The sequence below is a fragment of the Notolepis coatsorum genome (assembly GCF_963971535.1).
Source record: "Notolepis coatsorum genome assembly, chromosome: 13".
NCBI classification, from domain to species: Eukaryota; Metazoa; Chordata; class Actinopteri; order Aulopiformes; family Paralepididae; genus Notolepis; species Notolepis coatsorum.
Genome location: NC_140177.1, coordinates 44,218,320 through 44,362,498, shown reverse-complemented (window position 1 = coordinate 44,362,498; position 144,179 = coordinate 44,218,320). Strand labels below are relative to the sequence as shown.

Genomic DNA, 144,179 nt, shown 5'->3' with positions numbered 1-144,179 from the left:
CCCCGAACCGCGGCCACTCCCAGCCAGAGCCCACGATCAAAAAATATACATAGAATTAACATTGAATGAAAAATTATAAATAAAACAAAAATACAAAAAAAACACCATAACCATCAACACACATGAATATTCGCTCGTTCTCCTCCCCCCCCCCCCCCCTCTCGCCCCAGGACCCCAACGTAAGACAACATATAACACCTTATTCAGTGCTCATCTTCCAGAATCATATGCGTTCTTTTAGCTTTTCCACCACTGCCCACCATACCGCGATATGGCCTCATTAACACCTATGATACGTGCAGTGGAAATCTCCAAATAAATAACATCAAGATAGGTGAGAATCCATACCTTCGGACATAATTTATCTGGTTGTATCCAGCGTGAGGCAATCAGCTTTTTGGCAGCCGTCAGACCAGCCAAAATGAGTCTCTTCACTTGTGCAGAGGTCGGCAGTTGAGAAACATCATTCAACAATAAAACTGAAGGCAAGGCCGGTATAGTTAGAGAGAAAATCTCTGACAGCTGAGTGGTGACATTTTCCCAAAAGCTCTCAACAGGCGAGCATTCCCAATACATATGCATGTATGTTCCAATGGCACCGGTTGGACACAAGGTACATCGAGAGTCAGGCCTGAGACCCATCAAGTTCAATCGCCTGGGGGTCAAATAAGTCCTATGAACAAAATTTAGATGAATCTGTTGGTGATCTGGGTTGCATGATGATAGCCTAATATTCTCCCATACCGCATCCCAGTCAAAGTCTATATCCAACTCAGGGATATCCTTTCTCCAAATCGTATCTAAAGGTAGGTTTTTGTATGAGGAATTAAGTAGGTGCCGATAAAAGTCAGAGACGAAGCCTCTCGATGTCTCTCTGTCATAGAAGAATTTGTGAAACCGATGACGTTCTAGTGGAGCGTCCCATGGAACTCCGTGAGCCTTTAGTGCTGCCCTCATTTGTAAATAAAAGAAAAAGGTGTTACCTGGGAGATCAAATTTGTTGGATAGGTCCTGAAAGGACCGGATACCGGAGTCATTGAACATATCCCTCAATAAATGGATACCTTTCCCCTCCCATCTGGGGAATCTAATGGGTCGTTGTCCAATGAGGAGCAAATTGTCATTGAATAGCGGTGAGTACGTGTGCCACTTATGATGGTTAGTGCATGCTTTCTGGGTGTCACGCCAAATCTGGATCACATGTGTGATCAAAGGTCCAAATCGTAATTTGCATTGTTTAATTGAGATGTTGGTATACACGATATCTTGAAGTCTGTGTGGGGACACCATCTCCTCCTCCAATGGGCGCCAGGAAACAGCCGCTTGAGTGTCAAACCAAGTGATAAGAGGTCTTAGAGAGTAAGCTTGGAAATAATACTTAAAGTCTGGAAATGCTAAACCCCCGTCGAGCTTACTCCTCTGTGCAGTGGATCTCTTTAAGCGTGGGCGTTTGTTATTCCAGACGAATTTATATGCAGCAGAATGCAGTTTTTGCCAGTAACTAACAGGAGGGGACAACGGGAGCATGGAGCTGATCAAATTAATTCTAGGTAAGACATTCATCTTAATTATCGAGGCACGGGCCTGTAATGAGTTCTTTAATTTGGACCACCTGTCAAAGTCCTTTGTAATCCTGTCACCCAATCTGGAGTAGTTATACTTTACTGTCTGGTTGACAGTTGGGAATATTTCAATCCCCAGCCATTTAAAGTGCTCTACCATGAGAATATTTGCTGGAAGGAGGGTTGCCTTCGCAGCCTCGTTGAGTGGAAGAATCTTTGATCTTAAATCCAGATAGGCTGCCGAAGTCATCTATTACTTGGAGGAGGTAGGGCAGAGATGTGGCTGGATTCTGCATAAATAGGAGTACATCATCCGCGTATAAGCTGATATGGTGATGTGTGCCCTTAATCGACACAGGGGATATAACCCGGGATTGTCTTATGTAGTGAGCTAAAGGTTCGAGCGATAAAGCAAAGAGTCCTGGGCTAAGAGGACACCCCTGTCTAGAAGAGCGCGAGACCGCGAATAGTGGTGAGCAGAGCTTCCCTGTCAAAATCATGGCAGAGGGACCTGTGTAGAGGACTTTGATCATGTGAATGAAACCCTCACCCAGTCCCATCCTTCTAAGTACTGCCCATAGATATGACCACTCCAATCTGTCAAAGGCCTTCATCGCGTCTAAGGACATTACAGCCGTAGGGGTGGCGACATCCTTACTGGCATCAATCACGTGCAGTAAACGTCTGATATTATCCGTGACCAGCCGGCCTCTTATAAAGCCGGTCTGATCGAGGTTAACCAGAAATGTCATATGCGTATAGCTTGAGATCGGCTCAAAGGAGACTTAAGGGTCTGTAGCTGCCACATTCAGTGGGGTCCTTATCTTTCTTGAGTAGAACAGATATAAGTGCCATATTGACATCCCTGGAAAAATTGCCCTCCTCGACTGAGTGTAAAATCATTGAGAGTAATAAGGGACCAAGTATATCCCAAAACGCAGTGTAGAGCTCCGGTGGGATGCCGTCCCAGCCTGGAGCCTTACCCCGCTGCATGTCCGCAATTGCTTCCCTGAGTTCCTCCAGTGTGATAGGTTCAGCTAACCGCTTTGCGTCCTCCTCTGAGATTTGTGGTAGGTTAATATGATCAAGATAATCCTCCAGCTTGGCGTGATCAAGGACCACTTCTGACTCATATAGGTTAGAATAAAATGAGCGAAATGTGTCATTGATTTTCTTGGGGTCGGTGGTTATCTCCCCCTGTTGGTTCTTAATGGCCGGGAAATCCGCAAATTGATTGCTGGCCCGTATTTTCATAGCCAGTAAGTGACTAGGTCTAGAGCCATGGAAGTAGTAGTGTTGTCTTGTTCTGTGCATTTGAAATTCAGACTGTTGTCTCAGAATGGAATTTATCTCCTTTTTCACCACTTTAATTTGGAGTTCCAGATTATTTGCGCTGCATAGATGACATCAATGTTTTATGCTGCCCTTCCAATTCCACCAACTTGGAGAGACGCCCCTTGCGGAGATTGGAAGCAAATAGAGTGGTATTACTCCTAATAAATCCTTTGACCGCATTCCACAGAGTTCTGGGGTCTTGCACCGAACCAGCATTAAACTGCATGAATTCAGTGAGCTTCTCTTTAAATTGTAGATTAAATTCATCGTTCTTCAGCAGTGTTGAGTTAAAGCACCATCTAGGGGCACGAGACGTCAATTTGCTGAGTGAACCCTTAAGGAGGATGTATTTGTGGTCTGACAGTGCAATTGGCTTCAGTTCAACGTCAAAACTCTCGAATAATATAGGGGAGGAGAAGACATAATCAATTCTGGAGAAAGTCTTATGTCTCGCGGAGAAGAAAGAGTAGTCTCGCGAGGTTGGGTTGAGTACCCGCCACATATCCATAACCCCGGTGTCTTTAGACCAGCCACGTAGGGCCGCGGAAGCCTGCTTTTGCACGTGGGTGACTGCATCTCCGGATTTATCAACCAATGGATCCCACATGGCATTGAAATCAGCACCCACTATGAATGAGTACTCAGGTAGTTTCAGCATCTCTGTAGTGAGTGCAGTATAAAATTGTGCCTCATACACATTAGGGGCGTATGCAGCTATAAGAGCAATTTTCCTGTTAGTGTATTCCATTTTCGCTATAGTGATTCGTCCTTCAGCATCCGACCACACGTCTATTAATTTAATATTCAGCTTCCGCTTAGCCACTATGGCTACCCCCCGGGATCTAGTGCTAAAAGAGGAGGAAGCTATATTATGATAATTTTTTTTTGCAAGTTTAGCACTGTCAGATGTGTTTCACTCAGCAAAGCCACATCAACCTCCTGTCTCTTCATCCATGTCAGTACACTTGTGCGTTTGTGATGGATATTAAGCCCCCCTGAATTCCATATCAAAATGTTTAAGTTAGCCATAGTCCAACCAGGTTGCATATGATTGAACATGATTCCCCTGAAGTATAGCACCATAATATATATACAGCCCCACGCTAAGGACCCGTTGGGCGAGAGGAGACATACAATAGAACGAGCAAAAAGAAATAAAAAAACCAAAAACCCTGTGTGTGTCCCACCCCCCCCCCCCCCCCCCCCCCCCCTCAAACATCTGCCCGGGTCACAGCAACCAGGACCACATCATGTAACTTTACCATTCTAACCAGAAGTGTATATTGTAACAAACTAGGACTAGGGGGACTCCCCCGTCTCTCAACAGAGAGTATCAATCTATGTTTATAAAGAAATCAGTGCATAGAAGATTATTCACACAAAAAAGGCACATGAAACATAGTTCGACCGAACTGAACTTGATTAAAGTGACGTACTCTTAACACATGTCGAAATAACACCATTGTGTAGATAAACCCCGATCATTACCGTGCTGCCAACGTTGAGGTGGTGCAGTGTCGGTGACAGTCTTGTATTCTGCTGTGATAAGAATGTTATGGTTTGACACCGACCCCAAACGCAACGACACAAGAGAGTTGATTCAGAGTTGCCAAAAACAAGGGCTTGTTTATTTACACTAAATAAACAGCATAAACTTGGTAGAGAACAAACAAAGACTGGGATACAAGCATAGATGAATGTTGCTGCTCTGCAGCTTCTCCCGGGATGGTTAGTCTGGGGAAGCAGATGGTGACGTCAGAGCCGCTCTGCAGATTTCTCTCGGCAGATCTCCGAGGTGGTAAACGGGACCGAGAGGGAGAGAGGGAGCGGGTTAGCTCAGAGTACAGTTGGGAACAGAGCAGGTGACAGGAGAAGTGACTTGTCCCAAAAACAGAGTAATCCAAGTGACTGAATCTTCGGTGTATATACACACTGTGAGTAACGTCCCAAACACAAATCCACGTGATTGAATCTTCGGTGCAAATAAACACTGTGAGCGAAGTCCCAATAATTATCCAAGTGACAATATCTTCGGTGTGAATACACACAGTGAGCGAAGTCCCAATACAATTCCAAGTGATAATATCTTCGGTGTGAATACACACAGAGAGCGATGTTAAGGCCAAATATTATCCCAATGAACAATCCAAAAAAGCTGACACTGGGTGAGTGACAGTCTGATAAAAAGCAGGATATCTTCAGTGTCTTTAAACACACGAAAAACGAATAGGAGCAAAGACAGTCATAAAAACTCACCCAGGCGCTGTGCGTAAAGAGAGTAGGATCAAAAGGGGCGAGCGCGTCGCCACGGGGAACTGGTTGTCCAAGCGGAATACTTCTTGAATATCCTGGAGGCAAAGCACAGGGAAAAACAGCAGGCAAGGAAGGAACGGCAAATGCTAATGAAATATCAAAACGATCCAACAAAACTTTAATGGGGAAACGGGGTATATATAATCAGAGGAATGCTTAATTGACAAGCTGTGACAGCTGCGGGATGAGATTGACAAGCGTGAGGTTGGGGGAGCACCAATCAAACGGCGTCTACGGGAAGAAGCGTGTGAATAGGGGAATGCAATTGATTAACAGAAAACTAAAGGAACAGAGCGAGTAGGCTTAAAGGAACAGAGCGAGTAGGTGAGCAACGGACAAAAACCTCACAAAGAAAGAGAGTTAAATGCACAACATTGTTCGCAGCAGTAGGGTAGCCTCGACCTGCCACGCGCATACAGTTCTTTGCAAGGGGGAATAACCCCCTCGAATGGACTTACCATAAACATATTTAGTCTGTTTGAGTGAAGACTGTGATCTTCATCCCGCCCGGTTAGAGTTGAATAAAAATAATAAACAATCGTAACAAAAGGGATAAATAATAATGAAAAAACTGATAAGAGTATAGGGCGTCTGAATTACATTCAATTAGTCTGTAATCATGTTCGTGATTGAGACAGTACCGTATGGAGAAGTCAGGTATTATCGTCTTGAAGAATGCACAAGCAGCGGTCGAAATCGAATATAAAGACGCTGGGCTGGCTAGCTAGCCGGTGTGCTAAAAGCACTCTTGTAGTGGGGACGGTAGCTTGGTTAGCTTGTATGCTAGCCGACCACATGTGGAATCATCGTCGCTCCTATAGGGATGCTAGCCTGGATAGCTAGCATGTTAGCAGGCCATGCGTGAAGCCCGTTTCGTAACTGAACTAGTTTTATCCTGTGATCTATAGTCATAATACTATTATGAGTACTCTGCCGTTGTTGTGTAATATATTCTACTTGCTGCATTACCAGTTACAGGAGAAGAATCAGGCCTTGGACGGCGGTGGAATGAACTGGCAGTCTGATAGCAGCTCAAATCAAACATCAATGCGTTTTATTGCATCAAAAACAACACATAACTAATCAAAAGGTTAGGCTTTCAGCAAATTCAGCATGAGTTTCTACTGAGAGAGTCCAGATCAAGAGAATGTTCACAGGGAGCATTGGATCTTCTAGCTAGTAAAGTTCTGTTTCTCTGATGCATTCATTTCAGTTGTCCCTTTGTTTCGTGCAGCCAGAAGCTCTGCTGTTGTTGTTTGGCTCGGTTGCCATGGTGATGAGTTTTCTCTTCCGTGTGGTCTCCGTGGTTGGGTGAGTCTGAGTGAGCGTCTCTGAGGGAGTGAGTCTTAGTTTTCTCCTTGCTCCGTCAGTCACCAAGTGACGTCAAGCAGACGGTTTCCACCAATCACAACTCTTCTAATTTTAGTATTTGAAATTGGGGGTTGCTCTCTGGCCAACCGTCCCCTTTGTTCCAAATCAGGGAATTAGAATTGATTAGTCTAAAATATACTTATTACTTCTGTTTTATCATTCAATAGGTATATGTCTAAATCAGGGATGACCAAATGAACACAAAGATATCATTTGACTCAAAACAGCTTTAGGTTTAAGATGAGAGTCAGTGTTTTACCATCAAGCCCAATTCTATAGTGTTATACTTATTCTTTTAACTTACTCAATCATCTATTCTAACAATTCTTCTTAGTATTTGTTTTAAGTATGTCCAACTTGGCTCAGCCCAGGCTTGATTGTAAACCTTCAATGACTCTTTTATCATAACTACAACATGTTTCATCTTATTCCGTTCAGCATCATCCAACATAACAGTAATATTTGCAATTTAATTTGCAAATAAATTTAGGATATAAACATACTTTAGTTACTGAAAATAGTACACCCAAGTTCCTCCTCCTTACAGCTGTCTATCTCTGTGTGTCAGGAGAGACCCACAGCAATCTAACAGGCGCATGTGATGTATTTAGGTCCATTGTTCCAGCTGCTTGTAACACTTGTATGTAAATTTACTCAAGGAGATAACATTCCAAACCATTTATAAACACTATGCACTCTTGTGGAACCAGATGTCTTCAACTGTTACACTTTGACTGTTTCTAAAGACTAGAAACATGATTCATTCATTTTGCACACCAATTCAATTGTCTTTACTAACTAATGACTTAATGATTATTACTGAGTTCCTTAACCTAGAAACAACCATCTGTTCTCTTATCAGTATAAACACAGGTTCTATGCAGGATGTAGAGCCTCGAGGGTTTTACTCTCTAGTGGTTTTTATGACTGCAGAGGACAGCTGTCTCTGACCCATACCAAAATATTTTGGGCCCCCCCCCCCCCTCGCCCCAACAAAATAGTCATGAAATGGGCCATGTTTAAATGTATTGAAATTTATATCGTGACCTTTCAAATTGGCCCTATATTTTGTTTTCAGAGCTGTCATGGATGAAAAGCCAGCTTCACACAGATACTGTATGTGGTGCTGAATGGTATCAACACCTTAACTGCTGCATCATGAGATACTTGGCGGGCCATGAGATGAGATACTTGGTACTCAGCACCACACTCTGAAACTAGCTCTCTAGGTGGTATCAGATGAGATTTCAAAGAGTTCTTCCAAGAGTTTGGATGGAGATGTGTCAGGAAGCTTTGTCTCAATGTTGTCTGTAAAGTTTTTTTTTATCCAGAGTAACTTGGTGATCCTTTTCTGTGTTTTATTAAATAATGATTTTCAGATTTTGAGAAATGGTATTTTCATGGAGAACTGTGCAGCTGCAACAGATAGCACTTTAGTGATCATTTTCTGTAATAATTTTTTTATTTTTTTTTTAATAAATCTCAATGCCCCCCCTGTCATGCCTCTGAAACAGCACTTTGAGAAACACTGGCCTAAGGGACAGTTCACAACATGAGTTATGAGCCATAAATAGCATAATATACGACACCCGCCTCAGGTATCCGCCACAGCCTCTCACTGCCCGTCGCTCGGCGCCTGCTCCACCACGGCCTGCTCCACCACGGCCTGCTCCACCACGGCCTGTCCGCTCTGCTCCGTCGGAGCGACCTTGCTGCATCTTCGGATATATTCCTCCGCCTCGGATGATGATTTGAACAGCCGGTTGCATGATACCTCTCCCTGTCCCGTCTTTACCTTCAATATCGCTGGGAACAGCAAAAACACCTCCACGGCTCGCTCCCGTGCTAGGTCCATAGCTCCTCGAACGCCCTCCGTCGTTTAGCCGTATGGTCGCTAAAGTCAGCGGCAAATCTTAATGTACGTCCATTTACCACCGGAGGTTTCTGACTGGCCTCCCTTAGTATGTGCTGCCTCATCTGGAATCTCAGGCAGCAGAAAATAAATGTGCAGGGGTTTGCACGTCCGCCATTCATCTGGGTAGCGGGCAGGGGACGTGAGCGGATCGGCGCGGCCGAGAAATCCGCTCTTCGCTCTTTAAAGCTTGGTCCACTCCGCTAATCGCTCATGTTGACCCCGCCCCCAAGTCGCTCTCCGCTCGCTCCCCGCTCACCTTGAATCGAGCGCTCCCCGCTCCCCGCGCCAGATCGCTCGGCAGTTTTTTTTTTTTTTTTTGAGCATGGTGTAAATTAGCTCAAACTACAACAGTCTACACCCCCTGGGCCCCTTAACAATTGCTTGTATTGAGCCGCATTGTAATTGTAGCCATTCTGCAATGTTAAATAACGTTGTTTATCCATTCACTAGCTCTATTAAGCGATGATAGGCTAGCCGAGCCACAATGCTATGGTCGCTGCCATTAACGTTAGCATGTAAGCTAACGTCAACAACAATGGCGTCGATACTTTTTCTAACAGGAGTGAGTGAAGGAGGAGGAGTGAAGCTTGAACAGGATATCACAGGTTCACCCTTCTCATTGGTTGAAAATGGCCTTCATGTTTGTACATCGCCATCTGTTGCTTTGGCATTGTACTGCATGTATATTACATCAACAGTGTTAAACCACTGTGAGCGACCTGGAGTGGATTGGAGCGGAGGAGAACTCTCGCTCCGGACGTCGCGCCGACTCATTTTAAAACCCACTCCTCGCTCACGTCAAAACCGGCCGCTCCGCGCCCCGCGCCGCTCACGCTCCGATCCGCTCACATGCACTGGTAGCGGGCCTATAAATCCTGTGTGCCCTCTCGATCTCAGGTCGGGCTAGCTTTGGAAACCACTTGGACCATTTCCTCAATGTACCTTATCGGGTCGTCATCCTCCATTTCATCAGGCAGTCCATAAATTCTCACATTGCATCTCCTTCCGCGGTCCTCCAGGTCTGCCGACTTCAATTCACAATCACGCAGCCTGTCCTCCAAGCTCAATATCCCCGCGACGTTGGACTCAGCAACCTGTACGACCACGGATATATCTTCCTCCGCCACGGCTACCTGAGTGCTTATTTCAGCTACCTCCACCTGCAATGCATCTACCCTGCCCCCTAGCCTAGCCAAGATAGCATCCGTTTCTTCTCGGAATATCGCCCTGATGATCTCCCTATCCAACTCGGTCAGAGATCCCAGCTTGCTCTGCGTGTGTTTAGACATAATTCAAACTTCTGGAAAAAACAAATGGTATAAAAAATAAAACGTATTCAGGTATAACGTGGTCCGGTTGCTGAGCTCCGAAATTTCAGCCAGCCATGTGCTGTGGAGCGAAACCGGAAGTCCATTGCATTGCTCATTGAAGTGAATCATTCCAAGTCAATTTACCATATAAGCATGCCAGAGATATATGTGACCACTTCAGAAATTGTATTACTATATTTAACCCTCAAAACATGAGTCCACATCTTTTTTTGTTCAGTCATCTACAATATGATGTGTCTTTATTGGTAAAAATGCTTTATTCTTTGTAAAGGTGCCACTAATTTGCATACTAGCTCACCACAAACAGGTGATCATTCTGGGAATAGTTTTATTATGATTTTTGACCCTCAAAATATGGGTCTAGACAACCTACTTGTTCAGTTATTTGCAATATTGGCTGAAATAGCTACATTCATTTTTTGATGATGGCATCATTAATTTGCATATAAATGATACATGGGACACTCTGACAGATTTTTTACATAGTCTATCATTTTCTACATATTTTTTCCAATCTAGAAACACTGGTTAACAATATATTTCCAGGAGGTGCATGATAGTATCTGCTTTCCTACTCAACTAATTGGTAAAAATGTGATTATTTTGTATTGACGGCAGATATTTGCATAGGCTACTTACATAGAAACATGTGATCACTCTAGGGATAGTGTTATTGTGATCGTTGACCCTCGAAACATGGTTCTATACACCTCATTTGTTCAGTTATCTGCAATATTGGCTGAGATATATTAAACTGATTTTTTAGCAATTTCTTTATTATCGCGTCCTTAATTTGCATATAAATGATACATGGGACACTCTGACAACTTGTTAACATATAGTTAGCCTATAATTTTTTCCACCTTTTTTTCAATCTAGAAAGTCTGGTTAGAAGGATATATCCGGGGGGTGCATGATACCCCCCTCTATCTACTAACTAGAGTAGACTATAAATATTCAGGTGGAAACGGCTGCAAGAGAGAGCAGTTCAGCACCTTGGACAGCATGAGAAATGGTCCAATTTCATTGGCTGTCAATCTCTGTGATACACCTATACGCTGCTGGCCTTCGCGTGTTAGGCGAACGTGAATGATAACCACACTAGACTACGGGAACTGAGCTAACACGGGGGAGGTGAAATAGGATTGAAAAGATTGCATGGTCCGTGTACGTTTTGATAGTTCGTTTTTCGTTTCAAATACGAGGTGTTTTCCTATTTCCGTTTGAAACCAAAATCGAAAAAACGGGGGGAAACTGAAATACGGAGCTGTTTTTCGTATTTTGGTGTCAGAATCAAATGGAAAAAAAGGAGTAAATAATGGGCCGATTTTGGTCCGTGTACGTTTTGATAGTTCGTTTTTCGTTTTTGATGTGAAGAATGGAGAACGGAACCATGTGACAAGTACATTTTTCAATGTAAAAGCCATGCACGATCTAACGTTAACGAATATGTATAACGTTATGAATAAAATACATAAATACATGCATACAGATCTATACCAGGGTAACGTTATGATACATAAATTTGTTGTTTTGTGCATTTCATTTAGACATGATATTTTATGTAAAGTAATAGCCTAATAATATGGAAATAGCCTGTGTTAAAGTTAGAGGTATATGATTGCTAGTAACTGAGTAACTGTCTAACTATGTGTAGCAGCCTGAATATTTTACTAAGTATTCAGAAGTGCTAACTAACTGTTACTTTCCCTGTGTGTGTATAACGTGTGATTAACAGTGTTCCTTTGGATAGCTTGCCCAGTGTGGTATAATATAATGTCCTCATGTAAATATATTCCCCTCCCCTGTGTCCCCCTTACCTGTGCCCCCCCCCTATCTGTGGAATAAGACATCCCCCTCCCCTCTCCCCAAACCTGTACCCCCCCCCCCCATCTGACCTATCAAATGGGACCACACCCCCCCCTTGTTAACTATATAGGTCTCCTCCCGAGATCTATCGGGGTCTTCTCACCTGGGTAATTTCAGCTGATCACCTGGGGGAAGCCCTCAGCCATTCTCTCTATGTATTCTATCTGTTTGGTTAATAAACCTTGTTATTATCCAAACCTCGGTTGACTGAGAACATTCTTCATCAGGATATCTACAAATATCCCACAATTGGCGTCTACGAACTTGTGACGGACCTTCTTGCGTCCTACCGGCGTGCTGTATTGTTTCAGCTATACAGAGAAAAGTGAGTATAATAGATGGTCGACCAAAAATGTATGGCAAGGAATTAAAACCTTCCCGCTTTTCTCTGTGCCAGGTGAATATTACAGAATGTTGTCAAATATTGAGATCATGGCTGAGTAAGAATAATGTGCATTAATATATCTGATCTGTATTGAGAATCGTTACCAGGGCAACGCGTGCACCTTATCAGGCGGTTCTGAGAGGATGGGTTATATGTGCTATTCCCGAAAGTTTAGGCACAAAGGTTGAAGTGCTATTCCTGGTCGAGTTGGAGCCGACCAAAAGCTAAGGCACACAATAAAAGGTTGTTGGATTGCTAACCCAAGTCTAGCTGAAGCAGACTAAAATATAGGCAACAAAAGAAGATACGTGAGCTTATTATGATGTGATATCCTTGGAAAACGCTACTCTGTTGGAACCTATTATTCTTTTGGATTTAACAGAGTAACGTCATAATATTCATTGTTTCAACCTCAAACTAAGCCCACAATCTCTTCCATTCCTGAAAACGATGTATTCGGATTAAATTAACCAATTAATCATACAGATAGCGAGAAGGTGACCGGCGATGTCTCGGTAGTACGTGAATGTACATAAAACGAGACATTAGTCGCGGGTTGAAGGGACCGAGAGTATGATTAAACGGTATATTCACATCTAATATATCGCTGGTAAATTTCGAAGTCAGGTTCGGTCGTTATGACTTTAATAACGATGTATAGTTATATCAAGGGATAAATGCCTTGTCGCAGCAGAGTGCTGGTCGACTAAACGAACAGCGATCCAATACAATCAGATATACAAACACGTTAACTTATATGTATTATTGTTGTTTTGTCTGTTTAAAGTCTCGTTTGTGTGTGATATCGCGCCGAGCATTGAGAGACGAGTTAACGTTATGGGAATAACATTGGGATACAACTCGCGCGACATGTAACGTCCGGTTGGAAATTATAATTTATCGTTTCTATTTGTTTACGTTTCACTATGCACAAGTGACGTTCATTCGGTTACAAAACGCTGGTTTTAAGTAAATTCCAGGCTATTGAGAGCTCGCGGAACTAGTACTGCAGGATTGCAAAGCGTTATTTCCGAGGCAAATGGGAACGCATGAACGTCGCTTGGAGCAATGACGTCATACGGTGTGCGCCATGAAGTTATGATTTTATATGAAACTATCCATGGGCGAACGTAAGGTTTAATATGCCCGAGGCCGAGGGTATATGAAATCCACGCATAGTATATGTTTTAATTGTATGTGTAAATAGTAGGACTGGTAATATAAAATGGTTATTCAATAACTGAACTGAACTGTGAGGATCCAACTTGAACACGGCAGCTTTTTCCGGTAAGTATGAAATCCTAATGTAGCTGCATGACATAACTATCTTCTCATTCGCAGTGAATTATAGCTATCCCATATCGCTTGAGTGATTGTTTTTCATTACTGTACACGTTATAAGTCACATAAAGCTAATTGCAATGTCTGTTTCAGAATTATAATGCATCTGTGGGCGTACCGGTCATACTGACCAATACGGGGAGCTAAACAAACACTTCCGGTTTCCGGTATATGGCAGTACAGGAATTGTAGTCCACATAAACAGCGTTAGATTAGACTTTATAAACTTTTAATGTTGAAAACTTGGGCACAAACAACATAGATTATGTTTAAAAGTAAGATGTTTAGGTTAACAAGTAAGTTATATTCACTTGAGTTAATGTGTTTATCTAAAGAACCAATGAAAGATAACTAGCCCTTTCCATTGTAAGACATTTTTAAACATGATTCAAAATGTGTGGTTCCACATTCTTATGGTGCTTGTGTACATATGCGATATGATTGATAACACTATATCATTACATCCTAGGATGGGATGGATGAGAACTAGCTGATGTTTTTGTTTAGCTCACAGACAATCAAGGAGAACCCACTCAGATGGTCTTAGAGGAGTGGGAAATTAACATGTCTTTTGTATTTACAGGAGAGGCAGACTGAGTTAACTCTAAATTGAATTACAAAGCAGTGTTTAAACACTCACTCAAACCAGCTGAGGACGATGTGGAGTTGAAAGACAATGCAAATAGCCAGTCTGACCACACCTATAGAGACTCAACTTAGTATCTCCACTATACTTAGTATAGTAGGAAGTATCGCTTTAGATGCAGATTTTCTCTTTGTTACCACGAGACTCAACCAAAGATGGTGTGGAGATGAGAGACAATCGATTGAACATTTAAAACAAATCTGCATCCAAACACCCACATGTAAATTTATTTTACAGGAACGCCAACGGTAACAGACGCTATTCAGAGTGGGCACTTGAAACCCACAGGGTATGGCGTGAGGGAGACAAAGCAATGCAAATGCCTGCACTCTGACCACAGGCTTGGTGGACTCACCTAACAATGGATAACAACAGAGAACCACTTATTCAACATGAATCAGAGACAAATGATGAATTTGCAGTCATGAAAGTCTACCTAATTCCCATACTAACAAAATAACTAACCAGTGTTTTCATCATCTATTTTCAAGAAGGCACACGAATTAGAGATATAATTTCTGAATGAAACCAGACAAAGTAGAAGTGCCCGAGATGAAAGATTAATGATGAAAACAACTTTACTTTCAATCTCCTCCTTCTATTCTCTGCTTAACCAATAACTCCTTACAAATCTCTTCTTTTCCATGACTGCAAAATATCAACCACCAAAATTGGAGCACAATTATCTAAATGTACAAGGTATACACATACATTGATCATTTAGCTGACACTTTTATCCAAAGCGACTCACAGATTCTGCGCGACAAAACATCAGGAAGAGCACAACTCTATCAGCTGAGCAACAAGTCATCAAAGGTTGAGTGCCACAGTGTAGGGTAGTTTTATTAGGACGAGTGCATGACAATAAGGTTAGTTAGGGTTAGATGACAAAACAAATGATTGTTTTTCATGCAAAATTAACTGGCTGCCTAGAATTTATGTTTTCCCCATGCTAAATTATGACGAGCCACACTGAGACGTGAAGAACAACCGAGAAGTCATGGCGAGGTAAGTATCTTGAAGAAGCACACCATCGTACGCGGCCTGAGGTAAGGTCAACTTCAATTTGACATCACAGATTATAAAGATAAAAAAGAAATGTTTCTGATTCCATGCAAAGATCGGATCCAAACGATATCAAATGCATGATGATATTACACAATGAATTGAATTAATCCCAAAATGATTTTCCTCTTTAGCAGAAAGGCGTTGAATCATTTATGTGAGGAGGTTTTCTAAGGCAATTTTATCATCCTCAGATCATATTGGTGAGAGGACACGACAAGTGAGAAGGAGTGAGACGACGCGTGACCTGAACCACGGCAGGACCAGGCAGAGAGGAACACAACCCAGTGACCTGAGCGACCCACGACAGCATAGGACCACCAGGGACACCGCCAAGGAGCTGCGGACACAACCAGGACGACAACAGCAACCGTGGGAGAGCCGCCATCCAACCCAGCCACACAACACAGACGTCCCCAAAGGAAGGGGAGCAGAGACAGAAAGGACGACATGCAGCCTCACCCAGGCGGCCCGCGGCAGACCCGATGACAAGATTGCCATCCGTGTGAGAGAGAGCGTCCTACTGACTAGTCACTACACCGGCGGGCCCTCGCCCTCCATCAAGTGGTACCGCAATGACGAGGAGAGGACAGCGAAACCAGCACAACACATTCAAAAACGCCCGCCCCCTCGCCCCTCTAGTACCGTGATGACGAGGAACGGGGGGGACCAACCACCACACAGCACGTTCAAGAACGCCCTGACCACCATGTCTCTGGGCCTGATGGGGGCCAAGCGTGAGCACAGTGGCGGATGTGTGGTGGTGATGGAGAGCAGCGCAGGCTCCAGGAAAAGAGTCTGCAAGGCCACTATAGTTGACCGCCCCACTGCTACAGGTGACCCTTGACAGGGAATGGACGGCGACCAGTGAATGTTCCCGAATGCATCGTCAACCTGTGGACCAAGAGACTTCTGAACACACATTGTCCAAATTGTTATGTATTTATTTACTTTTTACTGTCTTACTGCCACACGACAGGCTCACAGAAACATCAACTGAATGTACGATACGTTCAACACACAGCAGGTCACCACAGAAGGACACATCCCTGGCAGAGAACAGATGGTCAACAGTGACGCAGCAACTGTCAGATTCACAAACAAGAGCTGTTTCACAAAGTTCATATGTATCTAGAAAATTATGAACTAAGAATATGATGAAATACAACCAATAAGATTGCAATAACCTATTTATACTAACAATAAGGAATGATCACAGAGTCACATTGCAAAATTGTATTGTTAACAAGACAGAACCAGTTGGTTTATTCCAAGACACCAAGTTTGTTTTGACCATTGATAGTATACACCACAGCAAAATACTAGAACAATGCATAACGATTATCATAATCACCTTTTATATCAGTTTTTTTATACAAACCACTAGATTAACAGTTTTAAATGTTTTTGTACACATTAGCCACTAAGTTAATGCTTATGTGTAAATCCTATTCCTAATAATTATGCACACAATTTTGTGTTTTCACCCTGTGCACTCTGACCACACAGAGACAGTGCATGTATTTAATTGGTTTATTACGATGCCTGTATGTACAACCATGACATTAGCTCCCCTGAGTCACGACATGAACGACTGAAGGTATGCCAAGATATGTGCACAGCTATAGCCTCTAATGATTATGTTAATTATTGTTTGATATCAGAGTTGAGGACCACTCATTGATATAGGTATTTTGAGCGATTAATAAAAGAAAAGGGTGATATCTATTCCCACATCTCTGATATCAAAATAACACAGACCGCAGTCCAGTCGATCATGTCATGAATCATATATGTAAATAATTCTATTTTAAATTGTTATGCCAACCAACAGATCACATTGGCCAAAATTTTCATTATTTTAATTGTTTTCTATTTTATTCATTATCTAATAACCGATGGATTACATCGGTCCCATTCTTGTACCATACCTATTCACTTTTACCTGTTCCAAACAACCCTGGTATATTATACATTAATCTCACCCACATTATAAGAAAGAAAAGTGAGTATTGTGGTATAATATAATGTCCTCATGTAAATATATTCCCCTCCCCTGTGTCCCCCTTACCTGTGCCCCCCCCCTATCTGTGGAATAAGACATCCCCCTCCCCTCTCCCCAAACCTGTACCCCCCCCCCCCCATCTGACCTATCAAATGGGACCACACCCCCCCCCTTGTTAACTATATAGGTCTCCTCCCGAGATCTATCGGGGTCTTCTCACCTGGGTCATTTCAGCTGATCACCTGGGGGAAGCCCTCAGCCATTCTCTCTATGTATTCTATCTGTTTGGTTAATAAACCTTGTTATTATCCAAACCTCGGTTGACTGAGAACATTCTTCATCAGGATATCTAAGTCAAGTTAGACCGCGCTCTCAGTATCTAACACTGGGTGCTGAAATCCCAAACATTATGAAGGAAAAAAAAAGGATATCTACAAATATCCCACACCAGTCTAATGACGAGGTGAGGTGCTACTGTTCTCCGGCTTCAGTATGGGATCACTAACAATAACATTGAAGCCCTTTTTCCCTTTCTGGAGCGGTCCTGGAGTGGGATCAGTGGAGGTTGCCAGCAGGGGGCGGAGTGGCAGTGGTGGCAGGTGGAGCGGTGGAGAGAGGAAAGCAACGAGGAAGAGGGAGTTACCTGGGAGCGAGAGTACCAGGAAGCTCTCTTCGGCAGTGGACTTGACCGTGATCAGTCGCAGTCACAGCGGGCGTGTGCTTTGGAATAGCCCCGTTGGAGAAGTTATGAGGAGAGCCTCGTTGGAACGAGCAACGGGTGATGAGAAGTACTTGCTAGTTGACGGGTTATCCTAGAAGTACCAGCGATAGTGTGTGAGTAAGCGATACAGAACCAAAGGACTAACGTCTAGAGTTAACGGGACTAACGTCTATCGTTAGCGGGTGATAGTAGTAAGTGTGCGGTGTATTAGCATGCTGCTAACGGCTCCGTCTGACTTCAGTAGACTACCGGGCGCGCGGCGCTGAAGACCGGTGGTATAGCCAGCCACGTTGCGTTAGTAGTACAACCGATATAGCAGGAGGGTGCATCCAGACTCGAAGCTTAGCTGTGTTTAGGGTAGCAACAGTATTAGCTCGCGCGACAGCAGCAAGAAAGCAACAGCCAGCAGTGGACGTCTCCCAGACGGTACAGAGGACACCTCTTCCCACCAGCAGAGGTCGCCATCACAGCACGCTCCTCCAGCTAACCACTGCCTATGCTGTTCGCCCAGCCCGCTGGCTGTGCTCGCGGGATCGCCGACGCCATCTTGTCACCTGAACGAGTGGTGATAAGAGTGGGTCTGCCATCTTGGCTAAGTACTACCGGTACCTCGTGTATCAACAGCAACGTCCATTCAAGTGAACGCTAACAACCAGTGTCTAAGGGGTACCCCAAACAATTTAAGCCGGCTTAGGTTAGGTTTTATTTTGGTAACGTGGGCCCACATTTACTTGGTTTTATTTTTTGTTATTTTGTTATTTGGTTATTTGAATTCCCAATGTTTCTCTACTTTATGCCTGGGTTCCCCTAGTACAAGCTGGGTGTTATTAATGTATTGAGCACGCGGTGCCTATGGTGGGAATAGCTTCCCCTACATTAACAGTGAGAGCACCCGGTGCCATGTATGCATAAATGGAAAGTGTTAACTGTAACTGATAACCTGCCCAGGCTTCTATAAAGTAGATGTTATTGGGAGCATTGTCTGCGTGTCTGTTTCTTCTATTTGCTATTCTAACCCCTGGGTAAATATTGTGACTGCATAATCATTTAACCCTTACACCCCATTCACAGAATAGCATTTGAAGGATCTATACAGGTGGTCAAGGAAGAGTACTGCTTAAAGGGAAGCCCAATAATACTATTGAACTGACAGTCACTGGGTGTGGGAGGGCTGTCGGAGGTACTGGGGGAAGTGAAAGTGTGTGGGGAGCTACTGCTGACCGCCTTGGAAGGCGAGGGAGACCAGAGTACCAGTCCCCAGGTTAGTAAATCCTGGGCCCCATCCACTCCAGCTGCAAGCCCTCCAGAACGACGTTCCGGGCCAAAGACGGGGGTACATATAGGTCCAATTCTATAGTATCCTACTACCCAGTGTCTGTGTACTACTACTCCCACAAGCAGGGATAATCCACCCTTCTACATATGCATAACTGTTTCCACTGGAGGGCGCTATAGGCGGAGCTGTTAATGTTACCGCCAGGTAGAGGGTATATAAGCTGATGCCAACTCCCCCTCTGTGTCTTCCCACCTACCTCTCACAGAGAGGAGATCTGCTGCTGTTGTGAAATGTAAATAATAAACCACGCCGATTAAAGGCTAGAGGTAGAAACCATGCCTCATGATTGTCGCCCCATAGCCAGTTCTGTCAACAGCCTGTGTGGTCTGTTCCATATAGTGTTGTCTAAACGCACGTTATACAGATATCCTAGTTCAATGGTCGATAATAGGTGGCCCGCAGGCCGAAATAGGTCCGCCAGCAATAATATCTGCCCGTCAGATTATTTTGAGAATATGATTTGTGATGAAGACTGGCTTTATTGTATCGGAATCGGGAGACTTAGGTAAAGTTAGAAAGATATTCACAGATTCGAATTTCCGCAGTCAATAATTCTCAAGCGAAATGTTAACACAAAGGACACCTTTTTCCTATCGTAGTAAGGTAGACAATGAGTTACAACCTTATTTTCACCTAAACGAGGCGAGCCGGCCTCGGAGCTGTACATTTAATATTGATCTCTATGTGCAGTCGGCCTTGAGGCAAGTGCGCAGCCAGGGACTGTCTAAAAAGTGCAACACCGAAAAGAGACACTACAAAAAGATTCAATAACTTCACTGTCATACATGTATAGTGTCACCAAAATCACTGCACACATCATCAGTGGTATCCTGATGATGACAAGAACAAGTTACAGGTTGAAAAAACCCTTAGCTCGGAACTAGGCAAAATCTGCATATGGCTCGCTGATAACAAACTATCATTACACATGGGCAAAACAGAGTCCATTCTCTTCGGTTAAAATAACAAACTCAGCAAGACCGACGGCTTCTCAGTTACAGTGGGTGACAATATTGTCACAAGGAAAGATGGAATTACCTACCTGGGTTCCATCCTAGAGGCTAATCTTTCCTGTGACAAAATGGCATCCAATGTAATAAAAAAAGTCAACCAACGAACTCGATTCTTGTACCGGATCTCCTCTCTGGTAAACAAGAATACCCTGAAGACTCTGGCAGGAGCACTCATTCAAGGGTACTACGACTATGCTTGCACCTCATGGTACCAAAGCACCTCAAAGGCGCTAAAAACAAAATTACAAACATCTCAAAACAAACTGGTCAGACTACTGCTTGACCTTACTCCTAGAACCCACCTCACCCCTGCCCACTTTGACAACCTAGGATGGCTTAGAGTAGACGACAGAGTACAGCAACTTGCAATGGGCCTGGTCTACAAGATACACTACACGACCAAGGTACCCATGTACATGTCAAAATACTTCCCAAAGGTCAGTGAATACCACGATCACAACACCAGAGGGAGCTCCACAAATCATGTTAAACCCAGATTCGGCTCAAACAAGGGACTAAACATGTTTTGCAATTATGCCACATCAATGTGGAACGCCCTACCCAAAGCTGTAAAGGAATGTGAATCACTACCCACTTTCAAAACCACTCTCAAAGAACACCTACGGGAGACTGCAATTAGAAACTGGCCCCTGTAAATGTCCTAACCCAACCCCATCCAATGCACAGTAAATGACCAATTATGGTTTTGTCAATATTCCAATGTACAGTTTTGTTAAGTACAGTTGTACAGTGTTCCCCACCCACCCCTCCTACCCAACTCCCCCCCCCCCCAACCACCTCCTATGTACAGCCACCAAATCTGGTATGTCATAAATGTATAGATGTAGCAGTACTGTCTATCTCTATGTCATGTATGTCATATATGTCCTGATGAATTGAAAATGGGGGACCCTGATGTAAACAAGACGAAAGTCTTTCTCTGGTCTGCATCCCCTTAACAATTGTGTGTATTGAGCTGTACTGTACTGTACCCATTCTGCAATCTGTTAATTAAAGTTAATTAAACTATCTTCCATTAGTTGGATGTATGGCCTCTGCAAGGTTGTGTGCAGTCATTTGTTTTTGTAACATCTGCTACATCTGTCCCACGTGTTCTTTGCAGCTCAGTTGTTAGTTCTGCCCCTCTTGACTGTGACAAAAAGGTTTTGAACAAACTTAATGTCATAGCTTGTATTTGATGATCTTCTTCTTTGTTATTTACTTGAATGGTTTGATCATGGAGTAATATGGGGTTCTGATCAACTAAAATTATTTGTTAAAATAACATAAGCTAACATATATTTTTACATCTATGCAAATGCATATGTAATATGTATAACTTGAATAAGTAATAAATACAGAAACAACATGTTTAACAATATGTAAATGAGTAGCTACATTTATTTTACACTACATTAACATTTATACGGTCTTTGGCCCTTTGAGGGCAACCATAATGCTGATGTGGCCCTCTGTGAAAATGAGTTTGACACCCCTGCCCTAAGTATTACTCTCCCCAAAACCAAGACTTCTCCCCAAGCAGAAACAATTTATGAGTAACGCATATACCTACTCCCATTATGGGCGGTAAGTGTGTACACAAAGTTAAAACACAGATATACACATTCTCTCCTCAAGTAGATGTTTTTTTTTTTGGGTTATCAATGAATACATTTTTTTACATGTATTAACTCTAGAATTGCCACAGTTATCTACAATAGCAACGATAAAAAAGTGCCAACAACATATTATTATAATAATTCATCCAGTTTTCTTTTAAGTGTTTTGGTTAATCAGAGTGTTTACCAATCGTATATTATAGTTTTTTTTGTTCCAAGTGTTATTTTTGATTACATCACTAACAAAATAATAAAAGAAAAAAGACTAATTTAATCAGATTAATCACTTTATTCAAATTGAGGATTGAGAAGGTTTGAACGTCCGTTCGAAAAACCCTGACGAAGTTTGAATCACTTTATTCAAATTGAGGATTTAGTTTGAGGATATATAATAATAATAATAAAAAAAATCTAAATTTTCTTTTCTTTTTTTTCTTTTTTTTATTAAAAATGAAGGTTTGAACGTCCGTTCGAAGAACCCTGACGAAGTTTGAATCCCAAAAACAGGCTTCGGGGACAGCCTTACATTCTAGAACATTTGTGATGTCACAGTATGATGTCATAATCAAACATTCTAGAACATTTGTGATGTCACAGTATGATGTCATAATAGAACATTCTAGAACATTTGTGATGTCACAGTATGATGTCATAATAGAACATTCTAGAACATTTGTGTTCTATATATATTCAACAATTCTCAAGGATCAAGAACAAGATGCCTTGCCGACTGTCTACATATGGAAAGATCTCATTTGAAGATCTCAAGAAGGAGGGAAGGCGAGCGAGGCAGCTTATGGAGAGCGGGGAGAGTGGAAAACCGTCCTGGAAAGGCATGAGGGGTAGTGAGCGGTGGTGGAAGGCGAGCGAGGCAGCTTATGGAGAGCGGGGAGAGTGGAGTCCTCGTGAATGGCCCCGGCCGGTGCAAGACTGTCCAGGGTTATGGGTGAATCGAGATGGGAGCGAGTGGAATGAGGGCATGCGTCAGGAGGGACGCGAGTCACCGGGTGCGAGCCCAGTGTCTGGAACGGAGGAAAAAAGAAGAGGGGAGGAGAGGGAGAAAGAAGAGATGGAGAAGGAGGTGTGGGAAACGGTGGGGAAGAAGAGGAAGAAGCAGACGGAGAGGGACGACAGTGATGGGGATAGCCAGGGCAAGGGTAAGGGGTCGGGTGAGAGTAGGGGGGAGGAGAGTGGGGGAGAAGGGGGGAAGAGGAAGAAAGTGGGGGACGATAGCTCAAGTGGGCCGGGAGACGAGGGTGCTGGAAAAGATGTGGCAAAAGCGGAAGTGATCCATATAGTGGTCAGGCTTGAGGGGGAGAGGGGTGAGAGGAAAGTAGGTAGGCTCGAGTGGCCCAAACTCATTGCCGAGCAATTAGGGGAGGTAAAGTACGCGAGAGTTTTGTGGGATGGGAATCTGGCCGTAGGGTGTGGTAGTGAGGGGCAGGTGGGGGTGGCTAGGAAGATGCGGAGCATTGGGGGGGTGGGTATAAGTAAGGTGGCGAGGGTAGGGGAGAAGAGGGGGGGGGGATGTAAGGGGGTGATAGCTGGGGTACCGGTCGAGGTTACAGTAGAGCAGCTGGTGGGAGAGCTAATGGAGAACGGGCGTAATGGCATAGTTAAGAGTGCAGAAAGGATGAAGAGGGGAGCAGAGAGGGCAGTGACGGGGACGGTAGTGATTACATTTGAGGGGGTTGTTCCTAGGGAGGTGTTTGTAGGGCGTAGGATGTATAGGGTTAGGGAATTTGTTCATAATCCTCTTAGGTGCTATAGGTGCCAGGAGTTTGGCCATATAGCTACCACGTGTAGGAAGGGGCTGAGGTGCGCTAGGTGTGGCGGGGAACATGAGTATGGGAAATGTGGAGAGGGAGTGAAGCCGAAGTGCTGTAGTTGTGGTGGGGAGCATAGTGTAGCGTTTAGGGGGTGCGAGGTGATGATGAAGGAGGTCGCGGATCGGAGAGAGAGAAGGGAGGGTAAATTGACGTATGCTGGGGCGGTTAGCAGGGCAGGACAGGGTATCCAAGAAAGGGTGCAGGGGGCTGAAGGAGGGCATTTGGCAGTGAGGGTAGAGCAGGTAGAGAGGGGAAGGGAGGAGAAATTAGGTATTGTGGCCTTCGTGGCAGGGGTAGTTACTGGTATGGCAGAGGCTAAGGGTAGAACAGAGATGGTGAAGATGATTGTTAGGATAGCGGTTCAACATCTGGGATTGGAAGGTCTGGACTGGAAGGAGGTGTGTAGTGAATTGGCTGAGGGGGCTGCGAGGGACAAGGCTGCGAGGGACAAAGCAGCCCAGGATAAGATAGCAGGGGGCAAGGAGGGTCCCGCGGAGGGGGGCTCAGGCAGGAAGTAGCAGCAGTAGCTGCACTCCAATGGACAATGTAGTTGATGACGGGGTCCAGTAGAAGAAGAAAAAGAAGGTGAAGAAGGAGAAGAAGGAGAAGAAGAAGAGCCCATAAAAAGAATTGCGGAGGGCAGTAATACGCCTCGATGCGTCTACTCTGCCGGAAATTCAAATAAGAAGAAGAAGAATTTACGAAAGCTGCATGTGCTTCAGTGCAAGGCTTTGAGAATCTGCTGTGGAGCTTTAAGACCACCCCAGTTTCAGCACTATTGGTGGAAATGGGGGAGTTGCCCTTAAACCTGAGGAGAGTAAAGTTAGGGCTACAGTATTTGGCAAAATTGGGTGGGACAAGTCTGTCCTTCCCGGCTAGGTGTGTACTTTCAGGAGATGGGGATAAGTATAAGCCTTTTTTGGCCAGTATATTGATCAGTGGGCCAGGAAGTTGAGATTGCATCAGGGGGGGGGTTGCGGAGCACACTCGTTGGCTGTCAGTGCCATTTTGGCTAGTGCCTGATCGAGTCATTGAATTTAGGTTCTTGATGGAGGATGATAAGGGCGAGATTGTATGAGAAATAGAGAGGTTCCTTCTGGACTCAGGGTCTCTGGAGGTTTTCACTGATGGCTCTGTGGATCCTGAAAGTGGGAGGGCAGGCTTTGGGTGGTGTGTGCCTCTGTTAGGGATCGGTAAGGGACAAAGAATATCTGATGGCAGCTCTGTATTTGTGACAGAGTTGCTTGCCATCCTCTGGGCATTGTGGTGGGTGGAGGAAGTGGGACCAAGCCAGGTGATTATATGCTCTGACTCGGCTGCTGCACTGATGGCTCTGAGTGCAGGTGGGTCTAAAGCTCGCCCTGATCTCATTCAGGAAATAATGTTGGTTTTATATAGGATTGCGAAGGCAGGCTGGTCAGTGGAGTTTTGTTGGGTCCCGGGGCACGCTGGGATTGCAGGAAATGAGATGGCTGACTCCCTTGCCAAACAGAGCCTGGGAAGGGAGGAAGAGATAGGCATTTCAATGGGAAGAGTAGAACTAGGAGAGAAGATAAAGAAAGGAGTTAAGGCTGAGTGGCAGGCTGAGTGGGAAAGGGGGACCAAGGGAAAGCACTATTTCTCTCTGCAGCCTCGCGTCAAAATCAAGGTGGATGGATATGGGTCGAGGAGTGATAGGGTGAAGATGTGTAGATTGAGGCTGGGACTGTGGGACACTGTGGGTTGAACAGTACCTTGTGCATTGTGGGAAAACATCCAGATGGGGGGTGTGAATGTGGAGAGACTGAAACTGTCGGACATGTCTTCCTAAAATGTGAAAGGTATAGGAAAGAGAGGGAAATCTTTTATAAAAGTCTGGTAGAGTTGAGAGTCTCTTCCTTCTCTCTTAAATCTTTCTTTGGCATGGATAATGAGAACCACCAGCTGATCACAGAGGCAGTGCTGACATTTCTGCATGCTTCAGAGTTGTACCAGAGGATATAGCGTTATTGTATTTATTAGTATTGGACAGGCAAGAGGAACAGAGAAGAAGGAGATAGTGTGTTTTGAAGATGAGAAGAAGAAGAGGGTAAACAATCAAAAGTTGGTTTACCAGAGGCCTAACTATGGCACACCACTAGCGTAGGATAAGAACTGAGGAGGGCAGTAATACGCCTGCGGGAAATTCAAAAGAAGAAAGAAGAAGAAGAAGAAGAAGAAGAAGAAGAAGAAGAAGAAGAAGAAGAAGAAGAAGAAGAAGAAGAAGAAGAAGAAGAAGAAGAAGAAGAAGAAGAAGAAGAGCTCATCAAAAGAATTGCGGAGGGCAGTAATACGCCACGATGCGTCTACACTGCCGGAAATTCTAAAGAAGAAGAAGAAGAAGAAGAAGAAGATCTCATTCTTCTTATTTGATTTTCCGGCAGTGTAGACGCATCGTGGTGTATTACTGCCCTCCGCAATTCTTTTGATGGGCTCTTCTTCTTCTTCTTCTTTTCCCGCAGTCTACTGGATCCCGTCATCCCCTACATTGTCCATTGGAGTGCAGCTAATGCTGCTACTTCCTGTCTGAGCCCCCCTCCGCGGGACCCTCCTTGCCCCCTGCGATCTTATTCTGGGCTGCTTGGTCCCTCTTAGCCCCCACACCCAATTCCCTAACCACCTCCTCCCATTTCAGACCTTCCATTCCCAAATGTTGAACCGCTATCCTAACAAGCATCTTCACCCTCTCTGTTTTACCCTTAGCCTCTGCCAGGCCAGTAACTACCCCTGCCACGAAGGCCACAATACCTCATGTCTCCTTCCTTACCCTCTCTCTATCCTCCTGCTCTACCCTCTCTGCCAAATGCCCTTCTCCAACCCCCTGCACCCTTTCTTGGCTGCCCTGTCCTACCCTGCTAACCGCCTCAGCATACGAAGAAGAAGATCTCATTGTGCATCTTGAGACAGGAGATAGACTGTCTATCCTACAACACATAGACTGAAACCTGCATTTCTCAAACAAGGTGCCTTGCCTATACCGTTTTGCTGTGGAAAGGTGAGTGTCCACAAAGGCTAGCTAGCTGTTCTACTTGAATACTGAATGTTAATATTGAATCAGACAATATTGAATACTGAATGTTAATATCAGACCATATTGTATCATGACAGTGAAGTTATTGAATCTTTTTGTAGTGTCTCTTTTTGGTGTTGCACTTTTTAGACGGTCCCTGGCTGCGCACTTGCCTCACAACTTCAAGATCAATATTATTAAATGTACAGCTCCGAGCCGAGGACGGCTCGTTTAGGTGAAAATAAGGTTGTAGCTCATTGTCTACCTTACTACGATAGGAAAGAGGTGTTCTTTGTGTTTTAAAAACATTTCGCTTAAGAATGATTGACCGCGGAAATTCGAATCTGTGAATATCGTTCTAACTTTACCCAAGTCTCCCGATTCCGATACAATAAAGCGAGTCTTCATCACAAATCATATTCTCAAAATAATCTGACGGGCAGATATTATTGCTGGGGACCTATTCGGCCTGCGGGCCGCCTATATTTCCGACCACTGAACTAGGATATCTGTATAACGTGCGTTTAGACAACACTATTTGGGACAGACCACACAGGCTATTTCCATATTATTAGGCTATTACTTCACATAAAATATCATGTCTAAATGAAATGCACAAAACAACAAATGTATGTATCATAACGTTACCCTATAGATCTGTATGCATGCATTTATGTATTTATTCATAACGTTATACATATTCGTTAACGTTAGATCGTGCATGGCTTTTACATTGAAAAATGTACTTCACGTGGTTCCGTTCTCCATTCTTCACATCAAAAACGAAAAACTAACTATCAAAACGTACACAGACCAAAATCGGCCCATTATTTACTCCTTTTTTCCATTTGATTCTGACACCAAAATACGAAAAACAGCTCTGTATTTCAGTTTTTCCCCGTTTTTTCGATTTTGGTTTCAAACGGAAATAGGAAAACACCTCGTATTTCAGTTTTTTCCGTTTTTTCGTATTTCCGTTTGAAACGAAAAACAAACTATCAATACGTACACGGACCCATGTGCTCTGGTTGGTGTCATCATCTACTATACCTGTATGTCATGTATGTCCCTATGTCATAATTGTCATGATGTCATGTTGTGTAACTGTATGTCATAAATGTCATTATGAATTGAAAATGGGGGACCCTGATGTAAACAAGACACACGTCTTTCTCTGGTCTGCATCCCCTTAACAATTGTGTGTATTGAGCCGTACTGTATTGTACCCATTCTGCAATCTGTTAAATAAAGTTTAAATTTTTTCATTCATTCATTCGTTCATTCGTTCATTCATTCATTCATTCATTCATTCGTTAATCCGTTCATTCATTCATTCATTCATTCATTCATTCATTCATTCATTCATTCATTCATTCATTCATTCATTCATTCATTCATTCATTCATTCATCTATGTCAGCAGCACTTATTATTATACTTTTAGCTAGCTAATTAAACGCAGCATAACTATAATTGGGAGCGGTGCACCAAAGGGGCTCGTTTTCCGCATAGTGAATGTGGTGACTGCCTGGGTGCCCAACTGCCCATGTTTTGGAACCTGTCAGTGTTGCCTCGGTCAACGGAGTGAATGAATGAATGAATGAAAACTTTATTTAACAGATTGCAGAATGGGTACAATACAGTACGGCTCAATACATACAATTGTTAAGGGGATGCAGACCTGAGAAAGACGTTTGTCTTGTTTCCATCAGGGTCCCCCATTTTCAATTCATATAGACATTTATGACATACACAACATACATGACATTTATGGCATAGGGACATATAGGTATTTAGTACTGATACATTTGTGACATAGGCGGTATTCAAATATACAGTACTGTTACCCCTAGATCCTGACAGAGTATATACATATGATGGGGAGGGGACTGTACATTAGGAGGGGGTGGGTGGGTGGGAGGGAAATATACATACGGCGGGGAGGGAATATATACATGCGGTCGGGAGGAGACTGTCTATTAGGAGGTGGTGGGGGTTTTGGGCATTTACGGTGGCCAGTTTCGAATTGCAGCCTCCCGTAGGTGCTCTTTAAGGGCGGTTTTGAATGTGGGCAGGGATTCACATTCCTTTACAGCTTTGGGTAGGGCGTTCCACATTGTTGTGGCATAATTGCGAAACGTGTTTAGTCCCTTGTTTGAGCCGAATCTGGGTTTAACATGATTTGTTGAGCTTCCTCTGGTGTAGTGGTTGTGGTATTCACTGACCTTTGGGAAGTATTTTGACATGTACATGGGCACCCCGGTCGTATAGTGTATCTTGTAGACCAGGCCCATTGCAAGTTGCTGTACTCTGTCGTCTACTCTAAGCCATCCTAGGTTGGCAAAGTGGGCAGGGGTGAGGTGGGTTCTGGGGTTCAGGTCAAGTAGTAGTCTGACCAGTTTGTTTTGTGATGTTTGTAATTTTGTTTTAAGCGCCTTTGAGGTGCTTTGGTACCATGAGGTGCACGCATAGTCATAGTACCCTTGAATGAGTGCTCCTGCCAGAGTCTTCAGGGTATTCTTGTTTACCAGAGAGGAGATCCGGTACAAGAATCTAGAGTAACATCTGACTCTACTCAGAACGGACACTTATTGATAAATCGAGCACGCGCACGCGCACACACTCGCTAGTAGCAATAGGCTTGCGGCTCTGCAGATATACCCTACTCGCTAGTAGCAATAGGCTTGCGGCTCTGCAGATATACCCTACTCGCTAGTAGCGTTGAACGTGTGACAGTTTGCACGGGATCGTGCGCTCGTGCATCAGCCGTCCGGGGGTCGCTTTTCATGTAATGTAATAATAATTCACGTTATTCATTGTTGTAGCTCGTCTTTCGACAAATGATCATTTAAAAACGAAGAGGCCAGACAACGTTACCGTTCACGGTAAGTGTGTACAAGAAAGAAGCTATAGCTTCTTATAGTATAATACAGGCTGTCTCATCATAGCATGCACTTGTCATGTAACGTTACGTTATTATCGTTAGAAAAAAATCAAATGAAAGACTCATCAGATATGGCAGTTGGCACCATGTTACATAACGTTGACATTATAACATTAACTGTTAGTCGGGTGTCAACGGCATCAATCGCACCATTCGAACAAACATAGGCTACCGTTAGCTACTAGTCTAGTTAGCGTAGCATTATTTCGAGTAAGGTTAGATTAAAGACACAGACTACAGCTGCCACCCGCCCCTTGGTCTTCATTGGGTATTATTTTGGTTTCTCCGCGGGACAGGACAACATGCCTTCTTGAATGGGCCAGAGATCCTGTTTTGGACAGCAATACTATACCACCCACGCCGTTGAGCCTATTAGTACTAAATTCAGCATATTTGTCGTTTTAGATTAACATAAATATGCTGCTGTGAAGTGTAAACAGCACGGCCAGGATAACGTTATGTCCATACTCAGTATTAACTTGCAGCAGGAGGGCAGAAGACATACTGTACAGACGTCACATCTGTAAGGAAATTCTTCAATAACATTACACACGATTCATTGGTGATATGGTTGAACTATCATTAAATATGTATAATATAAAAATACAGACTGTAGACAAACTGGTAAGTGTCCATTTTAACAATGTAGCTTGGTTAACCTTTAATATCATGTGTATTCCTCTTTTTTGACATGTGAGAGCTTACTATTGCAGGCCGGATGAGTGGGCCAACCTTCCTCGCCCCCTCTGCGGAGGTGGCTCAGATGAACCGCATCCATTACGAACTGGAGTACACAGAGGGCATCAGCCAGCTCATGAGAATCCCAGAGACCCTCAAGGTGGCTCCGGAAAACCAAATGGGGTCTCTGCCACTCCAGCATCCTCTGCTCCACCAGACCGCTCTGATGCATGTCCCAGAAAGGATCGTCATAGCAGGTCAGCTCAGCACTACAGAATGCATCCCATAGTAGAGCATGAAGTATGCATGTCAGAAAGAATTTGGCAAGAGTCAGAAATGATCAAAATATTCAGCCATCTGTGCACTGCAGCATACAAAATGCACCAACATCATGACAATAAATGGCATCTGAGACAAAAGTGGAGCAACCCAGTGCATCAGGAAACAAGAGAGTGAATGACCAAATAACTTTGTGTCTGTGTGACATAAGATAAGTCTTTACTGAACTCAGCTGGTCACAACAACGGTTCCTATTCTTCTGTCTCTTGCTCTATGTCAATTGTCCCTGTTCTCACCTAAACCCTCTCCATCATACTCCTCCACTTATCCTCTAAAGTTTGTCTAAACATCCTTCTCCTGTCCCTCTCCACTCTTCTTTTCTTCTCTTTCTCAGGGGACGATGGGGACTCTCTGTATTCCCACCCCAGAGACCTGGACCTGATCCAGTCCACCCCACCTGTGGACCTCTTGAACATGAAGGCCCCACCACGTGTCCTCACCCTCACAGAGCAGCCGCTGGACTCCCTGGAGACTGACCAGACTCCCCCTGCACAGACCCACGTCAGCCAAGGGGTGAGGACAATCACATTTTTGGCTACTAAATGTTCTTCTTTTCTTAGTTTTCTTATTGTGATGAAGCATTGCTTAAGAAATCACTAAGTGTAAATTGAATTACAGTCCAGGCAACCATTCTGTGCTGTGTCAAAGGTGTGAGTTTTCTACAATTTACGGTGATGCGACTATATATACTTTATGAGAAATACTGCTGAATATCAATTCCACCCACTGTATTAGACATTATACAGGGGAGAGTGGTGGGAGAAATAAGAGTGAGGGAAATGAGACGACATGTACATTATATGACAAATGTGTGTAGGGGCGACAGTGGCTCAGGAGGTAGAGCGGTCGCCTGATAATCGGAAAGGTTCCTGGTTTGATTCCGGCTCCTCCCGGCAACGCGTCGAACTGTCCTTGAGTAAGACACTTAACCCCCAGCTGCTCCCGGTGAGCAGGTTGGCACCTTGTGTGGTTGCTCATCGGTATGTGAGTGAATGGGTGCATGTAAGGCATACGCTTTAAAGTGCTTTGGATAAAAGTGCTATATATAAACGCAGTCCATCCATCCATCCATCCAAATGTAACATCTGGACTCACTATTGCAAGCACATGAAATATACTAATATAATATTACTATAATAATATGAATACTAATATTGACAATTGTGTACTTACAAGTCCAGAGGTGTTTATTACTCCCAAAGATGATTTCTCTCTGTGTTTCATCTCTGCACATCGCTCATAGGTCCATTCTCATTCCCGGACTCGGAGGGAGCGAAGTGCCAGTGAGAACATGGCTGTCCGCCACACCAGCCAGCTGAGCAGAACTGACGCCAGGTGAGAGCCCGTGCAGAGCAGAGGTACAGAGGCATCTCTCTGTGTAACGCCGGGACCTCACCAGGGGCAGGCACTCGCAGGTTTTGTGCGAGAACAGCGCGCGTGGCCGTCCACACCGAGTCCGACTTCAGAGTGGGCGAAATCGCACGGAGGAAGGCACATTTACATTGGAACAGCTGTAAATGCCTATAGTCTATATCCGAAGTCAGTCCCTGTTTGAAGATTCTTTTAAGATTTCCAGTTCCAGTGTTCTATTGTCCATTTTGCATGTATAACCTGTTATTATCTCATTAATTAGAATGTTAGAATTAATTTTAGAATCATGAAATCAGTGTGACTGTACTCCTGCAAAAGTATAGTATGGTTTATTTGTATTGGGAAAGATAGACACATTAGCTGGTTGAACAACATCTATATGTGTGGTAATAATGCAGATATTGAGTGTATTTCTGCCTCAAATTCCAACCGAAGCGAAAAAATACGCTTCCAGCCTGCGAGTCGCCCACCCGCTTGCGGCCGGTGTGAACAGCGACGCCCGTTAACATGGGAGCGAAAGTGAAGCGCTGATCGCTCGCCCGCCTCGCGCCCGCGTTTGGGCTGTAACACTCGTCTCAGTTTCTACTTCTTCTCTATCTTCTATCTTACCTCATGCTCTCTTAAATAGTCTGTTTACTTTCTTCCTCCTCCTACCCTTCTTTTACCCCCGGCCCCCAGCATCACCCCTTCCCCCTCTGTGCCCCCAGTCCGGGTCTGCCCCCCCCTGTGCTCACCTGAGGACGCCAACGTGAACCTGTTCACAGCCGGGGGGTTCCTGACGTACGTCCAGTCCACCACACGCCGGGCCTACCAGCAGGTCATCGAGGTTTTGGATGACAACCCCCGCAGGTGAGCTATTCACGTTTGATGCCTGATAACTCTCACAAGCCGCAATTGACCCCTATCTCAAACCCAGCCCTCGTTTCTTGATCCTTTGAGGAAAGCAACAGTTGTTATTGGAGGATCTAGCAGGGGTGTAACGGTACACAAAAACCACGGTTCGGGACGTACCTTGGTTTTAAAGTCGCGGTTCGGTACGGCTTTTTGGTACAGTGGGGGAAAGTTTAAGTTTATTTATTTGGCTTTCCATGTTCCACTCAGGGGTGATGCAGTAACTGTTAAGTAGGGCTGTCAATGAATATTCTATATTAAAAATAATAATTAGGGATGCACCGAAATTTTCACCGAAAATATATCACCGAAACAGAAACAACCTGTAACCTAACGCGTGTTGTTGTGATGATGTCATCAAAACGCGGCTTCAGTCATTACATGCGCAACGTGAGCTCTTCAGTCCTGCGTTCTGCAGCCTGTGATAACTCCTCTTGGGACTCGGGGGAGTCGCGCTGTTTTCTATGTAAACTCTGCGCACAACGCGTCCAATAAATGCGTCTTTAACATGCTTTATATCCTTATTTACTATATGCCCGTCGTGGTTAATCACTGAGTGATCTAATATGCATAATCTTCAGAGCGAGAGGGGAAGGGATTGTGTTTCTCACATTGACGCTGTCTGTCGTTGATAATATAATCTGAAGAGCATTATTATTATTATCATTCTCGAGCATACACGTCGCGCGTCTACTGTGCCAAAGTCAAGAGAGCACATTCATCTGGGGACTAGAAAGGTGCGCTCAGTAGAGCACAGATGTCCATGGCAGCAGCCACACATGTCTTCTCTCTCTCTATCTATCTATCTACCTCTCTCTTTCTTTCTTTCTTTCTTTCTCTCTCTCTCTCTCTCTCTCTCTCTCTCTCTCTCTCTCTCTCTCTCTCTCTCTCTCTCTCTCTCTCTCTCTCTCTCTCTCTCTCTCTCTCTCTCTCTCTCTCTCTCTCTCTCTCTCTCTCTGATTGATTGATTGATTGAAAACTTTATTAACAGATTGCAGAATGGGTACAATACAGTACAGCTCAATACACACAATTGTTAAGGGGATGCAGACCAGAGAAAGACTTTCGTCTTGTTTACATCAGGGTCCCCCATTTTCAATTCATCAGGACATATATGACATACAGATACATTTACATTTACATTTAGTCATTTAGCTGACGCTTTTATCCAAAGCGACTTACAAGTTCTGTACGACAAGCCATCAGGAAGAGCACAACTCTATCAGAGCACAACTCTATCAGAGTAACAATGTTCATCAAAGTGTTGAGTGCTACAGTGTAGGTTAGTTTATTAGGACAAGTGCATGACAGTATGGTTAGTTAGGGTTAGATTTTTTTATTTTTATTTTTTTTTTATTCAGATAATGGTTGAAGAAGTGCGTCTTTAGTCGACGGCGAAAGATTGGACGTGTTTCGGCTGTCCTAACTGGGGTGGGTAGTTCATTCCACCATTGTGGGGCAAGGACTGAGAATAGGCGACTTCTCTTTGATGACCCTCCCGGAGCTTGGATAGGAGTAGGTCTGAGGCGGCCAGAAGATGCAGAGCGTAGGGGTCTTGAGGGTGTGTAGTTAGAGACCATTGACCGGAGGTAGGCGGGAGCAGTTCCCTTTGCCGCACGGTATGCTAGGTCGAGGGCCTTGAAGCGGATTCGTGCAGCAATGGGGAGCCAGTGCAGGTCCCTAAGAAGTGGGGTGACATGGGCCGACTTCGGTAGGTTTGAGATCAGGCGGGCCGCTGCGTTCTGAATGAGTTGAAGAGGCTTAGTGGCAGTGGCCGGGAGGCCAGCGAGCAGTGCGTTGCAGTAGTCGAGGCGGGAGATGACTGTTGATTGGACGAGGAGTTGGGTGGCTTCTTTTGTCAGGAAGGGGCGTATCCTTCTGACGTTGCTCAGGAGGAATCGGCAGGTTCTGGTTGTCGCTGCGATGTGAGCAGAGAAGTTCAACTGGTCGTCGAGGACAACACCAAGGTTCTTGGCGGTCGGGGACGCGGTCACAGCTGCATTCTCGACTGTGATGGAAAGGTCGGTCAGGGGGGAGGATTTGGCCGGCAGGTGGAGCAATTCTGTTTTGCTTAGGTTCAGTTTGAGGTGGTTGGTCGTCATCCAGGCGGAGATGTCGGACAGACAGGCCGAGATCCGCTCAGAGACGTGGATATCTGAGGGAGGGAAGGAGAGGAAGAGTTGAGTATCGTCGGCATAACAGTGGTAGGAGAAGCCATGAGACGTGATAATGTTACCCAGTGATTTAGTGTAGAGGGAGAAGAGAAGGGGTCCTAAAACCGAGCCCTGGGGGACACCCGTCCGCAGGGGGCGGGTGGCCGACAGGGTCCCTCTCCATGACACTTGGTAGGAGCGGTCATTGAGGTATGATGACAACCATGTCAGCGCAGAGCCAGCCACTCCCATTCCTGCGAGGGCCGCGAGGAGGATCTGGTGGTTGACTGTGTCGAAGGCTGCAGATAGATCTAGGAGAATCAGGACAGAGGAGAGGCCTTTCGCTTTTGCTAAGTGAAGTGCCTCTGTGACCGCAATGAGGGCTGTCTCTGTGGAGTGACCAGTCCTGAAGCCTGACTGATTAGGGTCATTCTGTAAGAGATAAGCAGTAAGTTGGTTGGATACAGATAGACAGTACTGCTACATCTATATATTTATGACATACCAGATTTGCAAATACAGTACTGTTTGTGATACAAAAAGAGTCCAGAAAAGGCAGTATATTCATTTGACGTAGAAACTGTACATTGGAGGAGGTGGGGTGGGGGTTGGGTAGGAGGGGTTGGGGGGGGGGGACACTGTACAACTGTACAAGCAAAGCTGTACATTGGAATATTGACAACCATACTAGGTAATTTACTGTACATTGGAGGGGGTACTTTTATATAAAATGCTTACTGTAGCCACTACAGTAACATCATTAAGTCTGCTACTGTATAAGCTATTCTCCCTCTCATGTGTGCAGATCTTTATGCAGTTTTAAAACACATTGGCTTTGTTCTGAATGCACTTTGTAGTTATCCTACAGAGAAAAGAAAATGCACTTGACTTGGAATTAATGTACTGTATGCATTCAGAAGTGCTGAATAAATGTTTTATGGACCCATAATAGTGATTATTTATTATTTAACTAAAATTTTTCCATAATCATATATTTTTCCATAATCAGGTAGCTGAACAACATTGGTAAAAAAAAATCTATTCTATGAATCATTTTCGGCCTTTCGGCATTCGGTTTTCGGCCAACTGTTTCCTATTTTCGGTATCGGTTTCGGCCAAGAATTTCCCATTCAGTGCATCCCTAATAATAATCGACTTCTTAAAAAAAAAATTATATATATTAGATTGTGCGCGTGGGCCTGAATGCGCTGCATGATGGATAGGAGACACGCGACGTCATTGAACAACAGCGACCACCATCCATCAGGGTAAAATGTTATTGAATAGAGAAAGAAGCATCATGCAAGTCCCTAACGGTAAATACTATTTCCCGTTTCATGCCAAGGAAAATGTATCAATTCAAGTTTATCACACTTTGTTTTTTCGAGGCGTGTTGCTGTATATGAATGTCTGTTCTATATGCCGCAAACTATCATTAATTTGATCTCCGAGAGACAGCCCCTTCTCAACCAAACCGCCTCACGCAGAGAGAGAGAGAGAGAGAGAGAGAGAGAGAGAGAGAGAGAGAGAGAGAGAGAGAGAGAGAGAGAGAGAGAGAGAGAGAGAGAGAGAGAGAGAGAGAGAGAGAGAGAGAGAGAGAGAGAGAGAGAGAGAGAGAGAGAGAGAGAGAGAGAGAGAGAGAGAGAGAGAGAGAGAGACAACACCCCTGACGTTAGTAGTAGAGAGGTGTTTATTCTAGAGGTTGCCTGTACCTTCTACCACAGCCTAGAGGAAGCCTTTTAACCAAGTTGCTGAAATATCAGCAGCTCAAGCTGAACATTTCACAACTAGGCTACACTACACTACACTAGCTTTTCATTTTTGGCAGCCTGGGTCATGTTCACAAGCTGGTGGTTAGGGGCCTTCAGATGGCCCACATCTCCAAGAGAAAGGCTAAACAGTTAGCAAGGTATTGCTCTATATCTGCTATTATTGGTAGCCGCTCTATTTGGAGACAGCTTATGTTGTGGGACTTGTACAGCACTTTCATAAACTTTGTTGTTTTTAAATGTGCTCTATAAATAAAGTGGGTTGGATTAATTAATTAAGTAGCCCCTTTCGTGACTGAGCCAACAAGGTTTCACTCGGCTGTGTGATTTAATTCAAGGTGGATCGCTGTTGTCGTTTGAACAACTTCAAATTTCATGGGAACTACCAATCCCCCAAATCAAGAATGTTTAAGATGAATGAAGTAAGATTTTGATTATTTGAAATATGGCCTGTGTAGACTAAACTATGCACAGAATTATGTCAGTCTACAAGGTCCGGATTCTACATGGTCCGGCAATGTAGACCTTGTAGACTCCACTACAGACCAATTATCAGTGAATGTTCATGCATTTTTAAGAAGGGCAACTTCCACAAAAAAACAAAGAACTCACCAAAACATCTCAGTAGCACCTTATCTAAATTTTATTTCCTATTTTGTTTATTCATCCCAGTATCTTGTGGAATTCTACAAGGCATGTAGGTGTATATGTATTTGAGGATGATATCCTTCAAACAGGCAATAGTGATGATATAATTTGGGCAGTGCTGAGCTGGGTTACTTTCCTCCAGTGTATTTGTCCCCCGGCCCCACCCAATGGCCCCATGCGCGCGCACACACACACACACACACACACACACACACACACACACACACACACACACACACACACACACACACACACACACACACACATTTACATTTAGTCATTTAGCTGACGCTTTTATCCAAAGCGACTTACAAGTTCTGTACGACAAGACCGCAAGAAGGGTACAACTCTATCAGCTGAGTAACAATGTTTATCAAAGTGTTGCGTGTTACAGTGTAGGTTAGTTTATTAGGAAAAGTGCATGACAGTAAGGTTAGTCACGGTTAGATTTTTTTTTCTTTTTTTTTTCTTTTAATCATTTCAGATAATGGTTGAAGAAGTGAGTCTTTAGTCGACGGCGAAAGATTGGACGGGATTCGGCTGTCCTAACTGGGATGGGTAGTTCTCACACACACACACACACACACACACACACACACACACACACGCACACACACACACACAAATCGAAGTAAATTTTTTTTTTTTTTTTTTTTTTAAACTTCGATTTTTTTGTAATGTTCGAAGCTTGTGCCATCGAACGAAGCTTCGAAGTATTTAAGACGGCCCTACTGTTAACCCACATTTGTGTCAATATTGTATGTGTACGATGAATGCTGCACAGTCACAAACGTAATTGAATGACTCACAATGAGCTAATTGCACTGTTAGTGGTTATGTCCTTAATGTACTCTGTATTTATGTGGACATAAAAAGCATCTAAAATGTGTGTGTGTGTGCGTTTGCCACACTATGAGGCTATGCTAAATTACAGGTAATCTCTCGGTGTTGTGCGTGGGCTGAACGAACATCCGGCCGTTTGCACAAGTTATATTTTGGGAAGGGGTGAACTTGGAGTTCTGCATGCGCGTTCCGTTGGTGGTTAATGTACTGTTTAATTTGTTCGGTACACAACGCGCTCTGAACCGAAGGTCCAGTACTGAAACGGTTCAGTACGGATATGTGTACCATTACACCCCTACTAGCATAACATTAATTGAATTTCAATATTGGTCAATATATGGGCGGCTAGGTGGTGCAGTGGGCAAGGCGCTCACCACCAATGCAGGAGACGCTGGGTTCGAGCCCAGCTCTTCGCATTGCTATCAGCTTGGCTGGTCGTTCATACTAATACAATTGGCAGTATTAGGGGGTGGGAAGCTGATGGGTGGGGATCGGACGTTGTGGACAGCGACTCCTACAGGTCGGTTGGTGCGCCTGCGCAGCAGAATCAGGAAGCGACGGGGGCGGCGTGCCCTCCCACACAGACCCCCGACGCTGAGAGATCGCGCTGTGCAGGTGAAAAGATGCAACGGCTGCTTCCTCGATTACCGGAGGGGACACGTGATGTAAGGCTTCGTCCACATTGCAGCCGGCTTGTGGGAGGCATGGCCTAACAGCGTTCGAGACAGGGGAGGGTAGAATTGGACGATACGAAATTGGGATGGGAGAAAAATAGAAAATGGGAGAAAAAGTAGATAAAAAAAATATATTTGTCAATATATTGGCCCGATATATCGTGATATATTGGTTGATCCCTAGATTGGGCAGCACTCAGGCAGAAGTATGTACACAGGTGGGCTATTGGTGAGCAACTGTTTCCCCTGTGCATTCCCAAAAATGTGTTTGCTGTTCATTTGCTTGATAAAACAAAGATAACTTATTTTCCCTTCTAAGGGAGTCATTCATTCAGACAAGTTGGCTGTGATGGTAGAGAGGCAGTTCAATTTGTATGCAGAGTTATTAACTGGCTGTGACCTGTCCTGATGTATACTAGGCCTGCCCCGACTAAGGATTTGTATAGTCTACTTTGATTGGCCAAAAAAAGATATATATAGTTTTTTTGGATCATTCCATTTGGGCTGTGGGGGGTGCTTAATGTCTGAAGGAGTCGACTGAAGGCCTCTTGGCAGTTGACTACGGCTCCTTTCGATCGATTAGTCGACTATTTGACTAGTCGGGGTCAGCCCTAATGTATACCTGACCAGGGTGTGTGTGTCTGTTAGTGTCTCTGAATAATAGAAGGGCAGACAGACTATGAATGTTTAGCATTGGCTCATGTTCAGCATCGTTAACAGGAAGCGCCTGATATAGAAAGCCTCTTGTCATCTCCCAACAGTTAAGCTCACACACTGCAGTCATGACTTTTCACCTGGACTGACATCTCTTATAGACGAGGCAGCAGTTTGCCAACCACAGTGAAAACTGACCTGCCAAAATGGAATATACTAGTGCTTATTAGAAAGACACCGCTGCCCATCAATTTCAACTTGAACTTGACTCCGTGCTTACGTCTACGCACAGGTCAGACCATGCGTACCTGGCGCCCAGTGGTAGAATATATTATTACAACAAGGAAATGAGCTTCTGTGCATAATAACACTGGCATGTTCTGTACGAACCGTAGTTCATTATAGTTCATTGTAAAATAGCAACAGTAGTGTAATTACTATAAATAGCATTTGGAATAATAGATCTTTCTCTCAGAATGAATGCAGCATGGTTTATATAGCGTTATCGGAATATACGGGGTGTAGGCTACTGACTGACTGCGCTCCGCGTAGCTTGATTGATTGATTGATTGAAAAGTTTATTAACAGATTGCAGAATGGGTACAGTACAGTACAGCTCAGTACATACAATTGTTAATTGGGGATGCAGACCAGAGAAAGACTTTCGTCTTGTTTACATCAGGGTCCCCCATTTTCAATTCATCATAAATCATAAAGCTCAACTCGTTATTATTTTGCGCAGACCGCAGAAACACGGGAACGTTTTGATTATATTTAAAAGGCTTTACGTTAAACGAAACAAGTGGAATTTCGAAGCTGTAAGCAGAATACAAGTCATATGAATATAGTGTTCTTCCCCCTTTTTACTGTATAAGAAAGAATAGAAAACGCATTGCAATGACACCAGATAGTGGACAGACTATGTATATGATGGGATTCAAGTTCGCGTTTTTGTTGATCATAGGCATGCTGTCAGAGTATGATATCTTAATCAAACATTCTAGAACATTTGTCGTCACAGATCATGTCCTAATAGAACATAGGCTATGGCATGGATCGTGATATTGTGTGGACTGTTATTATTACTGTATACCGGTACCACCCATTGTGACAACAGCCTTGTGAGTCCCGCACACAAACATGATGGAATTCAAGTTCATGTATTGAAAGGCAGGCTACATCATACATGCAGTGAGATTCATTGTTCTTGTATATGCTCTCGTATTATTGTTTATATAGGCTACCCAATACTGACATCAAAATAGATTGTAGTATGCCTCTAGAAATCATATGCAGCAGGTATAAAATTGAGGAGAACTTTAATCCCTGGGTATTAATCAAACAACACGGGAAAAGGCAGTCATATTCCAGCGCGGTATTTATTAGTGTTTGCGCTGCCCAGGCAGCAATGGTTAATAGATATCATATCCGACATCACCGTAAGTGTACACGTCTGTCAGCCTGTCTCATGACACGCTTCCCTCGGCTTAGTCCATTTTTCCACATTTCATGGGTGTAGTCCATTACCGTATATGGTTAATCGGGGCGTTTCTGGTATGCAAATACGTGAAAGTGTGCACGAGCCTCGGCGCAGAGCCAATGTGGGATTCATCATGACAGGTGTGCGTAGAGCCTGCGTACGCACGTGTGATGAATCCCGACTTCCCTGTGCGTACACTGGTTCTACATTCCGTGCTTACGTGTGGAAATAGAACATGTTCTACGCACACATTGATGAATGAGGGCCCTGGCCTGGATTATTGTGCTGCTGTTGGTGGTGTTGTTATTTAAGACCTGTTGCTTTCCACAGGCCCCACTTGGACCTGGCACTGGACATGACCCCTGATGATACAGGTTTTGTGGATGCCTCCTCACTACGACGACAGGTAACGTGGACATTATTTTAATAATAATCTAAAATCGAATAGGATAAAGTGATTTTGTTTGTGATCCAAAAAAAATTCGCTGAAAATTGTGTATCACGTGTTCTTCCGGCATGCACGAGGACGCACAAGCACGCCACGAGCAGAGGGGTGACTTGGAACCAAAAAAAAGTGTTGAATGCCCAAACGAATTGAATGCCTTTGTGCTTCAATTTGATTGGTCATACGATCGGATCTTCCTTACAAGCTAACTGCCTGTCAATCAAAAGGAGGTCGGACTCATTACAACTTCTCCAAAACCTAAACAAAGCTTTGTCTGGCTGGTTGGTTGGTTGAATTACTCAAAAGCTGATTGCAAGCTTGTTAGTCATCAGTTAGTTGACTGCTCCGTTTCAGAAGTTACGGCAAGTGAATCACAAATTGCTGTTTGGCTGCTTTGTCCACTCAGATTGTGAAGCTGAATCGCCGTCTGCAGCTGCTGGAAGAGGAGAACAAGGAGCGCTCCAAGCGAGAGGTGATCCTGTACTCTGCCACAGTGGCCTTCTGGCTGGTCAATACCTGGATCTGGTTCCGTCGTTAGGATGAAACGAGGGCTAAGTTTCCCATATCATCCGTAGCCAAAGTTACGGTGCACACAGACACACACGCACTCAAACAACTTGGTTGACGGGTCATTCTGTAATATTTTCGGCTGTGTGAGAGGCTCATATTGTCTACCGTTTTTGACCAAGGAAGTCTTTATTTTTTTTAATGTATTATTATTATAATTTTTTAGCATTAGTCTTTCAAATAAAAGTTGTAGAGCACCGAAACTTTCAAAGGCCGCTATCAACTTCTCTTCCATTTTGAGGAGAATGGTAAGACTTATCATTCCAGTCATGACAGGTGGAGCATTTACTTACTGAACGGTTGTCGTATCGGTAGGGAGACGACTTGGCACAAATTAGTATTTTCTGTTGATGGATGGTGATTTCCAAAGGTTCTGCAGTAATCAACTTCTCATGGGCAACAACAAACTAGTCGTCCGTCGCAATATCGTCATTGAGTTTCCCGGATCGATTGGCCCGACCTCCGGTGACGGGTTGATTAAGTTGCTGCCTGTGTGTATGCACTGTGACTCTTTGTTCAATTTGACAAACCCATTTGCACGACCACAAGATAGAATCTACTCAACATGAGTTGTGAGTTCCCTTCACCAGAAGAAGTTGTGAATGAGATCTTTTTTGAATTAGGAATTTGCCAATGAGACCATTTGTTGGAAAGATGAGTACAGTCCTAAAAGCGTTCTTTAAGAACTTCTTAAAGGACGCTACCAGTGTTTTTGACATGTTGGTTCAAAGTCATTCTTGCCTTGATAAAAATAAATCAAGTCATACTTTTTCTTTAGGTTGCATTGGAAACCCACACTGTGCAAAGCCGCCTGCCAATTAGAGGTTGGGGCCTTTTTATTTTTTATTTTATTCAGCTCAAAGCTGCCAGTGCCTCTGGGTGTCTGAGGGAAACCTTTGTTGCTCATCGCTGCTGTCGGGACAAAACCTCATAACTCCAAAAACCCAACTTTTCAGCAGATGAAAAAAACTAACACAGATTTGAGGGTGAATAGAGTTAGGAGGTTTAGACAGATGATCGGTTTAATGCTTTTCCATTGTTTAAACTTTGTAAAACCCACACACACATATGGAGGATGATCTACGGAGTTGATTTATATAATAAAAAAATAAATAAAAAAAATGGAGTTATGAGGTTTTGTCCCGACAGCAGTGTCATGCATGATGTAGTGCTGATGCAAGGCTTGACAAGTGATGCCCAGCTTGCTCTATTTCTGCCGGACAGGTGAGCTCACTCTTGCTAACTTCTTCCAAGTTGCCTAAACATTGTCTAAAGGGAATAAGAGGAATTCTTCCTCACTGTATTATATCATAATGGCAAATTCAGAAAACATGTGACACATAAGAGGTTAGCATGGCATTTTAGTGAAATTGTGACTTTCATGGGTTTATGTGATACGGATACACTGGTAGCACATGCAGTGATGAATTGGCAGTAAATAACTACAACATCTTTTAGTAATGGTAAAAGATAATAAATGTTTTTAAACTGACTTCGAACCCACATGTCACTGGTATTGCCTTCTAAGCTACAAATGCTTTGGGAAACTAGCCCAGAACAAGGTTCAGGAATGGTTTTATGCCCTTATTCTTTCAAGTGTCAAATCCATTTACATGACTATATCTAGAGATGCCATAGCATTTGTCCTGAATGTCCTTTGAGTCCCATATGACATGAAATATTGAATTCCTAATGTACAATATCTAATGTTGTGCAATATCTCAGTAAAATCAGGACGTTTTAGCTTTAGTTCCACACTGCCCCCCTCCCCACTCTGGCAGCACATGCGTGGTGTGTTAGCCAGAAGACTTTTTATACCGGTACCCATAGCTTGATGAAGTGACTTAAAAATGAGTCTGGCTAGGGAGTTACTTTTTGGGATGTTGGTTGATGATGTATTTCTATCCTTTGATCTGTTTTCCCAAGAATTTTACCAATACTTTATTTATTTATTTTTTCATCTATCAGGTATTTATTCATTCAAGAACAAAAGCATGAACTCTCATAAGTGTCATTCATCATATTGTGTGATGGACGTCTTAGCACAACTGTTTGTATGATGCTGTTGTATATTTGATGTCTGTATGTATGAAACATCTCGTTCTTTTTTAATAATGCAATAAATGTGTATATCATGAAGATGTGTGTATATCATGAAGATTCATTTATCAGAGATACTAGGATATTTTGACCAAAAAATTACAAACTAGAATTTTCATCTGTTGTTCTGTACCATGAAGCCGAAGTTTTCAGTGGAAGATTTATTTTCTTGTAATATATGAATACATTCATTGTTTGTAAATATCTTTGCTGTAATAAATTATGGGTGTTTAGCTCAGTTCTTGTAGTTCCCTATCTTGCTCATCGCTGCACTCTATTGGTAAGGTGGTGCAAGAACAACTCAATGTTCTGGTTCTCTACAACTCAAGAAGCGAAGCATTCATTCACTGAATCTATTTGGCAAAATAAGACTATGTAAGAAGAAAAACAATCATAAATAACTAAAGTATTCCAAGGGTGGAATACTTGGAATAATCTGGATAACATTTTATATATAAAGAGTAATCTTTTCTTCTTTCTTTCTTTACACATCCACAGGGCTTTTAGAAAGGTGTGGAAGAAAGGTATTGCTTTTCCCCAAAGATATTGATGAAACATTTAAAAAATATATTTGCAGCTCCAAAATGTATGTTATTGTTTACATGTTACAGGCATGTATCCCCTCCCTACTTCCCATTTTCCCATGTAAAATGCACCTGCTTGAATAAATGACATGCTGGTGCTCTAGTGTGGCATCTAGTGGCTGAATGTTATCTATAGCATATTTAAGAGCATTTTTCGTCTTGTTACCAGGGCAGGGCGAGCTCTTGACCAAGCTCTCTTGCCTTTATAAAATGGTTATGTTAATAGGGACCACCGTGATTACCGCTTACTTGATCTAATAAACTGAAAAATCTACATAAAGTACAACTCTGTCTTCATTGTTTATGTTGCATCTAGATGTGACGGATCATATTGGTCTGCGTTGTGTTGATGTTAAATGTTAATGTCCCGAGGGGGAGTCGAACAGGGGAGCTCCCGCGCCGCGGGCGATGACACAGGCCGCTGCACTAAGAAGTGAATCCACACCTATGTACCGTACCTATGCATCTGTTAACCCTGTTATGAGGAAGTGACTTTAACTTACCAGCCCGTAATGCCACAGTCACTTGTCAACACCCCTGTTTCTGTGACTGTGGATAGACTCACAGGCTTCCCCGTTACACTCACCTCCCTAAATTCACGCCCCTCAGGACATCCGGGTCACGGCACCACTGTGACGGATCATATTGGTCTGCGTTGTGTTGATGTTAAATGTTAATGTCCCGAGGGGGAGTCGAACAGGGGAGCTCCCGCGCCGCGGGCGACGACACAGGCCGCTGCACTAAGAAGTGAATCCACACCTATGTACCGTACCTATGCGTCTGTTAACCCTGTTATGAGGAAGTGAGTTTAAATTACCAGCCCGTAATGCCACAGTCACTTGTCAACACCCCTGTTTCTGTGACTGTGGATAGACTCACGGGCTTCCCCGTTACATAGACACGAGGAGTACCTCTTGTATTGTCTCCAGTCCTGCCACTGAGCTTTACCCAAAGAACTCTGAACCGAAATACCATAATTGTGGGAGCTATTGACTATTTTCACATTTATTTAATATATTTATTTGTTATGTGATTTTGTAGTATTAATTTGTTTACAGCCATATTATTTAAGTTATTATGAGTCGCAGCTAAATGCTTTTACTTTGAAGGGGTTCTGGGCAATTGGGAAGCACAGCTGGGTGTATTTAGGTAATTAGAGTCAATAGCACAGTGGGCATCAGGGAAGGTATATGGTTTTTATCAGCGTCAGGAGATCATATAGTTTCAAACATAATTTTTCTGTATTCTTTGATTAACAGACAATAAATGCCACAAAACTGTCAAATGCTGTCTGGACAATGGACTTCCTGATCTGCGTGAGATTCGCTGCCCTGGTGCTTCAGTGGCTTTTTAGTTTTTATTAGTTGTTGTTGACAAATAGCCACTACATAAAGTAAAAACCGTTCCTTATTGAAGCGGACACTTTTTATTGTTGTTTTGGATTTTTGCCGTTGGACGTTTTGGACATGGAAACACCACGCTCAAACGGAGGATCATTCAGATCAGAGGACATGGATGCTGGCGCTCCAGCGTTTGGTCTGGAGATCGAAGACGATGATCAGTGACTTTTGTGAAGCTTGAATTGCCTTGGATCAACCTGTTAAAGACACGATCGGAGAAAGTATTGAGCAGCTGGTTGGGACATATGAGACAACGCCTGTGGTTGGTTCAAACGTTGCAAGTGTGGAGAATGTTGCTCCGCCCAAGCCCTCTGTAAAACGGGGCATCAAGTTTACCGCAAAAGGGTTGGCATTTTACATGCAAACATGCCAAGAAAAGAGGTCTGCAAAAATCAAACAGGCCAAGAAATACATTGAACCAATACGTACCTTGCTGAAATCTACTGACAATGTGAACTATGTGCGAGCTCATTTGAGTAACTTCATCAATTGTTATGAGGACGCTAAGGACATGCATGAGTCTTTCATAAATATGGATTTGCCTGAGGAAGAGGTTAAAAGGCAAAATACATGTTTCAATGCAACAATAATGAAATTTTGTAATTTCACAGAGGATGTAAGCAGGGTTTGGTTGTCTGCTGCTGGGCACCCTCATGTGGAATCAAATGCAAATGAAACGAATGATGTTGTTGAAACAAATGAAGATGATGATGAGTCTCAAACTAAACAAAGTGTTGTTATTGATGATATCAATCCTGAGGACAGTGCCTCTAACATTTCATGTACAAATGAAAAGCAACAAAAACCACACTCCAGTGTATCAAAGACATCATCCACCGCGTCTACCAGGCTAAAGGCAGAGGCTGACAAAGCATCACTACTGGAGCGGATGAAAGCTTTAAAAAGGAAACATGAGTTGGAAGCAAAGCAGGAGGAACTAAGGGCAAAGCAGGAGGAACTAAGGAAGGAAAAGGAACAGTTTGCTCTGGAAACTGACCTAGCTGCAGCCAATGCAAAAATCAATGTGCTGGAAACCAATTCAAAATGTAACTCTAAAAGGTCGGATGGAATGAACTCGTATCTGGACAGGAATATAGCTCAAAGAAGGACAAGCCAACTCAATCCTCAAGCTGGTCAATTTGTCCCGCAGGAAAATAACATGCAAAATGAATTTCATCCTGAGGCCCAGGCTGTCACTGTAAGGCCCAAAGGACCATCACAGACTGTCAGGCCTAAACAAATGGCAGTATTACAGACGGACCTCAGACCACTATACACTCAAGCACCAACACAAGTGGTCCATGATGCTCAACAGACAGGACGAGCATCCTCCCTGAATATGGCATGCATAATGACACCCAAAATGACATTGTGAATATCATGCAACGCCAAACTGACATCACTACAATGTTGGTACAGCAAAATTTGGCATCTTTACCGGTGAGAAATATAGCCATATTTGATGGTGATCCTCTTCAGTATCATTCCTTCATCAGATCCTTTGAAAATTGTGTTTAGGTTAAAACCGACAATGCAAGTGATTGTTTACACTTTTTAGAGCAGTACACCAGGGGACAACCAAGAAACCTGGTGAAAAGCTGTCAGCACCTACCCTCTGTTCAGGGATATCAAAGCGCTAAATCCCTGCTTGCTGAACATTTAGGAAATGTATACAAAATTGCTTCTGCTTATATGGACAAAATTGATAACTGGCTTCTGGTTAAAGATGAAGATGTAAAATCACTACAATCATTTTCTCTGTTCTTGCGAGAATGGTCTAATTTAACACAGAGAATCATGCAAATGAATGAGTTGGACATGCCATCAAACCTCAGGAACATTGTGATGAAGCTTCCTTATAAGCTGAGGGAGAAATGGAGGAACGTCGCATGTGATTTGCAGGAGCAACGTGGTTGCAGAGCACTATTTATTGACCTTGTGAACTTTGTTGAAAAACAAGTTAGAATTGCCTCTGATCCACTGTTTGGAAATATTCAGGATTCAAAATGTACCAGCCGCAACAAACCCCCCATTGACAGTCAACCAAGGCAAAGGAAACAGGGCACCTTTGCCACCAGTGTCACTGCAATGAAAGAAGGAAACAACAAAAGGTACATGGATAATAAGATCAAGTCCTTCTCTGCCCAGAGTCACATCAAATGCTGTTTATTCTGCCAACGAACAAGCCACTCACTTGAAAAATGCTCACAGTTTAAGTTAAAGATACAAAAGGACAAAATACATTTCATAAAGGAGCATGGAATTTGTTTTGGTTGCTTGAAAGTGGGACACATAAGCAAAGACTGCAGGAGTCGATTGGATTGCAGTGTGTGTCAGCAAAAGCATCCATCAGTCCTACACATTGAGCAGAAGGGTATAAGTACACCCTTTAATAAGGCAGAAGAGCCTGTGAGCCATCTGAGTGTAACATCTGTTCAGTCTCAAACATGTGGCCGTATAGGGGCCGGAGATGAGGACAATGCTGTGTTTTCGATTGTTGCAGTTCAAGTGAAAAGCCAAGTGACTGACAGAGTTGTGCAGACATATGCATTCTTGGATCCGGGAAGTTCCGGTACTTTTTGCACTCATAACCTGGCAAAGAGACTGGGGCTAAGTGGCAAGCCAGCCAATATTCTATTACGAACAATGGGGCAAGAGAAAATTGTGAGCACCAATGTATTGTCTCACTTGGAAGTGTCTGGCATGGATAAGGAGGATTTTATTGAATTGCCCAATGTCTTAACCCAAAGAGCTATGCCAGTGTCACGTGTGAACATTCCACGACAGGATGATGTGGAAAAATGGCCTTACTTGAGTAACATAAAGCTGCACGACTTGAATGCAGATGTGGATTTGCTCATCGGAACTGATGCAGCAAAAGTAATGGAACCATGGGAGCTGATCAACAGCCAAGGTGAAGGACCATATGCAGTCAGAACAAGAGTCGGCTGGGTCATAAATGGACCACTTAGGAGTGGAAGTAACAGCAGAGTTAAGACTGGCTGCTCTGTTGTCACAACAAATCGAATATGTGTGGAACATCTGGAAGAAATGCTCATGAAGCAATACAACCATGATTTTAATGAAAAAACATCAGAGGGGTCATTGGAAATGTCAAGGGAGGACGTTAAATTCATGAAGATAATGAGAAGAACAACAGAGTTGAAAGATGGACATTATTACATTGACTTACCTTTCAGAGAAGAGGAACCGGTCTTGCCAAATAATCGCTGTGTTGCAGAGCAGCGACTTCAAGGCCTGAAGAGGAAATTTGAAAAGAACATCAAGTTTAAAGAGGAGTACACCTCATTCATCAATGATATGCTGGTTCAAGGTTATGCTGAAGTTGTACCCATTGAACAGCTGGAACAAGATGAGGGAAAAGTGTGGTACATTCCCCACCATGGAGTACATCACCCCACCAAAGGAAATCTGAGGATTGTATATGACTGTGGAGCCTCATTCAAAGGAACATCATTGAACTGTCAGCTCTTGCAGGGCCCCGATCTCACCAACACTCTTATGGGGGTCCTCATTCGCTTCAGGAAAGAGCCTGTCGCAATCATGGCTGACAGACTGGGATATGTTTGAGAGGGCTTACGGTGATGACATTGATGGACTATCCCACTGCATCACAGACTACATCAGGTTCTGTGAGGAGAGCATTGTACCCACAAAGAGGGTACGCTGCTTCTCAAACAATAAACCCTGGATTAGCAAGGACATTAAACACCTGCTAAACAGGAAAAAGAGGGCCTTCATGGCAGGGGACACTGAGCAGGCCAGGGCTGTCCAAAGGGAGCTCAAAAAAGAGCTAAGGGCAGCCAAGGTCAGCTACAAGGACAGGCTGGAGGGCAGACTACAGGCCAACAACACCAGGGAGGTGTGGGCGGGGGTCAGGAAGATCACTGGTTTCAAACAGCAGGGCACAGCTGTGGAGGGCCCTCCAGAGCGTGCAAACGAGTTCAACTCGTTTTTCAACCGCTTTGACCAGAGTGGCCTCCCCACACCCCTCCCCCCACCCATCGACACCAGCACCAGATCACACCTACAAAGCAGCCCCCCCACCCCCCACCCCCCCACACCCATCAGCAACGGCACCCCACCCCCAACACCAGCAGACTGCCCACCACCCCCAACCCTGACGATCACAACCAGTCAGGTCAGTAGGCAGCTCTCCAAAATTAATGTAAACAAGGCCAGAGGACCGGACAACACCAATCCCAGGGTGCTCAAGGTATGTGCAGAGCAGCTGGCAGCACCGCTCCAGCATCTTTTCAACCTCTCCCTGAGGCTGGAGAGGGTGCCCCAGCTCTGGAAGACCTCCTGCATTGTCCCGGTGCCCAAGAAGGGACGTCCCAGCACCCCCAACGACTACAGGCCAGTCGCTCTGACGTCACACGTCATGAAGACGTTTGAGAGACTGGTCCTGCAACACCTCAAGCCCCTGGTGCGTGACTCCCTCGACCCCCTGCAGTTTGCATACCAGGCAAACATCGGGGTGGAGGATGCCATCATCTACATGCTCCACAGAGCGTACACGCACCTGGAGAAGCCGCGCAGCTCAGTGAGGATCATGTTCTTTGATTTCTCCAGCGCCTTCAACACCATCCAGCCGTCACTGCTAGCGGAGAAGCTCTCTGCGATGCAGCTGGAGCACGGCTTGGTGGCCTGGATCAAGGACTACCTCACTGAGAGGCCACAGTACGTCAGACTAAAGGACAGTCAGTCTGACGTACTGGTGAGCAACACCGGCGCCCCCCAGGGAACTGTGCTGTCACCCTTCCTCTTCACCCTCTACACCTCAGACTTCTGCCGCAACTCCAGCGGGTGCCACCTGCAGAAGTTCTCAGACGACTCCTCCATCGTAAGCTACATCACCGACGATGATGAGGAGGAGTACAGAGCCCTGGTGGAGAGCTTCGTGGGGTGGAGCGACAGCAACCACCTCCAACTCAACACCAGTAAGACCAAGGAGCTGGTGGTGGACTTCCGGAGGGGCAAGAAGAGGCCCCCCCCGATTCCCATCTCCATCCGAGGGGTGGATGTGGAGATGGTGGACTCATACAAGTTCCTTGGGGTACACCTGAACAATAAACTGGACTGGTCGGACAACACAGAGGCCCTCTACAGGAAGGGACAGAGCAGGCTGTTCTTCCTGAGGAGACTCAGGTCCTTCAATGTGTGCAACAAACTGCTGCAGTCCTTTTACCAGTCTGTTGTGGCCAGCATCCTCTTCTATGCTGTGGCATGCTGGGGAGGCTACATCAACTCAAGGGACACCAACAAGCTCAACAAGCTGGTGAGGAAGGCTAGCTCCGTGGTGGGAGTCGAGCTACCTAGACTTGAGGTGATGGTAGAGAGGGGGATGATAAGGAAGCTGGATGCCATCATGGAGAACCCCTACCACCCCCTCTACGACGAGCTAGTCAAGATGAGAAGCTCGTTCAGCCACAGACTCATCCCCCCCCGACACTCAACTAACCGCCTCGGACAGTCCTTCATACCAGCGGCCATCAGGCTCCACAACAGTGGGCAGCGACTAGCAGCCTCCAGGCCCCACAACAGGGGGCAGCGACAGCGACTGCTACCAGACATTGACCTGGGACTTATAGGAACCCAAGGGGGACAAAGTAGACTACCCTGGTACTTTGATTAATGTATACTCAGTAGATAGTAAATTATTATAACACTACCTCTTGCATACTGCACCTCATGTGACACTGTGAATAATGTGAATATTCCTCAGCTAGTCAGATAGTAAATTATATTGACCATATTGATCAAATTGTTTACACTGCCTGTGTTGTCTTTTACTACCTGTATACTGTGTTGTTTTACTACCTGTACCCCTCCCCCCCTCCCCCCCATGCTGCTATGATGCCTGAATTTCCCCAAGGGGATCAATAAAGGAATATCTTATCTTATCTTATCTTATCTTATCAAGGCCATGTTTCATCAGGTGCGGGTGCCTGATAAACATGTGAACTTTCTTCGCTTTCTTTGGTGGCCTCAGGGCAACACTGACCAGGAACCAGGGGAATATCGAATGAGGGTACATTTGTTTGGAGCTGTTTCATCCCCCAGTTGCGCCAATTACGCCTTGAGGCGAACTGCAGAGGACAATGCAACTCACTTCCCTCCTGAAGTGATAAAAACAGTCAATCACAACTTTTATGTAGACGACTGCCTGAAGTCTACATCCTCGGAGGGAGATGCAATTAAGCTTGTAAAGGATTTGACTCTGCTCTGTAGTCAGGGAGGATTCAGCCTTCAAAAGTGGGTGACAACTAGCCGTTATGTTTTGACATCAATCCCAGGTGACATCAGAGCAGCAGAGATGAAAGAGCTGGATTTGGACAAAGATCACCTGCCTATGGAAAGAGCACTTGGACTGCAATGGTGCATTGAGTCCGACCAGTTCAGCTTTAGGACTTCATTACAGCCACGCCCACAAACCAGGAGAGGTATCTTGTCGGTGGTCAGCTCTCTGTATGACCCTATAGGATTTTTGGCTCCTTTTACAATGCCAGCCAAGTTACTGTTGCAGGAGCTTTGCCGGCAAAACCTGAAGTGGGATGAACACATTTCCCCCTCCTTCTCCAAACAGTGGTCTGATTGGCTGAGCGACCTCCAAAGGATGAGTGTATTCAAGGTGGAACGCTGTATCAAAACCCTGAACTTTGAAACATCTGTGACAGCACAAATTCATAATTTTGCTGATCCCAGCAATGTATCGTACCTGAGACTGAAGGATAAAGATAGAGACGATAAGGTGCATGTTTCATTTCTTGCTGGAAAGGCCAGAGTTGCACCTCTGAAGCACATCACCATTCCTCGTTTGGAACTCACAGCAGCAGTCCTTGCTGTCCGAATGGATGGCATGCTTCAAAGGGAACTACAGTGGCAACTGGAGAAGTCAGTGTTTTGGACCGATAGCACGACTGTCATCAAATACATCTCCAATGAAACCAGACGTTTTCATACGTTTGTTGCCAACAGAGTCACTGTAATCAGAGAAGCTACAGATGTTGACCAGTGGAAGTATGTGGGCTCCATGGTCAATCCTGCTGATGAAGCATCACGTGGATTGAGAGCTGAAGAATTTCTCACACATGGAAAATGGATTAAAGGCCCAGATTTCCTGTATTTGCCTGAAAATGAGTGGCCTACACTGGAAATGGATTGAGTGATTCCCATTGATGACCCGGAGGTCAAAAGAGAAGCGGCAGTGAATGCCATTGTTAAGGATTCAGAAAATCCAACAGACCATCTCATCAGCTACTTCTCATCTTGGAAGAAGCTTAAAACGTCTGTTGCCTGGTTCCTTGAACTTAAAAGACTTCTGTTGCTTCTGAGTAAAAAAAGAAAGGAACTTAAAGCTACCGAAGATGACAAAGATGCTGGAGTGAAAAGTAGAGTTGAACAGAAACTCAAGAGCTTCAAAGCCACACTCTGTGGAAAACATTTGACTCCAGACGATTGTGATGAAGCAGAAAAGGCAATAATTTGTTTTGTTCAGAAACACAGGTTCAAGAGTGAAATAGCCTCCCTCAAACATGGCTTAAATATCGTCTCCAAGGACAGCCCACTGTACAAACTAGACCCCATACTGGAGGACAACATCCTCAGAGTTGGTGGTTGTTTGAACAGGTCTGCATTACCATCAGAAACCAAGCACCCTGTCATTCTTTCCAAAGACCTGCATGTCTCCCAGCTCATTTTACGTCATATCCATCAACAACTAGGGCACGCTGGGAGGAACCACATGTTGTACAGACTTCGACAGAGGTATTGGATAATCAATGCCAATTCAGCTGCAAGGAAGACTATTACAGAGTGCATGGTGTGTAGACGGCACAGAGGAAAACTTGGGGAACAGAAGATGGCAGACCTGCCTGAAGAGCGAGTTGTGCCAGACAAGGCTCCTTTTACTAAAGTGGGAGTTGATTATTTTGGGCCCATAGAAGTGAAAAGGGAAGAAGCCTTCTAAAAAGGTATGGAGTGATTTTCACTTGTCTGACCAGCCGTGCAATACACCTGGAGGTGGCACATTCACTTGACACAGACTTTTGCATTAACGCCTTGCGGAGAATCATATGCAGAAGAGGCCCTGTGTCAAATTTACACGCAATTTAAAGGTGGCTACAAGGCTCATTCTGATAGTGGCTTTGGTAAATCAGATCACGCGTCCATCTTTCTTTCACCAATGTACAAACTGAGAATCAAAAGTACTCCTGTAGTCTCGCGAGAGGTGCAGAAATGGGATTTGACGTCAGAGGAGACGCTCCGGTCTGCGTTTGACTGCACAGACTGGAATGTGTTCCGCGACACAGATAACATTAATGTCTACACGGAGACAGTGCTGGACTATGTTTGTACTATGGTGGAAGAAACAATCCCCACTACCAAAATGAGAGTTTACCCAAATCAAAAACCCTGGGTAGACAAATCCGTCCGTGAAGCTCTGAGAGAGCGCACCAAAGCATACAACGACGGCCTAGTGGCAGGCAACATGAATGACCACAAGGTGGCGCGATACAACGTAAGGAGGACAGTGTCAGAGGCCAAACGGCGCTACAGGGATAAAATTGAACTCCAGTTTGAACAAGCTGACTCTAGAGCTATGTGGCAGGGGCTCAAAACGATGACAGACTACAAAGGCGCCTCCCTCAAACTGAACAGTGACATCTCCTTAGCAAATGACCTCAATACCTTCTATGCGAGGTTTGATGCTGGTAATAACAACACCAGCTCACAAGCCACGGCAATGGGGGGGGGGGGGGGTCGGCTGCTGATGGAGGCGCAGTGTTCAGGGTAACAGAGCATGAGGTGAGGCGGACCTTTAAAAAAGTGAATATCAGGAAGGCAGCAGGTCCGGACGGCATCCCCGGCCGCGTCCTAAAAGTCTGTGCCGACCAACTGGCCCCAGTATTCACTGACATATTTAACCTGTCCTTAGAACAGGCTGTCATCCCCACCTGCCTGAAGAAGTCCACTATTATCCCTGTACCCAAAAAATCCAAGCCTGCTTGCCTCAACGACTACCGCCCTGTAGCTCTCACCTCCATAGCCATGAAGTGCTTTGAGAAGCTAGTAAAGGGCTACATCTGCTCCTCCCTCCCCATCAACATGGACCCCCTGCAATTTGCATACCGCCCCAACAGGTCCACGGAGGACGCCATAGCCCATGTGCTGCACACAGCAGCATCACACCTGGACAAGAGGCAGGGGAACTATGTGAGAATGCTATTCATCGACTACAGCTCGGCATTCAATACCATAGTCCCCTCCATACTCATAGCCAAGCTCAGGGACCTGGGCTTGAACTATGACCTCTGCCAGTGGGTCATGGACTTCCTGACTGGCAGACCCCAGGTGGTGAGAGCAGGCAACTGCACCTCCTCATCCATCACCCTCAACATAGGGGCCCCCCAGGGCTGTGTTCTGAGTCCCCTCCTCTACTCCCTGTACACACACGACTGTGTGGCTCAGCGGAGTAGCAATACAATCATCAAATTTGCTGACGACACAGTGGTGGTGGGCCTGATCTCTGCCAACGACGAGAGGGCCTACCTGGAAGAGGTCATGGTCCTGGCGGGATGGTGCCAGGAAAACAGCCTCTCCCTGAACGTCAGCAAAACAAAGGAGATGATTGTGGACTTCAGGAGGTCGGGGGTCAAGGACTACAGCCCCCTCAGCATCGACGGGGCACCGGTTGAGAGAGTCAACAGCTTTAAGTACCTCGGAGCCTACATATCCGAGGACTTGACATGGACCACACACATTGACAGTGTTGTGAAGAAGGCACGACAACGCCTCTACTTCCTCAGGCGCCTAAGGAAGTTCCAAGTCAGTCAGAAGATCCTTAAGAACTTCTACTCATGTACAATAGAGAGCATCTTGACCGGCAACATCACCTCCTGGTTTGGGAATAGCACTGCACAAGACCGAAGCAGACTACAAAGAGTGACACGTTCAGCCGAACGCACAATTGGAGGGGGGCTCCCCACCCTCCAGAACATTTACAACAAGCGTTGCAAGGGCAAGGCTAAGAGAATCATTAAAGACTCCAGTCACCCGAACAACTGCCTCTTTGAACTGCTGCGGTCAGGCAAGCGATACCGGAGTCTCAAGGCGAGCACAGAAAGACTCAGAAGAAGCTTCTATCCCCAGGCCATCAGGCTGCTAAACGAACAATGAACACTACACAACAACAACCACCAAACGCACATAGCACACACATCCACACGCACACACTCACTTTAAACAAACACACTGTAGCACCCACTCCACACACTTTATAGCACACACCCACTTTAAACAAACACACTGTAGCACCCACTCCCCACACTTTATATTTATTGATGAAGGATTGCACTACAACTCGTACACCTTACTGTAAATTGTACCTAAATTGTACCTCATCCCATTTCTGCTTTGCACTATATAGTACTGTACATTAGTACACTGCATAGTATTGTATATTATATGGTAACTCAGAACATTGTACATATGTCTATACCGAACACTGTGACCTCATTTTCTTCTTCTAAATTACATGCTATACTATGTTATTTGATACTATCTTGTCTAGCACAGTCTCTGGAGCGTAACAGTAAGAAGCATTTTGTATGAAAGTATTCTGTACTTCTGTATGACAACTATTAAAGAAACTTGAAATTTAAGATCTGATAACGGCACAAATTTTGTTGGAGCAAACAAAGAATTGAAGCAAAGTCTTGCTGCTTTGAATAATGCAAGGATCCAGGATGCCTTGATTCAGGATGGAATTAAGTGGAGCTTTAATACGCCAACAGCCTCACACCAAGGTGGCGTTTGGGAGCGTCTCATTCGATCAGTAAGGAGTATACTGACCTCTGTTCTTGGACAGCAGGTTTTGGATGATGAAGGCCTGCAGACACTGTTTTGTGAAGTAGAGGCGATACTAAACGATAGACCCCTTACAAAAGTGTCTGATGACCCTAATGACCTTGAGGCCCTCACCCCAAACCATATTCTCCTGCTGAAAGGAAAACCCATCTTTCCCCCAGGACTCTTTGAAAAGAGTGACCTGTACATCAGAAGAAAATGGAAGCAAGTACAGTATATCTCAGAGCTGTTTTGGAAGAGATGGACATCCGAATACTTACTTGTGATGCAGGAAAGACAGAGATGGGCAGCTCCAAAAAGAAACTTCTCCCCAGGAGATATTGTCATTATTGCTGATGCTACAGCTCCAAGAGGATCCTGGAAGATGGGTCGAGTTTTGAGTACCAAGTCCGACTACAAAGGATTGGTCCGCTCTGTGTGCATCCAAACTAAAACCAGCGTTTTGGAGAGACCTGTGACAAAGATCTGCCTGCTGGTGGAGGCCACAGAATAATAATAATACCTGTTCTATCTATTCTCTCTTTCTATCCTGTCTTCTTACCATCTGTTTTCTTTCAGTGGCAGCAGGGAAGGAGACACAGAAGACGCTTGAATAGAAAGAATAGCTCCCTTACATGTTATATAATAAGGGTAATTGTGACTCACAATTAGGGGCCGTTTGTGGGAGCTATTGACTATTTTCACATTTATTTAATATATTTATTTGTTATGTGATTTTGTAGTATTAATTTGTTTACGGCCATATTATTTAAGTTATTATGAGTCGCAGCTAAATGCTTTTACTTTGAAGGGGTTCTGGGCAATTGGGAAGCACAGCTGGGTGTATTTAGGTAATTAGAGTCAATAGCACAGTGGGCATCAGGGAAGGTATATGGTTTTTATCAGCGTCAGGAGATCATATAGTTTCAAACATAATTTTTCTGTATTCTTTGATTAACAGACAATAAATGCCACAAAACTGTCAAATGCTGTCTGGACAATGGACTTCCTGATCTGCGTGAGATTCGCTGCCCTGGTGCTTCAGTGGCTTTTTAGTTTTTATTAGTTGTTGTTGACAAATAGCCACTATAATAATGTTTAGCAATAATACACAACTCAGCTTTTGTGCAGCCATCAAACTGACCCCTCGTAGGGTCTGTCACAAAAGCGTCCAAATCAAAAGCTGCCATAGCCATATTCTCTACCACAGAATATGACTGCAATTGAGTACCCGCAGCAACACACGCTATTTAAACAAAAGTGGCTTCAATAAGCCACAAAAAATTGCCTACTCACCAACTAAACAATCCGTGACAACAATAATTCAAACGTGACCAGTCAGAAGGAGCTTCTATCCCCAGGCCATCAGGATGCTCAATGAACAATCGTAACAACCATCAAATGCACTCACAGCACACACATCCACACACTCACTTTAAACAAGCAACTCACTGCAGCACCCACTTTACCCACTTTAGAACACCTAAACACACTTTATATTTATTGGCAAAGAATTTGCACTAACCCATACCTCATTACACCTTACTGTACCTCATCCCATTTCTGCATTGTACTGTATAGTATATAGTATATTGTATTGTAACTCAGTTACTTTTCTACTCTGCATTGTACATTGTATATATTATGTATTGAACACCTTTGACTTCTATTTTATACTTACTATACTTTATACTTATCTATTTTTATCTAGCACAATCTATGGAGCAAAACAGAAAGAAGCATTTTATATAAAAGTATTCTGTACTTCTGTATGACAACTAATAAAGAAACTTGAAAACAATTTAATACAGAGATACTAAAATGTTTTTTTGTTTTTTTTGTAAATCTTTTAGTTGATAACCAATTATACATTTTACGTTATTTCTCGCGACAACATCACAAAAATACTAGTCAAAGAGATTACCAGACTCCCCTGGTGGTAGTGATTGATTGATTGATTGATTGATTTTATTAACAGATTGCAGAATGGGTACAATACAGTACAGCTCAATACCCACAATTGTTAAGGGGATGCAGACCAGAGAAAGACTTTCGTCTTGTTTACATCAGGGTCCCCCATGTTCAATTCATCTATACATTTATGACATATCAGATTTACAAATACAGTACTGTTTGTGATACAAAAAGTCTAAAAAAGAGAGTATATACATTTGACGAAGAAACTACATTGGAGGAGGTGGGTGGGGGGGTAACTGTACATTGGATTATCGACAAAACCTTACTTGGTCCCAAGAAGAGGGTCTTGTGTATTACTGGGTTAGGACATTTACTGTACATTGGAGGGGGTTGGGTTGCGTCAATACTTTTACCAACGGATTTCCAGTTCCGCGTGAGCGTTCTGCAATCTGATTGGCCACTGGTCACATTATTACCACTACTAAACGCTTGCCTCAGCACTGGATGTGTCCCGGCTGCCTTCAAGCACGCTGTGGTCCAGCCCCGGATAAAGAAGCCCAACCTCGATCCCTCTGTCTTCGCCAATTTTAGACCCATCTCACAACTACCATTTTTATCAAAAATCCTGGAGTGCATAGTCTACATACAGCTACAATCATTCCTTGAACACAACAACATCCATGACAAATTCCAATCTGGCTTTAAACCACGACACAGCACTGAAACGGCTCTCCTCCGTGTCTTAAATGACCTGATTACAGCTGCTGATGCAGGAAACTCATCCCTACTATTACTCCTTGACCTCTCAGCCGCCTTTGACACGGTAGACCACCACATCCTTATAGCTCGCCTCGAGCATTACGTAGGCCTTAGGGGCCCCGTCTTAGACTGGTTCAGGTCCTACCTGAGTAATAGGACTTTCTCTGTCCAACTCGGTGATCTCACTTCCTCTGTGGCCCCCCTCACCTGCGGGGTGCCCCAAGGCTCGATATTGGGTCCCACTCTCTTCCTCCTATACATACTCCCCCTAGGCCAGATCTTGGCAAAACACAATATCTCATTCCACTGCTTCGCCGATGACGTGCAGGTTTACCTCCCCTTAAAGCCCACCCAAGGGAAGACGTCAATAGAACCACTGCTTGACTGCCTGGCAGAAATCAAGTGCTGGATGTCCGAAAACTCCCTGACATTGAACGAAGGGAAAACCGAGGTCATTGTTTTTAATAGTGCCCCCCTCATTGACGCACTTGGTCCCCTGGGCCCAAACCTCTCCACCTCTGTCAGGAACCTCGGGGTCATCTTCGACAGCAATTTTAAATTCGATAGACAGGTCAGCGCCGTAGTTAAAAACAGCTTTTACCACCTTAGACTCCTGGCGAAGACAAAGGCATACCTCTCCCAAAGTAACCTAGAGACGGTGATACATGCCTTTGTCACCACCCGCCTCGACTACTGCAATGCTCTGTACACGGGCATCGACAAGTCCCTCCTCCGCCGCCTACAACTGGTGCAGAACGCAGCAGCGCGCCTCCTCACCAAAACAAGAAAACACGAACACATCAGCCCAGTTTTGGCCTCGCTCCACTGGCTGCCTGTTAGCTTCAGGATCGATTTTAAATTAGCACTAAATGTTTTTAAATCATTAAATGGCACGGCTCCCTCCTATCTGTCCGAGCTCCTGCACCGCCACACCCCCCACCGATCCCTCAGATCAGCTGACCAGATGCTATTGGTGGTACCCAGAACCAGGCTCAAGACTAGGGGAGACAGAGCTTTCTCCACCGCAGCGCCTAGACTGTGGAACAGCCTCCCCCTCAGCGTACGGGCCGCCCAGACCGTACAGGCTTTTACATCACTCTTGAAAACCTACCTGTTCTCCTTGGCCTTCCCCCCTACTTAACCACCACTAGACCCCTGGCCCTTCTATCCTCTTTGTTTTACTGTGTCCTACCAGTTTTTATTACTTTCATTGCTTTATTATGTTTTTAATCCTATATCTTGCACCATATTGTTTTGTTTTTGTTGCTTTCATTGCTTTGCTATGTTTTTTTTCTTTCTTTTAATCTTATACCTTGCCTCACACTATTTTGTTTTTATCAACTTGCTTGTGAAGCACTTTGGTGTCAGCTGCCGCTGCTTGGAAATGTGCTATACAAATAAAACTGACTTGACTTGACTTGACTTGACTTGTGCGGCCAATCGTGTGACGCCCGTTTCTTTCACCGGTTAAGCTTAGGCACTCTTTCGAAGTTGGTTAAGGTTAGAGTTTGTCTTAGAGCAGGGTGATAGAACACCAGCCCTGATTCCAAACTCTAACCTTAACCAACTTCGAAAGAGTCGCCTAAGCTTAACCAGTGATAAACTAGGCGTTAGGTAGTTTGCATGCCGTTCGAAGCGGAAATGGGCAAAGACACAGGCGTCACGCGATTGGGCGCACATGTCACATGACCAGAAACATCAGTGGCCAATCAGATCGCACCAGAAACGTCAGTGGCCAATCAGATCGCAGAATGCGAACGCGGAACTGGAAATCCGTTGGTAAAAAAATAGACGCGGTTGGGTTAGGACATTTACAGGGGCCAGTTTCGAATTGCAGTCTCCCGTAGGTGCTCCTTGAGAGTGGTTTTAAAAGTGGGTAGTGATTCACATTCCTTTACAGCTGGGGGTAGGGCGTTCCACATTGATGTGGCATAATTGCGAAACGTGTTTAGTCCCTTGTTTGAGCCGAATCTGGGTTTAACATGATTTGTGGAGCTCCCTCTGGTGTTGTGGTCGTGGTATTCACTGACCTTTGGGAAGTATTTTGACATGTACATGGGTACCTTGGTCGTGTAGTGCAGGGGTTCCCAAACTTTTCAGGCCAGGGCCCAGAAAATAAGGCGTCAGAGAGCCTTATGCACATCGTCTGGCATTTTATTTTATTTTTTTTGCCAGGCGACCGATTTTTTAAGCCAAATATCACTTAAATCCTATTAAGTTAGTTCAAGTTAGTTATTCATTTATATGTGCTATTTATGAGAGGGCTAACTTGTTGCAAAATAATAATGATAATAATAATAGCCTCATTAAAATACTATTGTTGCTTCGGTTGTTTTCAGCATTTTATGTGCATAATCTGTTATTTAGTTTGAAATGTTCGTTGAAATAAGTAGATTTTTCGTTTTTGTTTATTATAAAACCATATAGTCACATTTTAGAATACAATAGAATAGAATTTTAGAATACAACTAGAAACACTGTCCTGGCCTGCTTCTAAGTTCAGTGGCCTGACAAAAAAAATTATAATAAAAAAAATAAAAATAAAAAATATATATATATTTTTTTTTAATCATCTCGCGGCCCACCCGTGGCTGCTCGCGGCCCACCTTTGGGTCGCGACCCCGACTTTGGGAACCACTGGTGTAGTGTATCTTGTAGACCAGGCCCATTGCAAGTTGCTGTACTCTGTCGTGAAGTGGCGAATCTCCTGGAAGCCAGGCTTCCCCATTAAAATATGAATATGAAATATGAAAAGAAAAAGAAAAAAATAATAATAATATATATATTTTTTTATATAGTTTACAATCATAATCAAAAATCATTATTTTTCATCTCTGTCATAATTTTTTTTTTGAATTTTCTCTCTCTCTAGTCTAAACTGTCAGACTCACTGAGGCAGGCTGGCAGTCACTGTGCTCAGTCAGTCACTGCAGCTCAGGCAGGAGGTGACCGCTCCTACCAAGTGTCATGGAGAGGGACTCTGTCGGCCACCCGCCCCCTCCGGACGGGTGTCCCCCAGGGCTCGGTCCTAGGACCCCTTCTCTTCTCCCTCTCCCTCTACACTAAATCACTGGGTAACATTATCACGTCTCATGGCTTCTCATATCATTGTTATGCCGATGATACTCAACTCTTCCTCTCCTTCCCTCCCTCAGATATCCACGTCTCTGAGCGGATCTCGGCCTGTCTGTCCGACATCTCCGCCTGGATGACGACCAACCACCTCAAACTGAACCTAAGCAAAACAGAATTGCTCCACCTGCCGGCCAAATCCTCCCCCCTGACCGACCTCTCCATCACAGTCGAGAATGCAGCTGTGACCGCGTCCCCGACCGCCAAGAACCTTGGTGTTGTCCTCGACGACCAGTTGAACTTCTCTGCTCACATCGCAGCGACAACCAGAACCTGCAGATTCCTCCTGAGCAACGTCAGAAGGATACGCCCCTTCCTGACAAAAGAAGCCACCCAACTCCTCATCCAATCAACAGTCATCTCCCGCCTCGACTACTGCAACGCACTGCTAGCTGGCCTCCCGGCCACTGCCACCAAGCCTCTTCAACTCATTCAAAACGCAGCGGCCCGCCTGATATCAAACCTACCGAAGTCGGCCCATGTCACCCCACTTCTTAGGGACCTGCACTGGCTCCCCATTGCTGCACGTATCCGCTTCAAGGCCCTCGACCTAGCATACCGTGCAGCAAAGGGAACCGCTCCTGCCTACCTCCGGTCAATGGTCTCTAACTACACACCCTCAAGACCCCTACGCTCTGCATCTTCTGGCCACCTCAGACCTACTCCTATCCAAGCTCCCGGAGGGTCATCAAAGAGAAGCCGCCTATTCTCAGTCCTTGCCCCACAATGGTGGAATGAACTACCCATCCCAGTTAGGACAGCCGAATCCCGTCCAATCTTTCGCCGTCGACTAAAGACTCACTTCTTCAACCATTATCTGAAATGATAAAAAAAAAAAAAAAATCTAACCCTGACTAACCTTACTGTCATGCACTTGTCCTAATAAACTAACCTACACTGTAACACGCAACACTTGATGAACATTGTTACTCAGCTAATAGAGTTGTACCCTTCTTGCTGTCTTGTCGTACAGAACTTGTAAGTCGCTTTGGATAAAAGCGTCAGCTAAATGACTAAATGTAAATGAGGGGAGGAGGGGGGTGTCTTTCTGTTGAGATCAGAGGTTCTGTGTAGGATTGTCAAGACAAGTCAAGTCAAGAGTTTTATTTGTCACGGCATACAAGTATACAATGAAATGCGGGTGGTCTTGCCCGCAACGATGTGCAATACAGTAGTACAACATATAATAGAATCCAATAAAACATCATTGTGCAATAAACCGGTAACATAGTGGGACATCTCGGTATCTGTACATAGTTATTTACAGAGCATGTAGGACATGCTAGGTCCTTTGGTAGTGCAATACACTGTTACTGTTGCTATACTATTTTTAAAGTGACCTTTCCTTTGTGGCCATAAGTGTGGGCGTGTGCAGCATGAGTGTGTGCCTGCTCATGTTAAAGTGGCTGCTAGTGTGCGAGCGTGCACAGCGTGCGTGTCGTGTGTGTGCTCATGTGTGCTTGTGTGTGGAGAGTTCAGTGTTCTGTGGCACTCAGTGTTCATTGTTCAAGGCTCTGATGGCCTGGGGGAAGAAGCTGAGCCGAAGCCTCTCTGTCCTAGTAGCTGGGGTTCGCAGGCGTCTGCCTGACCTCAGCAGCTGGAACAGGCTGTTATTGGGGTGGTGAGGGTCTTTCATTATTCTGCAGGCTCTGGATTTGCACCTCTTGTTGTATAGAACCTGCAGGGGAGGTAGTGCAATACCCGTGGTACGCTCGGCTGAGCGCACCACTCTCTGTAGGGCCTTCTTGTCCTGTGCCGTGCTGTTTCCATACCAGGCAGTGATGTTTCCAGTCAAGATGCTCTCTACAGCTCCGGAGTAGAAGGACTGGAGTATCTTCCCCGATACTCTGAACTTCCTTAACTGTTAGTAACTATTGTTAGTAACTGTCTAACTGTACATATGGCTGTTTACACTAGTAACTGTTTACCTGCATATATAACTGTCTCCACCAGTGACTGTTTAGTTGCATATATATCTGTTCCCACTAGAGGGCGCTCTAGGCGGAGCCACCCAGGTACACCACCTTGTGGCGAGTATAAAAGCAAACGTATCCTCCCACTTCGTTCTCTCCCCCTATGTCTCTCAGTGAGAGAAGACCTGTATGTTACTACTGCTCTTTCCATGTGAATAAAAAGAAACCACGCCAGTTCAGGCTCAAGATAGAAACCATGCCTCTTGACCACATTATTGTCGCCCTATAGCCGAATTCTGTTAACACTTTCCCTAGCTTCCACCACGTGATTCATCCAAAACCAATTATTAGCCAATAGGATTCGAGCTTAATAAAGCACTTTCCACATGATAACACGGGTCTCTCTGACAGAAAAGTACTCTAGCATCCACATACTGGCATCTAACGTGAGTCACGTGACAACGTCTGAACGTCATCCCCTCGCGGGATTGATTGATTGATTGATTGAACATTTTATTAACAGAGCAGGCACGTTCGAATCCTCTATTAGTGTATCAAACATTTAGCACTTTATTAGCCACTTATTTTTCACCGGCGGGACATTTACTGAGGACCAGCACAGCACACCACTGTGGATATTATGATTTAACAAATCTATCTTTCCAGGAGGAGCGAAGAGGACCAGTTTATTGGCCAGGTAAGAAGCGGTTTCTAGCTTGGATGCTAAGTTACTAACGTTATCAGGCTAGCTTGGATGCTAACTAACGTAAGCTGGTCATGGTTCATGGTGACAAACGTAAGCTGTTTGTGTTATAACGAGACAGCAAATTAATGAATGAATGAAAACGTTATTTAACAGATTGCAGAATGGGTACACAGTACGGCTCAATACACACAATTGTTAAGGGGATGCAGACCAGAGAAAGACGTTTGTCTTGTTTACATCAGGGTCCCCCATTTTCAATATACATGACATTTATGGCATAGGGACATATAGGTATTTAGTACTGATACATTTGTGACATATGCGGTATCCAAATATACAGTACTGTTACTCATAGATCCTGACAGGGTATATACATAATGTAACATACTGTGTGTTATCTCACTAACACACTGATGTGATTCGCTTTTCTGCATCCGTCGTGTCCCAACGGAGTTGCCGTAGGTCGCGACTGTCCATCAGAAATAAACTACACGTCTACAAGCTAAGTCGTGTCCGTGTCTGCTCGAGTACATTACATGGTGTCAGAAGCGAAAATAAAATAAGAGAAGATGGCATACCCGCACTTTGAACACCCCAAGATCGACTGGGAGGCTTCTGATTTGTATCAGGAGTTTGGGAGATTCAGAAGTCACGTCGAGTTCGTCTTTGAGGGTCCGCTCGCGGAGCTAGAAGCTAACCAGCTAGCCGGCTGGCTAGGTACGTGGGTCGGCGAGCAAGGCAGAGAAATATACAAGACGTTGGACTGGGCTGACGGCGAGAAAGCAGATCCGTCTAAAGTGCTGGATAAGTTTGCCAACTACATCAGGCCAAGGAAAAACAAGCGGATAGCCAGGCACCGTTTCAGGCAAAGGAAGCAAGGACCAAGTGAAGGTTTCGACAACTTTATTAAAGATTTGAGACTCATTCTCATGGACTGTGAGTACCCCAACCCCGACGACATGCTGGTCGATGGAATCATCGCGGGAGTTCGAGAAAAACGGGTCCAAGAACAGCTGTTAGATAAAGGGGAGGCGCTAACGCTACCTAAAGCTATCGAAATTCCCCAACGGTTTGAATTGTCACAGAAACAGATACAAATCATCAGAGAAGAGGATTCACAAGTATCAGCAGTATCTGTTAAGCCAAAATACACAGTGCAAAATAAGAGAATGTACAATGAGGGACAGACAAAACCTGTGTATCAGAGGAAGGCTCCGGAAAACCAACAAGGAAACTGCGCAAGCTGTGGGAGGGACCCCCAGCACAAGTGGAACATGGGGAGGTGCCCAGCTAAAGGCTCAGTGTTCCTACTGTCACAAACCCAACCACTGGATGGCAGTGTGTCGCAGGCGTGCAGTTAGCTCTGTGAATGTTGAGTCAGATCAGGATGACGAAATTCTGAACATAAATCTGGCACAGACAGATAACCCAGAGAAGGATAAATGGACAGTAGACCTAAAAATACTGTCTCAGCAAGTGCCGTTTAGGATCGACACAGGCGCTAAGTGTAATACACTAACTGTAGACAGCTATCAGTCACTAATGCACTCAGGTGAGCTAAAACGCTCTAGTAGAATACTCCGCTCGTATATCATAAGATTAAGCCTGTAGCTGCAGTTGATCTACAGATGGCATACAAAAAGTGTGAAGTGAGCGCTGAATTTGAAATAGTAGACATAGCGCAGGAGAACGTGCTCAGTGGAGCTTCAGCAGAGGCTTTAGGCCTTATTGCTCGTCTTGACTCACTTCGTAGCAGTGTAGCCACTGAAGTATCTTTCACTTCATTTATATCTAGTTCTGTGATCGCATAGTCTTTACCCTTCTCTCTGCATTGTTTGCATTTTCAGGTGTTCGGTTCTATTAAGGAAAACGCAGACGAGGTGATCTGAATAAAACAACTGAGGTGTTTATTTCCATTGTTAATAAAACACAGCTATGCGTCCAACAAGTACAGGATCTTCATTTCATATCTAATCGTCTCTTTGATGTGGCAGTTTTGTCCATTTTCTGATCAGCTGCGGCCGATTAACGTTTTCTCCTGTGTGTTTTCTCCGGTGTGGCACTCTTGTGGTTGGTGGTCGCCAAGGCAACCTTGGTTGTTCGGATCCTCGGCGGGTTGGGAGCGCTTGATCTCGTCTAGGCCGATGGAGTCTGGCTCCCCTGCTGCGAGGCGGTCGTCTATCATCGTCTGTGTCCATCGCTCTGTGTGTGTCCGGCTCGGCTCTCGAGTCTCCGGTTGGTGAGTCTCCGTTTCGTCTGAGCGCGCTCCAGTCTCCAGCGCTCTCCTCCGCTCCAGGTCTGTCTGTCACTCTAGGTCTCTCCTCTGTCTCCTCGCCTGCCCTTTTAATGAGATAGAAAAGACCTTTCCCCTGCCTGTCAGGTGACGTCACCCCGCAATCGGGCTTCCCCATTGGCCAAATTCCTTCTAGTAGGAACTTTCTGTGAGTGACACGTCTTCCTGTTCTGTTGACACAACGTTACACAGTAGAATCCGCCTGGCTGTTAGCAGTTAGCCATTCTATTACATTACCTTATTGGGGGATCCTTTCAGCTCCTCTCTCTGTGAACAGAAAATAGAGCATGAGCTGTTTCCATCTACAAACACTTTACCATGCTGTAATTGCTTTTTAGAATAATATGATTATTCTTTATTGTCTAGACAGTGACTAACAGTCTTTTCTTCAGTTCGGTCCACATGTTACTTATGTAATTGAACTATTTAATGTTATATCCTACTGTTTGTATTCCTATTTCAAAGTAATCTTTAATCTAGTTTTAGCTTTATTTGATCACTAAGTATTTTGTTCAGTATTAACATTCATTTACAAACGATGTCTTTGTATTTGGTTCACTTATTGTCAACTTTTCATGCCTGCCAAACCTATTTATCTAATGTGATCTTGTATGACAGCTCACTTTTAGTACATTTAGATTGCACTGTTTTCCAAGGACATCTAACTAATCTCTCTGACAAAGCCATCAGTTTTATCTATTTCCTCAAGGTCTAAAACCGTCTAGTCTATCTATTCTATAGTTAATGTATAACTGGTGGCAGTCTGCTTAAATTCCAATATCCTTGAGCCTGTTAAATGTATTTCCTAAAGTCAGTCAAATCGGATGTGTAAGGGGAAATTCCAAATGGTCTGGTGTTTCCTTTCTGACCTCTGGGCCTTAGTCTTCTGACCAGCTGCCGTGTCGTAACCTGAAATTGCTCAGCTAGTGTCAATAAGACCTTTGACCTCAACTGTATTTTCAGTTGGTTCCTGTTCTTCAAAGATATTATCTCCTTCCTCTTTAGTCTCTTATTACCAAATAGGTTCGCCCGTGGTGGAAATGGGTCATTTAGTAAGCTTTTGTTCTTCTTTAGCTAAAGTACATATCACTCCTTCCTGCCCATCTCAATATAGTCTTGAGGGGTCAGTTTATGACCTTAATGGTCTGCCACCTGGTCGGGGGAGTCACTGTGTCTCAACCTCTTTACGCCTGGTGCCACAAAGGACACCAACATGGGGTTTCCTGCTCCTTCTGTCAAATCAGCATTTTCGTCTAATATTATTTTGTACAGTTTAGTTGCTATTTTCATGTTTCATTTTGATAAATTCACGACACCACCACAACACAAAGCGTACCAGCTGGTCTGGATGAATTTCCAGAGCTACAACGTACCACAGGCACCCTGCCAGGAAAATACACCATCAAACTGGATGAAGGTGCAAAGGGTGTGGTCCACGCTGTCCGTCAACAGCCAGCTGCGCTCAGAGAAAAAATTGTAGAAAAGCTACATGAGATGGAGAAAGATGGTTTCATCACCAAAGTTGAACAGCCCACAGAATGGGTTAGCTCTATGGTAGCCGTAGTCCGTAACGGCAAGATAAGAATCTGCATAGATCCGAGTGATTTAAATCAGGTCATAAAAAGGGAACACCACCCAATGCGCACCGTAGAGGAGGTAGTTTCAAGAATACCTAATGCTAAAGTATTCTCGGTGTTAGATGCTAAATCAGGATTTTTGCAGATAGAGCTGGATGAAGCCTCATCCTTACTAACAACCTTTAATACTCTGATAGGAAGGTTTAGATGGCTGAGACTCCCATTCGGGATAAAATGCGCCCCAGAAATCTTCCAGCGCATCATGGATGAGATGCTTGAGGGCATAGCTGGAGCAATAAGTGTCATGGACGATATCCTAATAGCAGCCCCCACAGTCCAGGAGCACGATGCAATCCTCCGCAGAGTGGCGGAAAGAGCTACAAGCTACAATCTGAGACTCAACTTCCACAAATGTCACATTCGCCAAGCATCAGTGCCGTATGTGGGACATCTGATAACAGCTGCTGGTCTACAGCCAGACCCCGCAAAAGTAGAAGCGGTTCGGTACATGACGCCACCAACAGACAAAGAAGGTGTCAAACGCTTTGTGGGCTTTGTAACATATTTGTCAAAGTTCATACCGAACCTCAGTGAAGTGGATGCCCCGCTGCGTCAGCTTCTCAAAAATGACGTGGAGTTTGCATGGCAGCCAGCTCAGCAGCAAGCCTTTGACAGGCTCAGGGAGTTGTGCACGCATCCTCCAGTGCTGAAGTTCTTTGATCCTGCAAAGCCTGTTGAAATACACAGTGATGCAAGCAGCAGTGGATTAGGAGCTGTCCTACTCCAGGACGGTCATCCCATAGCATTCTCCTCGAGGTCACTGACTGACGCAGAGACGCGTTATGCGCAAATTGAGAAGGAGATGCTCTCCATCGTGCACGCATGCATCAAGTTTCACAACTACATATTTGGAGCACATGTCACAGTGTACAATGACCACAAGCCACTCGAAGATATTTAAAAAAAATCACTGCTGGCCACTCCCATGCGCATCCAGAGAATGCGTCTCTCGCTGCAGTGGTACGACTTGACAATCAAGTACAGAAGAGGGAAAGACATGGAGTTGCCCGACACACTATCCAGAGCACAGCTCCCAGAGAGCACACCTGAGTTAAGCGGACTAGAGTGTGTCTCCATGCTCAACTATGTTGCAGTAAGTGACCAGAAGTACACAGAGCTGCAAGACAGCACAAAAGAAGAACTAATCGGTCTCCAGCAAACAATTCACCACGGCTGGCCTGAACACAGACGGGAAGTGCCCATTCATGTTCAGCCATATTGGGACTCAAGAAGTCAGCTGGTGCTGTCTGATGGAATCATCTATAAAGGACTGCGTATAGTGGTGCCCCCCACCATGCGTGAGCACATGCGAAAGCTCATACACCAGTCTCACCTAGGCATGGTGAAAAGCAAACAGCGGGCACGTGAAGTGCTATACTGGCCAGGCATGAGTGCAGAAATTGAAGAAATGGTCAGAAACTGTAGCAAGTGTGCAGACTTCCAAAACAAGCTGCCCAGACAACCCCTCAAACCAACTGAAACACCAGAGCTGCCATTTGAAGAGGTAGCATCAGATCTGTTCGAGTTCGAAGGCAAGCAGTACATCCTACTTGTGGATTACTACTCAAAATTCATTGAAGTAGATGTACTGAAAGACATGCGTAGCCGCACCACAATAGAGACTCTGAAAGCTCAGTTCTGCAGACATGGCATCCCTGCCACTCTTCGCACAGACAACGGTCCACAATACTCCTCAGAGGAATTTAAGGACTTCTGCAAGAGCTATGGAATATCACACAAAACATCTTCACCACACACGCCGCACTCAAATGGTGAAGCAGAGCGGGCAGTGCAAACTGTGAAGAGGCTTTGGTGCAAGGCACCAGACAAACACCTTGCGCTGATGGATTACAGGACAACTCCACTAGAGACAGTAGGATTGTCGCCAGCTCAGCTACTCATGGGTAGGAGGCCACGTGATAAGCTGCCTGCTGCTCGTGAGCTACTTGCACCAAGAGGATATGACCCCCACAAAGTCAAGCGTCTGCTGGAAACAAGCAAAGACATTCAAAAGTTCTACTACGACCAAAAGAGAGCAGGCAATTCTCGTGTTGCTCTTCAGCCTGGGGATGAGGTTAGGATGCAGCCGCATCCTGGCAACGACAACTGGTCCCCTGGAGTAATAGTGAAACCCCACAGTGCTCCACGCTCCTATGTTGTGGACTGTGGAGATAGAGAGTACCGCCGCAACAGTCAACATCTTCGCATGAGCACTCCAGCCGCTCACCAACCTCGCCGCTGGGTACAGGAAGAACCGTGGACTGAAACATTAGGCCCACCCGCAGAGGAGTTACAACCTCCAGCTCTTCCTAGAATACCCCACTCCCCACCCAAACCGCCTCCGAGTCCCACCCGAGCCCAGCCACCTGGACTGAATGTTACTAGGCGGGGCCGAGTTGTTAAACCTCCAGACAGACTCAATCTTTAAGTGAATTATGCCATGGACTGAATCTATAAGTGACTGTTCTGTTTGCACTTTAAGTACACTCATTTTCAGGTTATTGGCAAAGTCATTAGCTAAAGTAAAGTTCTCACAGTGACTGTTATTTCGTTAATTGTTATAGTCATTAATTATAGTACTACAGTTGGATAGTCGGTTTCTAATTAAAGTCTGATTATCTAGTTAGTGTGAAATAATTTAAAATAACAAACAAGCAGTTTTGATTTAAAAGTTGGTGTGGAAATTCATGCATGTGTTATTGTGTATTGTTTTTGCTAAAAGAAGGGAGATGTAACATACTGTGTGTTATCTCACTAACACACTGATGTGATTCGCTTTTCTGCATCCGTCGTGTCCCAACGGAGTTGCCGTAGGTTGCGACTGTCCATCAGAAATAAACTACACGTCTACAAGCTAAGTCGTGTCCGTGTCTGCTCGAGTACATTACACATAATATGATGGGGAGGGGACATTAGGAGGGGGTGGGTGGGTGGGAGAGAAATATACATCCGGTGGTGAGGAGACTGTACATTTGGGGCCAGGGGCTCGAATACGCAGTCACTTATTCCTCCATAGTATAGCCAGGGGTGTAGCTCCAGATTCTGGGCCCCATGAAAGAATGTATTTGTAGGCCCCCAGTGAATGCGAGCGCGCGTAAGCGGTTTTTTTTGGGCAATTTTTTTATTGATGAAAACGCATAATATGGTTTTCACCTATACATTCGGATCAGCAGTTCAGCACCTGCACTGTTGGTGGGTGAGCCTAGTAAAGGATGTCGCATTGCGTTCATCTTCAATGAATGGACCAATGCAATAGTCTACCAAAGCCCCCCCTCTCTCTCTATATATCTCACACACACACACACACACACACACACACACACACACACACACACACACACACACACACACACACACACACACACACACACACACACACACACATACACATACACACACACACACACACACACACACACACACACACACACACTTCAGAAAGAAACATAGTATCAATGAGAGCATCAATAATATACCTGAGTGATGTCTAGTAAAAAACATTTTTTTTTTTTTTTTTTTTTTGGCCCCCCCCCCCCCCCCCCCCCCAGTGCTGGGCCCTTGGAATCATCTTAAGCTACCCCCCCCCCAGCTACGCCCCTGAGTATAGCCAGGTTAATTTGGACATATGTACCTGTGATGTTTGTTTGGTTTATTTAATTCTTTTTGAGGCGTGCTGTCTTATAAATGCCAAGTAATAGTTGTTTCATGGACCAAGACCACAACAGTCTCCTCTCCTATAGCGTCAAATGTTTTATCTGCTGACAAAGCACAATACCTGTTGGTTTTTAGTTCACTCATTGTTCAGGGAAACACATTGTTAATGACATTGACGGATTGTGAATTTTGTGATTGACTCAAATTATATTTATTTGGAAAAATAAATATAGTCACTTTATTTGAAGAGTCAAAACTGTTCTCTTGGCTTTGTTTTGTTCATAGTAGTAACGCCACCGAGCCATACTGTACAATGGTGACTGCTTGGTTTGACTGGCAGTGCATCCGCCGAGCCATACTGTACATGGTGACTGCTTGGTTTGACTGGCAGTGGCCGCCGAGCCATACTGTACATGGTGACTGCTTGGCGTATAAAAAAAAATATATATATATATATTAATAACATTTCTTTTTTTATATAACTTATTTTTTTGGCATCCCCTGTTATTTTACCCACGCGACGCCACGTCTACTCTAGCCATCCTAGGTTGTCAAAGTGGGCAGGGGTGAGTGAGTGATGCTAGTGCATGGCCTCAGAACAACAGTGTTGTTGAGGGAGATAGATTTAATTTGAATGATGTAGCAGGGAAAGATATTTGAGAGGGTCGGGGGTCTGGAGTCTGGATAATTATTTTGCAAAAGCATAGTAGTAGGTATAACCACAGCACATCTAATAATATTCAGAAACAAATGCCCAGACGGTAACACAATTGGTCAACTCACTCCGGGGCAGTAGGAGGCGACACATTACATTTGCCATCAAGTCTGCCTGAAATCTATTTATCAGAAGAAGACAGTTTGCCATCATAACAATCAAATGGGTGCTAAACACAAGTAATACATTATGGGGATTACTAAACTGACAGATTTGATTCGTTCAGATGCGCCTGCTGCAATTTCGCACAACGAGATTGGTGATTACGCAGGTAAATGCTCTCGCATTGCGCCCAGTTTTGTAAGATTTTACCTATGCTATTTGATAGTTGGTTAAAAGTTAGCCGTGTGAAGTCAGGAAGGGCCCGGGGTTTACATTACATATCAGCCGCACCCTCCTGTCAGCACTTACTCTATTCCAATCCTCTCCAATAACTCACCACGGACAATCCAAAGCATCCTTTGTAGAAGCATTGATTGATTGATATGTCCCTATGCCATAAATGTCATGTATGTTGTGTATGTCATAAATGTCTATATGAATTGAAAATGGGGGACCCTGATGGAAACAAGACAAACGTCTTTCTCAGGTCTGCATCCCCTTAACAATTGTATGTATTGAGCCGTACTGTATTGTACCCATTCTGCAATCTGTTAAATAAAGTTTTCATTCCTTCATTCATTCATTGATTGAGTGGTGGCGAAACTGTACATTGGAGGGGGTTGGGTTTGGACATTTACAGGGGCCAGTTTCGAATAGCAGTCTCCCGTATGTGTTCTTTGAGAGTGGTTTTGAAGGTGGGTAGTGATTCACATTCCTTTACAGCTGTGGGTAGGGCGTTCCACATTGATGTGGCATAATTGCGAAACGTGTTTAGTCCCTTGTTTGAGCCGAATCTGGGTTTAACATTATTTGTGGAGCTCCCTCTGGTGTTGTGGTCATGGTATTCACTGACCTTTGGGAAGTATTTTGACATGTACATGGGTACCAACCTTAGTAGTGTATCTTGTAGACCAGGCCCATTGCAAGTTGCTGTACTCTGTCGTCTACTCTAAGCCATCCTAGGTAGTCAAAGTGGGCAGGTGTGAGGTGGGTTCTAGGAGTAAGGTCAAGCAGTAGTCTGACCAGTTTGTTTTGTGATGTTTGTATTTTGTTTTTAGCGCCTTTGAGGTGCTTTGGTACCAATGAGGTGCAAGCATAGTCGTACCCTTGAATGAGTGCTCCTGCCAGAGTCTTCAGGGTATTCTTGTTTACCAGAGAGGAGATCCAGTACAAGAATCTAGTTTGTTGGTTGACTTTTTTTTATTACATTGGATGCCATTTTGTCACAGGAAAGATTTGCCTCTAGGATGGAACCCAGGTATACTAATTTCATCTTTCCTTGTGACAATATTGTCACCCACTGTAACTGAGAATCTGTCGGTCTTGCTGAGTTTGTTATTTGAACCGAAGAGAATGGACTCTGTTTTACCCACACAGTAAATTTTGCAGAGTAAATTTTACTCAAACGGAGTACATTTTACTCAAACTTTAACTTGTTCTTGTCAGAGCATGTGGTCACAAACGCTAGTTGGCGAAGATGTTGTTTGTTTGGTGGTGATAATGCTGGCCTTCTCTCACACTCAACAGGAAAGGTAATTGCTCTGGATACTTCCATTGTTTTGAACCAGTTCCGTGCCGCAATGCCTTCACTCCAGTTCCTGAGGTGAGAGCCAAATGCTAAATTAGGCTGAGATGATCTTGCTACCATTTCATCACTTACATTCTCTTCTCTTCATCAGTCCATACAGCCATACAACAGTAACATTATTGTATCTGTCGCTTCAGCACATCATGTTGTGACATATTAAAAGTGTATACGTAGGGCTCGGCGATATGGCCTAAAATGAAATCCCAGATTATTATTTTTTAAATCCGATTTACGATTTTAATAGATTTTTTTCTCTTGAAAACTAGAAACGCCAAGGAAATCATTCAAATAACCTTTGTTTTTATTTGACACAAAAAAAATATCAAACCAAGATAAATGTCCCTATTGGGATTGAAGTGCAAACCGAACTTTCACCAATCTTAAATTTTTGAAAAGCGTCCTAAATCATTAGTTCGAATTAATCGATAATATCGATTAATCGCCCAGCCCTAACTATACGTGTAACTTGTGTCAACTATCTGAATAGTGTGTTCTCCCTTCAGTCCCCTGGCAGGTGTGTTCTTTCGCACACTCACTTTCCTGGAACATGACATCAAGCCAGTCTTTGTGTTTGATGGGAAACCTCCAGGGGAAAAGAGGGCTGTGGTAGGTCAGGTGGCACCGTGAAGTAGAATTTCTAGTCTCCCTTTGATTCCATGCATATTCTCCCGGCATTGTGTCTCAGCGCATACTTCTTTCACTTGGTTTGCTATGAGGAAAAGAGCAAGGCTCAAACTACATGTCTTGATGGAGATTAATGTAGAAGAATACAGTGAAAGCTAATTGGTGCATATGTTTTCATGATGAGGTAGGAAGGCCTCTGTAACAGTCAAGACCATAACGATTTACTCTTATTCTGTTTTATGCTAATTTACGTGTGTTTTATTGCACTGCTCTTACTCTTGTCTATTTTTATATTTGTATACTCATTCTATGTCTGCAGACTGCACTTTATGCATTGCTTTTATTTTGCACAATTCCCAATACAAGTGGGGCTTGGGGTTGGACATTTTAACACAGAAATATATCACAATCTTTTTAATAGATTTTAATGACAGAAATATATTACAATGTTTATTATTTTTAATAAAGTTTTAATATAAATCCTCTGCATAAATGATGCCAATTCTCTGCTGATCTTATAGTATGTCTATTTTGTGTCTACATCACTGCTGTGAAGCACTTTGGGCTGCAATTCTTGTATGATGATAATAATAATAATAATAATAATAATAATAATAATAATAATAATAATAATAATAATAATAATAATAATAATAATAATAATAATAATAATAATAATAATAATAATAATAATAATAATAATGCGAGCACGGGGAGAACATGCTAACTCCACACAGAAAGGCCTGGGAGATCACCCACCTGGGTACCTGGCATCGCGGAAACCTGGTCCCCAAGCGGGAATTGAACCCTGGACCTTCTTGCTGTGAGGCGACAGTGTTACCACTACGCCACCGTGCCGTGCCGCTATACAAATAAAGTGCATTATATAAGTTAATTGCTCTCCATCAGGGTGGCTGCCTGTCATCTACTGTTGGCCATTGAGCAGCTCCACTGGAGACATTGGCGGTTAAGTGCCTTGCTCAAGGGCACTTCAACAGTGGGTCTTGAGGAAGGGTTACTCATTCACTTGCCTTGCACAGGCTTTTCTGCCGGATAAGGGATTTGAACTGGCAACCCTCCGGCCACAAGCCTGCTTCTTGAACCTTTTCGGCTACTGCTGCCCCCAGTGTGGTCCACCCTGCTGTTGAATGGTACAGTGTGAGAAACACAGCCAGGCGTTATGCGTATTGGTCAGAAGTAGCTTGACAGGTGTGTGGAGGATTACAATGACGCTGGTGACTGACTTCTTCTGTGGTTTCCCCTGCAGCTTGAGAAGAGAGCTGAAGCAGCTGGATGGAGCTCTCCTAACCGCTCAGGCACATGTAAGACAATACAAGGATAATAAAAACAAATTAAAAACAAGTGCGAGGAGATGTTTCATCATATTAGTACCGTTGACATTCTCAAAAGGTTCTCAGAGAATGAGAACTGTGGAGACACTACTAAATTACTATTTCACGTTTTGAGAGCTGGCTCAGGAGATCAACTCCAAAGAAATAAAATCCTTCAGATTCAGAAGCTGTTTTGCCTACAAGATGAGGCTGACGTAAACAAAAAGGGTTGTTAAGAAGTCAGTTGAATTTCAATCTGCAGCAATAATTGGTGATTGTTTCCCTGCCTCCTGCAGTGTCCCCTCGGACGCGAGACTGTCTCCACCTCCTGAAGCTCATGGGTGTTCCCATCATCCAGGTCAGACATCCACACAGTCATCCTCTATAGCGGTATAACCTAACAACACACCAGCTGTGTTCTCTCTCTCTCTCTCTCTCTCTCTTGAATTTTCTCTCTCCAATTCCTTACTCCATGCATCTTCCCATCTAGGCTCCAGGGGACGGCGAGGCGCTGTGTGCCCAGCTGGTGCAGCAGGGAACTGTGGATGCCGTGGCTTCGGAGGACATGGACACCCTCCCGTTTGGGGGCAGTGTTCTCATCCGCCAACTCAATGCCAAGAGGGACAGGTAAGGATTTGTAATAGTTATGTTTATTTATTCTGTGTGTAAATATAATGCGCAACTCGAAGAAAGATTTCTAGTGTGCTTATATGCATGTCAAAGGCTTGTCCAGAGAGTGTGTGCTTTGTTCCAGGCATGCATTGTGTTTTTTTTTTTTTTTTTTTTTTTTTTTTAAGAGTTAAGTTAAAGGAACACGCCAACATTTTGGGAAATTAGCTTATCGTCTTCTCCAGTTTACTCTCTCTGCGTTCAGTAGAAAGCTATCTGGATGCATGTTAGCCTAGCTCAGGGGTTCCCAAAGTTTTCAGGCCACGACCCCCGAAATAACGGTGTCAGAGAGCCTATTATAGGAGGTAAAAACAAATTAAAAAAAATTATGATTAGACTTTTTTTTTTGGTTGAAACATGCACACGTTCACACACACTAATAAGCATTGGAGGCTTTTAACCAGGGCCGGACTGGGGAAATCATTCAGGCCAGGAAATATAGTGCGAAATATAGCCCCAGTCAGGCAACTTTTTAAGTGGGGGGGTCTGGGGGTCCCCCACCAGGATTATTATTATAATTTTTTTTAAATACTTAATTTCCTGCATTCTGGTGCAGGGATTTCTGAATTTGTACCCTTTAAATGCCAGTGTTTGTGATGGCATCAGAAATTATTGTTAAAAAAACAGGCTAGCATATGTCTGATTAGCAACAACACTGATTTTGATGGATTTTTAAATTGTCCTCTTCAAAAACGCCATAAAAATATTATGTTGAAATAATTTACCACTTTTTCTTTCATAAATCTTTTATTCAACTTCAGCCCTGATCATAACCACCACACATTCAATTCATAATTCTAACCCTTTAAATGCCGGTGTGTGTGATGGCATCACAAATTATTGTTAAACAAAAAAAGAGAGAGAGAGAACTTGTGTGAGTTTAGACTGTGTTACCCTCTGTTGCAGTGATCTCCTGGTTGTTCCCCATCTAGGTTATCTGCAACTAGAAACACTGGCCTGCTTCTAAGTTCAGTAGCCTGACTTGAAATCAATACATTCTGGAAATCATCTCGCGACCCCCCCCCCCCACGGCTGCTCGCGACCCCTAGGGAACCACTGGCCTAGCTTAGCACAATGAATGGAAGTGGACATGACCGGTTAGCCTTCGGGAGAGGTGTTAGTTGGACAATACCTAGGCTAACCGGTCATGTTCGCTTGCATTCATTGTGCTAAGCTAGGCTAACATGCAGTCCGATAGCTTTCTACTGAACGCACAGAGAGTAAACTGGTATCTATCTTCTTGTCTCTCTCTGGAGAAGATGGTAAGCTAATTTCCCAAAATGTTGGTGTGTTCTTTTAAGACGTGACTAAATAGCTTAGATCCTAGTGTCCAACTATTGATAAATCCTTTTTATTCACAGTGAAGTCGTTGAGTATTCTCTATCCAAGCTACTAGACATTCTGAAGATTACACACAAGGAGGTAAGACACAATATGTACAAGAGAAAACTACCCATAGATGCAGTATACAAACATTATTTCATCTATTTGATCATGTAACCCCCATTCATATATTTGACCAAACCTCTGTCCTTCAGTTTGTGGATCTATGTATCTTGCTGGGCTGCGACTATTGTGACAAGATCCACGGCTTGGGTCCCAAGAGAGCTCTGACCCTTATCCAACAGCACCGCACCATAGAGAGTGTTCTTCTACATGTCAACAGGAAGGTAGTATCGATTTTTGTAGACTTGTAGACCATATTTAAAGGAAAACTTTTAGGATCTAAGCTATTTAGTCACGTCTTAAAAGATCACACCAACATTTTGGGAAATTAGCTTACCGTCTTCTCCAGAGAGAGACAAGAAGATAGATACCAGTTTTCTCTCTGTGCGTTCAGTAGAAATCTATCTGGCTGCACGTGGTCCGTATCCACTTCCATTCATTTGTGCTAAGCTATAGCTTGCAGTCAGATAGCTTTCTACTGAACGCATAGAAATTGGTATCTTATCTTCTTGTCTGACTCTGGAGAAGACGGTAAGCGCATTTCCCATAATGTTGCCGCGTTCCTTTTAATGTTATAATTAATACTACTTCCATTCCATTCAAGTCTCGTCCAGCAGCACTGTGTGTTTATGTTTCTGTTCACCGGCTCTGCGGTGGCTTTTTATGTGACATTTCCAACCAATCCGTAATTTTGTCAGCATCATTGCTGCTCTGGCATTTAGTGTCTCTCCAAAAAGGTCAAGAACCACTTGTATCATTCACACTTCTTGTATCATTCACATTGCATTAAAAATGTTTTAGGATACTAGTCAAGAGCATGAATTGGGTTGAAACAGTGTTATAACATATGTACAGTTGATGGGCCTATGAAGATAAAACTGCATGTATGGACTACAGTATATCTAGTCTAGTTTGTAGGTTACATTCACTCATACATTCACTTCTTTTTTTTAAGCTACTGTCTACATTGTATAATAGTCCTGTATACTGTCCATATGTTACTTTGTTTATAGTGTACTATATGTTACTTTATGTTTATATTAGATCTTGTTTTTTTATATACACTGTGGGAAGGGGAAACACAATTTCATGTACAGTAGCTGTATGTCTTGCACATTACGAGAGGTGACAATAAAGCTGACATTGACTTTGACTAGGTTGGGTCAACCCACTCAAAGAAGCTGCAAAGCTGTAAGTGCATTTCCCATAATGTCGGCGATGCAAATTTCGATCTACCCATCTCTCCAGACACATCCTGTACCAGATTGCTGGAAGTACCAGGATGCCAGGAAGTTATTCTTGAACAGTCCACAAACTGTGGCCCCTGAACTGGTCTGGTCTGAACCAGATGAAGAGGCCTTGGTCCAGTACCTCTGCCACGAGAAACATGTCAAGTAGGTACTATTTATGTGTGTATGCTGGTGGCCTCGAGTCGAGACGCAACTCTCATACTGTATGTGTATTGGGGCTGGGCGATAAAACAATAACGATAATTATCGCGATATATTTTTCCTCTATATAAATATGAAACATGGTCAATATTAATAATTAAAAGAAAATCATTAATAATGCCAGTTATAAACATTTTATTGTTGTACAGTTCGTGTTCATGTTCTACCTCAGATTTGTGGACAGGCTTGTCTATCTTGCCCGCAACTTAAAGTAATGGCTTTGCTTGTCCAAATGACAATACTGACCAAATTGAGATTTATTTTTCTCTTGTCCATTTATTTTGTTTGCTTTCTAATTTAACACTTTGGTCGCCAAGGACGCCTTAACTCGTCATTCCCCGCCATGCTAATTCTGCCAATGACGCCGTAACACGTCATTGAGATCAATATTTCAAAAATCTGTGATCGCAATCATATTTCTCCCCCGGAGACTTGAGATCTACTGTTGATCTCCTCTCAACTCTCCAACGGTTCAAGAGCGCCATCTGGTGGCCGATCGGCGGATCGCCCAAACCGGAAACCGGAAACGGAAACTGGTGCTCATCCAAATTCGGTCCGATCACTCGCTATAGGTCCCGGGACTTGAGCGCGACACAATGGATAGCGATCCGTTACCAATAACTCGATAAACAACATGATTTGGACGTATATACTATTATACAACCTGGAGATGGATCGCATATTTCAACATCCCATAATAGGAATATTTTTGCTCCACGCTCATCGCCCAACGGCCCGAGGAGACTGGGGTAAGTTTCAGGTTTTTTTTTTTACCGTGTTCGATACAAACTGCTCTAATGATCATATCACCCACACTAGATGAATCATCTAACGTTGGCCACGGAATTATAAACGACCCCCCCCCCCATCCGGTCAACATCAGATGATAAGTAGTAACTTCTAGAAGCACGTCCATTTGAATTTTTTTTATCTCGCGCCGATCGCTATCAAACTGTATTTGATCATCAATATAATGCATTTAGGGCTATAAATCACGTTCTGCAGAATGCTGCAGAAAACGATAAAAACATATTTATACTTTAGACCGTATTTTAGTATGAATATGTGAATGAAAAAGTATAACGTTCCCACATCCTGAACGATAGATAATTGACGTTGAATGGGCCATAGTAATGTCAATTTAGCAATACAATTTGAAAAGTTATAGCCCTGCAAAGAAGGGGAACTTCTCCATAGACAAATAGAGCTGGCAGAGGATGGTATAATGATGTACATAAGCCTGGCAAAGAAAGTGTTAAAATACAGTTTGAAACCGTCTGTACACAGTAGGCTATGTGTGCTAATCAGACTTGAAATTTTATTTATTTAATTAATTTTTCATTATTAATACCAGAATTGACATTTTATTTATTTATTTTCATTGTTAACACTTTCAGAGCCCAAGCTTAATCTTGATTTACCGCTTGAATGCCCACCATCCACTTCAATGTTAGCGTTAATAACGCCTAATCTATGTTTTAAATTATGGCTATGTGTCTAATCTGCCCGTCGCTTATCAATGACTCGTTTTCCAGTCAACATTGTCGAAGTATATGTGTACGTATGCACGCTATATAGGCGATCTGAAAAATCGATTCTCTGATTTCCTCAAAGCGATCGCCCACACACACACACACACACATAGGGCGAACGCTGAGATCTCAGCGAATACAACTCTGATTATCCCAAGACTTGTAAAATAGATTCCTTACCTCAGATCAGATGTTCTCCAAAAAGATCATTCCAATTCCTGATCGCCATTCCAAAAATCGATCGCTTTTATTGATCCAATGCTACATACTGTACATATGTATTCCACACTGTTCTGAGGGTCCACAATGAATCCGATCGGCTCGGGTTACATGCCTGAGAAGTAAACTGTGGATTCCGGATTTTTCTTTTCTCATCAATTTTCATTGAGTCCATTCCAAAAGGGTGCATTACCATCTGGGAGACGATAGGGGCGGTTTTTTCACATCTGAGCTCCTACAGGGGCTGCATACCAACGGGAGACTCGGTTGATGAAATATGAATTCAGATCGCTAATAAAACGATAATTGTCGTCGTGGGCATTCAGGCATTGGGCTGATAAAACATCTTATAACGTTTTGGGCATTGAAAGTGTTAATATCAGTTATACAAGTTTTATTGTTATACAGTTCATGTTCATGTTCTACCTCAGATTTGTGGTTTGGCAAGTAGGCCTAGTTTGTCATGTTCTGACAATAAAGAATATTCTGAACCACAATTAACCTTCTGGTTTCTTCAGCTTTCATTCAGCAGCAAAAATAGCCTTTAAACTTGACAGAAATAATAATTTCATGTATATCGAGATAATTATCGATATAGAGTGATATGAAACATTTTATTTTTTGTATCTACTTTTTCTCCCCATTTTTCAATTTTTCTCCCATCCCAATTTCGTATATTTCCAATTCTTCCCTCCCCTGTCTTGAACGTTGCTAACTATGCCTCCCACTGGTCGGCTGTAGTGAGGATAGAAGCCTTGCATCACGTGTCCCCTCCGGTACACGAGGAGGCAGCCTGTCGCATCTTTTCACCGCAGCAGCTCGAACTCTCAGTGGCGAGGAGTAATGTGTGGGAGGCTCACGCTGCCCCCGTCACTTCCTGCTTCCGTCGCACCGGCGTCACCCAACCGACCTGTAGGAGTCGCTGTCCACAACGTCCAATCCCCACCCACCGGCTTTCCCACCCTCTAACACTGCCAATTGTGTTAGTATGACGGCCGGCCAAGCCGGTAGCAACGCCGAGAGCTGGGCTCGATACCAGCATATCCTGCGTTAGTGGCGAGCGTCTTGCCCACTGCGCCACTCAGCCGCCACGATATGAAACATTTTATCGTGATAACATTTTTGGCCATATCGCCCAGCCCTAATGTGTATCAGAGATTACTGGGACATCAATGTTTATTCAACTGTTCTCTTCTAGGGAGCACAGGATCCGCGGACGGATGGAGAAGTTCCGCCAGACGCGGGAGAGGAGGAGGAAGGAGAGGGAGGAGGACAAGGCAGCGGGACACAGCAGACAGACACGCATGGAGGACTTCTTCCGCGTTACAAGAAAGAGGCAGCAGGTGACAAAACTGAACAAGATACTTTTTTTTCCTCGTTTCCATGGTTTGTCAGCTTTTTGAATTGATCCGGAATTTGATTCAGGGCCACTTCATCAAAAAACAATAATTATTTTGCACATGATCTCACACCCATCCAAAAACTCTAAACCGTTTGGCACATATACATTTAGTTTAACCGGTATTAAGAGTAAACGAGTTTGAATATGGCCACCAGTGATGTCATCTGGGACATTGAATCCGTGTACTGTGTTAAGTACTTTGTCTTATAGGGATTGCTATCATTTCATGGAGCTGTAATTAACACAACACAAGGATTCAATGTCCCCGATTACATCACTGGTAAACATATTTATGCTATTGTTTTCCTGCATTCAATTGTCCTGGTTACAGACGTTTCTTCTCCCCATCAACACCAAATTTGGATCTTGGACTTGTTTGTTCACTTCTGATCTATTGGCTTGACCCTCGTCTGGACTGATGGACGTGTACCTACTACCTCCGCTAAAACCTGCGGTCGTAGCTAGCGCAAGGTGACGTACATCTGTACCTGGTAGATAGGCTAGCTATGCTAGCGGGGATATGGGGTCACAGTGATACCTGGCTCTCACTGAATCGTATTGTTAACGATTATATTCTGCTCTAGTGATTTGACCCTCAGCTGCTCTGGACTTTTGATTTTGGATCATGGACCATCACCGGCATAACGGCATTACAGCTGGTTAAGCTGGCCTGTTAGCTAGCTAGCCTGCTAGCTGTGCTATACAGCTACAGTCTAGCTAAATGCCATCTCCTATTCTTCCCTCCCTGTGTGTCAGCTTGAGGGGAGAATATCAACACTTTATAGGATCAAGGATGACGAGAAATTGTTGGGACAGTCACAGCATGCTGCAGGCTGCTAGCATTCACAGGCCCCCTGCTAACACCACCCACCCTGATCTGGGGTGGCAATCCGTCAAACTACACAGCATCTTCAGTGCCACCCAGATTCCAGGATCTGGTGGATGATCTGGCCTGTTGAATCTAAAGTGCTGAGCTCATCCACCCCCACCCCCACCCCGTAGCGTAGACCAAGTGCACACAGCCGCCGCTACAACCAGCTGGAGGAAGTGGACCATGGTGTGTCGCATCGCCATTCCCATGTGCTGCTATCCTGGTGCCAGCGTTTTGGATATAAATGCCATCATAAATCCACTGGTTAGCCAGTACAGCAACCTCAATGGTTGTGCATGTTTGAGCCAATTACATCAAACCTCGGATAGTCAGAACGGTTGAAAGCGGACTTCAAAACTCTCATTAGGAGGCAGACCTGAGGGACCGGGTGGGTATGTTGATGTGGAGGAGGTCGGACAGGTATGGAGGGGCGAGGTTGTGGATGGCCTTGAATGTATGGAGGAGGATCTTGTAGTCTATGCGGTGTTTAATGGGAAGCCAGTGTAGTTGGCGTAGGACGGGGGTGATGTGACTGCTGACAGGGGTTCTGGTTATTATACGGGCAGCAGCGTTCTGGACCAGTTGGAGCTTATGGAGGAGTTTGTGGGGGAGACCAAAGTGAAGTGAGTTGCAATAATCCAAGCGGGAAGTGACGAGGGAGTGGACCAGGATTGCGGCGCTGTTGGGAGTGAGTGAAGGGCGGAGGTGGTTGATGTTGCGAAGGTGGAAGTAGGCGGACCGGATGGTGTTATTGATGTGGGAATGGAATGATAGGGTGCTGTCGAGGACGACACCCAGACTCTTGACCTGGGGGGAAGGGGAAACCAAGGAGTTGTCTATGGTGAGGGTGAAACTGGGGTGCTTGGTGAGTGTGGACTTGGAGCCAATGAGGACTACCTCTGTTTTATCACTTTAGTTTGAGGAAATTTGAAGTGAACCAGGATTTGATTTCCTGTAAACAGGCACAGAGGGAAGAGGGAGGGAGGGTGGAAGTGGGTTTGGAGGAAACATAGAGCTGGGTGTCGTCCGCGTAACAGTGGAAATTGATGTTGTACGGAGAATCCGACCAAGTGGGAGGAGGTAGATGATGAAGAGGATAGGGCCAAGGACGGACCCCTGGGGAACACCGGAGGAGATTGCCCTATCGGACACTCCGGACAGTCAAGGAACATGAACCATGCCTTGAGGTCCTGTTCGTTCTGTCCATGAGATTGGATGAGTCTGTTAGATCCGTGTTGATATGTATAACAATGCTGTTTCTGTCCTTCATGTAGGTTGTAGGTAATAGACCAGTAAATCGGAACCTAGCTTGATTGATTGAAAACTTTATTAACAGATTGCAGAATGGGTACAATACAGTACGGCTCAATACACACAATTGTTAAGGGGTTGCAGACCAGAGAAAGACTTTCGTCTTGTTTACATCAGGGTCCCCCATTTTCAATTCATCATGACATTTATGACATACACGACATACAGATGGATATACAGTACTGTTACATCCAGACATTTATGACATACAAGATATACAAATATACAGTACTGTTTAAGAGACAGAGATCCTAAAAGAAAATATATACATTCGAGGGGGAAGAACCTGTACATTGGAGGGGGTTGGGTGGGTGGGTGGCTCCAGGGGGTTTGGACATTTACCGAGGCCAGTTTCGAATTGCAGCCTCCCGTAGGTGCTCTTTGAGCTGTTGTCACTAAACGTCAAAGTAGTGTAGTAACGGACTACAACCCATTTAAGCACTTTGAACTGCAATTTCTGTATGAAAAGTGCTATACTGTTCGAGCCCAGCGCTCCACATTGCTTTCAGTTTAGCTGGTCGTCCGTACTAATACACATTGGCAGTATTAGGGGGTGGGAAACTGATGGGTGGGGATCGGGCGTTGTGGACAGCGACTCCTACAGGTCGGTTGGTGCGCCTGCGCAGTAGAATCAGGAAGCGATGGGGGCGGCGCCCCTCCAAAGCGCAGACCCCTGACGCTGAAAGATTGCGCCGTGCAGGTGAAAAGATGCGACTGCTGTTACCTCGAGTATCGGAGGGGACTTGTGCTATGTACAGTATGACTTAGTCCACATTGCAGCCGGCTTGTGGGAGGCAAGAAACAGCGTTCGAGACAGGGGAGGGTTGAATTGGATGATACGAAATTGGGATGGGAGAAAAATAGAAAAATGGGAGAAAAAGTGGATAAAAAAAAGTGCTATATAAATAAAGTTTATTAGTATTATATCATTAATCTATTCCCACTTGTATCAGTAGTAGAAAGCCTACTCACTACTCTTGCTTGCTTTGTAAATCCCTCTAATCTGATCACGATTTACCTAAAACCTCCTACTGCTATACTCTCATTCCAATTCCAATTCTCATTATATCCTCCTTTAACCCTTTCACTGCCACACTACCAAATGGTTAACCCTTTCACTGCGACAATACAGAAGGTTAACCCTTTCACTACCACACTACAGAAGGTTAACCCTTTACTATCCCACTAGTGAAAGGGTTAAGTCTAGAAACAGGCTGGGAATAATCCAACTAAACATCAGGAGCCTAATAAAAAAGCTAGATCACTTGAATATTCTGGTCTTGCAAATGGACCCAGATATTTTAATGTTGAGTGAGTCAGGAAGGGAGGGGGGGGGTAGCTATTGATGTAAAACAGGGTATGTCTGCGACCCCCATCAATGTTGACTGCTTGGTGCAGTTTATTTCTCCTTATGCTGATTCAGAGCTAATTGTTTTAGGAGATTTTAACTGATAACTGAATCCACTCAACCTAATATAAAGGATTCATCAAGATCGACCTTAATTGATCTTATACCGTATTGATAAAATCGTGTCCAGTGTGAGACCTTGTTTTAGTCAACTTTGTGCTTTGAATACAAGCTGTAGGGCAGTGATAACTTATGCCCAGTGCAAATATGTATTTGCACTGGGCATAAGTTATCACTGCCCTACAGCTTGTATTCAAAGCACAAAGTTGACTAAAACAAGGTCTCACACAGTTTTGAGAAGAAATTGGAAACTCTTTAACGATCAAGCCTTTGTGGAAGATATCCAGGACGCCTGAATACTTTCGACAACAAATGTTTGTTTCCGCGTCTCTGATTGGCCATGCGCGTTTCTGGTCATGTGTCATGTGCGCCAATCGTGGGACCGCAAGTTTCTACACTGGTTAAGCTTAGGCGCTCTTTCGAAGTTGGTTAAGGTTAGAGTTTGTCTTAGAGCAGGGGTGTCAAACTCATTTTCACAGAGGGCCACATCAGCATTATGGTTGCCCTCAAAGGGCCAAAGACCGTATAAATGTTAATGTAATATAAAATAAATGTAGCTACACATTTACATATTGTTAAACATGGTGTTTCTGTATTTATTACTTATTCAAGTTATACATATTGCATATTCATTTGCATAAATATAAAAATATATGTTAGCTTATGTTATTTTAACAAATAATTTTAGTTTATCAGAACCCCATATTACTCCACCAATCAATGATCAAACCATTCAAGTAAATAACAAAGAAGAATATCATCAAATACAAGCTATGACATTAAGTTTGTTCAAAACCTTTTTGTCACAGTCAAGAGGGGCAGAACTAACAAGTGTGAGCTGCAAAGAACACGTGGGACAGATGTAGCAGATGTTACAAAAACAAATGGCTGCACACAACCTTGCAGAGGCCATACATCCAACTAATGGAAGATAGTTTAATTAACGTTAATTAACAGATTGCAGAATGGGTACAGTACAGCTCAATACACACAATTGTTAAGGGGATGCAGACCAGAGAAACACTTTCGACTTGTTTACATCAGGGTCCCCCATTTTCAATTCGTAATGAAATTGCTATTATGTGTCTGCATGAACACACAACTGTAACTGTACTCAAAAATAACAAAATAAGGGTTGTCTCAGTTCACAACTATATTGGTCAAGTTTTGGGTGGGACTTGTTTGCATCCCTACAGCTTCTTATTCAATTGAGCGAGATGCTCGGTTATGTCACACAGCCAGCTTGCATCTGACAGTTCAGACAATATTTCTTCAACCCTTTGTTACCTATTCCGCCTGGATCTTTTGGCTTTTTTCCTTTGTTACCTCAGATGTTCAACATACATGTATGTGTAAGAATGTGTAATAACTAAAGCTGTCAAAGTTAAAGCTTTATTAACGCATTAACCCACAATTATTTTAACACTGCTATTTTTTAACACAATATTAATGTACAACATTTTTTTTTTTTTTTTTTTTTTTTTTTGAGTTCTTGGGGGGCCACATCAAATGACGTGGCGGGCCGGATTTGGCCCGCGGGCCGTGAGTTTGACACCTATGTCTTAGAGCATGGCGATAGAACGCCTACCCTTCTTTTGACGGTTAAGCTTAAGCACTCTTTCGAAGTTGGTTAAGGTTAGAGTTTGTCTTAGAGCAAGGCGATAGAACGCCAGGTAGTTTGCAGGCTGTTAGACCCGGAAATAGGCGCAGAACTTGCTGTCCCACGATTAGCGCACATGTCACATGACCTGGCCAATCAGAGCGCAAAACTCGAATGCGGAAACAAACATTTGTTGTCGAAAGTATACACGCATCCAGGACGCCAGCAACATTATACTTCAGATATCTCTGATATGCATGCAGCCCTGGATTTCTTCACAAAATCATTTAACTCTATTGTTAATAAACATAAACATGCACCTATCAAGAGACTGAAGACCAGGACAGAGAAGTGCCATGGTTCTCTCTGGTGGTAATAATTCTGATTAGAGACAACGATATTGCCTGGGCTCGAGCTAGATCCTGCTCATTGGCTATTATTCAAACGGCTAGGAAATAAATGCACCTCTGCTATAAGAAATTAGATCTGCCTTGCATTCAACAAACGTTTTTATTGATGACAATGAATATGTAGATGATATCCACTGTGCTTCTCAGTTTGATCTTTATCCTTTCTCTCATGGGGATGTTCTTGAGGTGTTGTACTCCAGGTGCTCCACCAGAGAGGATGGGTTGGATGTTTTTTAATTTTTTTGTCCGCCCAGTTATTGCAGAGCTGTTAACACGTGTATTTAATCTTTCTATTTCACCGGGAGAATTCCCTTATGCTTGGAAATCAGCCCATGTGACTTGCTTTCATAAGGGTGGTGATAGGGGTGACTTATATAGTTACCGCCCAATATCCAAACTACCATGCTTGGCTAAAATCATGGAATCCTTGGTAAACAACCAACTGAAGTTTTTCCTTTCAACTCACTCAGTTTTATGTCCACACCAATCTGGTTTTACAACAAATCACAACACTATTTCAGCTGTTCCATTCATTACAAATTACATTATATCTGCATTAGAGAATGAAGCATTGTGCTGCTCTTTTTGTAGACCTGTCTAAAGCATTTGATACAGTTTATCATTCTTAGCTCTTACAAAAATTATGTAATATTGATATGGGTAGAAAGGCTTGTGACTGCTTTCAGAACTACTTGTTTGAGAGTGTGAGTGTGTACAATACGGAAATATACAGAGTTTTTGCAGATAGCAATAGGTGTCCCACAGGGTTCAATCCTGGGGCCAGTCCTCTTCACCATATATATATATATATATATATATATATATATATTGTCTCCTTATTGAATGATTGTCAGGCTCATTTATATGTGGATGACACAATTATATACTGTTTTGCTGACACTGCTCAGCTAGCTATGGAGAAGCTGCAGCTTTCCTTAGTGCCCTCCAGAAATCTCTTAAATCTCAAACTTGTCCTGAATGCAAATAAAACTAAATTCATGGTCTTCTCGAGATCCAAAAACATATCCACTGGTATCTGTATATTTATAAAGCCCTTATCTCAGCTATGTTGCACTGGAATACAGATCTGCACATGACGCGCTCTAGTGATTGTCTGGTTCTTCAGGCACCCTATGTTGGAACTGAACATGGAAAGACTGCTTTTTGTGTCGATGCAGCTGTATCATGGAATCTTGCAAATTGACCTAAAATGTTGTACTTTTGTCTCACTTGGGTGCTTTACATTTTCTATCAACAACCGACCATTGGCAACTTGACTTGCTTTCCTTGACCTACTACTGTCCAATTGTCTTATTTATTTGTACTATACTGTTGTGTTTTTGATTGTAGGACTGCTCTTTTTTTTTTTTTTTTTTTTCTGTTTACTTTAAATGATTTAATGTTTTGTAATTTATGATGCCATCATGTACCCTCTGTGTCATTGAAAATGAGGGTCCCCCTCAATTGACTCCCCAGGTAGAATAAAGTACAAATAAAAAAAGATTCAAACCCATTTACTCTCAACAACTATCAAACAAAATTAATGTGTGCAAAACTGTTTAGAGTTTTTGGATATGTCTGAGATTATGTGCAAAATAAATCGACATTGTTTCTCCTGCAATTCACATAATTTGTACAAATGAATTCAACCAACATATTTGTAGAAAAATGTATTCCTGGTTAGCCATGATTTCTACTCTGAATAATCCATAGACCATATTTATTGAGTAGGGAAACGTCTTTCCTTGTTTGATAATGGCAGGCTAGCTCAAGATCAGAGAAAAAAAATCTTTAACTTGCTGTGTCTTCTAATTTGGCTTGTTTTTGTGTCTGAATGGCTGTTCTGATCTTTCCACTTGTAGCTGGCTGAACCTGGGTATTCTGTGGGCAAAGGAAAGAGAGTGAAGCAAAAATAATGCTGCCTGCCCCCCGGTGGAGCTCGGTGGCACTGCATCTTTGCTGAAGAGGGACATCTTGCAACATTGTTTTACTTCCCAAGAGATTCAAGAGGTTTATTCGTCACATACATACACAAGACATATAGTGAAATGAGGGTGGCCATGCCCGCCTTGATTGTGCAAAAAATATAAATAATAATAGAATAAAATAGAATAGATAATAAATTGGACATGATAAAAAGTACTAAGATAAAATACAATACAATGCTAGGCTTACGAATTAAAAGGTAATGGGTCCTATATACACTACTATACAATATCCTATACAATATACAGTTATACTAACTATACTATACAAAAACATAGTTATGTTTCCCCCCCCCTTTTTTTGCTTCCCCTCTACAGTCTCTGCATTACAGATCTATATGATGTTCTGTTTCTGATCTATTCATTATAGCTCATTAAAATCCATTACCTTGTTCTGACTAAACAATTCCGTCAATCTATATGATAAAAATAAGGAAGGAAGCTTCCCGGAAGCCCAAGCCTGTCGAGAGGATCAGAAAAGGCAGTAGCTTGTTGAGAGCGAGAACAGTGTTGTCACTGTTACCAGGGCCGTTCGCTCTGCCCCTCAGCCAAGCCCAGAGACAAGGGATGGTTCATCTGCATATTCAATGGACACCTGTTGTGTAAATGGTGCCAAGTCAAGTGACCAAATACTTGCATTTGTCATGTCTTTCGAGACTTTAGAATTTAGATTTTCTGTAATGTGTGATTACAAAAAAGCGATTAATCTAATTTACTATCATGTTATAGTACTAAGGTTTTATATGACAATATTCACATTTCTAAGTGTGATTATTACACTGCAATTATGTTTAACACGTGAAAATGGTTTAATAAAGGTGTAATGCTATTTATTTTGTCTATCATTGAAAGCATTATCTGCTCAGAATAAATAATATGTGAGAAACGGGGATGAATGTGAAATGAGTTGATGCGAGAAGCATGCAGCTGCAGAGTCGCAGAGCCAGCGGCGCTCTCAGGGCCGCGCTCTGACTGCCGCGCTGTGAGGGCCGCTCAGCAGCGCCACCCACCCAATGGCTGAATTGGAGTATTGCACTGTGCGGGCACAGCTGTGAGATCCGCGCGAGGCCAGAGAATACTGTATGAGTAAATTATATACTTTTGCTCACACAATATCTTGAATGAATGCGTTTATTTATTTTGAACATAAATTGAAAATAAATAATAATAAAAAACAAGTAATAAACAGATAAAAAAAAAACAAGCAGGAGTAGGAGGATGAAGTGTAAACGTATGTATTCCTACCCCCTTGATTGATTGATTGATTGATTGATTGATTGATTGAAAACTTAACAGATTGCAGAATGGGTACAATATACAGTACGGCTCAATACACACAATTGTTAAGGGGATGCAGACCAGAGAAAGACTTTTGTCCCCCATTTTCAATTCATCGTAACATATAATGACATACATGACATACAGATGGACAGTATTCAGTATACCTTCACACTCTTATCATCTTATGCAACTCATATTCACTCCACAAACTGAAATATACATACATTGTTGAATGAACAGCCTGTTTCTTGAAGTTAGACTCTCCTCTAAATTGTAACCCCCCTCTCTATAACAGAATTTTTGGATGTTACCCGGGAGTGAATTGTTTCGTGCTTTAAACATGATTTGTGCGGTCTTAAATTCAGCCAGGTCCCAGAGTTTCATGGCATGTGATTTTAAAAAATAGTGTTTGTGTGTTCCAGATATCTTACCTTATTGATAATCAAATCAAAATCAAATGTATTTGTAAGGCCCGACAACACACGTTAACACTTTCAGTGCCAACGACGAGATTTCTCGTTAGTTCATGCCAACCGTTGAGTGCCAGCCGACGAGAGATCTCGTTTTTAATCGTTATTTTTTTTATTATCCATTTCCATTCATTTTTCATCAATAGCCTCACGTTACCAGTGGGAATCTGTCTGAGCTCGAACAGGGAAAATACCGCCCCCTATCGTCTCTCCGGATGGTACTGCACCCCATTGGATTGGATTGAATGAAACGCATGGAGAAAAAAAAGTCCTGCTTCCACATTTTACTTGTCAGGCATGTAATCCAAGCCTACTGGAGTCATCGCCCACCATCAGAACAGCGGAGAATATGTGTTTCCAGTACCCAGCGTTGGATCAATAAACGCGATCGATATTTGGAATGGCGATCAGGAATTGGAATCATCTTTTTGGAGAACATCTGATCTGAGGTAAGGAATCTATTTTACCAGTCTTGGGATAATCAGCTATTTTCACCTATATATCAGCGTGTGCCATATGTGTGTGTGTGTGTCATGTGTGTGCGATCAGGAAATAAGATAATCGATTTTCAGCCCGCTTCTATAGCGTGCATAAGTACACATATACTATTGATAATCTAGCGTTTATTTGAAAACGATTCATAAATAGGCCGAAAAATGACAACGTGTTTTGTGTATTCCAGTAAAGGCCGTTTATCACAGAATCTTTATTTTTTTTCTGAAACTTTCAAAAACGGAAATGAACCGATTAAAAAAAAATCCGTTTCGACAATGTTGACTGCAAACAAGTCATTGATAAGCGATGGCCATATTAGACACAGAGCCATAATTTAAGATATAGTTTATGCGTTCGCAAATATGAGAGCTCTGTCATTGAATATAGCAGTGGCACGCAACAGGGTTCCTAGGCACCGCATGGCTGGCACGGAAAGTTTTAATGTCCCCATGGGCCAGCCAGGTAACGGTATACTTTTGCTATGTGATGTGGGTATGATGGTAATTAAGGAATGGTGAATATTATGTAAATATGTGTATACTGGATATGAACAGCAGTATTATAGGCCTACAGCAGTATTGTACAGCAGTATTGTACAGCCAGCAATATTATACATTATTATACATGACTATTCTATGCAAGTAGGCTATGCTATTTTACAATATTATACATGAACTATGTGCAATTATGTATAAGACACTATATGTGGGTATGGCAGGTGGTCTTGTGGTCAAAGTTATGTCTGTGGAATCATATATATATTTTTTTTTTTTTTTTTGGACTTTATGGTTTGATTGATTGATTGAAAAGTTTATTAACAGATTGCAGAATGGGTACAGTACAGTACAGCTCAATACATACAATTGTTAAGGGGATGCAGACCAGAGAAAGACTTTCGTCTTGTTTACATCAGGGTCCCCCATTTTCAATTCATCATAACATATGACATACATGCCATACAGATAGACAGTACTGCTACATCTATACATTTATGACATATCAGATTTGCAAATACAGTACTGTTTGTGATACAAAAGTGTCCAGAAAAAGAGTGTATATACATTTGACATAGAAACTGTACATTGGAGGAGGTTGGGTGGGTGGGGTGGTGTTGGGAGGGTGGGGGCTGTACATTGGAGGGGGGGGGGGTTGGGTAGGGGTGTTCTTGTTTTGTTCTTGACTTATTTTCTTGTCATAATAGAACATTCTAGAACATTTGTGATGTCACAGTATGATGTCATAATCAAACATTCTAGAACATTTGTGTATCTATTCAACAATTCTCTCAGAAGATCTTCATTGTGCATCTTGAAACAGTGCTGAACAGATGGACTAAACAACATAGATTGAAGCCTGCATTTCTCAACCAAGGTGCCTTGCCTACCGTTTTGCTGTGGAAAGAGACAATACAGACCCTCTCCTGTTGCACAGGCATCACCCACACTTTATTATTTATTTTCAATTTATGTTTGAAATAAATAAACGCATTCATAGCAGGCCTCGCGCGGATCTCACAGCTGTGCCCGCACAGTGCAATACTCCAATTCAGCCATTGGGTGAGTGGCGCTGCTGAGCGGCCCTCACAGCGCGGCCCTGAGAGCGCCGCTGGCTCTGCGGCTCTGCAGCTGCATACTATTGGATGAATGTGAACTGAGTTGATGCTGCACATGCTTGATTACATTCCAATCCAATAGGTGGCGACAATGGGTCTGAAGGTGACTAGTAACGTTATCTTTTACGCGTAGAAGAGGCCATTCGTCTGACTCCCAGTCCCCGCTGCTACCAGACCTCACAGCAACAAGGTGTCTGCCTGGCCGCCGTCGTCGAGGTAATTCTCCCCCTAAAGACGTCCCCTCCCAAGTCCTGGATAAACAACAACTCTCGTCGACAGTAGCCAGTTTTGTTCGGCCATGGCGACGAGCGCGAAGCGAAAGCAGGAGGAGACCCATCTGAAGATGCTGCGGGAGATGACCAGCTTGCCCCCGAATAGGAAATGCTTTGACTGCGACCAGCGCGGCCCGACCTATGCCAACATGACAGTGGGGTCTTTCGTCTGCACCACCTGCTCTGGGATCTTGTAAGTGCTGTTCTGACAACACCGTCCCGTCCTTATGTGTGTCAACACGGCGAGCTAACGGTGCTCGTTATATTCTATACTCTGTGACCCGTTTAGTGGCAGCTAGCTCGTCAGCTAAGTCAGGACAGGTAACGTTGATCTGTGGTTAGTTAGCTCCAGGCCATTGGGTTGGGCAGGGCTCAGTTTGCATGCTTTGTTTATTGATGATTCGTTTGTTTGGCAATATTCTCTCAACGCTGGATGAAACGAGGTCGTAGTTACTACAAACAACTGCAGTAAACATGGGAGTGTTTAGTCTCGGCTGCCTGCCTCGCATCAAGGTTGGCATTGGATGGTTGTTCCCGATAACTGGAAGTCAAATATTTGACCAGCCTTTATAAAAAACAGCACGTCATATGCGGGCGAACCCCCTCCCTATCTATGTGAACTTTAGTGGGACACCCTGCGATCATGTTGTTGCAAAGGAACACTCGCCCCCTGAGATAAGTACAGAGGTAGGGTTGGCCTCATGAAGTTAGTACACACTTCTAGCATGAAATGGGGCAGTGGGTCGCAGTTGTGATGCTATATGTTATGATTAATTGAAAATGGGGGACCCTGATGTAAACAAGACGAAAGTCTTTCTCTGGTCTGCATCCCCTTAACAATTGTATGTATTGAGCTGTACTGTACCCATTGTGCAATCTGTTAATAAAGTTTTCAATCAATCGGTTGCTTATCGAAACGCAACTCGTGCTTCAAATACGTGGGTGATCCTCCTCCCTACTAGTGATTCACAATTGATTTATAATCCAATGAAAGGAGTATATCACTAGTCTATTCCCCGATATAGCATAGGGACTGGGGGAAATAGGTTCACATTCCTTACGGTCATTGATATTCCATTGACTTTACCTGCCCCAGTGGAAGGAATGGAAAGTTAGTGTAGTATACCCCATCATCTTTGATCTTCTTAATAATAACAGCCTTGCATCGTTTTGTGTCCCTCCTCAGCCCGTCAGCATTTGTAAGACAACTGCATTGTCAAGTGTAATCAATATGTACACTTATTTTCTCTGTGCCAAAATAAATTGCAGTTCCCAAGGTCTTATGTAAAGTGAGGCCTGCATATAACCTGACTCGCACACATCCAATAACTAAACAGTGTTGCACACATTAATTTAGTTTGACAGTTACTAAGAGTAAATGAGTGTGAATGGCCACCAGTGATGTCATCGGGCACATTGTGTTGTGTTAATTACAGCTCAATAAATTGGTATGGTAGCAGTCCTTATAAGACGAGGTGTTTTTAACACAACACAATGATTCAATGTCCCCGATGGAGGCCATATTCAAAATAATTTACTCAATAACTGTCAAACGAAGTGAATGTGTGCAAAGCTGTTTAGAGTTATTGGATGTGTGTAAGATTATGTGCAAAATAAATCATTGTTTTTGCCCCTTTAAAGATGTTGCCATATGTCAACAACATATCTTAAATTGAAGCCCAGGCAGAAAGACTTATCTATCTGGACTACGCTGCAGGCAACATGATGTGTTGAAGGAATTTGGTGATATTCTGACCTGAATACTTAGAAACTTCAATCGCTGCCATGGTAATCGATGCCAAAGTCAATATGCTTGGTTTTCTTTGTTAGTCTAGTGGTTTTTACCGCTCCAAAAATGTGCCTATGTCATCAGCATGAGCAATGGCGTTATAGAAATAATATTCTAACATTCATTTTTTTAATTAGTTCTTCCAGGATGAGGACAATTAGTCATGAGAACTTTCAGAAAGCCTATCTACCACATAACTCATCTACCCACTGCATTGAAACCATGTCAGAATATATTATATAAAGAAATTCTTCATAGTCGGCTAATAGTCGATATGGTGATATTTTGGTGAACTAAATAATCAATTTGTTGATTTATTGACAAATCTGTAAAATTGTGTTTCCCACATACAATCATACAGAAGGAGCAGAGTTGAGCTCATAATCTTTTCTAGATATAGGCCTAACTCATTCAGCATGGAGAAAGTGTAAACAACTAATTGACATTATGATACAACCAAACCAACACATTAAAACTGAACAATGTGAACATGCTATTTGATGATACTGAAATTAAGCTTATTACAGGGTTCCTATACGGTCATAGAAAACCTGGAAAAGTTGTGGAATTTGAAGGTTGTGTTGGAAAATGATACATGTCCAAAAAGGTTATGAAATGTCATGGCCATTTCTTTTTAAGACTGTTTTCACCTGGTAAATTAATCCATGTCAAACTTGACAGCTGGTAGGCCTATATCTAGTTGTCTTCGAAGGAACAATAACCCAAATAACATGTTGTGATGATTACTTGCGCCTCTAGGCGAAAGAGCCCCTCTGTTTAAATATTTAGTTTTGGTCTGTTTGGGTTGGAGTTGACAGTGGGGATGGGGGGAGGGATTGCTATTGCTGGCCACACCTCAGGCAGAGGTCTGGAGAAATGCACAGTATAATACTGTAAGTTACTAAACTCGCACATCAGTCATCAGGCCAAAATAACAAAATGCAATACCAAGCGAGGCTCTTTCGTCTCGAGGTTGCTGTTTGGCGGCATTATAGATTCTACCTTGCGATTACTTGTAGCTGGACAAAATAAAGCCTGGGACATTCAAAATCAACTATTCAATAGTACATTTATAGTCATTTAGCTGACACTTTTGTCCAAAGCGAAGCGACTTACAAGTTCTGTACGTCAAGTCAGCAGGAAGGGTACAACTCTTTCAGCTGAGTATATATATAGTAGAAAGTTATCAATGGATACATAGGCATGGAAATTTGTCTGTCATGGCATAGTCTAGTCATGGGAAAGTAAGGGAATTTGATCAGCAAAAAAACGTGTAGGATCCCTCCCCGTCATTAATACTGGAGGAATCAGGTTAGTACTTACATTTTTAACATGTAGCCTAGTCTTGTAAAGCCAGATCTCTCTTCAAACTAGTGTGTTGTTTGCGTAATGTAGCCTAATAGTCTATTCAAGTTCACCCCCCCCCCAAACACAGACACAAACACAATTTGAATAGCATAGACAAAATTGTCAATGTCAAAAGTACCCAGCTTGGTATTTTATATCAGCCTTCTCATGGGCTTTTGGTGGCATGTAGGAGTGAGCCAAGATAGCGACTACTGATTCGAGAGAAGCACCAAGTATGCAGCGCAGAAAGAACAAGTAATATCTCGTGTCCGTCCATTTGGAAAATGTATTTGTGGTAGGGCCGCCACCCAAAAAACCTGTGTGGGGAAACAATGCAGCAAGCCAGCAACACCTCGGTATGAAATTTAGAATTCCACTGAAATTTTACTGAAACAAACTTACAATATTTTTATTTTATTTATTTACAAGTTATATGCTTACAAAGCAAGGAAAATGCTAATGCAATGACATTGTCAAGAGATGCATTGCCCAAGGTGGTTGAAAGAAAATGTTTGTGTGAATCTTTTAAAATTATAATGTATAATATATATATATACGATATATATAATATTAAATATCTCGGGCAAGGCACTTTGATGATCTTGCATTTTCTTTTAGAGAGCTCATACATCCAAAAAACTGATTTTAAAACAATATTGGTAGGAGTGTCTGTTTGGGCAGAATTATAACTGAAAGGTTCTTCTAAACTACTCATACAGTAGGTGTTGTTTCTCTGCTCCTGTGTTGCTAACGTGGCCTTGTTGTGCCTCCTCTAAACACACAGGCGAGGCCTGAACCCTCCACACAGAGTGAAGTCCATCTCTATGACCACCTTCACACAGCAGGAAATAGAGTTCCTACAGAAACACACAAACGAGGTGAGTAGTACTAGTATGCAAACAGAATGACGGTAAAGCACTAAAAATCAAATTGGACACCATTAGACATGCTTAGATCATGTCAGTGGATGGATGCCTTTTTATATGCTACAGTTGTTCTTAACCAGGGGTCTGGTGACCCCCTCGGGATCCTTTAGGAGGCTCCAGGGGGTCCCCAGCAAATGAGGAATAGTTTATTTGCACTATTCAAAGACTAGAGGTTAGACCCCAGATGAGAAAATGTATACCAAGAACGACTATCGTTTTCGTTCTCTCAACTGTTCTCTCCCACAGTGAGTCTATAGATTGTTATGGAATTCTTGAGTAAATCATATCTAACACAAATCTGCTTAAATGAGGCTCCCCAAGGTCTGTGGCCTAATGTGTATACATTTGCGGCTCCTTGACACAGAAACAGATGAGCACTACTGAATCCTGTATCTATCGAGGCTCAGCTTGGTAAAGTACTTGACTGGTATTCTGGTGTTCAGCTTGTTTGGTAAACTATTTGACTGATAGTCTGGTATTCAGCTTGGTAAACTACTTGACTGGTATTCTGGTATTCAGCTTGGTAAACTATTTGACTGGTAGTCTGGTATTCATCTTGGTAAACTACTTGACTGGTATTCTGGTATTCAGCTTGTTTGGTAAACTATTTGACTGATAGTCTGGTATTCAGCTTGGTAAACTACTTGACTGGTATTCTGGTATTCAGCTTGGTAAACTATTTGACTGGTAGTCTGGTATTCATCTTGGTAAACTACTTGACTGGTATGCTGGTATTCAGCTTGGTAAACTATTTGACTGGTATTCTGGTATTCAGCTTGGTAAACTATTTGACTGGTATTCTGGTATTCAGCTTGGTAAACTACTTGACTGGTAGTCTGGTATTCATCTTGGTAAACTACTTGACTGGTAGTCTGGTATTCATCTTGGTAAACTACTTGACTAGTATTCTTCTCTCCTCGTCTCTCCATTTCTCATCACCCCCCACCTCTTACGCTGTCCTCCTCCTCCTTACCCCTCTCCCATGCTCCCCTGCTGCCTGCCCCCGCCACCCCTGTTCCTCTCACTCCCTACCCCCTTACCCACCTCCCTCCACTGCCCCCCACAGGTTTGTAAACACATCTGGTTGGGGCTGTATGACGACAGGACATCAGTTGTTCCTGACTTCCGTGAACCTCAGAAAGTAAAAGAATTCCTTCAGGAAAAATACGAGAAGAAAAGATGGTAAATTTTTATTTTTTTTATTTTTATGTTTCAAGATAATAATAATACAAATAAATCTTGTCATTAGCTAAACCAGTTTCAAACAAGTTGAGTTATTTGTAGGGATGTCCGATATTATCGGCCGACCGATATTATCGGCCGATATCGGCAGTAAAATGTGATATCGGAAAATATCGGTATCGGTTTAAAAAAAATAAAAAACAATAACAATATTTGTTATATATATCCAGTGAAATTATTAGTTACCTGAAATTATTCCGTTTTTTGGACGGGGAAACCCTGCATATATCGGTATCGGTTGATATCGGTTGGTATCGGAAATTAAGAGTTGGACAATATCGGAATATCGGTATCGGTAAAAAAGCCAATATCGAGCATCCCTAGTTATTTGACATCTTTATCTCAATACCAACAGAAAGGACATTGTTTGTCACATGAACGAAAAGGCTATTTGTGGACATAATTCGATTAGTTGCCTGGAAAGCTACGTCCAACTGCATTTAACGAAAATCTGCTGTGTGTGTGTGTGTGTAGGTATGTTCCTCCAGACCAGGCGAGGGCGGTAGCGACCGTCCAGGCCTCTGTCTCGGGCTCGTCGGCCAGCAGCACTGGCAGCACACCAGAGGTTCAGCCGCTCAAGACCCTGCAGCTGAACAAGACCCCCCCACGCCAGGTACAGGCTTCCTGCACAGTATGTGGAATTAGATTAGTCATTTTCAGGTCTGGATATAAGTATGGGGGAAAGAAAAGAGAGTATGTAAAAGTAATTGTGTTTCCAGACTATTGCCCCTATTCTATAAATATAAAATGTCTAAAAAATCATACAATCATACAAGCACTGTTGATGGCGTTTACCGAAGCCTTTATCCTATTAGTTAAAACAGATATACAGTATATTATCGTATTAGTTAAAACAGATATACAGTGTTATCTTATTAGTTAAAACAGATATACAGTATATATGTATTAGTTAAAACTAGTGCTGTCAATCGATTAAAATATTTAATCGCGATTAATCGCATGATTGTCCATAGTTAACTCGCGATTTCGAATCGCATTTTTCTTTATTTTTTTTTATCTACCTTAAACGGATCTTTTTCAAGTTCCAAGTTTTAATACTCTTATCAACATGAGAGTCAACAAATGCTTGCTTTATGCAGCCATTTAACACAAAAGGATGACCCTCATGCATTGCAAATTTGCATCAAATTCAAAACGGAGTGATGCACAAAATAACTTAAAAGAAAATAATAATTTAAAACAATGAATAAAGTGTACATGAAATAATAGGGGAAAGAAAACGTTAGGAACTTGTTACATTTACCCACACAAGGGCTGAGTAATCACACCCCCCCCCCCCTCTCTCTCTCACACACACTCTCCCAGCTCTCTTTCTCTCTTGCCCCTTCCTCATCTCTCTCACCCCCCTCTCTTTATATATATCTCACACACACACACACACACACACACACACACACACACACACACACACACACACACACACACACTTCAGAAACAAACATAGTATCAATGAGAGCATCAATAATACACCTGAGTGAAGTCTAGTAAAAAAAATATATATATTATATATATATATATATTTTTTTTGTCTTAAAAGTTAATCGTGAGTTAAAAAAAATAGTGGCGTTAATAGGATCGGGCGATAACGCGTTAATACCGCGTTAACTTTGACAGCCTTAGTTCAAACATATACAGTATATATGAAACCTTTATCTTATTAGTTAAAACAGATATACAGTATATTATCTTATTAGTTAAAACAGATATACAGTATATTATCTTATTAGTTAAAACAGATATACAGTATATATGTAAGTTAAAACAGATATACAGTATATGAAACCTTTATCTTATTAGTTAAAACAGATATACAGTATATTATCTTATTAGTTAAAACAGATATACAGTATATTATCTTATTAGTTAAAACAGATATACAGTATATATGTAAGTTAAAACAGATATACAGTATATGAAACCTTTATCTTATTAGTTAAAACAGATATACAGTATATTATCTTATTAGTTAAAACAGATATACAGTATTATGTAAGTTAAAACAGATATACAGTATATGAAACCTTTATCTTATTAGTTAAAACAGATATACAGTATATTATCTTATTAGTTAAAACGGATATACAGTATATTATCTTATTAGTTAAAACAGATATACAGTATATATGTAAGTTAAAACAGATATACAGTATATTATCTTATTAGTTAAAACGGATATACAGTATATATGTTTATCTTATTAGTTAAAACAGATACACAGTATATATGTGAGTTAAAACAGATATACATTATATTATCTTATTAGTTAAAACGGATATACAGTATATAATGTTTATCTTATTAGTTAAAACAGATATACAGTATATATGTGAGTTAAAACAGATATACAGTATATTATCTTATTAGTTAAAACAGATATATATATTATCTTATTAGTTAAAACAAATATACAGTATATGTTTATCTTATTAGTTAAAACGGATATACCGTATATTATCTTATTAGTTAAAATGGATATACAGTATATATGTATTAGTTAAAACGGATATACAGTGTATATGTATTAGTTAAAACAGATGAGTATATTATCTTATTAGGTAAAACAGATATACAGTATGTATTAGTTAAAACAGATATATTATTATATTATATAATTATTATAATTTTTTATTGCAGATGATGCCTAAGTTTTCCAGTGGTGACATTTTCAGTTATAAAATGCAATATCGTGACTATAGTATGGTGATAATATTATATCTGGAAGACTAGTTGGAAGTCTAGAAACAGATTAAACATGTATCTCTTATCCCTACAAAGCTAACAAACTGAAGCTAACATCAGCTAATCAGTTATTTTTATTTATTCATACAAGTAGTCTCCTTGAGATCGAGATTTTTTTTTTTCAAGCGAGATCTGTGTACAATAAGACCTAAAACACTTTGGACAAACAAGTACAGTTAATCAGTCATAGATTACCATACAGCAGTCAAACAACAAGGACATTTCAATACTTTAAAATCTTTTACTGGAATGAAATATTCAAATTTTTTTTTTTTTTTATCCACTTTTTTCTCCTATTTTTCTTGTATTTTCCTCCCATCCCAATTTTAGTCGTTATGCCAATTCTCCCCTTCCTGGTCATTGCGCGCATTTCCCCCCTACTTGCCGGTCTAGGGAGCCCTGAAGTCTATCACATGCTTCCTCCGATACATAGGAGACAGCCAGCAGCCTCTTTTCACCTGGCAGCGAGGACTCTCATTGGGTGAGTGTAGCGCGTGGGAGGACACACTACCTCACCCAGATCCCTTCCTCGCTGTGCAGGTGCCCTGACCGACCTGTAGGAGTCGCTGTTTACAACGACCAGATTACCACCCACGGCTTCCCTCCCGCTGACACTGCCAATTGTGTCAGTATGACGACCAGCCAAGCCGGAGGCACCGCTGACAGCTGGATTCGATACCGGTGGTAGTCCGCTGCGCTACCCGGCCCCCCGAAGAGCCTTATAATTAAATTAAATACAATGCTAGTCTCTTTTTTTATTTTGTTTTTATCCACTTTTTCTCCGTTCTATTTTTCCCCCATTCCAATTCCGTTGTGCCAATTCTCCCCTCCCCTGTCTTGAACGTTGCTCGCATATGCCCTCCACTGGCCGGTTGTAGGGAGGATAGAAGCCTTGCATCACGTGTCCCCTCCGATACACAAGGAGGCAGCCTGTCGCATCTTTTCACCTGCCAGCGCGGACTCTCATTGGCGAGGTGTAACGTGTGGGAGGCTCACACTACCCCCGCCATTTCCTGTCTCTGCTGTGCAGGCGTCCCCAACCGACCTGTAGGAGTCGCTGTCCACAACGTCCAGATTACCACTAGGGGTGCACCGATGTATCGGTCGGGTATCGGTATCGGCCGATAAGTGCCTTGTTGACTGCAATCGGCCGATAAGCTCGAATGTGCCGATGGCAGTAGCCGATAAATATCCATCAATTTGTGTAGCGTCAAGACAAAAAAAAGTTCACTCGCGACCTGCACAATGCCGGCCCCAGTCCCCCCCCCACACACACACACAAGCTACTGCATCAAAGTTACTACTTATGATTAACAAGGCATTCGTTTTGTGGCATTAACATTATATAGTTAGTGTTACACGTTCAATAACATCAGCATATTATTTACCCGAACGTAGCAAGCGTTCATACTAGCTCAGTTCCTTCCGTTGCTCACAGAGCCCTGAGTTTTACCCATTCTGCAATCTGTTAATAACGTTTTCAATCAGACACATGTATAGAAAGGCTTTGTTTTATTATAACATTAGTTGCAGTAAAATCATTATGCCTCATTTAAGTCATCCTGCGGAGCTAAAAGCTAAACAGCCGTGCCGTCTTGTTGTTCTAGAAAACCTCTCGTCAACTCAAAATCAATGGCGGACAAAAGCCGAAGTAAAAAATGTATACGGCTTGCCGATTGGTGGTAACAGCAGAGGCGGGTGCAAGCGGTGTGTGACGTAATTGGCAGAATCGACTGTCAATCAAAATGTCATTGGTTGAGACACTAGTATCTCGCTGCAGCCCAGCAGGTAGACCATGCTGGGAGAACTAGTATCTAGATGCAGCCCTGCAGAACATACTGGGAGAGAGATAGTGCTATTTCTTGATGTTTCCTTTTTTTAAGTAAGTAAAGAGGCCTATGTTCATATCGGTGAGCACAATTTGTAACACATATACAGTAGTTTCATAAAAAAATTAAAAATAATTACAAAAAAAAATATATTACAAAAAAAATATATATTTAAAATAAATTTGTTGCCACAAATATCGGAATCGGTATCGGCCGATTGTGTTAGTTGAACAATCGGTATCGGTGGCAAATTTTCATATCGGTGCATCCCTAATTACCACCCATCGACTTCCACCCGCTAACTCTGCCAATTGAGTTAGTATGACGGCTGGCCCAAGCCGGAGGCAACGCCGACAGCCGGAGTTGAACCCGGTGTCTCTTGTGTTGGTGACGAGCGCAACCTCCGCTGCGCCACCCAGCCGCCTGCTAGTCTCTTTTCTTAGTTAACACTTTAATCGCCGTTGCCGCTGGAACACGTCATTCCCCGCCATGCTCATTCTGCCGAAGACGCTGGACAGCGTCTTTGATATCAATATTTCAAAAATCTGTGATCGAAATCATATTTCTCCCCCGGAGACATGAGGTGTACTGGTGAGCCCCTATCAACTCTCTAACGGTTCAAGAGCGCCATCTGGTGGCCGATCGGCGGATCGCCCAGGGAAGAAACAGGAAGTGGAAGCTGGTGCTCATTTCAATTTGGTCCGATCACTCGGTAATAGTCCCAGGACTCGAGCTGATCACGACGGATAGTGATCCGTTACCAATAACTCGATAAACAACATGATTTGGACGTATATACTATTATACAACCTGGAAATGGATCGGATATTTCGACATCCCATAATAGAAAAACTTCTGTTCCACGCTCATCTCCCAACGGCGAGAGGAAGCTACGGTGAGTTTCAGCGTTATTTTGTAATGTCTTCTATACTAACTGCTCTGATGATCATATCACCCACACTAGATGAATGATATAACGTTGCCCACGGAATTATAAACGACCCCCCCCCCCCATCCGGTCATCATCAGATCATACGTAGTAACTTCTAGAAGTACGTCCATTTGAAATTTTTTATCTCGCACAGATTCCTACCAAACTGTATTTGATCATCAATATAATGCATTTAGGGCTATAAATCAAGTTCTGGAGAAAGCTGCAGAAAACGATAAAAACATACTTATACTTTAGACCGTATTTTAGTATGAATATGTGAATGAAAAAGTATAACGTTGCTACACCCTGAACAATAGATATAAGACGTTGAATGGGCCATAGTAATGTCAATTTAGCAATACAATTTTAAAAGTTATAGCCCTGCAAAGAAGGGGAACTTCTCCATGTTAAATAGGGCTGGCGAGGGATGGTAAATTATGAATTTAACCCCGGCGATCAAAGTGTTAAAGAAGGCCATCCCACTTTTTCATATAAAACACAATGGTGAGTGAAAAATGTATCTCCAGTGATAAAACGCAATGCACTATGATACACTATGATATTTAAGTTTGAGGAAGAGGCATGCATGTACAGAATGTCACCATAATCAGACATAATTTATTTGTACAATCATGCAAACCGCACAGAGATAATGTTACTAATGATAAGAATGCGCAGGTCTGTTAGCAGCCTAAAAAGATTTAAACGCACACTTTCATGTCGGTACAAGTCGGTATCTACCTCATTCAACCTCATGCCTTTGCCTTCATTTGCAATTGACACACAACACAATGTTGGTACAAACAACACCCAGTGGTAGAATTACAAAAACATGATGTCATTCATCCTTGTGCACTAGAAGGCAGGAACTTTAGACCACTTTATAGTGAATAGGCTCGGGACGGGCCAGATTTAAAGCAATGCGTCTCTTGGTGTCCCGGGAAATCCCTCAAATATGCAAATATGTCCCAGTTTCAGCAGGCTGTCCCCCCAAAGTACCCGGTTTTGAGGACTAGCCTACTTTAATTCTTTACTCAAGCCTTTTTACTTAGTTTTGAGCCTACTTTTATTCTTTATTCAACCCTTTTTATTTTGTTTTGAGGACTATAACCTTCTTTTATTCAAGCCTTTTTACTTTGTTTTGAGGGCTATAGCCTACTTTTTTTTTATCTACTTTTTCTCCCATTTTCTATTTTTCTCCCATCCCAATTTCGTATCGTCCAATTCTACCCTCCCCTGTCTCGAACGCTGTTAGGCCATGCCTCCCACAAGCCGGCTGTAACGTGGACGAAGCCATACATTGCACGAGTCCCCTCCGGTACTCGAGGTAGCAGCCGTCGCATCTTTTCACCTGCACAGCGCGATCTTTCGGCGTCGGGGGTCTGCGTTTGGAGGGCACGCCGCCCCTGTCGCTTCCTGATTCTACTGCGCAGGCGCACCAACCGACCTGTAGGAGTCGCTGTCCACAACGTCTGATCCCCACCCATCAGCTTCCCACCCCCTAATACTGCCAAATGTATTAGTATGAACGACCAGCCAAGCTGATAGCAATGCGGAGAGCTGGGCTCAAACCCAGCGTCTCCTGCATTGGTGGTGAGCGCCTTGCCCACTGCACCACCTAGCCGCCCCAACCTACTTGTATTCTTTATTCAACACGTTTAATTTTGTTTTGAGGACTATAACCTTCTTTTATTCAAGTATTTTTACTTTGTTGGACTATAGTAGAGATGTTCCGATACCATTTTCTTCTTCCCGATCCGATTCCTAAGCTTTGGGTATCGGCCGATACCGATACTGATCCGATACCAGTGCATACATTTAAAATAATATATATATTATATAATATAAATTATAAAACTTATTATTAAATTTTTTTTTTACAGCTACTGTTTTATATAACTAGAAAGTAAGGTATTTATTCAACAGGTGATTGTATAGATTAGTATCATTAATTGATAACTATGCTCAATGAGTTCACCCACGGAAAGGTTGTTGGGACATTGGTTCCCCACGGACGTTATACGTTATTGCACTTCTTATCCAGCCTGCTCCGGTTCAGTTAGCTAGTAGCAGAGGCTCGGCTCCAGACTAACTTTTTACATTGGTTGCACCAGTGCGCCTAACCTTTTCATTTAGGTGCACCAGCACATAAATTAGGTACACCCAAAATTCTTCACTGCGCCTTTTGCAGCTGCAAAAATAAATTTTAAGCGTTACTGTAGCTAAGGGGCTACACAACCCTGACTGTATTGAAATGCTAGATTAAACCACTACTAAAGAATATTAATTAGCCAGACAGTATAGGTACACAAAATGGCGGACACTCTATTAACTGCGAGGGGACAGTGATACAAAGTTGAATAATCACTTTAATAGTAATAGAAAACATACATATTATACATAGCGCAGATCTCCTTTAATACGATAATGTCAATGCAACGATGTCAGAGGTAACGATAGTCCTGAACTACGAGTACTCGACCATTGATGCTTGGAATGGAGTGAGAGGAAGCGAGCATCACGGGGAAAGCAAGATGGCGGGTGGAGACGGTAATTCTCTGGAGCTCCTACTCCAGAGAGCCGCAGACAAACTTGGGATAATCCTGTCGTCGCTGGTGAGGAAGGTCTCGTACGGACCGGGTTCCTGTATTCCTAGCGCCCGATGGCAGGATTAATAGCTATTAGTCCAAAAAGCCCGTTGGCATGGTTGCTAGCTAGTTAGCCCTTGTACACTTAGGCCAACCCGCATGTCGTCTTCAATAGGTGTTTAAATCCAGAACGCCGCTGGGTTCAGCTATAAGTCTCTCAACGTTACTTCGCTCGAACAAGTCACTATACTGTGCCAATAGTGGCTCGACAATATTATGTGGTATCTAATTAGCTGTACAGCTCTCTGTCAAGATACGTTGCTTGCCGTCCTGTTACTGCTGCCAAACATTTCTTCTATAACACACACTCTGTCCAGGCATGTCCCAAGAACCCTGCGCATGCGCTCACGCTGTCTATGTCTACGGCGTTAAGAGTGGAACATATACAAATAAGCGAATGATGAATACTGGTAGGTAAACAGATGACGTGAAAATATATATCTTATATATATAAACAATATATAAGTTATACAAAATAATAAACGCAGACTCTATGTGTTAATCTGGACCTTCAGAACAGCCGCCCCCTAATTAGTCGGAACCTAATTAGCAAATAAAATTTGGGGCACAGATTAATATCAAGGGTCAAATCAATTTCTCCATAATGGGCTATGGGGAGTTGGAAGTAATCTATAAAGTCGGTGGGTTATCGTCGTCGTCAGGGGGGTCAGGGAACGCAGGAAGCTCTATCAACTTAGCTACTGGTCTAGTATAAGTCCGCCCTTGGACGATGACCTCTGCCGCTCTGACCTTCCCATCCGAACCATTGATCACTCTGCTCACACGGCCGGCTGGCCACGTAGCTCGGGGGAACTGACTGGTCTATGATCATCACGGCGGTCCCCACGGTCAGGTTGTCCCTGTCTTTCACCCATTTCTGACGGCTTGAAGGGAGGGTAAGTAGTGTAGGAGGAAGCGGGCCCAAAACTGGTCGGCCAGTACTTGGCTGTGTCTCCACATTCTCCGTCCGTTCATCTCGTCCTGTCTGTACACAGTCTGAGGAAGGGCAGGGTCCAGCCGCCCCATCAAGAGGTAGTTTGGGGTGATGGGGTCGACGTCAGCTACGTCGCTTGAAACGTAGCCGAGGGGCTTGGAGTTCAGAACTCCCTCAATTTCGGTGAGGACCGTAGCCAGGACTTCATCGCCCACTGTCTGGGCTCCAAGTACGGTGTACATAGCAGTCTTTATTTAGCGGACCTCTCTCTCCCACGTTCCCCCGAAATGGGGGGCATTCGGAGGATTGAACTGGAAGGTGACCTGAGCAGGAGCGAGGCGGATCTTGAGTTCTTCACCCATGTTCAGGAAGCTCGCTCTCAGTTCCGTGTCTCCTCCTCGGAAATTTGTCCCTTGGTCTGACAATAGCACTGAGGGGGTCCCTCTCCTCGCTTGGAACCTCCGGAATGACATGAGGAACGAGTCTGTACTCATCGACTGGAGGAGCTCAATGTGAACAGCTCTGGTGGTCATGCATTAATAACGATGCCCCACCTCCTCTCTGTTCCTCTTCCTCTCTTGACGTTGAATGGGCCGAAGCAGTCCACGCCCGTGGAATGGAAGGCCCGCTCGCCGACTCGGAGGCGGCAGGGACGCAGGTCTGCCATCTTCGGAATAATGGGCTGTGCCCTCCACTTGCGACAGGTCGGGCAAGTTCGTTGGAATCGGCGTACAGCTTCTCTCCCTTGGAGTATCCAGAAGCGCCGTCGGATCTCCGCAAAGACTCGCTCGGTCCCCGCGTGGCACACCACCTCGTCGTATTTCTGAATGATCAGGTCTGTTATCCTGTGTCGGCTGCTTAGGACGATGGGATGCTTAACATCCTCGGCCAAGTCCGGGGCCCGTCTCAACCGACCACCCACCCTGATGAGGCCCTGGGCGTCGATTTCTGGGGCTAAGGTGAGCAGTCGACTGTCTGAGGGGACTGGCTTTGCCCTTATCAGACACTCCATTTCCTCTGGGAAAGAGTCTCTCTGCGCCCTCTGCAGCACAAGAAGTTCCGCTTCCTTGTAGGCAGGTGCATCGAGGTCTGTGGTGGGGGGGAGCTCCGGGGGGTGCCATAGGAATGTCCTTTTCTGGGCACTCTCCAGAGTTTGACAGTCGTCTAGGTCCGGGCCCATTGGAGCCGGGGCTTGACTCAGCCCGCAGAACATGGACTTTTTTATTTCTGACTCGTCTTGGTTCGCCTCCCACGGTGTGGAGATAGGCCACTTCTCCTCCGGGAGCTTGAGGAACTCTGGACCATCACTGTATGAGTTAGGACGGGTGAGGTCGGCTAGGGACATCTCCCGTGTGATGTCATCCGCTGGGTTCTGCTTGGTGTCAACATATCTCCAACATTCCGCTCCTACCAGGTCTTGGATTTCGAATACTCTGACTCCTACGAAAACCTTGTACCGACAGGAGGCGGACTGGATCCAGGTGATCACGGTCATGGAGTCTGACCATAGGATGATCTCACGCACCGGTATGGTGAGTTCACTTTGCACCATTTTGGCGAGTTGCGCGCATAACCAGAGCTGCGCAGAGCTCTAATCGCGGGATCGACTGCTGCTTGCGGGGAGCTATCCTCGAGCGGGCCAGGACGAAGGCTACGTGGACTTCTCCTCCCTCTTCTCGAGCTCTCAGGTAGGCCACTGATCCGTACGCCACTTCAGAGGCGTCGCTGAAGACGTGCAGGTCCATCTGACACGTCTCCAGTCGCACGGTAGGGGGGAAGTAACTCCGCGGGATGGCAACCTCGCGAAGTAAGACAAGTTCATCCTCCCACTCTCTCCATGTGGTGGCTAGGTGCTCGGGTATGGGGTCGTCCCAGCCCTGCTCCTTGGCCCACAGTTCTCTCACCAGCATCTTCGCCCGGGTGGTGTAGGGGAGAATACACCCCATTGGGTCGTACTGGCTGGCGAGTGTTCGGTACACACTCCGCCGAGTGGTCAGTCTAGTCGTGGACGTCTCCTGATCCGTCCTCAGAGGTGTGTGTCGGTAGTGAAGCGAGTCCGTCTTGAAGCGCCAGACGAGGCCCAGGGTCATCTCTTGTGCTTCGCCTGGGGTGTGCGCCATCCAGGTCTCGCTGCTAGCGGCTTTAGTCTCTGGAGGGAGGTGCTGGAGAACTTCAGGGTCGCTACTGGCCCACTGTCGGAGGTCGAATCCACCTTTGGCTAACGACGCCCCGTAGCTTCATTAGGATGCTCTCTGCTTCTTCTGGCGTGGATACGCTCTGTAGGCAGTTGTCCACGTAGAAGCTTCGTTCAACGCTGTGTCTGACATCATCGTCAGCTCCGGGGTCTTCGGCCACGTGCTTCTGTAACGCGAACGTGGCGCAGCACGGCTGCAGGTGGTGCCGAAGGGGAGTACCTCCCATTGGTATATCGAGGGTTGTTCGTCGTCGAGCCTCTCCCTCCACAGAAACCTCAGTAAAGGCTTGTCTTCCTCCATCAGTCGAACTTGTAGGAACATCCCCTTGATGTCGCCGCTGATGGCCACTTTGTCCTGACGAAAGCGTATCAGGACGCCGAGGAGGGAGGGTCCGAGTGTAGGACCGGGCAGGAGTAGGCTATTCAGATTCTGCTGTCCAATCTGATGACTGCAATTGAACACAATGCGGTTCTTTCCGTTGTGGGTGACCTTGTGGTGGGGCACGTACCAGGACTCTGTCGTCCCTTCTGCCTCGTGGTCATCGATTTTCTTTATGTGGCCGGCCGTTACCAGCTTCTCGATCTCTGCGCGATAGATCGTTGCTTGTGGGGGATTCTTGGCGAAGCGCCGCTCGGTGCTCTGTAGGTAGTGGTGCGTCGCTCCCTTAGGCATGTGCAGAGTGGGCATCCCTTCCCGCCTCAAGAGTGGGGTTGCGTATCTTAGCACTCCGTCGACCTTGACCCTTGTAGTCTTCTGCTCTAGTAGAGCGATGGCATACTTCTCCTCCTTGGACCGAACCATCTTGCGTTCGTTCTTGAATGGCAGCGCGTCTAGTGTCCATAGCCTCTCAACGTGCTGTAGGAGAGTGTTGTCTGTCGCTCGCCTTGGTGTAAAGGCAGCGTGTGGACGTTGGTCGGCTGGAAGGCCCGGAGAGGGGGCCCTGGAGCGTCCACCCCAGTCGGGTCTTAACCGCGGCTGGGCATCCTCTGGGTCCGATGTGGACCGCATCAGTTGGGACAATGAGGTCCGCGTGGTCGGAGCCAATGAGTAGGGTCGGTGTAGCGCCGCTGATGAGCGGTATGGGCAGTTGGCGTAGGTGGTCGTACTTTTCCCTCAGCTGTGGGATGGGGTAATCGTAGCGGGACAAACCTATGTCGTAGCTCGTGAACGCCTTGCTGATGGCGTACCGCTTCTCAGGCTGGTCGATCGCTGCAATGGTGAACGAGACGTTTTCACCTTTGATTGTCTTTAAGTCTCGACGAATGGTACGGAGGGTCATGGTCTCCTCTGGGCCCTGCAGGTTCAACTGGGTCGCGGCGGAGGCGAGGAGGAGTGTCTTCTCCGACCCGTCGCCGAGGACGGCGTAGGTGTCGAGTACCTTGTCCCTGTGACTGAGGAGTACTCGTACCACCTTGAGGAGCACCCTGGAGCTCCCACTCTTCGCGGGGTCGATGTAGAGTACTTCTGCTCTAGAGTTGCTTTGTGGAGCTGGGTTTCGCTTGTTGCTCTCGTGCAGTGCTTCGAGGTGAGCGCCGTCACACTTGCCACACTTCTTCTTAAGGCGGCATTCTGCTGCCATATGGCCGCGCGCGCAGCGGAGGTTACCTTTAATCCACTGACTTACTTCGACGGTGGTCAGTTTCTTGAATGCGTCGCACTGTGACAGCCAGTGTTCGTTGTCGCAGTATTGACATGCGATCTTCCATTTCCCCTTGGCGGGGGGGTCGTGACTCTTCTGTCGTGACACCGACTCGGCCTGGTGCATCACTGTGATGGGCCTGCTTTGGTCTTTAAACCTCCTCGGTCCCTCTTTAAAGTTCGAGCCACCCCATGCGAAGGTGTCAATTCTTAGGCTGCTAACCTCCCTGGCTAGGAAGTCAGCAAGATCCAGCAGTGACTGTTCTGGGGCATTCGGGTCACAGTAGTTTCGTTGCCGCCGAAAGCGTTCTTGGCGGAATGGGGGGAGCTTCTCCAATATGCGCTCCACGTTGGAGTTGGCGTACAACTCGTACATCCCCTTCTCTCGTTGGGACCCGAGCATCCCTACTAGGGACTGTACTTTGACGGATAGGTCGTCCAGGGCTCGGTTGTCTTTAGCCGGGGGGAGACGTTCGATCTCACGTATCTCCTGAATGACATAGTCCCATGTACGTCCGTAACGTCCGTCAAGGGCCGCCAGGGCGTCGGAATAGGGAGTTTGTGAATTGGAGTATGCCAGCGCAATGTTGTGCGCTCTAGTTACCTTGAGATGCTTAAGGAGAATGGCGTACTTGTATGGCTCGTCCTGTACTCCTGACATGATTGTCTCTAGGCACATACGCAGCTCGGTATACTGCGCTCTGTCTTCTCTTGTGAAGTCTGGGAATATGGGGGTCCCAATGTAGGGTGCCATAGATGGCTGTGACACTGACGCACGTGGGGGGAGAGGCATCCGCGGCGAGTCTCCCTGTGCGTTGGGTCGTTGGTTCGTGCTGGGCGGGAACCAGGGGGTGGGTTGCCAGGCGCTAGTCCTCAGTGCCGTCTGGTGCTCGAACTCCCCGCTGGGGCGTGTTGGGGGTTCATGACGCAGCGTGTCGGGACTGAGACCGGGGCTGCGCTGAGCCTCCTGGTCTGAGATGGAGTAGTGCGGGTGGGCTTTCTGTCCTCCCTCGTCCTCAGTCAGGCTTTGTAGTCGCTCGGCTAGTTGCTCGGCAACGTAGGCAGGTTCTTCCCTTAGGCGGGTTCCCGTGTAGCTTCTTCGGGTCGGTGAGGGTGCCCTCGACCCTTGGCGTGATGATCTCCGGGAGCTCAGGGTGGAAGAATGGGGAGTTACATTCTGGAGTGCTTGCGCCATCATTTGGGCTTGTAGTCGGTCTCGCTCCATGTTTTCTTCAGCCTGGAGGCGCCTCTCTTCCAGTCTGAGATCAGCCTGGAGGCGTCTCTCTTTCAGTCTGAGGTGTTCGCGCTCACTCTCTCGTTGCGTCCTGAGACGTTCACACTCACTCTCTCGTTGCGCCTGGAGGCGGTCCCTTTCCGCCGAGGCGGTTATCGTGGCTATCAGGACTTGCGCTAGCCTCCTATCGGCTCCGCTTGGGGAGGACGCTGATGATGGTGATTTGGAGCTGACTGGGCTTGGCGGTGACCTGGTCTTCTCACGCGCTCCGAGGTCCATCTCGGAGGCGCTGTACTCTTTTCTTTCATGCGCTCCGAGGTCCATCTCGGGGGCGCGATGTTTTCTTCTTTTGTGCGCTCCGAGGTCCATCTCGGGGGCGCTGTGTTTTGTGGGTATAGTCAAGTCATGCCCCGCTTGTCCCCCCCTGTAAGCTAAGTCAGTTTCACTTAAACTAGCTTGGATCTCTACATCTAGGGTTGACTCCTCTGTAAGGTTGGGCATGCTTGAGCTACCAAGGCTATCCCTGCTTAGCATCCTCTTGGATAAGCTATGAGGTAAATCTACAGCGTAGCCCTCCAAGTAGGGAGGGGGCTGGCGCCTAGGGCGCGCTAGTGGGGGAGAGCTGGTTGGAGAGTGTCCGCCGCTGGCCATATTATCACTAATATTATTATTACTGATACCCTCCGGCTCAAAGGACCAATTTTAGCTAAGGGGCTACACAACCCTGACTGTATTGAAATGCTAGATTAAACCACTACTAAAGAATATTAATTAGCCAGACAGTATAGGTACACAAAATGGCGGACACTCTATTAACTGCGAGGGGACAGTGATACAAAGTTGAATAATCACTTTAATAGTAATAGAAAACATACATATTATACATAGCGCAGATCTCCTTTAATACGATAATGTCAATGCAACGATGTCAGAGGTAACGATAGTCCTGAACTACGAGTACCTGACCATTGATGCTTGGAATGGAGTGAGAGGAAGCGAGCAGCACGGGGAAAGCAAGATGGCGGGTGGAGACGGTAATTCTCTGGAGCTCCTACTCCAGAGAGCCGCAGACAAACTTGGGATAATCCTGTCGTCGCTGGTGAGGAGGGTCTCGTACGGACCGGGTTCCTGTATTCCTAGCGCCCGATGGCAGAATTAATAGCTATTAGTCCAAAAAGCCTGTTGGCATGGTTGCTAGCTAGTTAGCCCTTGTACACTTAGGCCAACCCGCATGTCGTCTTCAATAGGTAGTTAAATCCAGAACGCCGCTGGGTTCAGCTATAAGTCTCTCAACGTTACTTCGCTCGAACAAGTCACTATACTGTGCCAATAGTGGCTCGACAATATTATGTGGTATCTAATTAGCTGTACAGCTCTCTGTCAAGATACGTTGCTTGCCGTCCTGTTACTGCTGCCAAACATTTCTTCTATAACACACACTCTGTCCAGGCATGTCCCAAGAACCCTGCGCATGCGCTCACGCTGTCTACGGCGTTAAGAGTGGAACATATACAAATAAGCGAATGATGAATACTGGTAGGTAAACAGATGACGTGAAAATATATATCTTATATATATAAGTTATACAAAATAATAAACGCAGACTCTGTGTTAATCTGGACCTTCAGAACAGTTACCATTAGGGATGGGTACCTTTCACATTTGAACCGGTACCGGTACCGGTACCTGTGAATCGATACCGGTACCCAACGGTACCTTTTTTCGGTACTTTAGTCTCAAGAAATGTAATTTACCTACCTCAGTCGTAATAATAATAATAATTTTTTTTTTTTTTTTTTTTTTCTCACTTGATTCGATACTCGGTAGTACCGATGTGTTTCGGTTCGGTACCTCAAAAGTACCGAATTCGGTACCCATCCCTAGTTACCATTACCTTTTTGTTTCAGTTCCCATACACATTAGTTATTTCTTAAGATGTTATGTAAATGATTGTAAAAAATAACATTGTTTTACAGTTAGCTCAGCATGATGCATGCAGTGCACAGGTCTGAGAAGAGGACCTGTACATTTTACTCTGTCCCGAAACGCCTCTACATGCACCGATTTAAAATGGTTAATGACAGTAGACATTGCTAACGTCTAGTATGTTTAGCGAGGTAACGTTAGCTAGCGTGGTATCAGCTGGCCGTGACGTGGATCAGGCGACAGTACTGAACAGGCTGCCTAGTGAACAACAGGATGCCTACTGGTAATTGTAGTTCTTTTTTTTTTTACAACAAATTAAAAACCTTATAACTACCTTTTATTTCAACCAAAAATGCTTAAACAATAATGTTAGGGAACTCATTTTGTGCAAAAATGGAAAGCTTGCCAATGTTCATGCGGCAGAATTGTTACAATAGCCGATAATCCATTTTCCCAATGATGAATCCCTATACGGGTGGAACAACCAGTGACGTCAGACTACACCTCCCTATACACACAATTGTTAAGGGGATGCAGACCAGAGAAAGACGTTTGTCTTGTTTACATCAGGGTCCCCAATTTTCAATTCATAGTGAACATTGCTGCGGTTGAGTAGTACTACCTACTTACCGGTTCACGGGAGGCTTCAATAACGTTTGAATGATAATCCATTTTGTAACGATCGTTTTAGCTTAATGTTACCTTGGCTAAAGTTGGAGCTATTCATAATCCAGCAATAATGACTGCAGACCTGCAAGCAAAGTACAGTTGGCAAAGGAGTATTCCAAGGTAAATCACTTTTTCACCAGTAACGACACTTACAGTAGGTTAGCCAGTTAATGTGAGCTAGATGGAAAGAATGTGACGTTACTGGTGAAAAAGTGATTTACCTTGGAATACTCCTTTGCCAACTGTACTTTGCTTGCAGGTCTGCAGTCATTATTGCTGGATTATGAATAGCTCCAACTTTAGCCAAGGTAACGTTAAGCTAAAACGAGCTTTTCAGCTAATGCTAACACCAGCAAGCGAATACATCAGAGCTCCCCGTCAACACCGCTGTCGGGACGATGGCATTTAAGAAAGTATCTGCTGTTAAAATGACAAACAGCATTGACACTTTAATTCACGTCGATTAAAAACACTGTCAGCAGGAGGATACTGCGTGTTGTTTAGGGCTGCACGATTTTGGGAAATAATCTAATTGTGATTTTTCGGACAGATATTGCGATTGCGATTAAATTTGCGATTATAATTATATATTTTTTTAAGCAGCCCCACAGATGTTTATTGTAAAATGCTGCTTGCATCTGGCCTACGCATGGGTCTTTTCGGGACACCGAGCCTGAAAATGTTTCTTTTTACCTGGTAATCGATACCGGTACCAAACTGTACCTTTTTTTCTGTATTTTACTCTCCCTCTCTGAAGTTTAAACTTCACAACACACAATCTAAAACCCCTTACCTCCCTCTCCCAAACCGAGCTTGTATCTCAATGGGACTTCCTGGTTAAATTAAAAAAAATAATTAAAGTGATTTTTTTTTTTTTTTTTTTTTTTTTGATAATTGCAATCATTCCAAATCGCTATTTCGATTTAAAATCGATTAATCGTGCAGCCCTAGTGTTGTTGATCAATTACGTCATATGGGATCGGAGCATAGATTTTACATGTACTCGCCGATACCGATATCAGCATTTTAGGCTGTATCGGAGGCATTTCCGATACTGGTATCGGTATCGGAACAACTCTAGACTATAGCCTACTTTAATTCTTTACTCAAGCCTTTTTACTTAGTTTTGAGGGCTATAGCCTGCTTTTATTTTTTACTCAAGCCTTTTTACTTTGTTTTGAGGGCTATAGCCTACTTTTATTCTTTACTCAAGCCTTTTTACTTTGTTTTGAGGACTAGCCTACTTTTCAGGGCTGCAACGATTAATCAACATTGTTGATGACGTCAACCTTGTAATTTAGTCTATTTGCATATCCATGACCGATGCATCGTATTTTTACTTATGTGCTGTCTTTGCAGTGGAACATGTCATCTAATTTAGTGCACAATGAATTAATCACCTTTTTGAAATATAAATAACTTCAACTTCAAAAAACACCTTGCAAAGTTGAAAAAAGAGACCTGCACACCCAACTAGCACCCACTTTGAAGCACTCGTATTAGCATTAACGTTTTGAGCATCAAGCTATTGCTCAGACTTCTGAAGTCCAAGGAAGAGCTTTGTACTCGAATGTCACTGCAAATAAAAGTAATTCAAATGGGAGCTGGTTGGTGTGTGGAATGGATCTCTCTTTGTTTCCAAATCAACAATCTGACAACAGTGATGACCAAGTTGTGCTCAAGCAACACACAGTTGGCGTAGTCATCCACACTCTTTGTAGCTTTGTAATCTGAATATGCCATGACGTCCCCCTGAGATAGTTGGTACAGCCTGACCCTGTAGTGTATCAAGTAGTAAACACTGATAAAGGCAGCCCATGACGTGTTTTGTAAGGTCCATGGTAGTTGCTAGTCCTATAGTGAAATACAAGATGGTACTAAATGATCATACTAAACGTCTGTGAGTGTGGCCCTGGTCAGGAGGTGAAAGGTCAGAGAGCAGATGTCAATACGTATATGTGACCGATAAAGATGGCAGCCATGGCAACGATCAATCTTTCTTATACTAACGTTTTAGTTCAAAATCGAACAGTCAAAGTTATCTTTGCATCTGTTATTATCCTGGGGCCGACCAGGTTCAGGCTGACATGTCTGTGTTCTGTGCGGTTCCAGGGAGCAGCTTTCTCAGAAGTGTTCTTTGTATGGCTGCACATACTTAACCGTGACGTCCGTGCCGTGACGTTATACCCCTGCTATCAATCCAATATTTGCCATCTATCTCTCTGTCATTGGCTGCGTCTATTTGTGGCGGTCTGTGCCCTCATGGTTTTATTTGATTCTCAACAGGCCATTTGACATCTCGGTGCTGAGATGAGGTCAGGTTGTTGTGTTCTCTTGGCAAGTGGTCATACTAAGCTGAATCACACGGATAACTTGACCACATCATGCACAGTTGTACAGCCTATTTAAAAAAAATTATAATTCTATTCTATTCTATTGATGCTTCTATTCTAATTTAGTTTATATTCCATTTAATTTTATTCCACCTTTTTTATTTGATTCTACTGTAATTGGCTGTCCGTTAATGTTGCACCAAAAACTACCAAATCAAATTCCTTGTATGTGAAAACTACTTGGCAATAAAGACCATTCTGATTCTGACATTTGACATCTCTGTGTGCATTCTCCTGACAAGCTGTCACAATTATGAGGAATCGCTATACAGATGCCATGACATATTTGTCATTTGAATATATGCAATACTTTATAATTTATGTAAGACTATTATAGATGTTCAACTACAGTACATATTACATGTTATTGCTCTGGTGTGTTTGCTAGAAGCTAACTGAACTGGAAACTGTGCTACATTGCACTGTGAGGTAGACCAGGAGGCCTGACTAAAACTGGAAAAAGTCCTGGAAGTGGTGGATTTACTTACGAATTCTACAGGGAGTTTAGATGCCTAGTTACTCCCATCTCATGTAGAGTTTTTTATGAGATCCTACAAACAGGAAACTGGCCGGACACATGGAATTCGGCTATCATTACTGTTATACCTAAAGAAGGAAAATACCCGGCAGACTGTTCATCGTATATACCAATATCCCTCTTAAATTTAGATAAAAAATTATTCACATCAATTATAGCAACCAGACTTTCACATATACTACCTAATATAATTAATCTGGACCAAACAGGATTTGTTAAAAAGATCGTCTCCTAAGCGATAATGTGCGGCGTACTCTTAACATCATTGATTATGCAGTACAAACAAAGCAACAAATGTTGACATTGATGTTAAATGCTGAAAAAGCCTTTGATTGGGTGTCATGGCCCTTCATATTCGGAGTATGTGAGCATTTTGGATTCCACCAAACTTTTATTAAATTGATTAAGGGAATATATAAAGAACCTAGAGTAAGAGTGAATGGGACACTCTACGAATTTTATTTTAAAAAGGGGGACAAGACATGCATAGAACCCTTAGCCGAAAGCATACGAAAAAATAAAGAGGATAAAAGGTCTCACAATAAAGGAAGATGAACATAAACTCGCACTGTACGCGGACAACATAGTGTATAGTGTATCTTACAGATATATATAGTTCACTACCAGGATTAATAGATGAAATTACAAACTATTTCAATAAAACTGAAGCTATAGGTGAAATAGGTGGCCACTTGGAGAAAGACTTCAAAAAACAGTTTAACTTTAAATGGGACCGGAACAAAGTGAGATATCTGGGAATAACTATACCTAATAACCTAGACCAGTGGTCACCAACCTTTTTAAGCCCAAGATCACTTATTTTTTTTGGTGAAGGCAAGATCTACCTATTGAAGCGTTGAGAGAAAAAGACAGCCAAGATTGTACTTTAAACTAAATGACTTTTATTTGCCTGTATTCTAATTACATGCAATGCTTTGGTCCAACATTAAAACGTCAAAGTAGAACTATTATGTACTTTCTCAGTCAGTGCTAAGTGCAGTCATCTTATGCAGCATCACTTTTCACATCAAAACAAAAGTAGAACTGTAATGTGGACTTTCTCATATTATTAACATTGACAAACATATTTACAATTGGCATTTTATAAAGTAGAACTGTAATGTGTACTTTCTCAGTCAGTGCTAAGTGCAGCATCACTTTTCACATCAAAACAAAAGTAGAACTGTAATGTGTACTTTCTCAGTCAGTGCTAAGTGCAGTCAGTGCTAAGTGCAGTCAGTGCTAAGTGCAGCATCATTTTCACATCAAAACTAAAGTAGAACTGTATGTGTACTTTCTCAGTCAGTGCTAAGTGCAGCATCACTTTTCACATCAAAACAAAGGTAGAACTGTAATGTGGACTCTCAGGGTAAGATCTAAAAAAAAAAAAAAAAAATAATTTTCATGGAAAGATCTACAGGGACAGTCTCAAAGATCGACCAGTCGATCAAGATCGACGGGTTGGTGACCACTGACCTAGACCATCTACATCAGTGTAATTATGGAAATGTGGAGAATTATGTAAAGGAAGATCTGAATAGGTGGAAAATTGTACCTCGCTTTATTTGAAAAAAAAAAAATTATTAAAAGGAACATCTTGCCACATTTTCTATTTTTATTCCAAAACATGCCATTATACATAACACCTAAATGTTTCAATGTTTGGGAGGGGCTGTTGAGAAAATGTATATGGGATGAAAAGAAGCCTAGAGTCAAACTCAAAATCCTGCAACAAAAAAAAGGAGGGGGACTTGCATTACCTAATTTAATTAATTATTATTTATGCAGCACAGGTAAAACCGATTTTAATATGGATGAAAAATGAGATGAGACCCAAATGGAAGTCAATTGAGTTACATTTAGTGGAATCACTCAGCACATTGATCTTCTCCAGTTATAAAAAAGCACAGATCAAAATACACAATTACTCTATATATAACACATTTAAAATCTGGAGGAAAATGTGTAAAATAAATAAAATTAAGGAACAAGGAATGATCAGCTTAAGAGAAATAGCATGGGACCTAGATTTTTCTCCAAACAGTATTGATTAGTGCTTTAAGACATGGGAAGCTAAGGGCCTCATACGTTTTTATCAAATGTACAATGAAGGAGTGGATTATTTTGAAATGTAGCTAATAAATATGCCTGTTCTAGTTATCACTTCCACCGATACCTGCAAGTAAGAAGCTACTTGAGAGAAAAAGTCCAAATTAAAACTCTTTAAGATCTCCACCCTCTTCTGAAATACATGATAAAGACTCACCAAAGCCATAACCTCAAAAACACAACTGGACAAATCTACCGAATACTTCAAGAAAACTTAATTGAAGATTTAAGCTATATTAAAAATAAATGGGAGAAGGAACTGAAAACAAATATACCAGATCATGAGTGGAATCAACGTTTTAAAGATATCTTCCATTACATAAAATGACCCTTTTGGCAGGAGTATGCTTGGAAAATAAATATGAGGTACTTTAGAACACCATAGAATATATCCAAATTCACAAAAAATAATCCCAGTTGCTGGAGGGAATATGGGGAGAATAATGCTGACCATACACATAATTCTTCACATGTAAAAAAAAAAAAAAAATACAAATCTACTGGTCAGATATTTTACACATAATGGAACAGATGTTCGAGAAAGTGGGGTATCTAGAAAAACAAGATATACTGTTAGGAACACGCCCCAAAAACCTACAAAAAGAAGAATTATACCTTTTTTTATTTTCAGAGCTGCAGCACTTAAGCAAATAACAAGAGCCTGGGGGGAAAAATCTCCCAAAGTAAACAAGTGGTTAGAAACTGTAGAGGACATATACTGTATAGTATGGAAAAGGTAACTTACTAAATCAATTAGAATGAACATATGCTGGTAAAAAAGATGGGGTTTCTTAAAACTATGGAAAGGTATTAGACGACAGGGCTGTCTTAAATACTTTGAAGCTTCGTTCGATGGGCACAGGATTCGAACGGGAAAATAAAATTCAAATATATATATATATATATATATATATAAAAACGTTACAGCACTGACAATTCTCTATAGTATTTTTTATAGTGTCCCGAGTCCCGACCCATATAAAAACATGTCTTAATAAAAGATTTAGTCAAATTCTGCCTGTGTCGCTATTAACTACATATAAATATTTATATAATTGTTTGCTTTATAGATGAAGGTTGCAACATAATTGTGTAATGTAATGTTGTTGGCTGTGTAACAACTCATTATTCATTTAATTAATCAATCCAATCCACTTTATTTATAGAGCACATTTAAAAACAACAAAGTTGACAAGTGCTGTACAAGTCCCACAACATAAGATAAACAAAAAATATATATATTATTATTATTATTATTATTATTATTATTATTATTATTATTATTATTTTAAACATAACATCAAATTAGACACACAAGCATTACCACTTTCTTCGCCAGGCTTATGTACATCATTATACCATCCTCTGCCAGCTCTATTTGTCTATGGAGAAGTTCCCCTTCTTTGCAGGGCTATAACTTTTTAAATTGTATTGCTAAATTGACATTACTATGGCCCATTCAACGTCAATTATCTATCGTTCAGGACGTAGGAACGTTATACTTTTCATTCACATATTCATACTAAAATACGGTCTAAAGTATAAATATGTTTTTATCGTTTTCTGCAGCATTCTGCAGAACGTGATTTATAGCCCTAAATGCATTATATTGATGATCAAATACAGTTTGATAGCGATCTGCGCGAGATAAAACATTTCAAATGGACGTACTTCTAGAAGTTACTACTTATCATCTGATGTTGACCGGATGGGGGGGGGGTCGTTTATAATTCCGTGGCCAACGTTAGATGATTCATCTAGTGTGGGTGATATGATCATTAGAGCAGTTTGTATTGAACACGGTAAAAAAAAACGCTGAAACTCACCGCAGCTTCCTCGTAGCGTTGGGCGATGAGCGCGGAGCAAAAATATTCCTATTATGGGATGTTGAAATATGCGATCCATCTCCAGGTTGTATAATAGTATATACGTCCAAATCATGTTGTTTATCGAGTTATTGGTAACGGATCGCTATCCATTGTGTCGAGCCCGAGTCCCGGGACCTATAGCGAGTGATAGGACCGAATTTGGATGAGCACCAGTTTCCGTTTCCGGTTTGGCCACCAGATGGCGCTCTTGAACCGTTGGAGAGTTGAGAGGGGATCAACAGTAGATCTCAAGTCTCCGGGGGAGAAATATGATTGCGATCACAGATTTTTGAAATATTGATCTCAATGACGTGTTACGGCGTCATTGGCAGAATTAGCATGGCGGGGAATGACTAGTTTAGGCGTCCTTGGCAGAGAAAGTGTTAACAGTAAACATTCAATGAAATCACCATTTGAATCATTATAAATGTAGTTTACGAGATATATACCTAATACTTGCTATCTAATACAATACATACATATGCTCTTGCTCGCTCACCCCCCCCCCCCCGGACCCCCACTTGGATAATCCATCCATTTTCATTAGTTTCTAACCAGGCACTACAATTCATATGCTAGCTTTTATTCTCGCCACCACTTCTAACCAGATTGCAATGTTGGTTTCACTGACACCTAAAATTCTTGATGTAGATATTTCTAGATAAATCACATCGAGATAGGTAAGAACCCATACCTTCCGGCACATTTTATCCGGTTGAATCCATCGTGATGCTATCAGCTTTTTAACAGCTGTGAGACAGGATAAAACTAGTCTCTTTAGCTGTATAGGGGCTGCAAACTGAAAAACATCATTCAACAGCAATACAGAGGGATGTACAGGTATGTTCAGAAATAAGAATTCTGGGCGGTTAGGTGGCCGAGCGGAGATTGCGTTCGTCACCAGCCCCGGAGCTGTGAGCTGGATTCGCCTGTTCGAATCCAGCTCACAGCTCCGGGGTTGTCACCAGCTTGGCTGGCCGTCTGCACTAATACAATTGGCTGTATTAGAGGGTGGGAGAAGCTGGCGGGGTGGGTCCGGGTCGTTGTAAACAGCGACTCCTACAGTTCGGTCGGGGCGCCTGCTAAGCGCGGATAGGACTCGAGGGGGATAGTGTGGTCCTCCCACACGCTACGCCCTCTCGGTGAGAATCCGCGCTGCCAGGTGAAAAGAAGCGGTGACTGGCTGGACGTGTGTCGGAGGAAGCACGTGGTAGCCTCCACTCTCCCAGATGATCTGACTGTGGGGGGTAAGTGCGCAGCGACCAGGAAGGGACTGGGAATTGGCATACGACTAACATTGGGATGGGAGAAAATCGGAGGAAAATGGAGGGGGAAAAAGACCAAAAAAAAAAAAGAAATAAGAATTCTGATAATTGCTGGGACACTTCTTCCCAGAATATCTTAACCGGTGGGCAATCCCAATACATGTGCATAAATGTACCCTCATCCCCATTTGTACATAAGGAACATAGGCAATCTTGTTTAAGTCCCATTCTGTTCAATCTTATAGGAGTCAGGTATGTCCTATGAATATAATTAAGATTAATTTGTTGATGGTCCGGGTTACGTGACGCAATTCGAACGTTTGCCCAGTCTTCTTGCCAATCAAAATCTATTTCCAAGTCTGGTATATCCCTCCTCCAGACTGAGTCTAGGGGGAGGATTCCATACGAAGATGTTAGTAAGTGATGATAAAAATCAGATACGAAGCCTCTCGATGTCTCTCTTTCATAGAAGAATTTGTGATATCTGTGGTGCTCAATTGGTATCCTTAATGGGACTCCATGAGCCTTCAAACAATCCAATAACTGTGCGTAAAAATAATATGTGGAACTGGTGAGGTTACATTTTTTATGTATATCTTGATAGCTACAAAAACCCTGTTTGTTGAAAACATCTCTCAATGTGTGTATGCCCTGCTTTTCCCATTTGGGGTATCTTATAGGTCGTTTTCCAATAAGGAGTGCATTGTTATTGAATAGGGGAGTATGGCTATGCCATTTATGTTAGTTAGAATCTTTTTTTTGTTTCACGCCATATCCGGATCACATGTGTAATAAGGGGGCCAAATTTCATTTCGCATTGCTTAATTGATAATATGGTGTATACTATGTCCTGCAGTCTATGTGGTGCTACTATATTTTCTTCTAAGTTTCTCCAGGATACAGATGCTTGGGAGTCAAACCAGGTTGTCAGTAGTCTTAAAGAGTACGCTTTAAAATAGTGGTAAAAGTCTGGAAATGCCAAACCTCCGTCGGCTTTGTTTCTCTGTGCGGTGCATCTTTTTATTAGTGGAGGTTTGTTATTCCAAATAAATTTATATGCGGTGGAGTGTAATTTTTTCCAGTAACCATCAGGAGGGGGTAACGGTAACATTGAGCTAATGAAGTTGATTCTAGGTAAAACATCCATCTTAGCTATTGATACTCGTGCCTGTACTGAGTTTTTAAGTTTGGACCACCTGTCAAAGTCGTATTTGATCTTATCTTGGAATTTTGTGTAATTGTACTTCACCGTTTGGCTTATAGTAGGGAATACCTCAACTCCTAAACATCTGAAGTGTTTAACCATTGGTATTTTTTCTGGAAGGAGTATATTCTTTGCAGGGGCATTAAGTGGAAGGAAGGCCGACTTTGGCCAATTTATCCTAAATCCCGATAGATTGCCAAAGTCATCAATCAACTTGAGAAGATGAGGCATTGAGGTGTTAGGGTTTTGCATGAACAATATTACGTCGTCCGCATATAAACTAATATGTATGTATAAACACAATATATATTGTGCTAAAGGCTCTAATGATAAAGCGAATAGTCCGGGACTAAGAGGGCAACCCTGTCTGGAAGAGCGCGATACCGGAAAGATTTCGGAGGTGATTATACCTGTTGTAATCATGGCCGATGGGTCTTTGTATAATACTTTTATCATATCAATGAATCCTTTTCCTAACCCCATCCTTTCTAGTACTGCCCATAAATAAGACCATTCCAACCTATCAAAGGCTTTCATTGCATCCAGGGACAGCATCGCTATAGGTGGGGTGTCATCCTTGCTGGCATCTAGCACATGTAATAACCGTCTTATATTATCCGTGATCAAGCGGCCTCTTATGAAGCCAGTCTGATCAGGATGAACTAAAGACGTCATATGCTTTTGAAGTCTGATGGCTAATACCTTGGAATACAGCTTGATATCGGTTCCGAGGAGGCTCAAGGGTCTATAACTACCGCAATCGGTGGGGTCTTTGTCTTTTTTAAGGAGGACTGTTATGAGTGCAATATTGTCGATCTTATGGAAATTCCCCTCCTTGATTGAGTATAAAATCATATTAAGTAATAGGGGTCCAATTACATCCCAGCATGAGAGGTACATTTCTGGTGGGATACCATCCCTTCCAGGAGCCTTACCACTTTGCATTTCAGATATGGCCTCCCTAAGTTCATCTAGTGTGATTGGTGTTTCTAACTGTTTAGCGTCATCCTCTGATAGTTTAGGAAGGTTAATTTGATTAAGATATATGTCCATTTTGTTTTGATCGAAGGCCATTTCTGATTTGTACAAGTTGGAGTAAAACTTTTTGAATGTCTCGTTGATTTTTTTAGGGTCTGTAACAAGTCCTTGCTGTGCCTTAATAGTAGGGATATCTGCAAATTTTGCGTTGGCTCGTATCTGCATAGCTAGTAGGTGACTTGGTTTAGAACCATGAAAGTAATACTGTTGTCTTGTGCTACGTATTTGAACTTCAGATTGTTGTTTTAAAATGGCATTAATCTCTTTTTTTAACACATTAATTTGAGATTCCAATCAAACCGAGTAGTTGTATTGTAAAGAGGAAAATAACGTAGAGTAAAGCGTTTCCAGCTCTGCCAGTTTTGAACAACGATTCTTGCGTATTTTGGAGGAAAAGACCCCGGTGAAATCCTTGATAAATCCCTTTACCGACATCCATGATATTCTGGGGTCCTGTACCGATTGCGCATTCTCCAGCAGGAATTCAACAAGAGCTTCTTTGAATTGTGTAATGAATTCCTTGTTTTTCAGCAATATCGAGTTAAATCGCCATCTTGGGGCTCGGGATGACAGTATACCAAATGATCCTTTTAGGAGTAAATAACAGTGATCTGATGCATTGGGTGCCATTTCCGCGTCATAGTTATCAAATAGTCTAGGGGATGCAAAAACATAATCTATTCTGGAGAATGTGTTGTGTCTTGCAGATCGACAAGAGTACTTTCGGGTCGTTGGGTTGAGTGATCGCCATAGGTCATTTACACCTGTATTCTTAGACCAATCCTTTAATGCATTAGATTAATTTTTCTGATCATTGGAAAAGGTGGGATAAGATTTATCCATCCCGGGATCCCAAATGGCATTAAAATCCACGCCAATTATAAATGAGTATTCAGGAAAGTTTAACATTGTTCTGGTAAGTGTAGCGTAGAAGTTAGCCTCGTAAAGATTTGGGGCATATGCCGCTACCAACGCTATTTTCCTGTTCCTGTATACAATTTTAGCTATGGTTATCCGACCATCTGTATCAGACCATACTTCCTGTAATTCAATATTCAACTTCCGTTTCGACTAAAAGGTGCGTTTCGCTTAGAAGAGCCACATCAACCTGTTTGTTTTTCATCAGTGTGAGCACGCTTTTGCGTTTGTTGTTTATTTATTCCCCCAGTATTCCAAATCATTATATTCAAACTAGCCATAATCTATACATGTTGTTGTGTACTTGTTAGTAATGCGTCTGGAGTACGAATTCACAATGGATATATATCCAATTATTGAGGTCCCGTTGAGAGCCGAGCTTAAAAACATACATATATACAAATAATCCCCTAAACCCCCCTCCCTCAAAGAGCCGTACAAGGTACCTGTGTTCCTTTGACACCCCCTTCGCGTACAACTCCACCCTCCCTTACACCACCGGTTAGCCCAGAATGAGCCATTTATCCTTAACTTTCCTATGCCAATTGCCATAGGATCTAAAACTTTAATTCTAATTTAATAGAATGTCACTCGTGGCCTAGCCACTCTCCCGTTAATGTAATAAAATAAAATGAAAAATATGCCTCAATTAGTATACTCATTTGAACCTTCTACTAACATGTATAGGTTGGAACATTTCAGAAAACAGAGAAAAAGAAAGAAAGATGTTTAGAACTAAATTATAGAAATCCCTAAAATTAGGGAACAATTGCTTACATTTTAAAATAACTTTGCCAAGCTTACACCTCTAGATGAAAATGAGGTTTTTAAATCCTTGTATGCAGTTCGTCCCCCGACAAGGGTGGGCATTAATCCGTTATGAAGGTTTATTGATCTTCCATATCTGGTTCATGTGCAGGTCACATACCGATGTTATTGTTCCCGGGCCTTCATTGTAAAAGTCCAGTCAGTGTATTCCAGAAAGTTAGCCACCGATCATGACTTGTGTAAAACTGATGTTATGTTCCAGGGTATTCTTCCTGCCATAGAGTTATGTCATTCCAGTGTATTCCAGTATATTCCAATATGACACAGAGCGTTCGAAAAAATCCAGAATGTTCCAAAATGTCGACATCAGATCATGACCTGCACAAAACCATAAATCTATAAATATAGTGTCTAGCGTTTCGTATTAAACTATTTGTACCTCAATGTTGTCAAAAAGCTTGTTTGATGCCGTTTTTGATTATCCAACATAGATTAAAAAAAAAAAGATGAATAAACTTGTCATCCACGATGTATTTCCTTCATGTATTCTTCGGCCACTTCAGGCGAACGGAGCCCGAACCTTTTTCCATTTCTCTGACCCTAGAATTTCAGCTAACACTGACGGGAACGAGTCGTCTGTGCATTTGACTGATTCATCCAATCCCACTATACGGATATTAAATCTACGGGAGTAACGTTCGAATTCGAGCAACCTATCTGTTGTTTTCTCGTTGTTGTCAAGTATCTTCTGCAAAAGCTCCTTGTCACCCTCTTGCATCTCCACCGCTAGTTCCGCGATTTCGACATGAAGAGCCTTGTTGCCCTCATCGAATTTCAGTGTATATTCGCTCACGGTATTTTCAACTGCAATAATGCGCTCGGTTTGTGCTGCAGCCGCTGCTTTAAATTCTTTGAATTTAGCTTCGATGGATAACTTGAAAGCGTTAGCATTAGTGTCAGCCCTATCAGCAATATTACCAGCCTTGGCGTCAGCATTATCAACCTTGTCGGTTAAGATCTTTACCTTGTCGGTCAAGTTCTTTATCAGATTAGTCAGAGACTCGAAATCGGGTGATGTATTCTCCATGTCTGTCTCGGGTGAGGTTGCAGGAGCGGTGGAAGCGATGGTATTGTCCGTTGTTTTATTCTCGATCTCGACTGCCCTATCCTTCACGGAGCTAGTCACTTACAGGTTATTTCTTTGATGTCATGTTGATTCTTTCTGTTGATATAGTTAGTAGAAGGTCTTAGCTAATATATACGTTGAGGTTTAAACACATTAGTGTTGTAAAAAGTGGGTTTTGAAGCTAAATTAACATGAACGGGAGCGGAGCTCGTGACCAACGTGACCGCTACATGCCGTTGTCAAACCGGAAGACTCATATATATAATATATATATATATCTTTTTTTTTTTTTTTTATCTCCAAGCTTCGAATCTCTGCCCCGAAGCTTTGACGGCCAAAAAAAGCTTCGAAGGTCAGCCCTAGACGACAGATCAGGCTTTGAGATGAGGATATAAGTAACATGAAACGGTAATAGATAACTAGAGTAGCAGTAGTAGTAGGAAGAGAGTTATCTTGGATCTACTACTCAATTGTTGGAACACCCCGTAGGCCTACCCCTACAGGCCTACACCTATAATGAAAATTCAAGTCCTTTTTTCCCTTTTTAATTTGAGTAGGGATGGATATTGGATGTATACTATGGATGGATGGATAGGTTTACCAGTCCAGGATCAGTAAGATTTAAGATTTGTTTATTAAGGACAATGCAAATTAATGAACATCATTTACATGTGTATGCATAACATCCGGTCCTGAGAGCGGCTGAGAGGAAGTATAGAAAATCACGCCTCACTGCTGACATCGACACATATCACAACCTCTTGTTAACATTCTACAAAACCATTACTAATGCCAAAGCTTCTTTCTTTCACCATAGGATCGAGGCCTCTGCCAAGAATCTTCGCAAACTGCATGCTACCATGTCCTCCCTCCTCACTCCCCCCCCCCACCCCCTCCTCCCTCATCTTTTTCTGCCGAAGACTTTGCGATCTTCTTTGAGGAAAAAGTGGAGAACATCCGCAGCTCCTTCTCCCAACCCCCACCCATTCCAAACGCTGAATCGAGAACCTCATCCTTCACTCTGTCATCTTTCTCTCCCATTACAGAAGCCGAGACCCTGACACTGGTAACGTCGAACCGTCCGACTACATGCCAGCTGGACCAGCTACCCTCCCCACTCCTCCAGACCATAGCACCGGACATCCTCCCATTCCTAACTGCAACCATCAACTCCTCACTCAACTCGGGGGTGGTCCCCACCTCCCTAAAACAAGCCAGAGTCACGCCCCTCATAAAAAAACCAACCCTGAACCCCACCGTCATAGCCAACTATCGTCCTGTCTCTCTTCTCTCCTTTCTTTCTAAAACACTTGAACGTGCTGTATCCAACCAACTTACTGCTTATCTCTTACAGAATTACCTCCTAGACCCCAATCAGTCTGGCTTCCGGACTGGCCACTCCACAGAAACGGCCCTCATTGCGGTCACAGAGGCACTTCACTTAGCAAAAGCGAAAGGCCTCTCCTCTGTCCTGATTCTCCTAGATCTATCTGCAGCCTTCGACACAGTCAACCATCAGATCCTCCTCACGGCCCTCACAGGAATGGGAGTGGCTGGATCTGCGCTGACATGGCTGACATCATACCTCAACGACCGCTCCTACCAAGTGTCATGGAGAGGGACTCTGTCGGCCACCCGCCCCCTCCGGACGGGTGTCCCCCAGGGCTCGGTCCTAGGACCCCTTCTCTTCTCCCTCTACACTAAATCACTGGGTAACATTATCACGTCTCATGGCTTCTCATATCATTGTTATGCCGATGATACTCAACTCTTCCTCTCCTTCCCTCCCTCACATATCCACGTCTCTGAGCGGATCTCGGCCTGTCTGTCCGACATCTCCGCCTGGATGACGACCAACCACCTCAAACTGAACCTAAGCTAAACAGAATTGCTCCACCTGCCGGCCAAATCCTCCCCCCTGACCGACCTCTCCATCACAGTCGAGAATGCAGCTGTGACCGTGTCCCCGACCGCCAAGAACCTTGGTGTTGTCCTCGACGACCAGTTGAACTTCTCTGCTCACATCGCAGCGACAACCAGAACCTGCAGATTCCTCCTGAGCAACGTCAGAAGGATACGCCCCTTCCTGACAAAAGAAGCCACCCAACTCCTCGTCCAATCAACAGTCATCTCCCGCCTCGACTACTGCAACGCACTGCTAGCTGGCCTCCCGGCCACTGCCACCAAGCCTCTTCAACTCATTCAAAACGCAGCGGCCCGCCTGATATCAAACCTACCGAAGTCGGCCCATGTCACCCCACTTCTTAGGGACCTGCACTGGCTCCCCATTGCTGCACGTATCCGCTTCAAGGCCCTCGACCTAGCATACCGTGCAGCAAAGGGAACCGCTCCCGCCTACCTCCGGTCAATGGTCTCTAACTACACACCCTCAAGACCCCTACGCTCTGCATCTTCTGGCCGCCTCAGACCTACTCCTATCCAAGCTCCCGGAGGGTCATCAAAGAGAAGCCGCCTATTCTCAGTCCTTGCCCCACAATGGTGGAATGAACTACCCATCCCAGTTAGGACAGCCGAATCCCGTCCAATCTTTCGCCGTCGACTAAAGACTCACTTCTTCAACCATTATCTGAAATGATTAAAAAAAAAAAAATCTAACCCTGACTAACCTTACTGTCATGCACTTGTCCTAATAAACTAACCTACACTGTAACACGCAACACTTGATGAACATTGTTACTCAGCTGATAGAGTTGTACCCTTCTTGCTGTCTTGTCGTACAGAACTTGTAAGTCGCTTTGGATAAAAGCATCAGCTAAATGACTAAATGTAAATGTAAATAACATCACAGCATGATAAGGACGTAAATATGCCGGGAATAGCACAGGGCTAATTTCCACCCGTAGTCCTAACATCTATACTGGTACTCACTCTTTTGTTTTTGTTCTTGTATGGGTGATGGGTTAAAAGAAAGTGTCAAGATTAAAAAGATATGTATGTACAGTTGTTTGTATGAATGTACATGTATGTATGGATATGTGTAACTATGTGTGTGTGTGTGTGTGTGTGTGTACGACCAAGGTACCCATGTACATGTCAAAATACTTCCCAAAGGTCAGTGAATACCACGACCACAACACCAGAGGGAGCTCCACAAATCATGTTAAACCCAGATTCGGCTCAAACAATGGACTAAACACGTTTCGCAATTATGCCACATCAATGTGGAACGCCCTACCCACAGCTGTAAAGGAATGTGAATCACTACCCACTTTGAAAACCACTCTCAAAGAACACCTACGAGAGACTGAAACTGGCCCCTGTAAATGTACAATAAATGTCCTTTAAACCCAATAATACACGAGACCCTCTTCTTGGGACCAAGTAAGGTTTCGTTGATAATCCAATGTACAGTTACCCCCCCCACCCCGCCTAACCAACCCCCCCTCCACCCCACCTACCAACCTCCTACCTACCAACCTCTAATGTACAGTTTCTTCATCAAATGTATATACTCTCTTTTTTTAGACTCTTCTTGTATCAAAAACAGTACTGTATTTGTAAATCTGGTATGTCATAAATGTATAGATGTAGCAGTACTGTCTATCTCTATGTCATGTATGTCATATATGTTATGATGAATTGGAAATGTGTTACCCCGATGTAAACAAGACGAAAGTCTTTCTCTGGGCTGCATCCCCTTAACAATTGTGTGTATTGAGCTGTACTGTATTGTACCCATTCTGCAATCTGTTAATACAATTTTCAATCAATCAACATATACTACACCTAAATGTAGTCGAGTGACTTCATTGACACAATAAAGTATTAAAAAAAGGAGGCCTGACTAGCTTCAAATGATGGCGAAGATGCGTTTACTACTACTGTTGTTGAATAATTTCCATAAAAATAAACACACGCAACAACAACACAGATGTGGTTCTGCTTGTTCTGTTGATGTCCACCTCCAATGTTCATGGGAGTTACTGTGGGAGACGACTTTGACTTTGTAAGTTCAGCTGAACTCAAGTCTGTCATCCTTCACCCACGTTCTGGTTTCCGCTCTCCCTCCCAGTCTCCAGGTTTAGGCCGTTCCCAGGCTCACGCCATCAGTCAAGAGAAAAGGTTTGACCTCCTGTCCGAACTGGGAGGGGACATCTTTGCCGCTCCACCCTCACAAGCTGCCAGCTCTGCCAACTTTGCCAACTTTGCACATTTCCCCAGCCAATCAGGTAATCTCTTTGCTCAACGAGGTTGTCGGCCCTACTGAATGTGTCACATCTCGGCAGAGTCATTAACTGATATCCATTAAAGGGGAATGCCATCTATTTTAAGAATTTGCACACAATTGTTTTTTTGACTAAAGTAAAGACGGAAAGACTTTTATTACAGTCAATATGTCTGGGGGCAACAGTGGCTCGGGAGGTAGAGCAGTCGTCTGGTAATCCGGAGGTTCCCAGTTTGATTCCCGGGCAGCGTGTCAAAGTGTCCTTGAGCAAGACACTTAACCCCTAAATGCTCCCAATGAGCAGGTAGGCACCTTGCATGGTTGCCTCCGCTGTCGGTGTGTGGATAAAATGTGAGGATCAAATTGTAAAGCGCTTTGGATAAAAATGGTATATAAATGCACCATTTACCATTTCTATGTGTGCCTATGCACCACACGTGGATGGTTTTCCCCTTTTTAAGACGAGATATGAGGAAGTTGCACAGAATAGATGAAGATCACCATGTGTTGAATCACGTCATATTAACGTCATGCCACGTCTGACATCTTGATTTCCTCATACCTCATGTTGCCAGTGTTTTTGTTTCCTTGTCTGTGGCCACAGCAACTCAGGGTAATTCAAACGCCAACTTTGCCAACTTTGAGCCGTTTGGCAACTCTGGAATCCCATCCCATCTGGGCACGTCACCCCCCATGAAGTCATCAGGTATCCCTCTCCTCCACCCCCGCTCTGCAGAACCCCTCCTCCATATCCTCTCATTCATGGCTTAAGGCTCACACACGCTTTTTGCACTCAGTTTGACTTGTAATTGTTGTAATGTACTTGATTGTGCTGTCATTTATTTGTTTACTTGTGTGTGTGTATTTATTTTTATTTTTATACATGATCTATTTCTCTCCTCAGGGCGAGGTATTCCAATCCCATCCATGTCCAGTGTCGTTCCGGCTCAGTGCCAATTTGGAAGTTCTGCAGAGGACCGCTATGCTGCCCTGGCTGAGCTGGACAATGAGCTCAGCTCTTCTGCCCCTACAGGGAGCAGCGTGCAAGGGTGAGACAGACACAGACACCGTGACATTTGTTTCTTCTCTTTTGTGTAATAAACACCCACTCATGTCTAATGACGTGCAACATGTAAACAATGACATTCATTTTAGACTCGCAATTTTTTTATTATTATTATTGATTCAAAAAAAGATTTTGGGGGAGCAATACTTGTATTGCACACCTTTCTAAAAAGCCTTGAGAATGTATTATTAAAAAATATATATATACAGTATATATATATCGATTCAAATAAAATCCCGAAATCGTAACGAATTGCTCCCATGGGCTTCATAGATCAACAAGAAACATCACAATAGATCCAGAACAAAAACCACTATAAAATCCAAATAATAATAATAATAATTACTCTACATAAAAACTTTATCTATAGCACCTTTTTAAATTTCATTCATATAGGTTTTTTGTTTGTTTTCTAGGAATATGTTTGGACCTGTGCTTGGATCCTCTCCAGCTCAGACTCAGCCAGTCTTCGGAGGTGGGTGTTACCCTGCAATGTGCATACAAACCATGCACCACTGGTGATACTAGTATTGGATATCTGGTCAATACCAGGCTCATCATTATTGGATAATTTCTCCCAATAATAAAAATCTGATACTAAAGGTTGACGTGTAACATGTCCAAAATCAACGAGAATTTATTCGATTTTCTACTTTTCTTGCATTTTAGATGTCATTTATTTTGCCCTGTGAACTAGAATTGTCTTAAATCTATACAGTGTAGTAAAAGTAATTGACCTACCTCAACCCCCCCCCCCCCCTTTTTTCTTCCCCTCTTGATCCTCCAATCACACCGTAAGTTTGTCCGCGGAAAGCAATGGTTGTGATTGGAGGATCAAGAAAAGAGGGCGGGTTTGAGATGGGTCAATTAATTGGCAATCGGTGCATCACTAATGCGTACATCTGGTAGTTTTGAAAAGCTTCCTGTGACATACCTGTGTCTTGACCACAGCCATCCCATGCACAAATCCCTTCGTCGCTGCCGGCGTCGCCCCGGAGATGGCCACCAATCCTTTCCAGACCAATGGCAGAGCTCCCACAGCAGGTGTGTGTTGCACTTGTGCGTGCGTGCGCCCCCGTGCATGTAGTGTTTATGGACACATAGCTCAGTGTATACATACATAGACCCTTTGTTTTAATTTGATGTTAACCTGTAGTACGGACTCCTCAAGTGTCGTCATTTTGGAGAAGTTTACCACCCGTTCACCAGTGATTGTGTGCTTTATACTGAGAAGTAACGCTTTACAGGAGCATTACTTGTTTTGCAAACTAGCCTATTTTTAAGAGCCACATTGCTGACACTAAATGAGAGTATGTTGTCATTTCATTACACCTTTATCAGAGAGCGAAATAGATATTAGAATACCCCATTCATGGTAAAGAGTGTGTGAACCACAGACAAAAGTTGAATAACCCATTAATTTCCCATGCCGAAGAAATGGGCTGAAAAATTACGACACACATGAGAGATCTATTGGCATGTAAAGTAAGCAACTTAACAAGGTAAGTTTGCGTTTGTGTCTCAAACTTACTCCCCCTCTCCTCTGGTTTGTATGTGTGTGTTTGTGTCGTAGCCTCGTTTGGTACTGGCTCTATGAGCATGCCTGCTGGCTTTGGGAATGCGTCCTCCTTCTGCCTCCCGACCAGTTTCAGTGGGACCTTCCAGCAGCCCTTCCCCGGACATACTCCCGTCCCCTACGCCCAGCCTGGGGCCTACCACCCTCAGCCCAATGGTTAGTGCCCTCCCCCTGTCCCTTGTCCCCTACCCCCAGCCTGGGGCCTACCACCCTGATTCCCTCTTCCCCCTTCCCCTTCTATCCACACAGTACCTGTCGGTGAAAGGTCAGAATGATGGTCACCAAAATGAAATGCCAGATAATCTTGAGCAGCTGTATTGGACGTTTTCAAATACATTTTTCAAATACAATACGTTGTCTTTGCCACGGTGCATAAATTTTTTTACATTTTATTGGCAGCTACTGTGTGACAATTAGGGATGCGTTCAGGGTACAAAGCCTTGGAACGATTGTGGACCAAAATGTAATTAACACATTTGAAATTTGTCTTTTTCCTCTGCTCACACCTGAATGCACTCTGATACCCTGAGTGTTTGCCTGTTGGGTAATGATTCATTTCACAGCCTTAGTCTGGTTTCTATGGTGAGCTTCTGTTTATCTTCTAAAACGGTCTTGTAAATTGGATGACTGTAAAATAGTGTTTACATTTAACTTGTCTCGTGTATCTACTATCCAGACCTCTTTCCACACTACGTTAGCACTGTATCAGCACCGGAGAGAGGTCTGGGCGAACCTATTATCATTCTGCTATAGGGGGGGAAAAGACTCTGTTCTGTTTGTATTTCTTTAAAACAACCATAATCATCCTGGCTAGGGCTAAAGGCCGAGATATGCTTTGCATATCGAAGTTTTGCGCTTTGGAGCTAGACCGACATACTTCCACGTCAATTCAACACGTGGGCTGCAGTACACCGCCGAACCACTAGGTGGCTGTGCTGCGTTGAGTTCTACAAATGGCTATTATTTCCGGACCTCCTCGGCCAGTCATTCTTCGATTTGGTAGTTAATCGCAGTCGATAATGGACCGCTCCGACCAAGCTCCTGAGATGATAAATGGTAAATCCGGAAGTATGTGAGGCCTGGCCCAGGCACGGCAGTTACATTGTCTGAGTATAAATTAGGCATAAGCCCAAAATGCAGTGACGGTGCCCTTGCAAAATAGTGTCGCAGATAGTGGAGCAGAATTCCAGTCCAATCTACTAATTGTCTCAAATAAATAACATTTTAAATAACATAATAAATATAAATACAGAACATAATGGACATAATTGGGAGGTAACCTTTTCAGCCTGCTGTAATGCAGTAGTTCTCAACCTGGTTTACGACCCCTATAAACAGAGGGACGCCTGTTCGCGGCCCCCCTTCTCTACATATTTAATCATGGAAAATAACAAAATAATAATTTTCTTCATGTTATATATAATATTTATGTTATATGTTATATATAATATTTGAAGTCTAAATATTCATTGATTTACAAAAAAAAGCATCTTTGCCTATTATACACATAAAGTATTTTAAGTCCTCTCGTGAACCCCTTTGGGGCTCCCAACACCCAGGTTGACAACCACTGCTCTAATGCCTTGTTTTGTTTGCCTCAGGTCCTGTGTACCCCGTCTATGGGCAGAATACGCCCTCCATGACTCCCTTTGGGCAGCCGATGGCTGGCCCTGGCATGTCTAGTAACCCCTTTATGGTGAGCATGTTTCCTCTCTTTTCAAAGACTGGAAGATGAGAGCTGAATGAAGGTCTATTGAAGAATTGGCTAAAGACAGTGTTTCCTGAACTTCCTGAAGACAATGTAGTCAATACTTTTGTGAAGGATGTGAATCACTTTTCTCCCTTGGGAACTGTGGGTCCCTCCGTGTGGACGATGCCAGTTCCTGTTCCCCCACTGAGATCCCTGCTTGGGTGTTGATTGATGATGCGAAGGCTGTGACACATCATTTACATCTAGCTTGAAAATCGATTCAGCCTTTTCAGTTTTCTCTTTAAAGGTCCACTCCACTCAAAAACATGTTTTTTTTCTATACAGACGATAGACTACAGACTATAGAGACAGATATTTATCACTAGAGCGCCCTTTTCACATTCTTCTCTCTACTACCTTAAAATCCTAGCCGGCTGTGTGACGCAAATAATCCTGCGAACCTATCGGGACCCAGCTGGCCACACTGTCATCTAGGAAATGCTAACTGCTAACTTGAAATTGGCATTATAAGTTGATACATCTAGACAGTGATCTATGCACGAAAACAAACAAAAAATGTAAACGAATCTCTTAGTTATAATAAGCTTGTGTAGATAAGAAGTGTTGTGTTTGGGTGAAACTAATATTTGACAAATTGTTTAGTTGGAAAAATCCTTCATACTAATAAACGGGTCAACATTTAAAGGGGACATATTTTTGTCCTTTTCAACAAGTTAATATAGGTCTTTGAGGTCCTGTAAACATTAGTATTAAGTATTAATTATATAGTATTACAAATTTTTGCTCAGATTATGCATTCTTAGCAGCCTCTATACCCCTCTGTTTCAGTCCTGTCCTCAACGACCTTTCCGTGCCTGTAATCAGATGGATGCTTTTATCGTTCAGGCTAATGATCATAGCAGCGGTGCATGAGCCTGTACCATCAAACGAAATTCAGATCGAACTGTCAGACCAGACCTTACTCAAATGACAAATATGACAAAGATCCTTTTGTGGAATATTCAAATGAGCCAAACAGTAAGCTGTAGGAATTCAGATTGAGTCAGTTTTGTATACAAATATAGAACATAGTTTAATATCTGCTTCCACAGAGATCAGTTTATAATCAGAGACAAACATGTGTAACACAAAGCGTCTGACCAGAAAGTGGCCAATATTCCACAACAATCCAGTAATAGCATATCAAAGTTACTGTTAAAAATGTGTCAAATATATTTTAGGTTCAACTTTAGGTAGAAATGAGAAGATTTACAAGCGAGCTGCCATTTTGGACACACAAGATCTCTTCACACGCACGTCATTAAGTATGGCCCTTGTGGCCGCAATTCTGAATGGCTTGTTTCAAGGGGGAGGGTTCTTGTCACAGCTGAACAGAAAAGGCAAAATTCACGTATTTCACATTTTCTCAGTGTTGGGACAACCTGTCATTCTGTAAAAACAATGCAATACACAGGAACATTTTCACAATAGGACCCCTTTTAAAGACAATGGTAGTCACGCTTAGCATTTCTGTCAACTCATTTCTCCCTCTGTCCAACTACAGGCCGGAGCCCCAGCAGGACCCTTCCCAACCGGAGGCTCCACCAACCCCTTCCTGTAGTGCACCGCCCAGTCCTCACCACTGAGGGGCAGCATGCAGCGCATATTCAACGCACCTGTTCCGTCACATAACCAGTGACGATACATTTCAAAAAGGAAAGAAAAAGAAACAATTTTTTTTTCTTTTTTTAAGTTTACACTACAAAAGAGGACTATGGGGACTGTTCTGGAAGAAAAGATATAATGATATCCATTGGACTAAACTACACTATACAGTACATTTATATGCATTTTATTTTTTGTTTATGTTTATGACTGTAAGCTCTTTGTGCATATCATTTGTAATCACGATTAAGTACATGTTATGTATAACAAATACTAAGTTAACATGAGTGGGTATACACACTCGTGCACACACACACACAAACGTACACACGTTGTGAAACAGCCACTACAATGTATCTACATAGTAAGTAAGGGTATACAGTTTACGGTAAATTACAGGGTCTCCATCCAAGTCAATGATCTGTGTGGATTTGAGCATCAGTAATCATGCAGATATTGCATCTGATAAAGGGATTTGTTTTTGTTTTTATTGTTGTAGCATATTTGCTACCATATTGACATTGAGGTGCAAACACATTCTTGATACTTAAACTATCCAGAGTGCTATCCCAAAGTGTCAACAGTTGCCCTTGACCCCGAATCGACCCTGTATAGCCCTACATCCTTCAAAGTAACATAGATCCAAAACGACTGGATGGGTGAATCACGCGCGACCCATTGGGAGAGTTTAAAGATTAGAGTTTCTGTGATTTGAAACAAGGACCTTCTTGACTTACCCACATACAATTGTGTTGGAATGATCATGTAATATAGTGGTAGAGTCCACAAGGTCTTTATTGCCGGACCATGTTGAATGAGGACCTTGTCGACTCAACCACTAAATGACACGCTTATTCCAACGTAATTGTGTGTGTGGTTGAATCTACATGGTCCTCATTCGAAATGATGGAAAAATCGTACACATTGCGTCTTTAATTGCAGCTGTTCGATGTACAGTCTCGCAACTAATACCTGTCCAGTTATTTTCAGATCTGCACAAGTTGGAAAGGATGAGGGGCCATGGGTTGATTTGAGACTTGGGGGCGACTCACTGAATAATGTGACCAGCTGAGACCTCAGACTTCAGGTAGCTAGCAGGTAGCGGGACAGGCAGATGCCTTACTACAGCACAAAGAGTGTCGGGGTGGGGGGGTTTGGATAACCATTTTCTTCCTCTGTAACTCTACCTACCTGGTCCCAAAAACATTGGTTGAATCTCGACTACCTTTCGATGTTTCCTTGTGACCCCCCCCCCCCCCCCCCCGCCTCTTTTAAAGGACTGACGGAAGATGGACGAGGTGCTGAGTTTCCGATTACTTCCATAAATCTTATGAGAGAGTGTGAAAAAGAGTAAATGTGATACTGTTGAGAATCTGTCTTTAGAGTTCTGGATGTAACCTTAGCTCTCTTAAGCAAATCGGTTACCAAGGGAAGTCTAGGCATTCCAACTGGTTGTGGTTGACCCATTGCCAAGATGATGGCGAATTACACAAGTTTACCAGACCCTGCCTATAATCGCAAAAAAAAAAAAAAAATCTTTTAAATAGAAATGTTTTTAGAACTATACAAAAACTGTCTCCTTTCTCTCCTTGCCTCATTTAAGGTCCTTGGAGGAGGAAGGTTAAAGTAACTATTGATTGATTTCAAATGAGGCATGGAAAGACTCAAGAGATTTAATTAGCAATAGAGGTTGTTAGTAAATATCAGGAAGTGGATCCAGATTCAGGCTCGGTTAAAGTTATATATATATATATATATAATTTGTTTTGACATAGACATACTTTCAAAAAAATCTTTTAAAGATGTTTGCTTGAAATGCAAACCATTTTAATCCCAATGTGGTTGTACGTATCTGGCACGCTGTTATTTGAAATTATGAGAATTTTGTGCTGCCATTCCAAACGTTAAAATGTACGTAGTCTAATCTGAATGTATTCAAAATCATTCAAAATCACACTGCAATGTACAACCTTCATGATTTTAATTATAGCCTGCTAGATATATGAACCACCTTGGAATTTGAAAGGTTTACGTTTCAATCTATTTGAAAATACATCTGTGACTGCTTCTGGGTCCATTTCGTGATAATCATTAACGGTCTCTATTTTCTCCTTGCTGGGCCAGTGCCTAATTGACCTTTATCATGCCCCGCCCACTTTTAGTGATCCTTCGAGGGAAGCTACAGTTGTGATTGGAAGATCAAGAAAAGAGGGCGGGTTTGAGATAGAGGTTCGTTCTGGAGAACAGGGTCTCACTTGTGCCACCAATGACTAACAATGAATTTGATAATGTGTTACTCGTCTATACAAGAGTAGGTAAGTCAATGTGTACATATATAAATATATGTATAAATATATTAAAGATTTTTAACTACAGCACTTGGTTTGGGGTATTTTATTCACGTGTGTGAAGTGACGTTTTTAATTTAGCCTTTGCAATCCGTGATCTTCATTAACGTTACATGTTTAACACATTACTTTAGCTTTACATTTTTCAATGGATGTAATTCCAACTTGAAAAATATATATTTATAAAAATATTTTCAGATAAGATATTTTATAATATTTCCAGATTCTCTCCCAATGGGATCAATAAAGGAATATCTTATCTTAAAATATTTTTTTATCTACTTTTTCTCTTCCTTTTTCTGTATATTTCTCTCATCCCAATTTAGTCATTATGCCAATTCCCCTGTCCCCTTCTGGGTCGTTGTGTGCATTTGCCCCCCACTTGCTGGT

At 43.3% G+C, this 144,179-nt stretch overlaps 3 protein-coding genes across 5 annotated transcripts; all 3 read left to right on the top strand.

The window, feature by feature from the left end:
• The first annotated feature begins 29,431 nt into the window (after positions 1-29,431).
• Positions 29,432-44,477, top strand: LOC311238999 (mitochondrial fission factor homolog A-like). Of its 2 annotated transcripts, XM_084327216.1 has the most exons (8): positions 29,532-29,568; positions 30,033-30,150; positions 30,326-30,562; positions 30,979-31,157; positions 31,888-31,979; positions 32,694-32,864; positions 41,458-41,533; positions 41,979-44,477. In XM_084327216.1, the coding sequence occupies exons 3-8, from the start codon at positions 30,346-30,348 to the stop codon at positions 42,108-42,110; spliced, it is 867 nt and encodes a 288-aa protein (XP_084183342.1). In that variant the 5' UTR covers positions 29,532-29,568; positions 30,033-30,150; positions 30,326-30,345; the 3' UTR covers positions 42,111-44,477. The 2 variants fall into 2 exon arrangements, with proteins under 2 accessions (XP_084183341.1, XP_084183342.1); XM_084327215.1 differs by lacking the exon at positions 30,033-30,150 and having other exon boundaries at positions 29,432-29,568; positions 30,341-30,562.
• A 29,480-nt stretch (positions 44,478-73,957) lies between these two features.
• On the top strand, positions 73,958-92,653 carry LOC311239631 (putative flap endonuclease 1 homolog). Its single transcript, XM_084328009.1, has 11 exons — positions 73,958-74,092; positions 75,451-75,526; positions 76,015-76,117; positions 77,403-77,457; positions 77,763-77,824; positions 77,957-78,093; positions 79,497-79,557; positions 79,674-79,805; positions 80,830-80,975; positions 83,982-84,126; positions 91,708-92,653. The coding sequence occupies exons 1-11, from the start codon at positions 74,011-74,013 to the stop codon at positions 91,759-91,761; spliced, it is 1,053 nt and encodes a 350-aa protein (XP_084184135.1). The 5' UTR covers positions 73,958-74,010; the 3' UTR covers positions 91,762-92,653.
• A 3,199-nt stretch (positions 92,654-95,852) lies between these two features.
• Positions 95,853-142,708, top strand: agfg1b (ArfGAP with FG repeats 1b). 2 transcript variants are annotated; one of them, XM_084327181.1, is made up of 12 exons: positions 95,853-96,153; positions 99,881-99,974; positions 101,089-101,204; positions 101,739-101,877; positions 135,292-135,448; positions 136,049-136,150; positions 136,349-136,493; positions 136,927-136,985; positions 137,462-137,554; positions 138,084-138,242; positions 139,688-139,782; positions 141,341-142,708. In XM_084327181.1, the coding sequence occupies exons 1-12, from the start codon at positions 95,987-95,989 to the stop codon at positions 141,395-141,397; spliced, it is 1,383 nt and encodes a 460-aa protein (XP_084183307.1). In that variant the 5' UTR covers positions 95,853-95,986; the 3' UTR covers positions 141,398-142,708. The 2 variants fall into 2 exon arrangements, with proteins under 2 accessions (XP_084183307.1, XP_084183308.1); XM_084327182.1 differs by lacking the exon at positions 136,927-136,985.
• Positions 142,709-144,179: the final 1,471 nt, after the last annotated feature.

Bases quoted from the DNA above. Each gene is read 5' to 3' on its own strand.
- LOC311239631 (XM_084328009.1), top strand. From the start codon at position 74,011: ATGGGGATTACTAAACTGACAGATTTGATTCGTTCAGATGCGCCTGCT. The intron at 77,458-77,762 runs GTAAGACAATAC...TGCCTCCTGCAG, and splicing joins TCCTAACCGCTCAGGCACAT to TGTCCCCTCGGACGCGAGAC. The intron at 84,127-91,707 runs GTGACAAAACTG...TTCCACTTGTAG, and splicing joins TTACAAGAAAGAGGCAGCAG to CTGGCTGAACCTGGGTATTC.
- LOC311238999 (XM_084327215.1), top strand. From the start codon at position 30,346: ATGAGTGGGCCAACCTTCCTCGCCCCCTCTGCGGAGGTGGCTCAGATG. The intron at 31,980-32,693 runs GTGAGAGCCCGT...CCCGGCCCCCAG, and splicing joins CTGAGCAGAACTGACGCCAG to CATCACCCCTTCCCCCTCTG. The intron at 41,534-41,978 runs GTAACGTGGACA...TTGTCCACTCAG, and splicing joins CCTCCTCACTACGACGACAG to ATTGTGAAGCTGAATCGCCG.
- agfg1b (XM_084327181.1), top strand. From the start codon at position 95,987: ATGGCGACGAGCGCGAAGCGAAAGCAGGAGGAGACCCATCTGAAGATG. The intron at 101,878-135,291 runs GTACAGGCTTCC...TCTCCCTCCCAG, and splicing joins ACAAGACCCCCCCACGCCAG to TCTCCAGGTTTAGGCCGTTC. The intron at 136,494-136,926 runs GTGAGACAGACA...TTTGTTTTCTAG, and splicing joins ACAGGGAGCAGCGTGCAAGG to GAATATGTTTGGACCTGTGC.